General features: G+C 37.1%; 2 protein-coding genes across 2 annotated transcripts; one reads left to right on the top strand and one right to left on the bottom strand.

The window, feature by feature from the left end:
• Positions 1 to 400: 400 nt before the first annotated feature.
• On the bottom strand, positions 401 to 31,989 carry fgf22 (fibroblast growth factor 22). Its single transcript, XM_079807657.1, has 3 exons — positions 31,031 to 31,989; positions 5,144 to 5,247; positions 401 to 1,035 (listed from the first exon to the last, which is right to left on the bottom strand). The coding sequence occupies exons 1-3, from the start codon at positions 31,365 to 31,367 to the stop codon at positions 841 to 843; spliced, it is 636 nt and encodes a 211-aa protein (XP_079663783.1). The 5' UTR covers positions 31,368 to 31,989; the 3' UTR covers positions 401 to 840.
• A 5,783-nt stretch (positions 31,990 to 37,772) lies between these two features.
• Positions 37,773 to 107,688, top strand: polrmt (polymerase (RNA) mitochondrial (DNA directed)). Its single transcript, XM_079807866.1, has 21 exons — positions 37,773 to 37,985; positions 38,329 to 38,427; positions 38,681 to 39,480; positions 40,148 to 40,281; positions 56,015 to 56,201; positions 61,719 to 61,868; positions 66,639 to 66,806; positions 67,006 to 67,176; positions 67,274 to 67,513; positions 71,986 to 72,777; positions 74,780 to 74,902; positions 75,082 to 75,204; positions 77,220 to 77,399; positions 78,166 to 78,252; positions 81,046 to 81,159; positions 91,456 to 91,508; positions 98,433 to 98,531; positions 100,155 to 100,227; positions 100,879 to 100,970; positions 104,507 to 104,580; positions 106,906 to 107,688. The coding sequence occupies exons 1-21, from the start codon at positions 37,847 to 37,849 to the stop codon at positions 106,953 to 106,955; spliced, it is 3,948 nt and encodes a 1,315-aa protein (XP_079663992.1). The 5' UTR covers positions 37,773 to 37,846; the 3' UTR covers positions 106,956 to 107,688.
• The last annotated feature ends 5,997 nt before the right edge of the window (positions 107,689 to 113,685 follow it).

Raw genomic sequence — 113,685 nt, forward strand, 5'->3', positions numbered from 1 at the left:
TTAGCTCTATAGGCCTATGTCATGTCAGGCACGAGTCGGTGGGCGGGCCTACAGAATCAGGCGTTGTTCTTCTTCTGTTGAGGCGGTGCTTCACCACACTCAGACGTCACAGCCTGGCACATTCTGAGATCGATCGTTTGCTGGGCCTGGTGTCAATAAAAGCTTTTCTTTGACTAACAAGGAAGTTTTCAGCTCTGAAACTTACAGGATATTCTTATATTACCATGACCTTTTATATATCAAAAGCTCAAGGGAAAGTTGATTTCTCAATTCATGACCCCTTTAAGAAAAAGACGTTGCTATTGTGAAAAGTAAAATACCTAATATCTATAATAATTGTATTATAATTAATAAAATACCAGAGCGCATTCAGTTTTCGCCGGAACAAACGAACGCGACTGTGGGAATATTCGCTGCTTTATTTTAGATAATAAAATACCCCAAAATGATAATTTCTATAAGCTGCCACTACAGTGTTAATTTCAGTCGTAAACTGCCGTGAAATTGTATGTATAGGTACGTTTTTGGAGTTTTGCAAAAATGTAGGTAGAGACACGTTTTTCCAGTGAGACTGGGTTGATGATCTCTATCAGAAATCTACAAAGAGATGCAATGCCTAGTTAACTCAACGATAACATTAATACATAACATGTACATCATATTAACAGCCTTGCTTTAAACTTTACTGGGTCTTAAGCTGAGCCAGAAGACAGAGTAATAAGTTAATGTACTGTGCGACAGTACTCAGAAAAACAAAACAGACAAACAAGAACTTAATAACATTTAATAAGTCCCCATCAAATGCAGAGGGCATAGCATTGCTCATGAGGAAGAGTCCAGCTATGTGGGCAGCATAGGGAGGAAATGAGTAGATGGGTGTCTCCGTCTAGCTTTGTGGCCTCTGCGGGGTTTCCCTCGGCCGTTCAGCGACACGAACATCTGCCTCCCCCTGTGCTTCCAGCGCAGGGAGGCGTAGGTGTTATAGCCGTTCTCTTCGATGCGCTCTTTGAACTTGCAGCTGGGGTTGTATCTGACCTGCAATTAGTCAAATGAAGATCACAGGTTGAGTTACTTGTTGACACCATCATAATATTTAAAGTAGTTTATTTAGGACATGCATTATTTTACATAGTTCTTGTTTTAGTCATAGTTGTTTTTTGACAGGAATATTCATGAAATTTGGGCAAAGTGTCATTGTCATTTTTCGTAATTAATGTAAAATTTTACTTTAAAGGACAAAAATGGCATGTAATTTAATTGAGTCAAATATGCAAATCTGCTGATTGACCTACAAAAGTTTTTAGGAGGGCAGTCCCATATGGCAAAACAAAAAACTATCAAATATAAGCTAAATGAACAGCATGGCTTAAGGAAACACACACACACACACACACACACACAAACACACAAACACACACAAAGATATATTTAAATCTAAAAACGGCAAGAAAATACATATTCAATCGTGAAACAGATTTTGGTTCAAAGCAAAATGTGTTTTTATTTTAAAATATAATTGAACAAAATAAATGTATTTACATTGGAAATATAATATAAAATGGCCAAAAATATTATTATTATTATTATTAACAGCAACAACAATATTAACATATTTTTATATAACGCCTTTCAGTACCTCAAGGTTGCAAATATTGCAAGTATTTCAAAATCTATATTACAAATATATGTTTTTCCTTTTTTTTATAGAAGATTTTAAATACAAATATATTTGAAAATATACTTTTTGCCATATTGGGCTTTGTCAGGATAAGCTACCAAGTTTATTTTCAACCGTCAAAAATCTGGCTACACGAAACGACAGATTGTGAACACCCCCCAGTGAAAAACAAATATACCAAAATGCATTTGAGATCCATTTATTTTATGGTAAGTTAACAACAAATACATTTACATATTTATATAAATACATATTGCATTTTAATATAAATACCCTGAAATTGTACTTTTGGTATACTTAAAGTCTGCTAAATTCTAATGCTAAGTGCTGAGGTCAACTAAGTCCTAAAGGTGCAGTGTGTGATTTTTTTTTGGTGGCATCTAGCGGTGAGGTTGTGAATTGCACCCCCCTTTCAGAGCACATAGAGAAGCTACGGTGGCCAACACAGCACAAAAATGTTGTAGCCGGAGAGAGTAGAGCGACTAGCGCTCTGTAGAGAAGTTTGTCTGTATTGGGTTACGGTAGAAAAATGACGATTTCACTGTAATGGTGCAAATGAAGCGTTAAGCGCGAGTGATTTACATGTTAAGTCAATGCAAAGACGCGAAAGACATGGCGCGAGTTGAGCTTTTCGGGTGTTTGACGTAAAAATCTGTACAATCTGTCAACCAATCAGGAGCTAGCTCTAGTAGTGACAACAATGAGGACAAAATCATATGTGGATACCCAGAGCTGTACGATACATCTTCGTACTTAATTGAAACAGGAATAAAAAGTTGTAAAAAGCACTCTTTAATCAATTTGAGATATATATATATATATATATATATATATATATATATATATATATATATATATATATATATATATATATACACACATATACACTCACCTAAAGGATTATTAGGAACACCCTACTAATACTGTGTTTGACCCCCTTTCGCCTTCAGAACTGCCTTAATTCTACGTGGCATTGATTCAACAAGGTGCTGAAAGCATTCTTTAGAAATATTGGCCCATATTGATAGGATAGCATCTTGCAGTTGATGGAGATTTGTGGGATGCACATCCAGGGCACGAAGCTCCTGTTCCACCACATCCCAAAGATGCTCTATTGGGTTGAGATCTGGTGACTGTGGGGGCCATTTTAGTCCAGTGAACTCATTGTCATGTTCAAGAAACCAATTTGAAATGATTCGAGCTTTGTGACATGGTGCATTATCCTGCTGGAAGTAGTCATCATAAAGGGATGGACATGGTCAGAAACAATGCTCAGGTAGGCCGTGGCATTTAAACGATGCCCAATTGGCACTAAGGGGCCTAAAGTGTGCCAAGAAGACATCCCCCACAGCATTACACCACCACCACCTGCCTGCACAGTGGTAACAAGGCATGATGGATCCATGTTCTCATTCTGTTTACGCCAAATTCTGACTCTACCATCTGAATGTCTCAACAGAAATCGAGACTCATCAGACCAGGCAACATTTTTCCAGTCTTCAACTGTCCAATTTTGGTGAGCTCGTGCAAATTGTAGCCTCTTTTTCCTATTTGTAGTGGAGATGAGTGGTACCCGGTGGGGTCTTCTGCTGTTGTAGCCCATCCGCCTCAAGGTTGTGCGTGTTGTGGCTTCATAAATGCTTTGCTGTATACCTCGGTTGTAACGAGTGGTTATTTCAGTCAAAGTTGCTCTTCTATCAGCTTGAATCAGTCGGCCCATTCTCCTCTGACCTCTAGCATCAACAAGGTGCATTTTCATCATCATTTTCGCCCACAGGACTGCCGCATACTGGATGTTTTTCCCTTTTCACACCATTCTTTGTAAACCCTAGAAATGGTTGTGCGTGAAAATCCCAATAACTGAGCAGATTGTGAAATACTCAGACCGGCCCGTCTGGCACCAACAACCATGCCACGCTCAAAATTGCTTAAATCACCTTTCTTTCCCATTCTGACATTCAGTTTGGAGTTCAGGAGATTGTCTTGACCAGGACCACACCCCTAAATGCATTGAAGCAACTGCCATGTGATTGGTTGATTAGATAATTGCATTAATGAGAAATTGAACAGGTGTTCTTAATAATCCTTTAGGTGAGTGTATATATATATATATATATATATATACACTGTCAGAAAAAAAGGTACATTGCTGTCACTGGGGCGGTACCCTAAGGTACATAACAAAAAAGGTACTAATATGTACCTTTAAGGTACTAATATGCACTCTTAAAGTACTGATATGTACCTTTTGAGGTACTAAAATGTACCTTTCAGGGGTGAGTAAGGTACAAAGATGTACCTTTTCACTTTTGTACCTTAGGGTACCGCCCCAGTGACAGCCCTGTACCTTTTTTTCTGAGAGTGTATATATATATATATATATATATATATATATATATATATATATATATATATATATATATATATATATATATATATATATATATATATATATATATATATATATATATATATATATATATATATATATATATATATATACATATTGAGACTACAAGCTAGCTAAAGTCTGCAAATTGAGCTTATTCGCCGTATTTTAAAACAATCCATGTCAGCCATTTCGCAACGGGACTGGAGCTACCTGGTAGAAGCCATGGCGCAAATTCGCATCTGTTGTGAAGTGAATGTCACGCGCAAATGAAGTGAGTAAACTCCAAATGTTCAAGCGTCCAACTACAGCCATTTTCTTGAAGTATTACGTTTGGATCCCCAAACCCAGAATATGTGGTTATGTCCTGGGAAATCAGAGAGCGAGTAATGTTCCAAACATCCTATTGTGTGCCCATTACGCATTTGTATTTATCTCAACCAGCCTGTCATTGTAAATCAACCATCACCGTCTCGCATGGGTTCAAAAAGCTGCCCGACGAAGCCAAAAGAGCTTTGCCACTCTGCCACAGCTGGATAAAGCTATTAACTTGAAAAGGACAAAAAGGATGATGACAATAACACTTAAGAGTCCTGCTCAAGGCAGCTTTAACCTACAGTCTGATAAGATCACTGTGGAATGAGTGAATGTGACTAATAATCATTCAAAAGGGTAAGAAAAGAAGGGTGCTTAGGCCTCGAGTGATTCCCAAGGTTTGTCATGTTTACTCTGGGGATCGGAGGACAGATATAGCCATCTGTAAGCCATCTTATCATGGCTGGGCGACAGATTGCCAGGGTGAGATTTCTCAGAGGGCAGTTAAAACGCACCATGCAATGGGGCGTCTTCATTAAACAAGCCACAAACAACTGTCTGGTGGCACGCACTAACTTCACAAAAACAGTAGGAGACCGCAGATTCTGAATCGTCCTGTAATAACCTAGTTAGAGTTCAATTACAATTTTAAAAGTCCAAATATCAGTTGCAGGATATTCACTGGATGACCCATTTTGGCTGTAATTTGCAAAAATGTTAATACTGAAAGATGCTGAAACACTGTGATTCGATGTACCTACCGATCCGAAGAGTGTTCCCTTTTTGGACATAGCTAAGTACAGGCCGGTGCTGACAGATTTGATGGCGACAACTCCCACACTGACAGATCGGATTTCCATCAGACCTGAGGAGGGGAAAAAGGAACAGAAGTCTGGTTTAGAATGGGCGAGTTTCTCCATCAAAAGCCACTCTATCATTACTGATTAGAAAACCAGGCATCCATATGCTCAAGGGATGTTTTTTTTCTTCCTCCCAGGACAAGAAAAAATCAGGACACACTACAATTGGCCAGTTTGAATGATGCTCTTTGTGAATCCACCAAGAACAACTTAGATTTCCAGACGTGGTTTTCTTGGTTAACTTATGTGGTACTTATGGCATAATGAATGAAAGTATAGAAAATGACAAAATGCCAGATTGATGTTATGGCCAGTGTTGGGGGTAACACTTTAATGATTACAAGTTGTAAGTAAGTTAACACATTTTATTTACTGACAAAATAACAATTTGGTTTTCATGGTGATCAATGCAATTCAAACAGTTGATGGGCCCCATTGAATTCCATAGTATTTTTTCTTTCTCCATACTATGGAAGTCAATGTCAACTGTTTGGTTACCGACATTCTTCAAAATGTGTCCATCCTTTGTGTTCAGAGGAAGAAATAAATTCATACAGGTTTGGAACAACTTGAGGGTAAGTAAATCCTGTCAGGACCACTATCGTCAAAGATTAGCATACAGTTTGGATTGGTGGTATGGTTCTGTTCTGGGCAAGAACTCCCTGCGCATCCATGTAGCCCAGCATGGATAAGAGCAGGGAAAGTAGCAATAACGCCCCTTAGGGTAAACAGAACAGAACCAACATAATGTATTGCAGATATCATTAATGTCAATATTTAATGTTCAAAATAATTTGGGAATTTAGTCTGATTCAAGGGGAATCAGAATACCAAATCCTGACTGAATGAGAGGAGGAGCTGGGGATGGAGGTGGGTAAATGGGCTCTGTAGAAACGCGATAGCTGCTGATAGTACTGAAGGAGCTTATATATGTATACTGTAATACACATCGTATCTCTATAGGTAGACGTGATCAGCTGACGGTCAGCTGATGCGAACTTGACTAAAATGACCTTCCAGAACTGACGCATGATTTTTGGGTGAACTATCCCTTTAAGCTAAAGCTTATCCCTTTAAGCGATTGTACGAAAATGCACAAACAAGGTCTTAAGATTTGATATGACTTTGCAACAAATTACAAATTCGTCATGAGTTTGTGACCTTTTTTTGTCTATGTGAAAAGGAAATATCACAATCTAAAGAAAAATGTTTTAGACTGGGTTTAAGGGGCCGTTCACAGAATATATTTATACGTGTTTTTTTATTATTATTATTTTTAAGTTTTCAATGGATTTTTTAGCACACACTATATGGATACCTTTGACTTTTGCACTCATGTCTTTTGCAGAGTCTCCCACAACACAATGTTCTTAAAAATGTGTTAGGGAAAAAATTAGGGATGCCACCATATCGGTATTGGCTGATATATGTTCCTTTTTAATGTTATAGTCATCGGCCGATGAGAAAATGTGGACAGGTGCGCACTGTTCGCAATGATGTTTTTGAATTGCTTGAAATATGATTGGAATCGCTTCAAAAAAAGGAAACTAAAGTTATAGGCTACATAAAATTATAAGAACATTATAATTGTGTGCTTGGGACATGGCTTTTAATGGTGAGACTTTTGTTTTTGTAATCAGGCTCTCAAAAACTATATAAAAATTGGGATTTAAGTTTATCGGCCAATTTATCAGTTATCGGCTTTCAAATATATAGAATCATCGTATCAGCCAAAACTTTAATATCGGTGCATCCTTAATGAAAATACTCATATTTGTTGTGTAACTTTAAATCATCCATTGAATATTAAGTCGCCTATCAGATTATATCAATTTTTTTAGGATCTGGCAATTTAGTATATTGATTATGGTTGGATGTCCATCAAGCAAAGTTCTTCTAATGCTGCTTTTGCTCTAAATTGGAGGCTGTCCCATTGTCATGAAAACAGGACAGATTGTTTTGGAGATGACCTGAGATTGTCCTGAAAATCTGTGGAAGACATTTGAATGCTTTCTGAGAGCGTTCCTCTCCATTACATCAGATACTTCTTAATGTCTGATGTTATCTGCCCAGAGCGTCCATGACTTATTAAGGCTCATAAAAAGCAGCTTAAAATGGAAAAAAAAAGGACAAAACGCTGCAAACCATTTGGTGTCAGCTGGGTGCCTCTCTATAATACTGAAAGGGGAAACGGTGCAGACAAATCAGCTGTTGGCTTTGGACTGTAAACACTGTAACACATCGAGGTGCTGAATGAGATGTTGACCTAGCGCCAGTTGGGAAATGAAATGAAGAAAAAAAAAAAAAAACACAGGAAGGCAGTTGTGTTGAAACCATGTGTTGCAGGTGGCAGACCGAAGAACTTGGGTTTGGGATTCTGGTTAAAGCTTTTCAGCTGTGACTGAATAAACCCTCGCCGTCAGGTTTGAGCAGGTGTAGTCATTTCTCAACAGCCATTTCTTCCAGTTTAAACTCATTGGCTAATTATCATCCGCAACTTTGTGACACTTCCTGGGATGAATGTACTTGTTGAATTATACATGTTTTATTATGATAAAAAACTGTTAAAACATGTTCTATCAGAAAAACTTGGAAAATGGAATAGAAAATGTAGTGATAAAGTAATATCCTTGGCCGTATGTCATTTCCAGTGGGTTTGGAAATTAAATCACCGACACAGATGAGATGGAAGACACTGCTCCAATTTAATGTCCATAAGAACATCTATCATTCAAGATTGTTCATGTATTTTTGTGGTAAAAGCAAAAATCAAACGCCATTCAAGTCTCCCCATGCTTGCCATGAGATGAGATTCTTAAAATGCTAAAAAAAATATATATATATACACACACACACACACCAGTCAAAAGTTTGGAAACTGTACTATTTGGATTGTTTTTGAAAAAAGTCTCTTCTGCTAACCAAGTCTGCATTCATGTTATAAAAAAAGCTGTAATATTGCAAAATATTATTAAAATGTAAAATAACTGTTTTCTATTTGAATATATTTTAAAATTTCATTTATTCCTGTGATGCAAAGCTGAATTTTGAGCATCATTGCTCCAGTCTTCAGTGTCACACGATCCTTCAGAAATCCTTGAAATATGATGCTTTGCTGCTCAATAAACATTTATAATTATTATCAATGTTGAAAGCAGTTGTGTAAAAAAAATTTTTTTAGGATTCTTTGATGAATAGAAAGATAAAAAAAGCTTTTGTAACATTGTACTACCGTTCAAAAGTTTCGGGTCAGTAAGATTTTTTTATTCAGCAAGGATGCATTAAATTGATCAAGTGACAGTAAATACATTTATAATGTTGCAAAAGCTTTATATTTCAGATAAATGCTGTTCTTTTGAACTTTCTATTCATTAAATAATCCTGAAAATAAATTGTACACAACTGTTTTCAACATTGATAATAATTATAAATGTTTCTTGAGCAGCAAATCATCATATTCATGTGACATTAAAGACTGGAGTAATGATGCTGAAAATTCAGCTTTGCATCACAGGAATAAATCGCATTTTAAAATGTATTCAAATAGAAAAAATATATATTTTAAATTGAAAAAATATTTCACAATAATATTGTTTTTGCTGTATTTTGGATCAAATACATGCAGCCTTGGTGAGCAGAAGAGACTTCTTTCAAAAACAATCAAAATATTACAGTTTCCAAACTTTTGACTGGAAGTGTATATTAGATTTCTTAGAATTTTTATAGCATTTTATAGGTCATATTTACATTTATATTACCTTTTGCAGATGCTTTTATCCCAAGCAACTTACCTGGAAATACTTTGGATATAGAAAAAAAAAAAAAAACGTGTGGTTATCCTGGAGGATATTCTATGTATGCATTATAAAAATCAAATGCAATAAATGTAATTTAACTTAGAAAATGCAATAAAAAAATTATAATAAATAATAATACAATTTAAAAGGAAATAAATTCACTTGGCAAGCATGACTATTACAGCTGACAGGCGACAGAAAGTGACATGACATTTTTTCTTGTTACAATAGAGAAGTGTAAGGTAAATAATGTCTTCATGGGTAACAGTCCGTCATAAAGACATGCTGATAGATCATTCAGGCGTACAGCTGCAACCTCATTCAATAATGTTTGTGCTTTGAAGGTCAATAAGTTATTTCCTTGCTGTGTTTACAAACATGGTAGTGGTGATGTACGCGTGCAAACAGCTCATAAGACAGCCAGCCAGTCTTTCAGATGATTGGAGCTCACATTGAGTTTGTGAGCAATGGTTGAGTCAGATGAAAAGCACCGGTGACTGAAGTGCAGTCTCTTTTAATTTTCATTATTAGCTGCTCAAAGTTGTGAGTCAAGTCCAATTCAGGAAAATCTCCTAAATAAAGAGCTGATTAAGAGTCTTTTTTTTAAATTTATTAAATGCACTAAAACCTTATCTTTCAAGTCCCATTCTTCCATTAATTGTCATTAAATGTTCTTAGAAACGATACTTTGTCTATTCTTTATCATTATTTGAACCAGTTTCTCACAGTTGAGAAAATCCAATTGATATTCTGTGCGGATTTGTCTAGGTGAAATTATTAAAGTTCTTGACGCATGACCAAACACCTGTAGAGCCAAGTGGGACCTTTATTAATCTTTATTCCCTTTGAAAATGTCCTCTATTGTGTCCTAAGCTCATGGTCTCTAGAGTGTTCAAGGAATTAAAATTTTCATGAAAATGCCCAGTCAGACACAACCTAAAAACCTTGAAAGAAGTACTGCAAAGGTTAATCTTTACAATGTAACTAGTCTGAGTCATGACACAGAATGACTCAAATGAGATGGTCCTTTATAGAGAATCAAACGCATACAACTGTGAGACCTATATCAGTGGAGTAATATGGCAATGTTATATCGTGTAGTTAAATGGTTAATTCACCCAAAAATTTAAATTCTGTCATCATTTACTCACCCTCATGTCGTTCCAAACCTGTAAGACTTTCGTTCATCTTCAGAACAAAGATGAAGATCTATTTGATGAAATCTGAGAGCGTTCTGTCCCTCCATTGACAACTAACATTTTGACGCTTCAAAGAGATTGTAAAACTAGTAGATTAGTCCACATTTTCTGAAGAGACTCGCCCACTTTATGTGATGAACAGCTTTAATTTAATCCTTTATTCACATTTAAACATTGATCAGCGTACATAAACAGAAACTCTACCAAATCTGCTTAACGAGCGAGAACAAAACTCGTTGGTTCTTGCGGAAGCTCAAATGTGCTGCGTAACACGAGAATGAACCTCATTGGTTCTGGAAAAAGCTCAAACATGCTGCATAACACGAGAATGAACCTCACTGGTTCTTGCGGAAGCTCAAACGTGCAGTTTAACACGAGAATGAACGTCATTGGTTCTTGCGGAAGCTCAAACGTGCTGCGTAAAACACGAGAATTTACCTGATTGGTTCTTGCGGAAGCTCAAACGTACTGCATTACACGAGAATGAACCTCATTGGTTCTTGTGGAAGCTCAAACGTGCTGCATAACACGAGAATGAACCTCATTGGTTCTTGTGGAAGCTCAAACGTGCTGCATAACACGAGAATGAACCTCATTGGTTCTTGTGGAAGCTCAAACGTGCTGCATAACACGATAATTAACCTAATTGGTTCTCGAGAAAGCTCAAACGTGGTGCGTAACACGAGAATGAACCTCATTGGTTCTTGTGGAAGCTCAAACGTGCTGCGTAACACGAGAATTAACCTCATTGGTTCTTGAGAAAGCTCAAACATGCTGCATAACACGAGAATGAACCTCATTGGTTCTTGTGGAAGCTCAAACATACTGCATAACACGAGAATGAACCTCATTGGTTCTTGTGGAAGCTCAAACGTGCTGCATAACACGATAATTAACCTAATTGGTTCTTGAGAAAGCTCAAACGTGGTGCGTAACACGAGAATGAACCTCATTGGTTCTTGTGGAAGCTCAAACGTGCTGCATAACACGAGAATGAACCTCATTGGTTCTTGTGGAAGCTCAAACGTGCTGCATAACATGAGAATGAACCTCATTGGTTCTTGTGGAAGCTCAAACGTGCTGCATAACACGAGAATGAACCTCATTGGTTCTTGAGAAAGCTCAAGCGTGCTGCGTAACACGAGAATGAACCTCATTGGTTCTTGTGGAAGCTCAAACGTGCTGCGTAACATGAGAATGAACCTCATTGGTTCTTGTGGAAGCTCAAATGTGCTGCGTAACACGAGAATGGACCTCATTGGTTCTTGCGGAAGCTCAAACGTGCTGCGTAACACGAGAATTAACCTCATTGGTTCTTGTGGAAGCTGAAACGTGCTGCATAACACCAGAATGAACCTCATTGGTTCTTGTGGAAGCTGAAATGTGCTGCGTAACACGAGAATGAACCTCATTGGTCCTCGCATGTCAAACGAACATGCTTGAGCTTTCGTTTACCACAACTTGAGTGTGAGTTGATGAATGTTTATATGCGAATAAAAGCCTAAATTCAATCTGTTCATCATGTAAAGCGATCAAGTCTCTTCAGGCAATTTAGACTAGACTGCTAAATACATATGGATTAGTTTTACAATCTCTTTATGAACTTTTTGACGTGTCAAAGTGGCAGTTGCGTAGACTGTCAATGGAGGAACAGAGAGCTCTCAGATTTCATCAAAAAGAATTTAATTTGTGTTCCAAAGATGAACGAAGGTCTTACACTTTTGGAACGACATGAGGGTGAGTAATTAAATGACAGAATTTTCATTTTTGGGTGATCTATAAAATCCCTTTAAATAGACCATTATGCTTTTTGTCAGTAGTCTTTTTACATTTCAAAGAAATAATTTTGCAAGATCCCAGTGAGTTTTGTAGGTGAGAATAATTTCAGTTAAATAGCGTCGAGTTTGTTTTCATCTCATCTTCGGGAAACTCGCTTGACCTTTGCCATGTTTTGGCCGGAGATGGCAATAAGCTGCTTGAACTATTACAAGCAAAATCCTCATTTCTACAGACTTAGTCAAGTGTTGACTACCCATTCTTCCCATCTCACATGTAACTTCTGAAAGCCCTTTGCGCAGTCTTTTTACTCTTTCACTTTTACCTTAATCTCCCACCCTCTACTTTCTGGAAGTGAGCCCATCTTCAGATCATTCAGCCCTTTTTTGACATTGAAAGCAAATCATTTAAAAAAAAAAAAAAGCAGGAAGGAGCTCTCAAAGCGATTCCTTTGTCAGAATTATCGTCGGGTGAGAGGAGCAGAAGGAGGAGTTGGTGGAGAACGCGCGATGTAGATGCTGGTAATAAGGAAAGCCAGGGCGGAGGTCAGGAGGTTCCTAAAATTATGTTTCCTTCAACTGGCCCTTTGCTCCCAAAAGGCCTTTGTTACCTACCTGAGATTTGGAAGCTGACAAGGTCTCATTAATGACCCAGCTTTTGTCACACAGAGCAAAGTTCCACCCACATCAATTAAAAGAGAAGGAGGGGGTCGACAGGGTGAAAGATGGAGCTAAGTTTCTCCTGCGAACTCCCTCCCTTACGTGCTTTTTAAAGAGGGTCTTTAATTTCCCAGGTTGCCCCCTCCAGCAGCCCTCTCTGGCCTGTCGCCCCTTCGGGTGAAAGCCTGGGAATCTCTTGTGTCCAACTGGGTGCTTGTAGTTGATTGACGTACCTTTTCAATTTTTTCACAGTTTGCTTTCTTCCTTTAGAGGGTCCTGATGTTGTTTTTTCTCCTTTTCTTTCCTAACCCTTTTCAGATCACAACCTTTTCATGCTGGGTCCTTATTGCTGTGCCTAATGGCCGTGACCAGCACCTTTGATCAGATCAGCCTCCTCCTAGGTGCTCTTGAGCCGAATGAACTCTAGGCCTATGTGTGTGGGATGAGCGTTCAGGCCGTGAGCCCACCCTAGTCATCGTTGCTTTAAACAGCTTGAGTTTCAAGTGTGCGGGAAAACGCTCTGCCCTAATTCTGGACCATGTTATATTCAAAAGCGAATTTTCACCTAACACTGGTGCCCTGGGGAAAGAGGTTATCATCTCGTGTTATTACTAGTCCTAGATGGAATATGCAGAATTTTTTTAATCACATATTTTTCTGTATTGAATTTGTCTAAAAATGTGTGAAATTCTGTTTTTTTTTTATCAGATGAATGCAGGTGTATATAAGAGACTTCTTTCAAAAATATTTTACAAAATCTTACTGACTGTTAATGTTTGAAATGATCGTTTTTGTATGGTCATTGACAAATATATATATATATATATATATATATATATATATATATATATATATATATATATATATATATATATATATATATATATATATATTTTTTTTTTTAGTCATGACAATGTGTTTAAACAAGTTTCAGTTGTTATTACATTTATATTATAAGATTTCAAAGTGTTTAAAAAAATAAATAATTTCAACTGTTTTTATGTCAGGCATGGAAAGGGAAACACCTAACCCATACTTGAAATTAGCCGTTTTTACCAGTATTTGACAGAGATCTACAAACCTTTTCACTCTGCACAAGGATCAGTTGGGCTCCTCTGGATGATGCATTATAAGGTTAACTATTTTTACCTTGTCAATTCATAATAATAGAGCCGTTTCTAGTTGTGCCACCCTGACATTTGAGAATATACAAATTGTTGGACAAAAGTTTTTCAATTATCTCAACAGCTTTCTAAAAATGGTTTATATTAAAGGGTTCAAACCTTAAATGATGCCATAGTATTTCGTTTTTAATTGTATTATTATTATTATTTTATTATTATTGTCATTTATTCATACAATTGCACCACCTGACATTTTGGGGGTTTAAGATAACAAAACATAAAATAATATGTTTTATTTAAAGTACTAAAATGAATTCAAACTAAATAGGTCTTACAGAATCTAGAGATATATGTCATGGATTTATAAAATAAATTTAAAAGGAAATTATAATTTTTTTTGTTCCAGGTAATTTCATAATGGTTTTAATAGCCTATGCTGGTCTCTAGGTATTTTTGGGGCCCTCCTTGGATGCAAGCAAGTTTATTTCATGTTTTCAGTTGGGTTCAAGTAATTTCATAATGGTTTTGATCCGAAAATTAGGTAAAAACTACCATTTAAAACTTGTCCTGGCATGGCTGAGCTGAAGCTCCCCATTGACCACAGGTGTGGTCAAACGACTTCACTTGTATGCAGAGACGGCCTCTGCAGGGTTGTTAAATTTATGAGCCAATTAACAGCTGAAAGATCCTGAAAGTATTCCAGTGAGCAGCTGAGAAGCTCCAGCTTGGTGTTTACGGACATGCATCATAACTATACGGAGTCTCCAAAGGTTACAGGCTATGACACACGTCTCCTCTACACTCACTCTTCCACACTGCTACTCTTTCACTCCTGGAAAACTCTCCATCCATACCTACACACCACACACATATAGTACATATAATGGCGGATTGTCAAAATGACCCTGTAACCTTAATGGAACTGTCCCTAGTATAGTAATATAACTTGTCTATGCTACAGTATTTTCCACCTTGGCTTTGCGTTACTATATTATTCAAATTACGTAAGTCTGTCTAGGCGTTAAAGTCTATAGTAATGATTCCCATGTCTTATTTAGATCCCATGACACCCTACACAGCCATAAACATAACTTATGGTTGTTATTGATGTAATAAATGTGTACAGCTAAGCTGTTTATAATAACAGTTTCCAAGCTCCCTCTAAGCTGAATGTGTGGAAAAAAGCTAGACATTTCTTGACATTTTCGACACTAAATAAACGGACGCTGTTTCAACTGCATGTCAATTGATTTTATGCATGAAACTGAGAGAAGTTACTGATTATTTCACAAGATAAAGCACTTTTAAGTTCAAAGAGAACTAGTTATTCTGAGAAAAATCTGGCCCTCTAGTCTAGATAACTTAGCAATATGTAATATACAGTGGCTCTTAAAATATATATATATATATATATATATATATATATATATATATATATATATATATATATATATATATATATACGGTGTTTAAAAATGTTATGATATTAGTTGCAGAATATCCAAATAGCTTGAAATGTTTTGTCTGGAAAGTGTATTTGGTAAAAATAAAATAATGCTTTTTGGCGGCCGAAGAAATTCATAAATTTATACCGTTATTTTTTTTCCATTTAGAAGCAGGACAATGGTTTGTTCAGATGTACTCGCTTGCATTTGGGTCTGTTCTGACTGTGATAATGGTAAAAGGAAAGGAATGAAAGAAACAACGAGAGTGCAAAGAAAGGACGTGGCTGAGGCGATTCTTTGCCTGGCCTGATTTCTCTCTTCGTTCCCACATTCTTGCCATCTCCAGGGGGTGGGGTGGTGTGTGTTAAACTACGCTGGCTTTGATAACATCAGTCTTTCTCATCCTATTAGTCTGCTATCCATTGCAGCAGAGGCCTGCGTGTGAAGTAAACATGCTCTTTTTCACAATTAAATTGGACGTTAAATAGAGATTTCTGAGCAATAATAAGCCTGAACAAGATCTTGGTACAGTAGCTATACAAGAGTAGAGAACCACCAACAGTAATTTTTTTCCTAGTTATTAACACGTTTTCAAAGATACTCACACATTTTAAATAGCCAATATAATTTTAAAAGGGGGATGGGATTGGGAAAGGTCCACAAGCCGGGATTCGAACTTGGGTTGCCCGAAGTGCAACGGCACTATATGTCGGCTCGCTGCCCACGAGGCTATCTGATACTTTTTTGACTGAATACATTTCAAATAAAACACTAAAATCAATTGTTTGAAATGCTATAGTTAGTACAGCTTAATAAAGACTTATACTGTACATTATTGTTCATTTTGAGATTTGCTAAAGATCACATTTAAAAGAGTTGCGAATTATTTTGTGTTTTTTAAAATTGACTAAGCGCTTAAATAGCCAATATCGGATAAATAAAAAAGATCTAAACTATCTGTATATAATATAGGTCACGCCTGGATGCTGCTAATGCAGAACACATGCACTTCTCTACAGAAATATAATATGATTGAATTGACATATTTCAGACAACATGAACAAGTAAAAGCAAATAGTAAATAGTGCTATAGTTCCCGTAAAAGGTGATGAAATCTGCACCATATTTTAAAAATAAAATAAAAAAAGCAAATAGGAACTAGTACTATAGTTCATGTAAAAGGTGTTGAAATCTGCACCATATTTTAAAAATAAAAATCAAATAAAAATATTTTTGACCATGTCGCACACATTGAAGTTAAATAACTCTGCCAAGCATTTACTGTCCAGTCTCATAAATGTCCATTGGCTGTAATGCGAAACATCTGTTTCAGACTTGGTCTTTACTTCTCACCATGTGTTTCATAGGGCTCCAGTATAATAAAGTGCATGTCATTTTCACTCAAGCTGTACTGAATAAAATAAGGAATAAAAAAAAAAAAACAATATTCTATTCTATGCACCAAAGAGTCTTGGTTGGAAAATGACATTTATCCTTAATCCTGAACCTGATCTACAGTACTTTACCCCAAATACTCCTAGAAAAACACTTAGCCATGAAGATGATACTTAATCCAACACACACTAGGGAAGCACTGATATTACAAATTCTGGCTAACTTCTAAAATTATTTTGTCTGAAACACTAAAATCAACTATTTCAAATGCTACATCCTACAGTATGAAAATTGTACAATATGAAAAATGTGAAAATAGAAAGGATATTCATTATGGGATTTTTAAAGATTATAAATGAATGTTAGATGACCGGAAAGGTAATCAAAATGTTAAATTATTGGTTCTAAATATGCACAATGAAATATCCAATATCGTCCGATAACCGATATGGTACCAATATAATGTGCATCCCTAGGCCGTTCATTTGCCATTGTGTCGGCAAGTGAGGTTGTGCAAATTTGAACCACAAGCATCAATGCACTTTAACTCAGTAGAGAGTCCATTATCACACTCATTTGCCAGGGTTGCACACTTGGGTGACGTTCCCTCTAACACAATTCAGGGCTGTTACAGTTTCAGGGGCCTGCCCTTGGCCTCGTTTTGCTTTTATGGCTCGCTGAATGCAAACTCTTGGGATTAGCCAGGTCCTTCAAAGGCTATTAGAGCCAGTGACAGGTATCCCATTACCCCCCGCACACAGAGAGACGGCCCAGGTGAGAGGCACAGAGGCCAGGAAGGAGAGCAGGGGTCAGACGGGGACAAAGCGAGACTTTGCTAGGGCCCCAAGTCTCTTTCTGTCAGTTTGTCTGCCTTGTCTAAATTTACAGACGGCTCTTTCTGTCACTGACCGGTTCCACTGAAGTTGTAGAAGGGTTTCATTTTTGTAAATGTGTGAAGTTTGTGACTGAAAGGTTAAAAGACACATATTGAGCACTTTAAACTGAACTTTAATCTGGGATTTGTATTTGTATTTGTATTGAATTGCGTGGACACATACAAATATTCAACTAATATGCACTAATGACTAAATCTGTGCAAATGTACTGGTTCATTGAATTCAAAAAGTAACTTTTTTTATTACATGTGTGTTATCAAGATTTAGAAATGAGACCTTGCTTTTGACTCCAAGATAAGAGATTCTCACAAGGCACAGGAAGTCTTTCATTAGTCAATTACTGTCCCAGATAAAGAGGTCACTTCCAGAGTCAATGGATCCAGGGCCAGAGGCCAAATTACATCATCAACCCCTTAAAGCAAGATCCCAGAATGTCCGATTTACTCACTGTATGGTCCACAATGGGGTAAACAGAGACACCTCAAGTACAGCAATCACTTCATCTGCTCACCAAAAAAAGTGTAAAGATTTTTTTAAAATCATTTGAATTGATCCGCTCAGTAATAATTTACTTTGAATTTAGAAGAAACATCGCACAAGACATTAAAGGCCAGTTTACACCAGCACAAATGTCTGGCACAAAGATTCGGTCTCATTTTCAGATGTGATTTGTCTGTTTAGACTAATGCGTAAAAAACAGCACACTGGCTGAATGAAAATGCAAATTCACTCTCTAGGCCCTGGTATACTTCAAGCGAAATCGAAGAACGAACCGATGTAATTTAGAACAAAATCTGGCCAAATGGAAGTTAGTTTGGAGTCCGTTTTTGGGAGTTCGAAACAGCTTGCCATAGCAAACTTTTCAAAAAAGTTTGCCTCGGCTGGTAAACACCTTTGAACTACCATTGGTCCGGACCGTGTGAGAAGCTGTTCAGATTTTTTGCCAACATTTTATATTAGTTAGCCAGTTTTTTTTTTCCCACAGGGCGTTGGAAAAGAAATTAGAATACCTCTCTGTAAACTAATCTGTCACACTGACGACATGCGAATGTTTGAGTATCACCGACGTTTAACACCTCGTGACTAAACAAAGGGCACCAATGTGAGTGTGGACACCAACGTGCAAAACGGCAGCCGTAAAAGCGTAATTTAAAACAAAAAAAATGCCTTGGCTTTGTTAACTATATTAGTGGATAACGTAGGTAATAGTGAATGAGGGTTTATGGGGCGATTTCGGATTCAGCCACTGTCTCTCTTCTTCTTCTGCGTGACAAGCGAGTGTCAGAAGCGTAAAGTGGCGCAGCACCAGCTTGTGTACCGGGAGCGCCATCTACTGAATTTACACGTTCACTTGGCGCATCGCCAGTGAAAATCGCTTGGGTGTGAACACTGAATACGCAGCGAAAAACGTCTCGAAAAATTTGTGTGATATTTGTCCCGGTGTGTAAAGGCCTTTAGGTTTGTTTGAATTAAAATGTTTATACCGCCAAATATTCCAAATGTTTTGTTTTACTGCACTGGCAGTTTTTTTTCACTTGTTTTTTCAGGTTTATACTTAATACAAGTGGAATAATTTTGCCAGTGCAATAAGATTAAATGGACTCAAATTCTCAGAAATATGTCTTTTGTTGAAATAGGTTATGCAGGGTTGCTTCTCAAAGAAATGTATCTTGTTTCATTGTAAGGTTGCTATAACTGCACAGGTGGTCGCAAACTAGTGGCCAGACCTTCAACAAGACCGATTTCTATTGCTCCTAAAGGCTGAATAGTACATATCTGGCTTCTTTCGCATGTGAAACTGAACTCTCAGGATGGTTCCCTTGCTAGCATTTTTTCTCATTGAAAAAACTAGCAGACAATCACCCACCCACAAAGAGTTTTAGCATGCCGGAGGGCAAGTGGTGCCTCTGTCGTGAGGACTGTCAAGGTGCAAGAGGTTAACGAAGACATGGTCTGGTGTGTCTGGTCTTATGAGGTACTAAAAGGAGTGAGGTGGCACGGAAAGAAAGCAGACCCCCATAAATGGGCTTTTCTTTAATCAAGGAGAGGGTGTGCAGCAATGCCTCCAAATCACGCATAACTTCCTGTGCCAGCAAGCGGGTAGACATCAATGGCCCGTACACATAGTTACAAGCAGATTCAAGGGCTATTTTGTGACTCAAGGCTTCTGTTGTTTTCTGCACCCAGCACTATCAAAAGGCCCAGGATTAAGGCTGAGGTCATTGTTGAAATGTGGTTAATTGCACTAAGTTGCATGAGAGGAGAACCGTACACCTGCCAAAATGCAGATGCAGTCTTCCTGACTAAAAACAGGCTTGGGGACGAGAGCATAGTACCTCACCATTGCAAATACATGTAGGGCTCATTCAAACAAAGCTGTGGATGAACTTCTCCAGAAGTGAGTCTTGAGGGTTTAATACTAGTTGTCACACAGAACAATTACCATAATCTAGCACACAAATCAATCCGTACTCTCATTAGACAAAGTATTTAATCTAAAAATAGCAACAGAGTTACAAAGGTTGTGTTTCGGTGACAACAGAAGAGAAGGTAGTACTTGAAACATGGCCGACTAAGCGTAGACAAGGAGTTCCACTTGGTCAATCCAAAGCAGGATGTTTTCCAAGGCTGGAGCTCACTCTGTGTTTCAAAGCACTGAAATGAGACGGACCGAAAAGGAAGTTGACAGGCAGCACAAAGGGGCAATCAGCTTCTTGTCAGATCTGTCAAATCACTCAGCTAGTGAGAGAGGCCTTGACCTTAACACTATCCTCCATGGGGGATTTCTGGCCCTTGTCCACTCAACCTTGGTCTGCAACTTTCTGATCGGAGCACACCTGAAACTTCAGAACTGATATCAACAGCACAGAGAGTTAAGACAACATCTCCCCTTGTTTTAAAAAGCTTTAACATCGGACTTTAGCATCATTTGGTGTTGAGCTCGTAACATATATGAACATATCATTTTAAATAAATATAGAAGAATTTTTCAATCAAATTCATCATTTCACAAAACGAAAATATAAAATTTAAGTACATTGCTCAAATTGAAGACAAAAGGCCTGTTTGGTTGACAAACTTTGTGGAACATGTTTATTTAAAGGAATAGTTAACCCAAAAATGATCCCATAATTCCATAAGCCGAACACAAGTAGAGTTATATGAATTAATATCCTGGCACTTCCCAGCTTTGTAATGGCATTGAATAGTGTTTTTTTTAAGCTCCAAAAAGCACATCCATCCATCATAAAAGTATTCCATACGACTCCAGTGGGTTAATAAATGCCTTCTGAAGTGAATCGATGGGTTTTTTCGAAGAAAAATATCCATATTTAAAAATGTATAATCTAGCTTCCGGCAAGAAGGATAGCATGAGATCCTGAGAAGGATATTATTTAATATAACTCCGATTGTGTTCTGCTGAAAGAAGAAAGTCATAAATCCCCAAGGATGACTTGAGGGTGAGGGATAATTTTCATTTCTGCGTGAACTATTCCTTGCTTGAGTATTTTTTGTGGTAGAACACCTGTTTGAACTTGAGACTTTATACATCCACAAAAAATGACCTCAAGACCAATTGGTTAAAATAACTGAAAAAGGCTAAGAAAAGTAGTTTCTGCATCATTTGTTTGCAGATGCCACTTGATTTGATATTTAGTATATATTACAAAATTCAACATTTTAAGTGACAACTAATAATTTGCAGTTCAGAAGTGCTTCAAATATTGATTCAGTAACTGCTCTGATAAACTCTTTAGTGAAACAAAAGCCCACAAAGAACCAGTTCATATGAGTAATTTGTTCATGAATTGAACTACACTGGTTGTACTGTATGTATAAAAAGAACCGTGTAAACTGCGGTCTGGCCATGATTAGGCATACAGAAAGAAGAATAAATACATAAACATACAGTGTGCTCTGCTATGTGTTAACTTGCAGATGAAGGATCACAATTGACAAACAGCATACATCCTGAAAATGTTGATTCAGCTTATTGGCCACAAAGGAAACTAAACAGATATTGAAGAGCGCGTGGGAAAATAAATTGAATCACAATTGGATGATGATGGGGCAAGACAAAAAGAAAAATGTGCCAGGAAATTGAGATCATGTATCAGTCTTGACATGTTCTTAATGATCCCGGTACCATAGTGGTTGCAAGTGTAGTCTGCTGGCCTAAAAGTTGGTGGAAGGTATAGTGTGCAAGCAATGAAGAAGCCAACTGTGAGGTATAGTAAATTATTATTATCACTTCAATCACTGATGAAAAGTGATTCAAGTTTTAATAGACAAATCAAATAATATAAACCTACTTGAGGAAACACACCAATTCAGTTTACACCATGGGGCAATTCCTATGTGTGCGTATGGCTTATTGTGTTGAATGGGCTCAATGACAATGCCTTTATTTGTCATTTTAGGACAGCAGGTTTCAGCACGTTATAATTTTTATATCTTTAGGTGGCGAGATAGAGCTGTTGAAAGATTCAGCCTTCATAGTGGCCTGCCTTTTGTTGTTGTCCTATGTCTGATTTCATGCAAACAAGCAGATTATGATAAGGTATGGAAATAGTTTCTAAATCTCACCATGTACTGTTCAACATGGTCTTTGGAGCAAAAGCTGTCCAGAGATCAATAACATTGATTGTTACTGATTTTTTTTTTTTGCATCATTACTCTATTACTCTATGTCTTTAGTGTCGAATTTTTTTTTATTTTATTTTTTTTTAAATCATCTAACATGCTAATCTGGTGCTCAAGAAACATTTCTTATTTTTATCAATGTTTAAAACTGTTGTGCTGCTACATTTTTTTGTGGAAACTAAGGTACATAGGTTTTTTATGACTCTTTAATCAATTCAAAAGAACAGCATTTATATGAAATAGAACTCTTTTGTAACATTATAAATATCTTTACTGTCACTTTTGATCAATTTAATGCTTCTTTTCTGAACAGTGTTAATTTCTTTAAAAAGCAAAAGGTTACTGACTGCACATTTTTGAACGGTAGGAATATACTGTGCAACCATGGTGATATGGCTGTTTTATATTGTTGTTTGTTGTCATGTTGTTTTTATATAGCCTACATAAGTTGTTTTATAACTATAATTATGTTAGCAGCAAATTGTGCAACACACTTCCAAACATAAAACAGGTATGCCTATAATTTACAACTTCATACTAAAATGTTTTATATCATGGGATTTTATAAATCAAAAGCTGCCAAAATCCATTGTCACACTACTTCCTGTTCTGCACAATATAAAATGGTATAAACTATTTTAGATGATGTGATCAAAGTCTTCCAGTGTTAGCCATAGGAATCCTCAGGCAGATGAAGGGTGGGCCTTTTTTTAGTGACTAATTTTATTGCGGTTTTTACAACTCAGTCAGATGTATAAGAGTGTAAAGACATGCACTGGGTGTGTCATATATTCTTATCGTTCCATATTTTATAAGGAGTTTCCTTAGATTTTAGGTCTGATTAGAAACTTGAGCTTGCAAGACCTCTATTCACAATAATTATAAATAGACAAATGATAAATAGAATCAATTTAGGTCACCAAAACATGAGGTGAACTACTTACAATTACAATGGACTTGCAAGGAAACCCAATGGGAGACTTACAGCAGAAGTCAGTATTCCTGTGTATCATTTCAGACTAAGAGAAATCAGTTTAATAAGCCTGCATTTCGACTTCTGATATTTATCCCAAAATGGCAGTTTTTGGACATTAATGTTACCACAGTATACTTTGACTGGCAAAGAATGTGTAAATCTCAAATTAATATAAATGCATGGGAATCCCACAGTAGTCGCTCAGTCTCCAAGATACACCGTCTGGGTTAACCTAAGCTTGAAGTTGAACAGCTTTAATCAAAAGGTCAATTCAGAGCGACTACAATCCCAAGAGGGTGCTCCAATTTGCCGCTGCCTAGTGCCTGAATCTAGTCACAATGAGGCCGAGTCTGTCTGTCTGTTTAATTTCGCCTCAGAGCCAAGAGAGGTGGACTGTGTTGGCTTTGGCAGATGTTAGTCAGCATATGGCACTGCATGATTTAGCCAAGCTGTGGGTTCCCAACTGATCTAATTAATACTTGTTTTACATCCCTCACAAAAAGTTATAATAATAATAACATTGCTAATGACTTCTCATTCAGGAAAAAATGGTCTCGGGTCAATTTTCTGCAAACATTACCGTTTGGCTAGCGAAGATGAGAGCAGCGGAGCAATACCTTCTGAACCATGAGACTGCCTGTCAGTAATTGCACCACTGGGTATACAGAGTGCTCAACCTTTAAATGTAAATGTATATTGCATTAGCTGAGTCATCACAAAACTAGGCACAGTTTTATGTTGTTATTGTTGGCCGTTTTTGTGATATCATCAGAGATTACCAGATTCATACTGACACTCCGTGACTCAATAAGTATATTTACATGCGCTTTAAAAGTTTGATTTCAGTCAGGCTAAAGAAATAAGCATTTCAGTCTGAAATCATGCCAGTTGGATTTTTGCAAAGTTGGACAAACCAACGCTATCTCACAACCAATTCGTACGACCTCACTCATATGAATTAATACGATTTGTCTATACTGCAGTGATGGGTAGGTTTAGGGGCAGGGTTTGAGGTTCATACGAATTGAGAAATCATACGAATTGACCAACTCGTCAAATACGTACAATTTAGCAAAAATCTTTTGTACGAATTAGCCACCTCGTAAAATATGTACGAATTGCCGTGAGATAGAGCTAGACTAACAGAACTGGATAATGCGATTATAGCCATGGGGTTGTGCGCTGATGCGTTAAATATTTGAATACACTTGGCAAAATTTTGCGAACAAATTTTTATTATATTGTCTATTGTCAATATTCTTGCTATGAATAAAGCACGGCTCACACAGAAGTCACTTAGAAACCAAGCACTTTCCACTTAGAAACCAAGCACTTTCCAAAAGAAGCACTTATATTTTTCCATGTATTGAATGACAGCTCTCCTGTCCCCATGTGAGTAAGTGCAGAGGCGTTGTGTGCGCTGTGTGAAAACAATGCTTATTGTAGTTCTAAACTAAATGTGAGCAGACATTTGCTCATCTCACTTGCACACATGATTCAGTATTGCTCAAAATGAATAAAAAACAGGGAAACGCAAACTCTGAATTTTACACAATCCTGCAATAATGAATTATTTTAAATTACACAAATATGCTTTATGTATTTAATCTCACTTCATTAACCAATGAATTTGCTACTGACCTTCGATGATCCAATTCAACCATACTAAAGCCCATACACACACTGCCAGCGACTTTTTTGCTGCATGTCGCTAGTCTCTGTACTGCGAGACGCTTGTGGGCGTTCCCAGTGCTGTCGCTCTAATGTTATTGGTAGACTGCACGTCTGGCCATTTCTTTAGAAAACGCAATCACAAGTGATATATAAAACTAAGATATCATTCTTATTTGACTAGGTTTAAAATAATTAAAAGTAACATTCTGCTGTTGGAGAGCATTGTTATATAAACCACAGCAGTGCTCAGTGCATTAAATCATTAACCAGATTAAGGATCAACAAATTAAATTCACTAAAACTGAGGAAAGGAACAGAAGTAAATTTGCATTTCCTTTCTCAGTTGTACTTTTGGTGTGAAAGGGCCTTTACATTTGCCAAAAATAGAACTTTTTTTGTTATTAAAAAACAAAAGCGAAAAAAACCCTAAAGGTACAAAAGCGAAAAGGTACTAATGCGTACTTTTAAAGTACTAATATGTACCATTTAGGGCAGTGGTCTTCGCTATTTTTTTCAGGAGAGCCACATTGATAGGACAAAATCAATAGGAGAGCCACTTTTACCGCAAAGTATCAAAAGTTACATCCAGTCATAAATAGCATGTCTGATTATCAGTCTGACATCCCTGAACATACAATATGCTATGCAATAAATACAAAAGGTAGATAGATAGTGGGTAGGCATAATATATTTTTAATGTAAACTTTCTTTTAGTGCCGTTTTAAACTAGATTATGCACACATTTTTCTATTTAAAACACGTTTTTAACATATTTTACAATGTAATAATTTCACAGTTAATCACCAAATTAACGTAGAAAACATTTACTAGGCTTCAAACTTTATTAGTAGTTAGTGCTGCTGTGACTTTAAGATCTGCCGCTGCGGAACATGACACGGATCTGGCACGCTGTCACCCGCAACCCATTTCCTCACAACTCTTTGTTAATTTGTGATGTTATTTAACTCATTTAAAACTGTTCTTCTGAGGATACTCGACAAAACTGACATTTAGGCATCATTCTGTGTGCTATAGTTTGTTCAAGAGCGAAAGAGAACTGGATTCTGGCGCTCTGTGCTCATGATGCTGGCACGTAACCCTCACCACTCAACCTAGTTGTCAAATGCATATCATATGCACGTAAAAAGTCATTTTGGCGTATAAATTGCAAGATAAATACAAATTGTGTTATAGATATGCATTTCATGAGAACTTGCTGATCTATAAGAGCACATTCGCCGTTAAAAGCTGGAAAAACAGCCAAAACTGACAACTCCACAGTGAGTCATGGGCTTAAGGGCAGAGCAAATTTAAATATCCTTTCTAGTCTGTATTTCCATCTCCATATTTTTTTTATATAAATGATTTGTAATGGAGCAGACACTTTGAGTTTTTAATGGGTTATGTTATAGCCCTGCTTGTTTTTATGAAATATACGTATTGACTGCATGATAATTTCACCGTATTATGTACTGCCATGCGAGCCGCAGATTAAGCTGGTGCGAGCCGCATGAGGCTCGCGAGCCGTGCAATGAGTAACACTGATTTAGGGGTAAGTAAGGTACAAAGATGTACCTTTCCACTTTTGTACCTTAGGGTACTGCCCCAGTGACAGCACTGTACCTTTTTTCAGAGTGTACAAAGTAACTAAGTAATGCAATTGGTTACTTTTTTAGGAAGTAACGCAATATTGTAATGCATTACTTTTAAAAGTAACTTTCCCCAACACTGATGCTTGCACGTTCCTAGAGTCCACTGCCGATTCAGTCGGCAAAGGCTTTTAAAGTAGTTTTACTCAGCTTCTTTGCACCTGGCAGCACACTACTAATTGCAACTCGTCTTTTTATCCATTCATGACATCAAAACTGGCCTTTGGAAAGAGAAGAGGTTAGAGAAATTAGGACATTTTAGCTCTTCCACTCAGAGTGTGTGTCAGTCTTTTTCACTTTCCCAGGGCCAAAAACACCTGGCAAGAGATTCGGCAAGAGCATTTTCTCACTATACTCTGGACCACTGTCCATCGGAAGGATTAAAAAGGCTGGATTTGTAGGATTTTCTTTTTTTTCCTGGCACCAAAATCTCCAAGAGGCCCCCACAGGCTAAATGTAAGCAACATTCCCAGACTTTCCAGAAGCGTCTGGAATCACCTAGCACCCATGTGCCCTTACCACTTAAACTGTCACAGACCAGGAGCTTCACTACTGTACTTATGAAAGGTCCTTAGTGGAGTACATGCCCTCTCTCACTCTTTAACACATTTGTTTGAGGCAACCAAGTAATTTACTGTCTCATCTCATTTTGATACTTCTGGAGGACTGTTAATTCCTTTTCTGAATGCAGCTGTCTGTAATCAAAGAACACCTATGCAGACCTGATACGGTGATAAAATGTAATATAATATTGTGAATTTATTTTCACCTCTCATGAATTATCCAGCATTCAGTTGTGCACAATCTCTCCACTGTGGCCTCTAGGCATCCATGAACTGACAGTCTCTCTTTTTGAAATATGTTTTAAATAATTCCACAATATATTCAGAACGGGTGGATGATTTTCTTCCCGTGACTCAGGTCCAAGCTCAACACACCTATGAAATCACGGCAAGGGAAAACTGTAACATCTAAAGCAAGATGCAGAAAAGTGAGGGGAAACTTGGTAAACATGACACAACTCTTGTAAATACAGCTGAAATGGAAGAAGGAGAGTGAGAGAAAATGAGAGACGGAGGGAAAGGCCTGGCAAACTGCAAAGTGGCCATATTTTAGCAAAAGTGACTTTTCTGATTATGCCTGTCGCATGACTTTATTTCCTTAAGCACAGTGTTGTTGCCTGGACTCAAGTCAAGCATTTGATGTCCTCAACCACATACGCCCAAGACTTCAACAGTGTTCTTTTTTAAAGCCAAATGTTAAGGGGAAAAAAGAGCTAAGCTGGTTTTGTCAGCCTGCAATATTTTTGAAGTACCTGCAACACAAAAAGTGTAAAAGAAAACAACCTTGGCTAAGACGAAAACCTTTTACAGAATGGACAGAAAACATTGGATTAAGTTTGATCTAATTTCTTACCAACTCACTTTAGTTATCAAGTGGTGGTTGATGGTTACAGTCTTTACCTTTAAAGTCTGATTGACATTTCCATTCTTTTACTTTCTACTAATGTCTTTCCCATGCATTTTAGAGAAAACATTTGTTACTTGTTAGAAAAACATTATATCTGAAGAAATTTCAGGAGCTATCGGAAATGTTTTGTACTTCCCACTTCTGAAGTCGAGATTACGAGCTCATTGCATTCAAGTTTTGACTTGAGAGGGCGTTCATGTCTAATTTTTTAACTAGGAAACTAGTACTTTACTAATGATAATTCCGATAGCACTTCATGTTACAGTATTAATTTCATGGATAGCTTGCCTTGAGCAAAATGGACTAAGTTGCTAAATTAAAGGCCATTATTATTAAGGGTAGTATGTGGATCTCGCTAGTGCTTGGGTCTCCACAAAAATTGGCTGGCTAGCTTGTTAGATAGTGAAACTACACCATTATGTGTGCAAAATGCATCTCCATTGACAGGTGAGGCAAGCAACTTATAAATTGTAAATATTTAATTATACCGTAGTAGACTATTTGCCACTAACCAATTTTTGGACTGCTTGTAAAACCATGAAATTGACAATTTTTCTTGTCTGCTGCCTTTATTGTCAAGTTTACACACCGGGAGAATTGCAAAAGGATTGGGACTGTGTCTGTTTTTGTACTGCCAACAGCCAATAAGCACTGTCAGGTGTATTACTACTAACACCCTTCAGTTGCACTCAACTGTGAAATAATAGTCAAATAAGCTTGTTTAGTTTGCATTAGGTGGCCATTAACTGTGAACGATAAGTATCTGATTGTAGTTGATTGACATCAATCTACTTTGAATCCTGAAACCTCAAAGTGCTTGTTCCATTCAGCACCTGGATAAAAACAAGTTTCAGGAATTGGAGCCAAAGCAAGGCTAGTTTGTGGCCGGTTAAGCTCTAAAATCATTTGCACAATTATGCAAGACATTTCCTCCAGGTCATGGTGCTTAATTTTGTCCTGGCTCAAGCAGTGCTATCTAAAATTATTTCGCTAACCAATTAAACTTGAGCAATCTTTCAAACTTGTGGTTATTGGACCATTTACAACTTTAAAAGGAATCATCGGCATGAAAATTTGTGAATTAAGTATGGAAATGTACTATAAATGTGTATTGTTCAATGGAAATGCACATGCACAAATGCAATAATATACCCTGGATCCTTTTACCTCTCAATCTTTCTTTCAGTCCTTTGCATCGAAGCCTCTTCTCTCAGCTGTTCCAGTCTGAAGCTCACTGGGATTGATACAATATTTTCCTACCTCAATTAGCCAAGGGCCCGTTGACTAATTCCAACTGTTTTTGCACCTGAGAGTTTGGGAGCGGGAGTTGGAAAAAGTGAGAGGGAGAGTGAGTGCGGGGCTGTTTGGGCAACGCAGTAGTGTTGACGGACACCGAGGGCTAAGCAGAGGGCAAGGTGGACAGCAGCAAAGCAACACCAAAAAAGATCAATGCAAAACGAAGTTCTGATTTTGAGTTTACTGTATAAAGTCATGATACCTGTATTTCAAAGCCTTTTTTGTGAAAATCTAAAATTTCCTCTACAGTGAACCCTGAAAGGAAATGAAAAGCAAGGATTTAGGATAAAGCAAGGAAGCAGGATATCTTTCTGTGAAGGGGACCCACTTTGCTAAAAAGGACCTTAATTGAGGGACAGGAAATGAGAGGATGGTAAGTAAATGTGCAAGCAAATTGCTTCGGAGGGCTGTACAATTTCACCCAGCTGTATTAAGCACAAGAATCTAAGCTGATCTGAGACAGCCGTGGAGAGCATGAAACTCATAAACAAATGTCATGCAACAGTTAAGATCTGCACAGTGGCAGAGCAGTTAAAGGAACTTTCCTGGAAAAAAGTCTGACTCACTGTTTTTCAACAACACACACATACACAACAGCCAGGGTCAACCCACCATGACCCAGACCAGTTAAATCCCAAATTCAAATGAACGGAAAGCAACGGCTAAACTCTGACACGGGATGACATAAAGTAAACCTCCAGCTGAAAAAGTGTAAAGATAAATGGAACTAAATTGGGAGGAAGGGAAGAAGTGATTTGTAAGGAGCATGGGATGACAGGCACATCTGGTTGATTTTATCAGTGTATGCTTTCGACCAACTGCACCTGCTTTTTTTAAATGTGCAAACACCCACAATTTTCATTTGGGCTTAAATAGTGTCAAAGTACAGTATATACACTAAATCTTACCTTCAAGGGAACCTTCACTGGGCATTACCTTATTTAGCACTACTGTAAATGTTAATAGTAGAACATTAAGCATACATATTAATACATGCTCTAAAGTGCTAATATGTGCTAATACAAAGTCATCCCTTTAAGGGTACTGCACCAGTGACAAGCTGTTGTACACCTAGAAGTTTAGTTTTTGTAAAAAAAATTCTGACAGTGTGCAGAGCGTTTTAAGATTCTAAAAACAAATGTTGAATACATGTTACACTTGTATGAGAATATGAAACTGTACTTAACTGCAGACAAAATATACAGTTGTGATTACATTTTCTATTTAAAAATGAAGGACTTACTGTTCAGTGTTGACAAGTTAAATCCTCTCCTATTCAAATGATTTAAATATAGAAGTCAGTTTCTGGTAAAAAAAAATAAAACGGGTAACTGATACACATAAAAAATAAGGCAAAGTCACAAATGTGGGATATAAAGTCACAATAGCAAGAAGTGACATTGTGAAATATTAAATCGCAAGATAAGATAAGTTGCAATTAGGAGATATAAAGCGGCAATCATGAGAGAGAAAGTCACAATTACCTTTCTTTTTTTTTAAACTCTGGAGCGGAGACAGACTTCCATATTTCAAATCATAGTATTTTGTGGGCCAATATAACAGTGAAGGGCCTTTACTTTCCCATGAAGTATTTTGCGTATTACAAATCCTACCTAGCAACACCTTTGTACATACTCGTAATAAAAAGTCTGACCCTACAATCAGATGACTAAAAGAGCCATAAAACACAAATGATAAGGGTCAATGGAAGATCATAAAGACCAAATGAGCCCCACTCCCTTTCTCTAGGATCACATAAATGAAGAAAAACACAGGGTGTCTACTCACTGTCAGCATAATTCTTCCGACGGGTGCCATCCACCTTGCCGGTCTTGTCGATGCAGAGAAAGAACTTGTTGGCGGAATAGAGGCGTCGCAGGCGAACGTCACCTTCCAGGTGGTTGTAGCTGCGTGTGTGCCGCTCCAGAGTCCAAGAGCAGTTTGTGCCCTGTGCCAGCACATGAAGGGGGTCATGCCCCAGTGCAGGTGGGCAACCTCCAAGAGCAGAGCAAGCCAGAAAGAGCAAGGACAGGCATACCAGGGGGAAAGGATAAGAAGGGAGGGCTGAGCCAGCGAAGGTGAGGTCGAAGTGGAGACCAGCGGTAGTAGGTGTCCATTTGCACATGATGGGTCAGACTCCCAAGGTGCACCTTGCACAAGTAGTCGGCATGATGCTGGTCTTCGCTGGGCGCTCTGCCTCACGCAGACCCCATTGGCAGGAACATGAGAAGAGAAGGTTAAAGATCTTTGACCAACTTCAAATTTGAGTGTTTCTCTTTGGTCTTGTAACTAGCTGTCTGCTGGTTTTGCTCTTCAGAATGATGAATAAAAACTCTGCAATTCCATCCTGAAGAAATGTCTCAGTCTTGTTAGATTGTCCAAGAGCATTCAGGTCCCTCAGTCAAACCTGACTGAGTTTGCGGGAGCCTGTGTCCAGTGTGATGGCTGCACCTTGCAGGGCTCTCTCCTCTCAGCCAGAGGCAGAGCAAGGTGAAATGTGAGGCTGCCTGACCTGTGCCTGTGAATGAGCTGAGTTGAATGAGTATATTTGAATGTGTGTGTGTGTGTGTGTGTGTGAGAGAGAGATATATTCAAAGAGACTACAGAGAGAAAGAGAGGGAGAGGATAAGATAGAGGTGGCAGTGAGAGCAAGTCTGACGGACTGAACAAGGCAGTAAAGCTGTAAATGGGTGTCTTTCTCTCTCTCACTCTCTGTGCCTTGCTGTCTGCCTGCTCTTTGGTGGGGTGGCTCAGTTCTTTCCTGCATTCAGGGCAGGGCTTGCATCTGGGGGACTTAGGAGATGGGTGGGGCCTGGATTATTTATAATCATTTCAAGTCAATGTCACTACCAATATTGTTTCCCTTTTACTGTACTGTCACATTCTCCTTTAGAAAAAATGTTCATCCTCAGATGCGCCGTATCATTTTACATTGCCATCCCATGTGACATACTGCTGTGTCTGTGGAAGGTAATCATCAGGTAAATAACAGGTGATAAATACATTCAATTTAATCAATAAATAAAACTGATCTTAAAGGTTTTATAGCTACTTTAAAAATGTATAAATTTGAGCAGCAAGGATGAAGTATCACTTACCTGTAATGGTACTTGTATGTTGACAATCCCAATGGGCATTTGAGTCAGCTTCTGACCTAGTTAATATCACAGCTGGGAGCCTAAAAAGCGCAACACTTTCCGAAAGGACACCAATATTTACAAAATTCTTCTTTATCGCTGCTCAACATGTTGTGAGCTCTACTGAAATGAGTGGCATTTGGCGGCACATTTGACTAAGCAAAACTCTGCTCTGAAGCACTGACATCCTTTTCAAAGCCTCCTGGTTTCAATGAAGTGTGCAGCCCAGGGGCAGAGGGTGAAAATGATCTTGAAATGTGTGTTTTACCGAGAAGAGTCAGTCACTTCACACTTTGTAGCTAGTTAACTAACAAGTCTCTGAAGCTTTAGGTCTCAAACTTAGCCTATAAAATCCTATGGAGACAGCCGCCTGCAGTCTTTTTCAACTCCCCGTAGTCATTCCCATCTGCTTGGGCATATCAGCCTTTGGGTTTTTTGCTAATGTACTTCAAAGCCTAGTCTTTTTTCTAGTCTTGTACATCTTAGTCCTTCATCCCCAATTAAACCTAACTGAAGTGGACCCCTACCTTTAATTTCTCTCGTCCCTGTCAACCTTTATGCTCCTCACAAAAATGGATGGCACAGAAAAGTACCCATCACCGTCATGCTGTGCGCTTCAACAGCAGGCTACAGTCTGAGAAAAAGCTGTAAAAATTAATTAGCGAAGCTTTCTAGGGCACTAATCACTATAACTGTTGCTCAAACTTAAGGTTAGGGATTTGAACAAATCAATCATGCTACAGACAAGAATAATACCTCAAATCATGGCTAATTTTTATTTAGTATCAATACTTCAATAGTTTACTTTTCTGTATTCCAAGCCAATGTCAACACAATGTAAGCAAAATTTTGTAGCTAAACATTATGCACAACTTAACTTGTGTATTGTCCTTCCTTTTTGACTGGCTTGCTGTCTAATTTACAGATGTACCCTTCCATGAAGACACAGTATGAGCAATCTTGTGCCCTTCTAACACACTCAAAGACCCTGGAAGTCCATAACATCAGCCCCCACTTCATTGGAAATTGATGGTAATTACATTCCTTTAGGGGGAAATGCAAGATGCTGCACTTAGAAGCTCAAGAACAAAGTTCTGTCCACATATAAATGTTAGCCTGAGCAAGATGATAAACTAATGTGGCAAATGTGTGGATGATAGTTCCTCTGCTAATGTTCACAACACAGCTATTTCACTCAGAACACAGCAACAACTGCCATGATCTAAATCTTTCATTAAAGGTCCCGTTTTTCCTTGTTTTTTTGAAGCTTTGATTGTGTTTACAGTGTGCAATATAACATATGTTCATGTTTCGCGTGTAAAAATTCACACAATTTACTTATCTGTATACCGCTGTTTTCACGGTCCTAAAAACGGCTTGATGATTTCCCTGTTCTATGAAGTCCCTCCTTCAGAAATACGTAACGAGTTCTGATTGTGCCAGCGGTTCCCGTGTTGTGATTCGACAGCAACTTAGCGCACGTTGCCCGGAAAGGTCACGCCTCTTACCATAACGGGGAGATGCATGCGCTCAAAGGTCAGCGTCCCTGGCCAAAGAAAGGTGATTTGACTCCGGGATGAAAATAACAGCGTCTCGACGACATGGAGACAAACACACTCTACGAACCCAACCGAACGCAACACTTCCTCTTCTCCACGTGGGAGAGCAACAAGACCACGCCCCCTTTTTTGCATATTCTTGTGGGCGGAGGTTAGTCAACAAACTGTTCTACTGACGTCATTAAAGCAGGATGTACAGGGATGTAGTCCAAACCGGCCGTTCCCTGTAGGCTTTGAAAGGGAACTTCTGTTAAATAAAATATCTCGCTTGGCATTGAACTTTGAGCTTTATAATTTTACAGGTATTATTTATGCTCTAACAGCAACATTACACACTAACTAAAGTTTGAAAAATGGGATCACGAAGAACAGGACCTTTAAATCTAACCAATGTACATTCCAGAATGGCTGGTGGAGCATATTAGAATAGATATAGAATAGATTACATTTTAAAATATATTAAAATAAAACATATTTTAAATTGTAATAATATTTTAAAATACCAAAACAATTTACACTGTATTTTTGATCAATAAATTTAGCCTTGGTGATTAAAAGAGACTTCTTTCAAGGCAAGACTTGTTTAAAGTAAGATAGAGACCAAAATTTAGGAGTTTTGGCCTTCCATGTCCGCTCAGCTTCCTAGCATCCCAAACTTTTAAACGGTACTGTATACTTTTCTTCTTTAAAAAAAAAAAAAAAAAAAATATCGACAGATTCCAAAAAACTGTGTAGCCTATTTAATGTACCAAAAGACAAAAAACAAAAGAAAAACATACAAGATTTAATCTTGATTGACATGACCTCACAGAAAAGGTAACCATCTCTAATTCCACACATCGTTGGCCATCAATAGGCCTCTGCTTAGCTCCCATGATGCCATGCTATGCCGGCTGCGCCCTGAGCTGAGAAAATCTGTGCGGCCATGTGGGATGTTCACTTGCGAAAGGAACCTAATCTTTCCCAGCAGGGCTCCCATCAACTCTGGAAGTGTATGAATAGAGATAATATCTCAGTAATGAGGCCTGTTTTGTACCATCAAAGTCCTCCAAAAGGGCCTGAAATCCGACCTCCCTCTTTGCGATGACGATCTCCCCCTAATAGCTCCCATTATTAATTGTTTTCTCTCTCCTGCTAACATACGGACTCTCTTCCAATCCCCCTCCATCACCCACCTCCACCCCCAATGCAAACTTAGTCTCTCTGTTTCGTTTCAAACTACTTCAACTGGCATTTAACCAATGGTAAATGGCATCAGCACGGAAACCTACATTTTATCCGCTAGTTACAAGTATTTTTTATTAACACATATTCTGTGGACTACTCGAATGTATTTGTCACTCCCAAACTATTCACTTATTTGTAATAATGCGATTGTGGTGAATCGCACTGCAGTTATGCAATGTACTACTATGTCTCATGTCAACCACTGACTTCCTGCTATATTCCTCCGACGCAGGTGGCCAAGATAACCAGAGTGCCACACTGTGCGGTCGCTTTCATAAACATCCGTTTCTAATTCTGAATCTGTCCGCTGCCGCCACAACTGAAGATCAATCTCCAACAAGCCTATTTGCATTTCCTGCTTCGTGACCATTGTCCATTGTGGCCGAAATCAGTGATAAGTTAGCAGTCTATCTGATCAACAGCTCCTGAGAGTCTTCGTCCTCTTGGGAAAGTTGACAGAGATCCGAGTGATAACATGGACTGTTACTTTTTAAAGAGAGAAGATTGTGTATGTGATTGGTGGACATTCATCATTAGCGATAATCAAAGAGAGATGTGGGAGATGTTCTGTCTGTACCAAGTGTGCAAGCTTCAAATTTGCCTTCAAGTTCTATGAGGATTTTTTTTGTCATATTTTTTATGCATATTGAATTATTAGTATTGACAGGTGTGGAGAGATTTTCCTAATGTGTTGCACGAGGGTATGCTAACCTTCTCATTGTGGTTGTAAAATACACCAAGCATTGGTATGTTTAGAGGACTAAAAAAGAAGTATTTTCTCTTTCCAGAATTTTTCACTGTCCTTTTTCCAGAAACCTCAACTCATACTTGCATGAAGCATTGGCTAATCAAGTGAACATTTTTAAAAGCAGCTCCTGTTTCCAAAAACAAAGAAACACACCCTTCATATAGGTGTGCAAAGAAGTCTGAATATCAGAGTCCCAGGGAATGGCACCCTCGTCCTGGCTGGAGTTATTATCAGGGTCTTGAATGGCTCTCTTCTCTCCTTTTGTTGACAGCCAGTCATCCAGTAATGAGTATCACACCAGAGCTTGAAACATCAAATGGGCCTGTCAGAAAGGCGACCCTGTGAACCGTAGCAACCAACAAGGTCTGATCTCCACCTACTAGCTATGCACAACTTGCTGGGATGACTGCATCATGCTGTCAATATGTGTAGATTGACGTATTACAGATTTTAGACTACATTTCAGGGAGCCAAATTAAATGATGTTAAAGTAAACATTAATAATAATAAAGAATTCGCACACACACAAACATTCAGCTGTTTTCCTCACAGGGACAAAAAATGTCCCCACATGGACAAGGATTTTGGATATTGCTATATTTGTGGGGACGCTTTGTTCTCATAACGTAGGGTTTACCTAGACCAAACACACTCACTATGTTCAAAGTCGGTAGTCGGTAAGTGGTTTTATGTTTTTGAAAGAAGTCTCTTATAATCACCATGGCTGAATTTATTTGATCAAAAATACAGTAAAAACAGTAATATTGCAAAATATTATTACTATTGTTTTCTATTTTAATATAAAATATGTTTTATTACTATGAAGGCAAAGCTGAATATCCAGCATCATTACTCCAGTCTTGCAGTGACACACAATCTTTCAGAAATCATTCAAATATGCTGATTTGGTGCAAAAGAAACATTATTATCAATGTCGAAAATAGTGGTGATGCTTCATATTTTGTGGAAAGTAACCATGATCATTTTTTTAAATTCAAAAGAACAGCACGTTTGAAAAAGGTTTTTTTTGTAACAATGTAAAACATCTTTAATACTACTTTGTATTAAATGTATCTTTGCTGAATAAAAATCTTACCGACCCCAAACTTTAAGATATTTGCTACTCTCATCATACATTTTAAACAATTAACCTAATTAATTAATAACATTGACAGCTAGCCAAACTTATAGAAGCAAGTACAACGTCTATAAATGTATGAACAGGCCCTGCACTCAGCCACACAGAAAATGGCATAGCCTATATCAATAACAGTATACAGAAAGACAGCTCATAAAGTTTCATAAAGCTAATAAAGTTTCATAAAGCTCTTAAACGGCAAAAAAGCACACAACGGCAAAACCCAGAAAAACATTTGTGTACCTGTAACTTACTTGCCCTGCAAATACTGGGGCGCGATCGACTGATGAAATTTGTCAAAGTTCGCCATCTACTGTATAGCTTCTGACCAATACACACCTTTTGTATTCAGACAGTCCTTTGATATTAGATTGTTTATTATTTTAACACTTAAATACGCTGTAAGTTTTGTTTTCTTTCATTTAATATGGCGTGTATACATAAAAGTTGCCCAACTAAGCCTTTCCCATTGTTAAATGGAAAAATAAGCAAGTCAGCTTACAGGTTTTGGACACAAATAGTGCTTTAGTGTTTTTTTTTTTCCCTCTTTTCCACTTGCGTTAAGAACATTTCCTAAAGTTTACCCAAAATAAGTGATTGTGTATCAGTGAAATACAACTTACATGAGATGTGCAGTTGCAGGTGTTTCATCCTACCTCAAGATAAAATTTGATCGATCTACTCGTTGCTCTCTGAGGTCTGGACTCATTATATCGTCTTTGAACTAGTCAGGTCTGAACAAAATGGCCGCCTTCTGCACGGGATAATGCGGTGCTTCAAAACTATCATGACAACATGTCACTTTTGAGACTGTGTGCCTATTCAGCGGGTTTAACTCGCAGTTTTGCGGTTGACAGGGCTTTAAGATTTCTAAATGGCGATTATTGCCGCCTGTGTCTTAAAATACGGAGTAATGGAGAGAGACAAATACAAGGTAATGAGAAAACTGACTTATTGTCATGCTGTCATTTGTCTTGTCCTTCAAAGCACATACATTTCAACCTATTTACTTTATTGTCATTTCTTTAATGGCAGGCATATTTTACATTTACGTTAAAATGTCCATTGTCGATAGTAAAATGTCCATTGTCTCAATGTCAAGGAGGATTTGACATGTAACAAAGTCTGTCATAGTTCATAGCATTTGATGATTTTGCAACGTGGTGCACATGTTTTTGGTCTTAATTTAATGGACATGTATTCTAGACTTAATATGTCTGTATGGAGTATATTTTCCGAGTATTAAACTTTTTCTGATTATCTCTGTTATTTCTCAGACAAAACATGGGCTAACGTTTACCAAAGACACTATTCAGCCATCCCTAAGAAGGAAGATGGGAAGAAAAGATTCTGGGAACAGTCTCAGTTGTTGGATGGTATGGTATCTTTTTCCCCTTATGGTTGTATGTAATGTTTATCATTGATTTACATGCGAGTGTACTGTATTTATGCGGGTAAAGTTGGATGTACTATATCCAACTTTAACTCTATTAATTGTTAACAATATTTACAATAAACCTTTATTGGAAAATATTGAAACTTCAATATAAGTATCTTTTTTTTTTTTTTTTTTTAAATATAAGCTGCATAGTGCACTTCATTTTTCTCTCAATTTTTTTTCTTTCACAGTTCTGGAGGCCAGAATCCAACAGCTGCAATCTGATGTTGTTGTAGACGTCAAACATTCAAAGGTGCAAATCATCAAAATGCAGCAGAGACTAAAGAAAATAGCACCTGGGAATAGTCAAAAGAAATTGCCAGGAGAAAAAGCAGAAATGCTTAAAAGTGGGCTAGCTGCTAAAAAGGATGTAACTGAATGTGGGTCAACACATGCAAGTCGCTGGATGGACAAAATCAAGCGTGAAAAGTGGATTAAACCCAAAAAACAAACTTCAGATAAAGTGCACGACAAGCCAGTTGTGGATAAAAGCAGCAAAGGGAGTTCTTTGATTCCTGGTACATCTAAAAAGACCATCACGACGGGCAAGAGAAGTAAGGCGAAAACTAAAGTAGAAGCCACTGCGTCTACCACAACATCCCCCAAAAGCAAAGAAAACACGTTGCAAAAAAAGGCTAAACAGAATTTTTTGAGAGCCTCAGAAAGTTTAGCTGTCAGGTTTCCAGGACTGCAAAAGGTCTCCATCAGTGACGTTTCCGCGAAACCAGCAGATCACGAATTGGTTAAGGACGAGGAGCTCGATGTAGACCAGCAGGGCTTGACTGCACCTGAAAAGCTTCTGGAGGATAAGGAAGGAAACCGTTATGGAGATCATCAGCTCAGGATTCGCTGTTACTTGGAGGCGTGCGTGTTCATTGACGATGTAGCACGAGCTCAGAACTATCTACTGTCTCATCACCGTCAGTTATCCAAACGCACACATCTGTCTATCAGCACCTACAATATAATAATGAGGATGTGGGCCAAAAAAGTACGTATTTGCATCTCTCTTTCTACATTGTCACCTGTTTTGATCAAAACTATAGTATAAATAGTAATAGTGTGAAATATTATTAATATTTAAAATCTCTGTTTCTATTTTAAAATATAATTTATCTCTGTGGTGACAATAATCAAGAAATATTTATTTATTAAATTATTATTATCAATGTTGATAATGTTTAGATGCTTATTGTTCTGGTGGAAACTTTTTTCCAGGAATAAAAAGTGAAAAAAACAGCATTTATTTGAAATATCAATCTTTTGTAACATTTTAAATGTCTTTTACATTCACTTTTGATTTAATATGTCCTTGCTAAATAAAAGTGAATTTATTTAAAAAAAATATTACTGATCCCAAAACTTTTGAATGGTATAAAAAAAAAAAAAAAAAAAAAGAGAGGAAAAAAAAAAAAAAAATATATATATATATATATACACATAATTACATATATACAATTTTGCTTGTTTTTTTTACTTTGGAGTTAAATTTATACACTTTTCCATTTAAATGTTTTAAATAATTGTTCAATATTTTGCTGATTCTTTTCCCTTTAGACTTTGCGTGTTCCTTTTCCTTCAGTCTTACATTTTTATGATTTTCCATTTTATAATTTTTAAAACTTATTTTAAGTGATTTTTTTAACTTTGCTTTGCAGGGTTCCATGAATCACATTCGTCGCTTGTTTGTTCTGATTGATGAAGCAGGCCTAAAACCCAATGTCACGTCTTACTGTGCTGCTCTGGAGTGCATGGGCCGCATGCCTACATGTGAAAAATGGATCATTACCAGGTAACCACTTCCCAAAAGCTGTACTTCAATGTATTCCAATCACAACAATGTATAGGTGGATCCGACAGATGGTGCATTGCCAGTTTATCATCACATGAGTGCTATCTCACGAAAACATATGGTTATATTTTACTCCAAAATTAGAAGGGGAAAAAAGATATTAGAAGCAATGCAGAAAATTCATAATAATACTAAAACTCACCTTTTTATGCAAATTTTCCATTATATTATTAAAGTTTTTATTCAATTTGGGATGAAATATGACCTGGAAAGTCTTTAAAGAACATTTAGAAAGTACAATGATAACATAATCATTCAAATAAAGAAGTAGTTTTAACTTTAAAAAACGTTTTGAACTGGTAGAGGCGTTACACTTTCTTCATAAGTTGAATCTAGATATTTTACTTTCTAAAGTTTTAAAAATTTTCTTACAAAACCCAATCGATTCCTTTATTAATCACCCAGAGCCTTGTGGAATACTTCTAATATGCATGGATGTGCTTTTCTGAGCTTAAAACTCAATGGACCCTGTCACTACCATTATAAAGCTTCGAAGTACCATTTATTAATATAACTCCGGTTGTGTTCATCAGAAATAAGGTCACATACACCTAGGATGGCTTGAGGGTGAGGAAATCATGAGGTAATTTTAATTTTAAAGTGAACTACTCCTTTAGGTAATAATGAGTTCCACACTGTTGAATTGATTGACAGTTCCAGACTGTGTCTCTAGATGTCAGTGTTGCAGTATGCAATAATTCATGTATAACAAAAGACTCCTGCATACTCTTTAGATCCCCAATAAGAATCCAAATTAAATTGATAAACATGCAAATTTGTAATGGTGCTCATATATATGCTTTTTGTGAATACATCTTCCATGAGCTGATCCATTCATCCATGACACTATAGGATTATTCTGAGCCTGCCTTAACTAGGTCCAAAAATAGATATTCAAATTGTGGTCATTCATCTAAAGAGCATTAACTCAGTGGACTGCCATTTTCTCCCTGGTCATCTATTTGTTTTGTGTGCTGCTGCTCATCTCCGGGCAGAAGAATTTAGAAGACGAACACCTCCTCTCTTGCATTTATATGCGAAGCTCCTTGACAGAATGAGGCCAGATCAAAAACTGTTGTTTTGGTGTATATTTTATATGTCATCATAAATTGTATATATTAATTAGGGCTGTCATTTGAATTTAGTATAATTATTTACCTAAACATTTATACATATAGCCTATTTAATGCTTGTCAGCCACAATTTCATACCAAATGTCTTTGTAATTTTGTCTTTATTTGATTTTCTCAGCAAATATTGATAGAAATGCAAATAATTGTGATAAATTTCATGTTATTAATGCGATTTAGAAAATCATTCCTGTACGATTAATCGTTATAAACATATGATCTCAATTCAAACACCCATGTGATCTTATTCCTAAATGACAACGATTTGCCTGTGTCTATTAAACCTTTGACAAAATCACACCTGGGGTCTGTTCTTCGTACCTCGTTTAATACATCTGAGATGATTTGACAGATCCCTGAACTTCTAATCGTAATAACTGATCTCTGGCTAATTTGGTTCTTCAAACGAATTTGCGGATTGGATTAAAATATCTGGATTAGGTTGTCTAAGATTACTGGGTGTTCTTGTATTCCCTGAAGAGGGCAGATGCATCGATACTCGAAACCATGATCAGCAATGCAGCGATTGGCTGATGGCAACGTAACGACATCATATAATTAAAATTTTAAATAGGAAACAACCAAACGACCAAACCAACATAAAAGTTATAATAGATTAATTAAATCTGCACTGTTTTTTTTAAACCTGATTCCCAATTATTTATATTCACAATGTTATAGTATTTGTACACCCTTTACATTTTTATTTCAATGTTGTAATTAGCAATTAATTTAATTTTTCAGTTTGAAGCAGATTTGTGACAGCATTAATTAAAGTTTCTTAATAGTCAAGATCAAGTAATCTGCATCCCCTGCGCTGCATCAAGCCATCCCATAATATCCGTCTCCACTCAAATTAATGCACGGCTCACAGTAACTGTACAGCATGTGTATAAGACTCCAATCAAATAATAAAGTAAATTATTCCATCAAAAATAAATCTCTCAATCAACTGGCTGTGTCTATAGTATTATACATAACATTATAATATTATTTTCAAATACATTTTTATATTATTGTTATTGTTATTATTTAAAATTATTGCCCCTGGTTCAGTTAGGAACTCTTTTAATAAAGTAGCAATGGTTGGGACAAATTTTATGTATCAACGCCGCTTAAAAAGATGCAATCTAATCCTGTTTACATGAAATAAGCCTGCTCGCGAGCAGGTTTAAAGGGTTAGTTCACCCAAAAATGAAAATAATGTCATTTATTACTTGCCCTCATGCCCTTCCACATCTGTAAGACCTCCGTTCATCTTCGGAACACAAATTAAGATATTTTTGTTAAAATCAGATGGCTCAGTGAGGCCTGCATAGCCAGCAATGACATTTCCTCTCTCAAGATCCATTAATGTACTAAAAACTAGTGATGCATCGATCATGATTTTACATGGCCGATACCGATTTCCGATTTTTTTTTTTTACACAATAAAGGAATGAAAGTATACATGAACAAGATGTTTATTTGGTTTTTAACAGGCTAAATTGTCTTTTGGCCAATGAAAACATGTCCGCAATCTGAAATCAACGGGAAATTGAATTGGAAATTAAAAGGCTGAAAGGTGAAATTAAAGGCAACAACTGCATATTCTGCAATCCAAACAAAGATGTTACTTAAATCAGCATTTGTTTTTAAATTCAGTGTAAAGAAAAAAAGTCTTTACCAGTGAAATTAAATAAAACAAATAAAAATTAAATTAAAAAAAAGTATATAATTGTTCCAAAATGTTAAATCAAATAATGTTTAGTGCAACGAAAAAAAATAAGATGCTACAGCAGGTGCTTTTTAAATCAAATTAAGTCAATGTCATTTTAAGGTAAAATAAAAATCAAGGTAAAATGATCATCCTATAGGCTACAGCAGGGGTTTTCAAACTTTATGATGCCAAGGACCCCCAAATATGATGAACCTTTTATAAGGGACCCCCTTCCTAAAATCCATCTCTATATAGATAGATAAATAGTAAGTGTGACATTATAAATGCAGCATATTGTTTCCAAACTTAAATTGGCTATATTAACCCTTTAAGCTTCCGGACCTGTTGCTATGACAGCAAGTCCAGGATGAGCTTCAAAGAACCAAACAATACAAGATCATGCCAAATCGTCAACAATCAAATCCAGATAACCGAGTTAGTGAAGTACGAAGAACAGACCCCCAGAACATTCAGATCCGTGTTTGCGCTGCCGCTAAGCCAGAGAGAGCACATGTCATGTATAGGTATAAAACGACGTTACAAACGTCTTTTCAACCAAACAGTTTCATTATGTCTGTTACAAATATTCATATCACGGAAATACTGGGATGAAAGTTTATAGTTCGGCTATAAACACTGATGTCTACAGTTGCGATTAAAAATACAGCAAAACACATTTTGAAAGTAACTTGGCGCTTCAAATAACGATTGTATCAATTGCATCGTTACACCAGTAGGTGGTGACAAGTGACATAAAATGTGCATTTGTCATTGAATCATTCATTCAAAAGGTTTGTTCAAAGCGCTGGTTCATCCAGTAATGAAGTGTAGTATTTATGAGTGAGTCATTGAATCATTCATTCAAACCGTTTTTTTTTTTTTTTTTCATTCAGATTAATTAAACATTTGAAATAGAACCTCTAGTAAATTAAATGTTATTTTGTGTAGTTGTCTGTTCAGAGTCGTGATATCTCTTTGAAAAGCAAAAAAAAAAACATAATTTAATAGTGCAGCTCTACATTCTTCTATGGAACACACAAAAAAATATTTTGAAAAATGTCTCCTAGTGTTTCAAAATATCTCAGATATTGCTTTGGACCCTATTGACTTTCCTTCTATGGACACATTTTTCAAATTACTGTAGAGTATATTTAGATGTTTCTGTGAACTAATCCCTTTAAGCCTCATGTTTGCGTAGAAGCATCTGCTAAACATCTTAAAACGATCAGATTCACATTGGTTCAAAATCCAACAGATAGTTGTTCCCTCCATCTCACTGTAACCGGATAACCAAGTGATCCAAATGATTGTATTAGGCTTCTGTGCGTCTGCGTATCTTCCCATTTAATAAGTGCTAAAGGTGACTGCTGAGGCAATATGGTGCCGCCCAGTGACAGAACAGAAGGACAGGTGCAGGGTGGTATTTGGCAGCTGGCTGGGTGATCGATCACAGTGAGCTGATGGTAAACACAGTTGTGCAGTGGAAATGTTCTTTCTACAAACCCCAGTGGAGACCATTTTTTTTAATCCATCTGTGTCTCTTTGTTCTTCCTCGCCACAGTTTCAATTTGTCTTTCAGCTCTCATGTGGCAGGATTGTTGCATCCTTTGATGCAATACAAACTTGCCGACCTCCTTACACATGAATGTCATTTTCTTTCAAGTCACGATCCTTTGGACCATTCTTAAGTCGTTCAATATCCGGTGATGTAAGTGTCAGCGTGAAGTCAAGAGCTGTCAGTGTGGAAAGAAAAGATGGAAAACCGGACATTTCTTGACCCTTGCAAGGTGCATGAGAAGATGTATGCGAGAGGCATTTTATGCATTCACACACGTGTCCAAAATCACTGACCCGTGCACTATACAGTGAAAATCACATAGTTTGCTGTAGGGCTAGGTGATATGGCTGAAAACTGTATCACGATATAAGTGTTTCATATCGGTCGATATATATAATTATTGATTTTTTTTAATGACATTTAAAATAAGGACCAGGAGAAAAATATTTTACATTTAAACATTTATTTTAAACGTAACCTTCCTCTGATTATAATCCCCTCAGTTATAAAGGCAGAAATGTCAACACAACCATGGAAAACACTCAAATAATTCTATAATTATAGGGCGCTATTTGAAGGGACAGCCATTTGCAGTGGTGTCCAAAACCAGTGGACGTTATTGAGTGCACTCGTTCTATCCCACTTTGCACCGCAATAACGAGTGTACAGCCGATGTACACACAGCAGCTGTCCGAATTCGCTTACTTGTTTTCATTCACTCCTTGTATTAGTCAGTGGATTAACGTAGGGAAATAGTGATTGAGGGTTTAGGGGGCAATTTCGTATTCAGCCAAAGTCAAGAATAGCACAAAGGCGAGCGCGTCGAATACAAACCTAAACAGGTCCCCAAACGAACGAGGCGCGCATATTAAAATTTCAATAAAACATGTCTAATCAACCAAATTCAATAAATGGTTATGAATTAGATAAACAACATATTTTTATCATTAACTTATTAAAATGTTTAAGAATCCTATACATTTTTTCTTTTTATGATTTGTATACAAATATATGACCAAAACGGTGGTAATTAAATGAAATGTAACAAACTTTTATCCTTTTATTTTTTGGCAAAGTGCTGCAAAACAGAGATTTTCAAGAGATTTTCAAAAACGTTTATTTTGATGGGTTTTAGTGAAGAGCTGCTTCTGTGAAAACCTGTTTCAGAGTGTATTTGACTGGTTTTTAAAATGTTCATGTCCATGGTTTGTGAGACGTTAAAACACCACGAGCATCGTATGTAGTAGACGAAACGGCGCTGATCATCACAGAGACAGAACAAGCAGATCATTTATTTATATAGCAGTGTTTTGCTTTAATATTCACAGATCATGTCGCAATTTGATTTATTGTACAGCTTTACCGTCGATGTATTCATTCATCCATCAGTTTGCTTGTTTTTTTTTGTTATACTGTAACTGTAAATTAATTGTCGTGACTGGATTCCGGGATTCCCTCTGCATCACAGAAATCACTCGGCCTTAAGGCCTGTACACACCGGGACGAATATCGCGCGCGCTTATCGCCAGCGTTTTTCGTGCCGTTTTTCGGCGCGTCTTGAGTGTTCACACCCAAGCGATTTTCACTGGCGCTGCGCCGAGTGAACGTGCACATTCAGTCGATGCGCTCCCGGTACACAAGATGGTGCTGCGGCACTTTAAGCCTCTGACACTCGCTTGTCACACAGAAGGAGAGACAGTATTTACGTGCTTGCCAAAACCATAGACATATTATGTATATGGACAAAACCATTCACACACTTTTTGCTAACTGGCAAGCAGCATTAGCAGTTCATCTTCTTCTTTGTCTACTTACTACTTCTTCGTCGTATCAATGTATGCTCGGCAAAACCGTTTTGTGCTTGAGTGCCACCAAGTCGTGTTTCACTGTCACTTCAGCAGCTCCAGGCACGTGAACAAAAGCGCCGATCTCATTGGTCGGACAGTTTTTTACGCGCCGCATCAAAATAAAAAAACGAACCCGAGGCGTTTTTTTAAAAATGACGCTTTTACGCCTGGCGTTTTGCGCGCCGGTGTGAACACTCACATTGGCGCCCATTGTTTAGTCCCGAGGCGTTAAACGTCGGCGATAAACGCGTGCGAAAATCGTCCCGGTGTGAACAGGCCTTTAAGTTAAAAACATACCTTTATCTACACAGAGGGATGTTCCCGAACATGTTCTATGCGTTTCCTCATTTGCATCAACATTTTTTGTAACTTTGATAGCCTATCCTCCAGGACAACACCACGTTATTTTTTTTCTATATCCAAGTCTTCCCATACTAACTGGTTTACGACGGCGTTTCGCTTTCAGCTGGATCTGCATCACTGACATGTCTTGTCCGTCTCCATCTTTTTGTGATTTTTGCGCGTTCTCCCGCCCTTCAAGTCAATGCAGTCGTTTCCGGATCGCTTTTTCCCCACTTTTGTATTATTTATTTATTTTACTCAGTAACGGATGTGGTTTAAAATGTAGCGAAGTACAATACTTAAAACAAAACATACTTAAGTAAAAGTAAAATTACAGATTTTTAAAACTACTTAAAAAAGTAGAAGTACACAGAAAAACTACTCAATTACAGTAACGCAAGTAAATGTAATTCGTTACTTTCCACCTCTGGTTACCAGAGAGCGAGTGCTTTTGTTCATGCAACCAAACTTGCTTCGCAACTTCTGGTCTCTTCTGACGAAGAAAAAAAAAATTGAACGTTTTATCGAACGCATTTTTTATTGATATCGATTACGTGTCTATCGCGATACATATCGTTATCGTTTTATCGCCCAGCCCTAGTTTGCTGTATGAAGGAGGAATTGGTAAAAAAAAGAAACAAATTTGGATGTAGTGCCACATAATATTGTTCTCAGCCGGGAAAAAAAGTCTGTTCACACTGAGAGCATTTGAATCTGAATTCACACCACATATGAATATGTTTGGATTTGGTTTATAAACATTTGGCTTTATTTGGTTTATTCAACTTGATGTGGCTGGAAATTATTTTAACATTATGGCTGATAACGGATAAATGGCCGATGTTTAAGGTCCTATGACGTGGATTTTTTCAATAATTTTTATAATGTTTCCTGAGGTGTACTTCTATTGTGAGTATGATTTTTACATCATAAAATGTCATAATTTAGAAATTAAAGGCATTTTTCTATCCTGCTTTTAGCCCTCTGGCTTGAATGCTCTGTTTGAAGGGGCGTGTCTGCTGTGAGACTTCAGTGTAAATGCCCACTGTTGTGATTGGCTGCTGTAAGACTTCAGTGTAAACGCCCACTGTTGTGATTGGCTGACATTTTTGCATTTGAAATGCCTATTACATGTGGAACCCCTCTCGAATACTTTTACGAACATTATAAAGAGAGTGTTCTTTGGCCGCATTTACACTGCAGGTCTTGATGCACAATTCCATTTCGGGTGACTATATCCGGTTTTTTTTGACGACCCGCTTACCTCATCTTTTAATAGCGACCCGTTTTTGATAATTGCATTTACACTATACACTGGCGAAATCGCCCGAGACGTTCTGACCCGGAAAAGGAAGTAAAACGGCACGATGGATGCCGACGAAATGATTATTCAATGTTTTACTTTCCGTATCTTTAAAGGTCAGCAAAACATTGCTCTCGTAAGGCGGAGAAAAAAAGAGGAGAGCTCTTGATCGCAATTCGTGTCCACCTGAGTTGACGTAATTCGCCTCCGTCCCTTTTTGAATGACGTACGACTCGCATTTACTGGGGAATATCCGATTTGACCGCTTACATGGGAGACGCAAATGCATGTATCCGAATCATTTATTACCAGATAATCGGATTTATTACCACATATGAGTGAGGCCTGATATCGGAATTCATGCTTTTTTTCCTACTTACACGTTCACATGTCATATCCAATCTGTGCCACATGAGAGGGAAAAATCGGAATTGGGTCACTTGAACCATGCAGTGTAAATGGGGCCTTTGATCACTCGCTGTAGTTTAGGGCTGTGCGATATTGAAGAAAAATGCGATATGCGATATCCTTGTTAAATAATGCGATATTCGATATGCGATACAATATTGCTTTAAGTGTATAAAATCTATTTCTTTCCCCAACTGATATCCTTCACTTAAAGCATAACCGACTGTGTTTACATGATAACTCATCAAGACAGCCATTTTGACATAACTGTGTGTGTATTTGACAGTTTGAGTGTGTAACAAGACACGAAAAAAAGAACGGCTTGTGCGCACGTTTCGGTGTGTGTCAGACAGCAGACAGCACGAGACTGCAAGGAGTTTTTCGCAAGTTATTGCGTTTAATAACTCTTTTTAACGTCAAGCAAGTCACATAAGTTACAGTTGTGTGCTCAGTCTTTTCTCTGCTATATGCATCAACCTAAAACGTGTTGAAGTAGCCTATTAAAATCATTCAGATATTGCGTGCCGTTGCGATATGCATATTGCGATATGTACATTTGCGATATTTCGATATATTGCGCAGCCCTACTGTAGTTTAATCACAATTTAAATAACAGATTTGTTTCATGGTACTAAGAGAAACAATGTGAAGTTGATCGTTTAGTCACTGGCTTCATTCACTGATGCAGAAACAGTATTAAACGATTTAGAAAGAAAGTCTGTGTGAACTTGAATAATTAGCTACACATCAGAAATCACTGATCACAGATCAGGCATTAATGAACACTGTTACTTACGGTTTGTGTCGGTGCTGTAGAATCCACATCGTAAAAGTCTGTTTGTAAAGCCTGTGCTGACATTGCAACAGAATTAAATGAAACAAATAAACTAAATCATTTTTCACCAAATTCTCTGGGTGGGCAAAGCAGAGAAAGGGGAGGTAACCTTTCCCCATATGATGACATATAGGGATGATTCCAGATTGGCCCATCTGAGCTTTCATTTGTCTCAAAGGCAGAGCAGGATACTTAGGGCTTGGTTTACACCTATTGCAATTTCTAGCCACTGGGGGACCATAGACAGGCTAGGGGAACTCATTAATGTTAAAAAACCTCATAAAGTGAAATTTTCATGTCATGGGACCTTTTAAATTTGATAACATTTTTTTTTTTTAAATAAATGAAATACAAAAGCGTACAAACTGAAGTGAATTGTTTTAAATGCTAAGTGAATTAAGGCATGACAATATTATAATGTACCAGTGTTGTTATTGTTAACTAAAACTATTTTAAATTCTTTAATTGTAATAATGCTGAAATAAAATGAAAAGTTGAAGTTGAAATACTAAACATTTCTAAAACTGAAATACAAATATAAAATTATAAAAATATAAAAAAATGACAACCTAAAATAAAATGAAATATGAAAATAATATACACTGTAATGTACAGAATAAAAAATGCTTATTCATTTTGAGATTTGCTAAAGCTTACATTTAACATTATTATGAAATAATTCGTATTTTTAAAGACCTTTAAATGAGAGAATTTTAATGTAAAAATAGGGGACATAAACCTGTACAATTAAATATCCGATATTGACATGTGTATGTGTGTGTGTCAACCAATTAAATGGGGCCGATATTTTGTGCACTCCTCAATAATAATAAAAAAATGCCACCCACTCTAAAGTCTACTCTGCTTAGTGCTGCTCGACCACCCAAAGCTTCACAGCTTTGCATAGACATTGGTTTGGCAAATGAAACGGAAGCCGCACTTCGAATTCTCCACAGAAAACCCAAGTAGAGTCTCACCTCTATATTTATCAGCGTCCTTTGTCCTCTGCAAGAGATCAGGCTTTAAAAGAATGCTTCAGGATTACACTGATATAGTTTTCCGCCTCTTCTAATTGCATTTGCATCAGCTCAGGATTTAACATTTACTAGAGTATTGAATGCAACCCTCAGGAGCTAATGATGCAATTGTTCTTGTGTCACGCACGAGATGGAAAGGGTAAAGGAATGTGTTTCTCAAGGCCTCACGCCGCTCTCGACGGCTTCATCTGCTCGATGTGTGCCCACCAGAGGGCACTGATGACTCATCGTCCGTGCGTTCCACTCCCAAAGGAGCCTGTTGCTTTGGAAACTGTCAGATGAACATTTAGGAGTAACCCAGTCTGTCCTGCAGCCTCCCAGCAATGTAAAATACTTCCCCAGATGCAAACCTAAACAACTAGTTTACAACAAGTACCACAGCGCTGTTGAATTCTTGATTTGGTGTTGGCTAATGTTGAGTAAGTAGTTCCTTGTTTGTTGAACGCATTATAGTTCTGTAGTATGTTCATTTACTGATATTTAATTGTTATCAGTGGAATAAAGGTCAGGTAGTTATCCACCAAATGTCTAGTTTTCAATAGCTGGAGGCTTTAGAGGAGATTTTAAAGTAAATTGAGAGAATTTTCAGAGGTTTTACCATGCTGAGAACATGCTGTGCTTTAAGTTAGCTCCGTAAACTCCCTCTGAAAAGTTCAGTCTCTAAGTTCACCCCTTTAAAACGCTGCTGCTTCAGCCATTAACTCTCCTCTGGTGTAATAGATTCACTGCATGAAACCATAGATTTCAAGACGTTTACTGTCAACTTTAAGTGGCTTGCTGTGATTGTCTTTCTGTTCTTGGATTTCGTTAAACCATTCTGTGTATACCTGAACATCTTTGACCACTTAGACACGCATTGATGTGATTTTCTACGAGCGTTCGATTTTGAAGATGTCTCATCTTGTTAAAGGATAGTTCAACCAAAAATGTTCAACTACTAACCCTCATGTTGTTCCACACCCGTATGAGTTTCTTTGTTCTGTTGAACACAAAAGAAAATATTTTAAAGGGATAGTTCACCCAAAAACGAAAATTTTATGTTTTTCTGCTTACCCCCAGGGCATCCAAGATGTAGGTGCCTTTGTTTCTTGAGTAGAACACAAATGAAGATTTTTAACTCCAACCGTTGCCGTCTGTCAGTCATATAATGCATGTGAATGGGGTCCAATTCTATAAGAGTAAAAAAAACACAGACAACTTCAAATTAAACCCTGCGGCTCGTGACGACAAATTGATGTCTTATGACCGAATGGTATTTGTGCTATTATTTCACCTCATATCAGACGAATGTCATCAGCTCTCCAGACCGCCATAACTTCCTGTGAGTAAGGTCAAAATACCGGTGTGATCATAGAAATATATACATAGATGCCTCATTAGTGCCTGCGCGGATCGGTCGAATGAGGCATCTACGTATATATATTTCTACGATCTCGCGGGTATTTTGACTTTACTCACAGGAAGTTATATTGTTAACACGTATAGTTTAAAGCAGCTTGCCCTGTCAGATGCTCTGAGAGATACTTGTGCTGACAGACAGATAAATACCAGCAGTGTTTAATGCGTTTGAAATGCGGTGCTTTCCTCGGTGCATCACTTACATTTCACAGGTATATTCTCCATCTGTAATTGTTAGAAAGTCATGCAAATATGTCCATTTTGCTGTCAGGAGACGACGAGCCTTCTGCATTTGAATCTCTGCTAAAATTCAGACTTCCGCGAGCGTCGCCGCGTGCACGTGTGCCAAACAGGCGGAGCGCAATAGAACGCAATAATTCGGACTAAAGTATTTCTAAAATATTTGTTGTTGGACAATAAATGTGCCATATGTAGAATTTTAAACCTACAAGTATGTATATTTTTATGAAAGTGACCATTATAATTCGGTAATCAAATATAGGATGATGCTTTTGTTTTTATTTTCATTTTTAGTTCAGTGAATTAAAAAACAAAATTATTAATACATGCCTACATTACATTCACTGTATTTGTTCATAGCCTTCAATATCAACATTGTTTTTAGGACATCATTAGGCAGGATGTGAAATAAAATTATTATTAAAATAAAAACAGATTTTTTTTTTAATCCAAATAGAAAAACGTAGAAAATCAGCCCTATTAAGGATCCTGATATGCATAGTGTTATGCAGAAACCCCATTTTAAAGGCATTTTAAAATGTTCACTGTATAATGAATAATTTTTGTGATTATTTACTACCCTGTTAAAACGATAGTTACATTACATTACATAATTACCATAAAAATGTAACAAAAATATTATAAAGGCAATATCTCTCTCTTTATATACCTATCTATACCTTTTTTTCAGATAAAAAAAATTATATATATATATATATATATATATATATATATATATATATATATATATATATTAGGGATGCACGATATATCGGCAACATATCGTTATCGGCCGATAAATGATTATTTTTGATGTTATCGTTATCGGTCCAATAAGAAAATTTGACCGATATAGTCAAGCCGATAGATAATGTATTATTTCCTTCAGCTGAGACGGACGCGCTGTCCACCATGATGGGTTTGAATTGCTCTAAATATGTTTGGAATCACTTCGAAAAGGAAAATACAGTTATGTGCAACATGTGCAGCGCAAGTCTTCTATAATCTACATAAAATGATAATGAGAATAGAGTAGGCTGTAAAAGAGCGTTGTGTTTCAGCGCGTTTGTTGAGGGAAGAGCGCGCCCACGGAGTTACACCTTCATGACGAGCACAGTCAAGTTTGCTTGTGCATTCACAGCCTTTTGTGCCATTGTAAGTTGTAATATTATATTTATTATTATTCTGTGTATGTAATACCATATAGGATGCGTTTGGTTGAGTTAATTAACGATGCAGTAAAGCACTTCATTGTACCGGCGCGCGCATTTCAAACAGAAATGCACAGCATTAATAACTACTGGGACTGTCCTATACATAACACTGCAATGAGAATATTTCTGTTATAAAACTTAGTGAATTCTCTGGGTTTAGTTGTTTTTCAGCGCGCTGTTGTGGGAAGCGTCAACAACGCATTCTGACCAGCACAGTCAAGTTCGCTTGTGCATTCGCGTCATTTTAAGCATATGTAAGTCGTAATATTACGTTTTTGTAGTATAAACATCTGATTAAAGTCATATAGGATGTGTTTCGTTAAGTCAATAACCCGCAGCGCTTCACTGTACCGGTGATCATCTTCAGCTTCAGCACGCTCTCAAACAGGGGAAGAGCATCCACAGGAGTTATAACCCTTCACCTATGCGTGATTTTGTGCTAATATAAGTTGTAATATTATATTTATTTTGTATAAATATCTGATTGTTCTCATATATGATGCGTTTAGTTGTTAATTAAACTTCTAAGCGCTTCAGTTTATGGTTGTTCGTTCATTCTCTCCAGCTTCAGCGCGCTCTCAAACAGCAACATTATTCCTAATAGACTAGACTAATATTACAGATGTTTACTATTACTGTAATATTAAACATATTTTTTTTTTCAAAAACACAGAGGCATTATTTTTTATAATTAGCACTTTTATTGTTCTCGTATCATTTCCATCAACAATATGGTTTGATTAAAACCATTTCTTTATCGTCTGTGCGGAGGTTATTTCATGCACTTGCATTCTGATTCTTTATTATGCTGTTCAATTACTTGTTTGCATTATTTAGGTATATTATTTTTATTTTTTAGACAATATAATTTTTGGTAACATTTTACAAATAAGGTCTCATTTTATTAATGCATTAACTATCATGAACAAACAGAGAGCAATAACCTTTGTTTCTTTTAGTAATAAAATGTTTGTGTTTTGTAACAGTCCATTCACAGTTCATACCTAATGTTAAAAGACACAACTTTGGGTCTGAATATGTTGAGATTAACATGAAATAAAATTAATAAATCCTGTTGAAGTATTGTTCATTCATTGTTGGTTAACTAATACTAACAAAAATTAAACCTTATTGTAAAGTGTTAAAAAAAAAAATTTGGCCATAGGAGTGTAAAATTAATTTGAAAAGGTAAGGAATCTCACACTGGTTCAAATAGGCTACTGTAGTGTATAGGTTTGATTTATGTTGAAGTGTTTTTGGACATGGCTTTTAATGGTGAGCCTTTTGTTTTTGTAATCAGGCTCTCAGAGTTTATTAAAATTTGTATTTAGATTTATCGGCCAATATATCGGTTATCGGCTTTCAAATATTAAGAATTATCGGTTATCGGTATCGGCCAAAATGTTCATATCGGTGCATCCCTAATATATATATATATATATATATATATATATATATATATATATTATATATATATAAAAAAAAATATCTGAAAAAAAGGTTAACAGTGATCAGAGAGCTTACAAATCAGTGAAGCATTTGATCGATATCGGCTGATCACCATGACAAGAAATCGGTACTCGGTATCTGCAGCAAAAATCCTGATCGGAGCATCCCTAATTCTAATATGCTGATTTGATTATTATCAATGCTGAAAACAGATCATATATTTGTGAGGAAACCGTGAAAACATTTTTTTTCAGTATTCTTTGATGAAGAGAGTGCAATGTTTAAATAAAAATGTTTAAAAGATGTTTTGTAATAAATATAAATGTCCTTACTGTCACTTTTGATTAATTCCTTGCTGAATAAAAGTATTAATTTCTTTAAAAAAAAAAATCATATTGACCCCAAACTTTTCGACAGTATTGTATTTTCCCTCATTTTAAGATATTGCAATTGCTGTAAAGTAGTTCCAAATTTGTTGACCACATTACACGTCCATATCATTTCACCACGTTTTCCACATTAATAATGGGCTGTTTTGAGCAAGATTTCTAATCAATGGTGTATAAACAGAGTAATTTATTAACTTCGCATCATGACTGCACAGTAACATTAAGCCTGTATTAATTTTCAATCATTTACTAGTCTGTCGTCACATATCCCTTACCTGTTTTCTCTGGCACAGACTCTCATTCTCTCTTCCAGAGTGCTTTAATTATTATTCTGTCCACGACAGGAACATAACTCTACATCAACAGTGAGAAGTCCAGCTGCGTGGGGCTCTGACTTTATTCACACTTTTTCTGTTTGAATAAACACAGCCTTGTAATTCTTGGGACATATGGCAGTGGCCTATCTGACACCCATTACTAGAGGCAGAACGTTCTGTTCGAAGGCACTCCGTGTCAATGCAAATATTTGATATTCCACTCCGACACCCCGCCGGTCTCAGCGCTATGAGCACAGGTGCTGCGGCCGTGGAAGTTTTCTCATTATAAGGACTTTCCCGTCCACCTTTGGATTATCAAAGTCATTTTTTTTTTCAAGGTTTTTTAGGTATTTTTTGGGAGTAAATAGCTTCATCTGGGAATTAAGCCCACAGTTGAAATGAACGTGAGAGGATGAGACTTGAAATTTGACAGTGAAGGCCATGTTAACCTGGTATAGGAAAAAATTGAAAATGTTATTGTATTCATCTCTCTTCTGGTCCACACAGGTGTCTAAAGCAGATGGAGGTGGAGGGCATTTCTGTGGATGATGTATTCAGCCTGTGTGTGTTTAAGAAGGACGAGAGAGAAATGGTCCTGAGGGCCGTCCGGTTGGTGCAACCCGAATACCAACCTCTTGTATCCAAAGATCAGCCTGTCTGTTCCCTGCCATTGGTGGAACAATATTATGCTGAGGTACTGTTTTATTCTGTATAGTGTTCTATTTTTCTATTATATTTTATACAACAGTTCTTTCTGGTTCTCGAATCTGATTGGCTTAGAGCCTTTTCCAGCCGTGTGCGATATTCTCCTAGTAATTCTCCCCGAATCATTTCACAGTTTTCTATTTCTTCGCTCTCAGCGACTGTCATGGCGGTCGAGCAAATCCACCATATTAAAAAAAAAAATACTACTGTTGTTGTGTCACGAAATGTAGTTTTAAGAATTTTTTTAGCCGAAAATATTATATTATATTTTGTGTTTTTGAAAGAAGGCTCACCAAGACTGCGTTTATTTGATATATGGTTAAAAACAGTAATTTTGTGAAATATTAGTTCTGTTTTGTATTTGAATATATCTTAAAATGTGAATTTTCAGCATCTATTACTCCAGTGTCACATGATCCTTCAGAAATTGAAAACAGTTGAAAAACAGTTCAGAAAGTTCAAAATAAAATAATTGATTTGAAATATAAATCCTTTGTAGTATTATAAATCTTTACTGTCACTTTTGATCCATTTAATGTCTCCTTGCTGAACAAAAGTATAATAATTGTAGGGCTTTTCTCAGTTATGTTAGAGTTTGTCATATACGAGCATTTGTGTTAAACCATCCTCGTGGATTGTTAGTGAACTGGTTGTAAAACGGGTTAATTGCACTGTTAAATTGGAGTTGGAGTGGAGGCTGGTACCGTAAAACAGGTGGTGCTTTTCATAAGACTATATACCTGTCAGCGTTAAAAGACCTGCCTGAACTTGTCCTGTGTGTCAAAATGACGAGTTTCACTACCATGTCAGCTGTCATCCGCGATATAATTCCTTCAAAACAGAGGTGCCCGCTCTATTTTTGGCCACTCTAGGGGGTTTCATTGGGCAAGTCTGCCCCACAACCAATCCCCAGGCATCCCCCTTTTTCCCCAACTGATTTATTATAGCAGGTGTACATAAGCCCATTTGTAACCCACACCCCGCCGCCTAACACCTTCGATGGAAACTTTCCTGGAAAGTACAGAAGAACTGGGTCATGTGAAGGTCTGACATGAAAATGCTGAAACTCACAGCACAAGTCAGTAATGAAACTGCTGTTTTTTTGTTTGTTTTTTGCTTTGTTTAATTTAAAAAAAATTTGTTTTCTATTTTTAGTAGGGCTGTCCAAATTAACACGTTAACGCATGCAATACATTTTTTCAGTTAAAAATATTTAGCAGCATCAGTTTTTTTCTGTTATCTTTTGGCTGAGCTACAGTATATGGCCATCCATCCATCCATCCATCCATCCATTGTGATTTTAAACCATTTAAGTACGATAAGACCCAAAGAAGAACTCAGATCTTTACTTGCGCGTGTCTGTGAAGCGGCTCTGTGAACAAACACCCGATAGAATGGCACTTCAGACAGTGTGCTTTGAGTTCTCTTTCGCACTTCAGCAGACAAAAACACACAAAATGATGCCAAAATTCCCGTTTGGTCGAGTATCCTTGTAAGCAAAGTCTTAAATTAATTAAAAAGTGTTAAATGAATGCAAAGAGTTGTGAGAAAAAAGGATCTGTGTCAGATCTGGGTCATGTGCTTGTGTGTGGCAGCAGCCTAAACGTACTCTTGTCTGTGATTAATGTTAATTTAAAGAACAAAGGACAAATAGGAAATCACTCAACGCTATTGACTGAATAACATTTGTAAGGATTAATCTGTATTTAAATTATAATTTGTGCAGTAAAGAGACTGAAGTTTTTGTAAGCTTTATTCGATTTCTGTATATTTCCTACCTGTTAGACCTACCTGGACATCTTAAAGCACTGTTACAATGTTTAGGTTACAGTGGTCAAAAACAATAACTTTTTTTGGGGGCATTTTAGCAGGGCAGCGATGCGATAGCTTTCAATTATACTGAAATGACTGTATTTAATAATTAATGGCTAATATTGAGAAAGAAATTCATATAATAGAGACATCAGGGGGTATTCCAGGAAGCAGGTTATGTGACATACCTGGGTATGTTTAAGAGCAGTGTTGGGGGTAACGCATCACAAGTAACTTGAGTTACGTAATATTACTTTTTCCAAGTAACTAGTAAAGTAACACATTACTTTTCAAATTTACAACAAAATATCTGAGTTACTTTTTCAAAAAAGTAACACAAGTTACTTTTTCACATTCATTTGACTGACAGCTCTCCTGTCCCCATGTTGAGAAAAATAAGTACAGAGGCGTTGTGTGTAAACATGATGGTTATTGTAGTTCTAGACTAAATGTGAGCATTTATTAATCTCACTTGCACAATAAAGATTCTGTACTACTCAAAATGAATAAAATCAGTCAAATGCAAAATCAGAGTACTATGCAAACCTCCAATAATAAAATGTTAAATAAAACAACAATTTTTATGCATTTAATCTACCTTTATATTTAATTTACCAATGTGTTGCTGCAGACCTTTGATGATGAAAATTACAAAAAAAATTGTTTTTATTGGTAACTTTTTTTCTCCTGCATCCTATTCTACCATTATCCAGAGCTGCGCCCTCTACTGTTCATGCGTAAATTTGCATTTTTACCTCAGCCTGGGGCTTATTATTTTTGGTATGAAGAGGTCTTTACAAAAATATAACTTTTTTATTATTAAAAAAAAACAAAAACAAGCCCAGCCCAGGCGAGAAAAAGTAACGCAAAAGTAACGTAACGCATTACTTTTCTTAAAAAGTAACTAAGTAACTCAATTAGTTACTTTTTAATGGAGTAACGCAATATTGTAATGCATTACTTTTCAAAGTAACTTTCCCCAACACTGTTTAAGAGTAAGGAAGCGGATAATCTCAACTTCCGGTTCCAAAAACGGAGGTAACTTTCAGGATATGTAAGTAGCCATAGCAACTCGCTCTCTGGACATAACCTGCTCCGGAGCAGATTATGTTCCAGGGTTAGTTTGCTTGAGGTATTCAGATGTCTTTTATATAATTAATATAGTTATTGATATAACCAAATTTGTTTCAGTTATATAATATACAATATTATATATTAATTCTAAAGAATTAAAATAAGAATATATTGTAACAAGGTAATGTTTAAATGTTAATGAAATTCAAATATATTTATTTATTTTATTGTCATCTCACACATGGATCTGCATTCAGTTAATTAGCATCAAACAAACAATATAATCCTTATGCTCAGTGAATAAAGAGTACTTATTAAACGAAGACATTGAAAAAATGATTGCATAACCACCAAATAGGTGGCGCTGTGCACTAAGTAGGTTATGTAAATCGCCATTAAACAAAAGAAGAGGAAGTAGAATGGCGCACTTTTTCTTTGTGTCTGTTTCCATGGGGAATCATCGATTCTTCGCTCTGTTGAGGATGTCTTGTATGTTAACCGGGAACATACTCTGAGTTGTCTGAACTTACTCCTGGATGCGTTTTTGGAACCAGCTTACCTCGAGTAAGCAAGGTTTGGGTTAATTAACCAAGAGTCCAGGGTATATGTGACGGTGAGTTAACCTTGCTTTCTGGAATACCCCCCAGTATTGGTATTGGTTACTATAGTCTTTATGTTGTTTCTACTTTATTTTGGTTAAAAATGAAAGTATTACAAGATACAAATATATTAAAAACGTTAATGTTTGTTGCGATTAATTACAGAAAAAATGTGCGATTTTAATTAAAATAGTTTTAATCGATTGACAGCACTTTTGTTTTGTTTTTTGTTTTATTCCCAAAGGCATTTATGACTGTTGTCATGAAAAATACAAAACAATCTTATTCCAGACAGTATGATATTAATAATGGTACTATTGTAAAGATTGGCAATGTTGATCAGGTATAGCTTGTTTATTAGTTTTGTGATTTTATAAAGACAAAACTGTGTGATCTTAATCCAGGTTGTAAAATATTCATCATAGTACTATGGTATTGATTGACAATGTTGACCCAATGGTCATTTGAGGTCATAGCAAGCAAATTTTCACAATGTTTGAGGGGGAAACAAATCGATTAATCGGCTGACAGTGAGCACTAAGTCATCAAATACTGCAGATTTTGCCCATTTACCTCGTTTCACAATCTCCAAAATTTCAAAATCATGTTGTGTGCACTAGGTTTAGATAGATTGAGATGTGTTTCCTCAGAGTTGCATTGCCATAAATGGCCTTTCTTACATCCCAATGCATCCCTTATCCGCACAACCTCACTGAAGCATTGAAGATTGGAACCACACATCTCTAATGCCGAGGTCACCACGCGTGCTTCTCCCTGTCAGGGCTGTGGCTTTGTGGAAATATGGGCCTTTGCCAAACCTATGTACACAACACTGCATCTCGTGTTCTGCCTGGCCGGGCTGTAGTAGTCATCGCCGTGGGCATGATTTATCCCTCCACAACCTTTGTGCTTGCTTTGGCCGCCGTCCATGTGATCTCTATCGAGGACAGATTTAGCAGTCACTCTCCCCTTGCTCGCGAGTATTAATGCGCCGGCCGACCTGTTCTGTCCCAACCCTTCCATGATGTGTTTGGCGATAATTCCCAGATGTCAGTGTAAGCCGCCAACGCCTCCCTTCGAATAATATATGACTGCACATGTCAACGCACAGCCCACATTAACGCGATCTCCGCACCACTTAGCAAGCTGTTGCTATAATATATGCTGTATTTACAGTTTGTATTTTATGCAGCCGCACATTTGGCCGACGACCAAACCTCAGAGAGTGAGACTGTTCAACCTCATTAGATTTAAATTGGCCGTACGTGGAAGTTACGAGACAGAATAAATACATTCAACATTTGATAGTGGCATGGTTATTTTAGCTAGCTAGTTTGCTTGGTTCTTTCGAAAATAAGTGCACTTAAATGTAATGATGTTTTGTTCTTTATTGGGCTATAAAATGCAATGGCTTCTTTGGATCAGGCCTCATAACAAAATGTGCAGCCTGCGAAAGGTTGAAGTAAATAGTCTTCTTAATTGGCAGTCAAATGAACGATCGTTTTTTTTAATGTTTGTCCTTAATGAGATTTAAACCCTCTCAGCCTTATTATCCAGTTATAAGGAGCCAGTAATATTCAACATTAGCCTCCGGCGAGGAGCGATTCTCAGTGCTCATTATTGAATGGGTCGTCTTGAGCTTTCTTATGATTTTGTACACTCATAACGCACACAAAACTCACTGGTTCTGCCAGGAAGCCTTAAGCATTACTTTAGCTATAATATTATGCAATCAGGTACTGAGTATGTAAATAGTAGGACTCTCAGTTTAACATGATAATTTGGTGCAATTAATTTAAAAATGTGTTAAAAAATAAACTAGAATTTTACATTGGAAGGTCAGCACCATTATACAAATAAAACTGTTACTAATAAGTAAATAAAAGGTAATATTGGACCTTAACCCATATTTTAATCTCAGATAAGTACCCTTCTCTGTTCTATAATCTAAGCAGCAAGACACATTTGATTGCATTTATTTTCAGAATTTCCTGATTTGATTCCTATCTTGTGTGTTTCAGAGGGAAGGAGCCACGTATCCTAAACTGGACTTCAGCTTGAAGGAACTGCGGGACCGGTTCAGTCTTCAGCTGGCTATGGAGAAGGCCACTACCGTTACTATTGACTCCGTAGAGGCCTTAAAGCCTGTCACTGATCACATGGCCAAAATGGTACGAAACCACAACTTGTTTGATTTTTATTTCAAGATTTGATTTGAAAAAAAAATCAGGGTGTTACCGGTATAGCATTTATGGTAGGGTTGGGTAAGATGTGTCAGTCTATAAGTTGTGTCTAGCAAACTACATTATTTTGTCCCATGACCATATATTTATAACAAGCTCAATAGCTCATAATATGTAGCTGTTTTTGTAAGAGAAGCACTATAAACGCTAAAAAACAAAATGTACCGAACGGTTTCCGAATGCAATCTTTAACAGTTAACAGTCAGCTTGTTTTAAGCGCGGAACACACTTCAATCCAAGTTTCCACACGAACATATTAAGTATTCAGTCAATTTAATCATGAATTTCAAACAATAAATGTTGTTTTAACGCTCTTTAATGTGGCGTGACTGATCACAGTTTAAGCGGCAGCGCGCGTGAACGCGATCGCGATCATATGTGAATGCGATCGATCATCTCTTCCTAAAGAATAAACATGAATGAACATCTGAAGGTATGTTAAGGATGCATTACAACTTACTGTCACGTATATGTGGTGTAATCGCTGTGTTTCAACCGCAGAAAGACCTCAATATAACTGCTAAACAATGTCATCACATTTACCGTCATTCGGTGTCCACAGAATTTTATTTACTAGAGAAATCAACTCTTTCACTAAATATATGCACTATATTAGCCTATATATTCATTATATTCTACTTAACCTGTTATGTCTTGAATATTTAATGTATGTTTAAATAATCATGTCATGAGAATGACAGACACTGTGTATAAATTATTGTATTTCAACAACGAATTGGAGAAAAAAACTATTTTATAATTAGATTTAGTTATTGCAAAAACTGCCTTATATGAAGTTTACATGTTTGCGTACGATCTTATTTGAGTGTTGATTATTATACCCAAAAATAAATAGCAACTGAATTTAGGCTAATAGTTTGGGCTCTGTTGTTAACCTTTAATATTAATGTGAAAGTAAGGGCTCCCTATATAGTTTACAGCAATATCTTCAATAACATTTTAGTTATAATTTAATTCATTTAAGGACAGACACTTTTTTTTCAGTAAACCACTGTTTAATAAAAATAAATAAAAAGCAATTTTGTAAAACTGCTGTACCGAACCCGTACTGAACCGTGACTTCCAAACCGAGGTACGTACCGAACCGTCAGTTTTGTGTACCGTTACACCCCTAATATATATATATATATATTTGGCTAAAAACATATGTATCCTGGTTTGTTGGTGAATTGACATTGTATAAACATTGGTACATTTGGCTAAACATTTGCTTAAGTGTGTCTGCTTTGGGGTAAGATGTGACAGTGGCTCAGCTAAAAATGGTAATATACTTTGTATAAGATGGGTACATTTGGCAACAAATTAAAAAAAAAAATTCAGCAAAATAAGTCTTTTGGGATTATGTGTTCGTAAGTTGTTCATAAATATACATTGTTTTCACATATTCCCTGATAATAACATGTTCAGTTGGACAACTTTTTATTAGGAATATTAGATTTTCCGAATATAAGACAGTGTTTTTTCTTAGAAATACATCTGAAAAAATGGGTTTGTTATACATTCAGGGTCTAGACTTCATATCATTCATTCATGTCAATCTTCATTCATATCAATAATACACCCGCAACAATAGGTGATGACAAATACTGTACGCATAAAACGAGTGTGCCAAGAAATATGGTGTGTCAGAATGTAATGTTAGAAGATTGCGAGCGCAAAAAGACAGTCTTATTAAAATGCTAACAGTCAAAGAAAATAAGAGCCATGGGACTGTCATGTTTGCATGCCTCGCTGATGGGACCAAACTTCCAACACGCATGATTTTAAAACGTAAGACGGTACCAGATTTCAGATTTCACTTCTACTGTTAATGAAATTTTGGTAGGCTATGGTTTTCATTATGAGATGGATAGCCTAATTGTTAGGCTATATAATTCCGATGGGCTACAGGTTATTTTTATGGTATGCCCAAAATAGTTTATTTTTTAAATGTGATCGTTTGTACATATTACCAGTATTTACCATATTTTCACTACAAAAATTTGAACTGAAACTATGCTATATGAAAATTATTTTCAAATAAAAGCATTTTCTTTATATATAAAAAAAATCTTTATAAAAAAAAAAAAATGGGTTTTCAAAAAATGGGGGTCGTATTATATTTGGAACAATGTGGTAATTTCTTTTGGTCAGCATAACTAAAAAGTGGGACAGATTACCCCACTCTCCCCTACACCAAATTATTTATGTCCATTTGTGGGCCAGAATTAATATTGCTATGACTAGTTTCACTGAAATAAGCACAGCGGGAATCCTCAAACATAGGAAACTACCATAAAGAGGCCTTTCAAAATCGCATCCACGTGTGGAGACTTTCCTTTCAATAGTTAACACATCATATTTTTTTAGGATCCAGATTTGCACCTAAGCTATGATACATTGGCTAAACGCAGACATTTGTGAAAGTTTCCAGCTCATATATTGAAAGTAGCCATATTCCCACAATCCAGCTTCTTTCTACTCTGGCATTTGCTCCACTGTCTGTTCCTGTCTGGTCCCCCGTGGTCCCGCAACATTTGCAATAGGGTTTAATGGAATAGAAATGCATTGTAATGTGTCTCCCCAGCCCTGTGAGAGAGGCACCTTTCCATCAGAGGGTCAGCATAACTGATCTGTGTCATATCTGCCTTCTGTCGGTCTGCATGGAAACCGAAACGCACCTTGATAAAGAGATGACCCACTTTCAACCGGGCGGCACTGACTGCCCACTGAACCCGATCTGTGTTGTGCATAAAATTCACATCTACATTTATATGAGATTTCATTTTTTTTTAAAGCCACAGGCTGCTTGAGAGGAGAATGGGATGTAATGTAAAATCCACAGTGGCACAGCATGAACATCATGAAAACTATCAAGAAATGTCACATTTCTACGGAAGCTTGTTTCCGCCACGGAATAAAAAAAAGAAAGAAAAGATAATTGGGTCTTTTTGTCTCAATTCTGACTTTTTTCTCGCAATTGTACGTTTAAATCTCAATTTTTTTTATAAAAATTTGCAATTATCTTTTTTATTTTTTATTTAATGGTAGAAACAAGCTTCCATTCATTTCAGCCAAAAATGTAAGAAGTTTGAAGTCTGTAACGAAATAATAATAACAAAGCCTTTTTAGGAGCATTAAGACACTTTATTTTCATGACAATTAACATCCTCTCCCCAAATTCTCAGTATGCTAATGTAGTGGGGAAAAATAGTGTATTATATTAAGGGTTCCCAAACAAATAAAATGTATAATATAATATAATATAATATAATATAATATAATATAATATAATATAATATAATATAATATAATATAATATAATATAATATAATATAATATAATATAATATAATATATACAAATCATGTTAGCAGCATAATAAAAGATGCTGGCAATGTGTTAAATCATGCTAGAAACATGCTAACAACATGCTAAAGCATGTTAGAAATGTTTGCAACATAGCAATGTGTCGGGGTAAGATGTGGCTGAGCTAAAAATGGTGGTATACTTTGTATAAAAATAGGTACATTTGGTTAAAAATTTGCTTACAATTAAGCATTTCTTTTCGAAAATGATAGTTGTGGGGTCAAGTATGTCAGCTTTGGGGTAAGATGTGCCAGTGGCTCAACTAAAATTGGTAGTATACTTTGCCTTTAGATACAGTAAATAATGTTACAAAATGGTGTCATATGGTATAAAAATATTTTACATATTAAAAACTTGTCAATAATACACCCGCAACAATAAGTGACGCCAAATCCGCGTAAAACGAGTGTGCTAAGAAATACGTTGTGTCAGTTTTGTCAGACAGTTTTATTAAATGTTAGCAAAATGTTAAAACATATTAGCAATGTGTTAAATCATGCTAGAAACATGTTAGCATGCTTAATAATCTTAGAAATGTTAGCTACATGTAAAAACATATTAGCAATGTGTTAAATCATGTTAGAAACATGTTAACAACATGTTAAATCATCTTAGAAATGTTAGCTACATGTTAAAACATTAGCAATGTGTTAAATCATGCTAGAAACATGCTAACAACATGCTAAATAATATTAGAAATGTTAGCAGCATGTTAAATATATTAGCAATATGTTAAATCTTGTTAGAAACATGCTAACAACATGCTAAATAATCTTAGAAATGTTAGCTACATGTTAAAACATATTAGCAATGTGTTAAATCATGCTAGAAACATGCTTACAACATGCTAAATAATCTTAGAAATGTTAGCTATATGTTAAAACAAACTAGCAATGTGTCGGGATGTGCCAGTGGCTCAGCTAAAAATGGTGGTATACTCTGTATAAACGGTTACATTTGGTTTAAAATTTGCTTACAATTGAGCTTTTTTTCCAAAATGATAGTTGTGGGGTCAAGTATGTCAGCTATGGGGTAAGATGGGCCAGTGGCTCAACTAAAATTGGTAATATACTTTGCCTTTAGATATAGTAAATAATGTTACAAAATGGTGTCATTTATTCAAATATTTAGCATATTAAAAACTTGTCAATAATACACCCGCAACAATAGGTGATGCCAAATCCACGTAAAACCATAAGAAATACGGTGTGTAAGAGAGTAAAGACCAAAAAGATAATGTTAGCAACAGGTTTAAACAGATTAGCAATGTGTTAAATCATGCTAGAAACATGCTAACAAAAAATTGAAAAATACATTTATATTTTTATAGAGAGAATTACTAGCAATACAGAGGAAACACTGGGAGAAAGCTCTCCTCCAGGCACTGAGGGAAAAGAAACGGATATTATCCAACAGCAGCCAGAGGTCCTGGAGTACCTGCATATACCCATACCTGTGTATCCTGGATGATCAGGATTATGTGAACATCATGATTCAGGTACCAACTTAATCAGACATACAAAGTACATGAATTTGAGATCATTTTTAATTAGGTAGAAAAAATGGCTTTCTCTTGGCCTCTGGAGTCATTTTTAAGCATTTTAACTTGGTCCGAAGTACTCTTCATCTTTTCAAGTGGGAAAAGACATACTTGGTGAGTTATTTTTCTCCACATTTTAATGAGCCTTCTTTTTCAGAGTTTAGACAAACTGTCGCCCAGTGGTGAATCTTTGCTCTTCATGGCTGAGGAGATGGGAAACCGAGTCCACAATCTGTACTGCATCCGGCAGAAGAGCCACAGTCAGATGACCGAGAAGCTCGGGAGTATCTACAGCTCATATGCTGAACTCCTGGCGGACGACACCGAGGTACAAGCTTTGGTTGACCAGATGTGACACCTTCAGTCTGCTTTCGTATGAAATATCCAGGTGCTTGTACATTACACTACTTCTCGTTTCATCGTAGACCAATGGCATGCTGCCGCGGGAGTGTTGGGCGAGTCTTGAGATGGAGAACTGCAGCGGCCCCTCTCTTTTAGGTGACGACACCCCTTGGCCCCTGGTACTGATGGTGCAGCTGGGCAGCTTCCTAGTTGACCTGATGGTTCATGATGTCAAAGTTCGAAGCAACATCCTCAATCCCGCTCAAGAGAAGAAGCTCATTCCCGTCCTATACCACATGTACACGTTCCGCAGCAATCATAAGGTAAGAGGTGGAGACCAGCTGGGACTGGAATTATTCACAATCCTCTAGGAAGCAAGCGTGTTTTTGCTTTCATACTGAAGGCTGATCATGGCCAGACAGCTTTCATTTGAATCCAAATGACTGTCCATTAAAAGTCGTGTCATAAACCATCCATTCCCACTCCGAAACCTCTCACAGACATGCGTGTTTTCATGAATTATGGAATAATTTTTCCTGTGCAAGTGATTGCGGGTCAGCGGAGGAAGACGGATTGTGCTGAAACGAATCTCTTTTTTTACCGTCCCTTTAATTGCCCGGTTGATTAACCGCCGATGGATTGCAGAAAAGGGGAGGAAGAGCCGAAAAAGATCAGGAGAGTTTCTTTTTTGTCCTCGAAATCTCATTCCCAAGTCTTCTGCCCTGGCGCTCGGCATGACAGAGGCCTCCACCGTGGGCTTCAAAGACCTGAAGCTTAACTCCTGTTCCTCCGCTGAGCTTGCAGATGGCCCGTGCAGCAGGGAAGAGCTCTCAGTTTAGCGTGTTTGTGGATTATTCATGCGGCAATGAATGCAGTCAAGTGAATTCACATTCTTTTTTGAGACATTTAAAATGCCACCTTGTAGTAACACGATCTTCTATCTTTTTTTTAGATTTAAGCCCTGTGCACACCGGGACGATTATCGCTTATCGGCAGCGTTTTTCGGCGCGTCTTTGTGTTCAAACCATAGACCATAAAAAAATATGGACGTTGCGACTTCATTGGCTTCCGCTGAAGGAACTGAAGCCTCCGGAGGTCCGAATATGCCGCTGATATCTTGCGCAGATTTGGGACCGAGTCTGCGCAGTAGCGATCTCGGGACCGGAGTCTGTGCGGTAGAGAGCAGGAAGTAGAGGTGCGATATCAAATGCCCGCCCACACTCTCACAGATGCAGAACAATTCATTATGTTGGTATGAAATAAACAGTTATGGAAATATAGAAATTAAAGCTAAAGCTCCAATCTCCAATATACTGGGACCAGCCACCTGGGGGCGATCGAGGCGCGGAGGCTTCAGTTTCTGAGAGGAGTGCTACAGGCTTGGTTCATACCCAAGTGATTTTCACTGGCGATGCGCTGAGTGAACGTGCAGATTCAGTAGATGGCGCTCCCGGTACACAAGCTGGTGCTGCGCCACTTTACGCTTCTGACACTCGCTTGTCACACAGAAGAAGAAGAGAGACCGTATTAATGTGCTTGCCAAAACCATTCACACACTTTTTGCTAACTGGCAAGCAGCATTAGCAGCTCATCTTCTTCTTTGGCTACTTACTTCCTCTTTGTCATCTCAATGTGTGCTCGGCAAGACCGTTTTGTGCTTGGGCGCCACCAAGTCGTGTTTTACTGTAACTTCAGCTCCAGGCATGTGAACAAAAGAGCCGATTGCATTGGTTGTACAGTTTTAAGGGTTAGTTCACTTAATTACTTACCCTCATGTCGTTCAACACCCGTAAGACCTTTGTTCATCTTCGGAACACAAATTAAGATATTTTAGTTGAAATTCAATGGCTCAGAAAGGCCTCCATTGGCAGCAATGTATTTTGCACTCACAAGACCCATAAAAGCTACTAAAGACGTTGTTACAAAGTCCATCTCACTACAGTGGTTCTATAATAATTTTATGAACGACGAGAATAGTTTTTGTGCGCAAACAAAAAATCAAAATAGCGACTTTATTCAACTTTATTCTTGGCCTCAGATGTGAACTCACGAAGCCCCATGACGCATGTGCGTACATATATGTTGCATATGACGCATATATGACGTCGAGCACAGTTCGGGCATCCATGAAATGCACACTTTAGTACCATTTTGAGCACTGCTCCAAGACCTAAAGCACAAGCAAAATACATTGCTGCCAATGGAGGCCTTTCTGAGCCATCGGATTTCAACAAAAATATCTTAAAGGTCCCGTTTTTCGTGTTTTTTTGAAGCTTTGATTGTGTTTACAGTGTGCAATATAACATGTGTTCATGTTTCGCGTGTAAAAAAACACAGTATTTTTCACACAATTTACTTATCTGTATACTGCTGTTTTCACTGCCCTCAAAACGGCTTGAAAGATTTCCCTGTTCTATGAAGTTCCTCCTTCAGAAACACGTAACGAGTTCTGATTGTGCCAGCGGTTCCCGTGTTGTGATTCGACAGCAGTTTAGCGCACGCAGAGCGCACGTTACCGGAAAGGTCACGCCTCTCACCATAACGGGGATGCATGCGCTCAATGATCTCTAAGTACAGCGTCCCTGGGAAAGCCAAACAAAGGTGACTTGACTCCGGGATGAAAATAACAGCGTCTCGACGACATGGCGACAAACAAACTATACAAACGCAACCGAACGCAACACTTCCTCTTATCCACGCGGGAGCAACAAGAACACGCCCCCTTTTTCGCGTACTCTTGTGGGCGGAGGTTAGTCGACAAACTGCTCTACTGACGTAATTAAAGCAGGATGTACAGAGATGTAGTCCCAACCAGCCGTTCGCTGTAGGCTTTGAAAGGGAACTTCTGTTAAATAAAATATCTCAATTGGCATTGAACTTTGAGCTTTATAATTTTACAGGTATTATATATGCTCTAACAGCAACATTACACACTAACTAAAGTTTGAAAAATGGTATCACGAAGAACAGGACCTTTAATTTGTGTTCCAAAGATTAACAAATGTCTTACGGGTGTCGAACGACATGAGGGTAAGTAATTATTGACAGAATTTTCTTTTTTGGGTGATCTAACCCTTTAACGCGCCCCGTCAAAACAAAAGAACGAACCCAAGCCGCTTTTTTAAAAATGACGCTTTTACGGCTGGCTTTTTGCGCGTCGATGTGCACAGTCACATTGGCGCCCTTTGTGTAGTCACGAGGCGTTAAACACGCGTGAAAATCGTCTCGGTGTGAACAGGCCTTTAGGGTACGTTTACACGACAACCAGAGCTCGAATTTCGGTGCAGTATTGCAGCCATTGCACAAAATTGTAATAATTCCCGCAGGTCTCACGCTTATAATGCGGGAAATTCCCACAAACATTCTTTCTCTTTAACATGTAGGTAAACTAATCCACGCAGATTATAACATTTCACAAACCGCATGAATGATTCAGTATTAAAGGTTTAGTTCACTTTTAAATAGACTTTTGCTGATCATTTACTCACCCCCATATATATATTCTTTCTTCAGTCAAAAAGAAATTAAGGTTTTTGATGAAAACATTACAGGATTTTTCTCCATATAATGGACTTCTATGGGCTCCAAACGGTTCAAGGTCCAAATGACAGTTTCAGTGCAGCTTCAAAGGGCTTTAAGCGATACCAGATGATGAATAAGGGTCTTATCTAGCGAAATGATCAGTTTCTGCGAGAAACGCCATAACTTCCGTTCAGTGAGGTCAAAATACGAGCGTGGTCATCGATGTATACGTAGATGCCTCATTAGCGCCTGCACGGATCAGTAGAATGAGGCATCTATGATCGCTACATCTATGAGCACGCTCGTATTTTGACCTCACTTAGCGGAAGTTATGGCGGAGCTCAGAGATGATCACGTTCGCCTGATAAGAGGTAAAATAATAGCATAAATACTGCTCGGTTTCTCGCTGAAACTGATTGTTTCGCTAGATAAGACCCTTTTTTGTCTGGTATCGTTTGGTATCGTTTAAAGCCCTTTGAAGCTGCACTGAAACTGTCATTTGGAGCTTGAACCGTTTGGAGCCCATTGAAGTCCATTATATGGAGAAAAATCCTGTAATGTTTTCATCAAAAACCTTAATTTCTTTTTGACTGAAGAAAGAAAGACATGGACATCTTGGATGACATGGGGGTGAGTAGATTATCAGAAACTATGGCAGAAACTGTGTTCCACCCCCCACCCCCCTTAAAAAAATACCGCTTTGAAGGAATCTAAAACACAGCCCTGAATAATTTACAGCATTTAAAGAAAGAGTTTCTTTCATATGTAAGCAAAATTATATTAGAACTGAAATTACCCAAATGAATCTGAGTTGAATTCAGAATCAAATTAGCCTGTGAATCAGAATCAAATTGTGTTACCCATCCATACTCATTTATACATGAACATACAAACAAGTCATGTCAACTGAACCTTGTTGTATATTCATATTTCGATATGTTGAATTGCTTAATGCGGCCATTGTTTATATGACTATTTTGTGGCCATTCATGTACTTTCTCGTTCTCTTTGAATGGAAGTTGTTTATCCAGCTGTCAAAGACAGTTATGTCTGTTGTGCACCATAAACACTTTATCAGCAGCACGCATAAATCATCTCTGATTTATTTGAGGTTGGGTTACAGGGCTGCTGCGAGCTAGCGACGAGAGATGTTTATTAATGTAGATCTGTCACAGCATTTAAGGATTTAATTGTCCATGTTTAATGTCTTTTTTGTGACATGCCTTCGAGTTAAGTCTTGAATTTAATTTGCTCTCTTTGGCATCCACATCAGATCGGCTTCATCAAACCGCATCCTATTGTGACACAAATCCAGAGGATTGCGATGGAAACCAAACTTACATTTGATTCCTACGTCATGCCCATGTTGTGTCCGCCCGTGCCCTGGACGTCCCCGAAGAGCGGCGCGTACCTGCTGACGCCCTCCAAGCTGATGCGCGCCACCGATGGAGCCATCCAACACCAACTTCTCCTGGAGAAGAGCCGAGATGAAGATCTCCATGCTGTGCTGGACTCCCTCAATCAGGTGGGCAACTGTCCCTGGAAGATCAACAAGCCTCTGTTGGACATCATCATCTCGATATTCAACGACAAAGGCAGCGACAAGCTTAGCATCCCCCCGCCGCTGTCGGAAGCGCCTGAGATTCCTCGCTTCAACCCTCATGACCCGTCCTACACTCAGATTGAGAAGGCCTACATGAAGCGGGAGGGTGTCAAAGCCAAGAAGAAGGTGACGGAGATGCACAGCCTCCGAATGGACGCGCTGTATAAGCTGTCCATCGCCAACCACATGAGGGACAAGATCTTTTGGTTTCCACATAATATGGACTTCCGAGGTCGTACGTACCCCCAGCCGCCTTATTTTAACCACCTTGGCAGTGACGTGACCAGGGCCTTGCTGGTGTTTGCCGAGGGAAGACCTCTCGGTCCCAAAGGCCTCGACTGGTTGAAGATCCACCTGGTGAACCTCACGGGTTTGAAGAAGCGTAGCTCACTAGCTGGAAGACTGGAGTATGCTGAGAGCATCATGGAGGACATCCTCGACTCGGCAGACCATCCTCTTGACGTAAGAATTTTAATCACACCTTACCTTATCTATGTACTAGGGGTCGCACGACTTCATGTTGTTAAATTACTTGTCTTATAGAAAAGTATTTGACTAGTTGGTGGGTCTAAGTTTATGGTTCTAACTTATGTATGATTAGTGACACAACTTATTGAGTAGTCAAGTGTTTGGTGCAGCACATGTATACTAAAGGTCTGTGTACCATTTGTGTATAATGAACTTGCTTTGATTTAGAGTTTGTGATTGTGATGATGATGATGATGATGATGATGATAGTAATGATAATAATAATAATTATTATTATTCTAAACCAAAGCAAGTTCATTATAATCATTGTACAATATTCATTATTATTAATAATACTATTGACAAATTATTTGTGTTCTTATTCTAATACTAATTATTGTTTTTATTGTTTAATATTATATAGTTATTATGATTTAATTAATTGTTAATAATAAGAATAATAAACATTGTGCAATGATTATAATAAATTTGTTTTGGTTTTGAGTTTGTAATGAGTGATAATAATAATAATAATAATAATAATAATTTAGATAATGTATTATTATTAATGATTTTATTATTGTTAATACTATGAATAATAATGACATTATTCTAATTATTTTTGTTCTTAGTATTAATAATAATATTATTAATAATGATGATAATAATTACATAATTAAATAATACTAACAATAATTATAAATAATACTAACTGTAGTTATTATTTAGTATTAATATAGTAATTGTACAATGATTATAATGAACTTGCTTTCGTTTTGAGTTTGTAATGAGTGATAATAATAATAATAATTTAGATAATGTATTATTATTATTGATTTTATTATTGTTAGTACTATGAATAATAATGATATTTTTGTTCTAATTATTTTTTGTTGTTAGTATTAATAATGATAATTTTATTTGATTTAAATTTGAATGTAATAGTTATTTAATGTTATTATTACCATCATCAATATTATTATTAAGAATAATAATAATAATACATTTAATATTAATAATAATAGTTATTAATTTATTTATTAGTTAAATTATTAAATTAAATGATCATAACACCAAAATACATATTGTACAAAAGTCAATATTTACATAAATCAGTTTTTAATTTATTAATATGATCATATACTGTGTAAATTAATTTAATTTCCTAACTCTGGATTATACACAATTATTCATTGTCATTTTATTTGAGTTTAACAATATTTTCCCTCTGTCCATGCTATCATAAATTGGAACGAAACGTATACAATACAATTACAGAATATATACATTACGGAGCATTTCTATTATAATTTAGTTGAACATAATATAGCATTATAATCATCATATACTATTATAAATAAACTTGTACATTTGGAAATATATATAATGTCGAAGTGTGTCCAGTTCGAGCATTTTCTGGCTTTTTTTTCTCAGACGAAGAGAGTTTGAGTCTTAAATCGATCTCTATGCACAGTCTGTGTCTGTATTTGTTCTTCAAGTAAGTGCTAAATCCCCACTTTTACAAAGGTACATTGTCGAGAACAGCACTAATGAAGCACGATTTGCTAAGGCAGCACACTCTGCACCCAACCTATCATATGCACACCGCTTGTGTGGATTCAGTCAGTTTTGACCGCAAAAGATGAGGCCATTTCATTGGATGTCATGTATTTGACCTTTTATGGCACTACGTTTTGACACTAGATGAGGCAGTTTGCCTGTTGGAAATACATACTCGGTATTAATTGTTATTTTAAGGTGGGGCACATTTGTGTACCCCAGTTTGGGAACTACTGCAGTAGACCATTGTATCATGTATAATATACCATTGTATATAGAACATTGTATAACTGATTCCAGGGTATCTCTTTTTTTCAAATCCGAATGCATTACACTGCAGGCTTTGAGTTATGACTCAGCCATATTTTACTGTATGCTTTATTGAAATTACTGTCACATTCCCTGCTCCCTAAAGAGTCTCAACTCTATTTTGCAGGGTCGCAAATGGTGGATGAATGCAGATGAGCCGTGGCAGGCACTGGGTTGCTGTATGGAGATAGCAAATGCCTCGCGCTCACCCGACCACACCAAATTCATCTCCTATTACCCTGTACACCAGGTACTGCAAGTTTAGTTAATAATTTACATATATTAAGAAAATCCGGCTTTTGCTATTCCATTACAGGTTACTATTGCACCTAATTACTTAGGGATACCTTCTAGATTTTAAAACTACTTCCTATCACTACTTCTCTCTCTCTCTCTCTCTCTCTCTCTCTCTCTCTCTCTCTCTTGTAGGACGGCTCATGCAACGGCCTCCAGCACTATGCTGCCCTCGGGCGGGATGTGATTGGTGCTACTTCGGTGAACCTCATGCCCTGTGAACTGCCTCAGGACGTCTACAGTGGTGTAGCTCAGCAGGTTAGTCAATCTGCGGCACCAGGGGGCGTCAGTGCGTCTTGCTCCGCTTTTCCGTCAAAGTTGAATAATCATCTTAAATTGCCTCTGCTCCACAACACATTGCCTCAAAGCTCCAGTTTTCATTTCATTTCTGGGAAGACTGTATTTTTTTTAGAGAACACTATCTGAGATATATTGACCTACCTATCGATTTGACTATATTTGGGAACACGGTGTACCATTTGAATGCACAGTCTTGCCAAAAACGTCAGGTTGCGCTAACCTTAGACGAAGGGTACATAGACGACATCTCAATGAGCTCTGCTGAGTCAGAGATTGGCCCAAACAGCCTCATTGTTCCTCAGCAGCTCTTCTTTTTGATATGGTAAGCTCTCAAGAGCCCCAGTAAGACCGTCAACAACTTTTACACCTCATGTGTGATTAATGAACCTGCTCCCCGGCAGATTAAGCTATTTATAGTTTAAGTGAAGGACAACTGGGATATTTCTGTTATCGTTGTTTTTATTTCTGAATTCCCCCTCAGTGGTCATTAATATGTCACAGAGCAGTGATTCGCAACCAGGGGTATCTGTGCTCGAGGGGATTCTTGGAAAGATCTTTTATTTGTTGAATATCATAGATAAAAATGAATAATAATAATGAGTAATCATCATTCATTTCATTATTTGTTTTTCAGTTCCTTTAATTTGCAAGATTGTGTGGATGTTATAATAAATAATGTTTTGTTATTATTATTATTATTATTATTATTGTATGTTAAAATATATCAATTATGAATGTTATGTTTCATTTTATTTATATTTCAAATCTAATAAACTTGTATATTATGTTACAATATATATATATAAAGTAATATAATAAAATACTGTCTTATTTATATTATATTTATTACAATAATTAAATTATATTAAAAATAAATTAATACAATCTAATAATATAAATACAGACATGTATGATTTATAAATATGATATTAAAAATTATAATAAATTGTTGCATTATATTATATCACAATATAATAAAATAACATTAAACATTACATAATTTTTTTTTAAATTGTTTTATTTATCTATTACATACAAATCTAATAAAATTGTATATTATGTTACAATATATTATATATAAAATATAATAAAATAAAGTTGTGCTTTATTTACCTTATTTGAAAAAATCTTTTATAATCTTTTAATATAATAAAATAGTCTTATTTATATTAGTTTTATCATATTTAAGATATAAATAAATTAATATACAAACACACACAAAGATATATATATATATATATATATATATATATATATATATATATATATATATATATATATATATACATATATACATATATATATATATACATATACATATATATATACATATATATATACATATACATATATATATATATATATATATATATATATATATACATGTACATGTACATGTACATGTATATATACATGTGTGTGTGTGTGTGTGTGTATATATATATATATATATATATATATATATATATATATATATATATATATATATATATATATATATATATATATATATATATATATATATATATATATATATATATATATATATATATATATATAAAATAATACTAAATGATTGTATTCTATATCATGATATATAAAAATAATATAATAATTTATTTTATGTATCTTATTTTTATTATAATATTTAGAATATAAATAAATGATATGATTTTATGGTTATTTATATATTATTAAAAACTAAATCTTACAACAATAATACTAATAATAAACTATTTTATATTATAATGTATACAATTATATAATATATATTTTTTATTGGAAAATATATACAAAAATACAACAATACTTAACCTAATCGACTAGTCTGTAGTCAGACGATTGCTCAACTAGTCATCAATTGTGACCCATCACCAACATAAACATGAAGAATAAGTGCATTGATTTATGGGCTCTCAGCATCAGGGATTTATGCATCAGGGATTTATGGTGCACTGTCCTGTGTCTCATAGGTGGAAGAGTTCAGGGCTCGGGATGCGGAGATAGGTTTGAAGATCGCACAGGTGCTGGAGGGCTTCATCAGCAGGAAGGTGGTGAAGCAGACAGTGATGACTGTGGTCTATGGCGTCACTCGCTACGGGGGTCGTCTGCAAATCGAAAAGCGACTGAAGGAAATCGATGATTTCCCTAAGGTGAGGCTCATTGCACTTTAGTTAACATTATCATAGATAGAGTAACAAACTCTAGGAAGATGAAGAATGAGTTTCCACACAAAGCAAACCTTGTCCTGCAGGAAGTGTGGATGGATGTGGTCTGTATTTTTCAGACCCAAATTTACTATTAATCCAGTAAAGAAAGTAGTTTTGGCTGGAAAAGGGTCTCAATCTGGCTCTCAAGTGCTTTAGCTATACAAACTCCCCTTTTCTCTCTTATTTCATTCCATGATTTCTGGCTATCTAACCTTTTCCTCAACTCGATTTAAATGTGAAGATAAGCTTTGGTAATCTTGCTTTACATCGCAGGTGACGTGAACTTTAAGGCTTTCCCCCAGCTTGCGTCAATCTTGATTTCCCCAAGTGCGGCCCTTTGTGGGCAGCCATAGAAACATGTGACGCTTCTCTCGTCTCTCCCAGGCTGTGGAGAATAAAAAAAAGGAATTATCACCTATAGAGTCAGGGGATCTTATCTCCACATTCTGCTTGTGAAAGCAAAAAATTTGGATTGTTGAAATTAAACATGTTTTGTGGTGTTTCCTCATTCAAATCTCAGGCCTTTTTGGTCTCTTTGGAGACTTTTTTGTATTTTCAGTTATTTTCAGGAATTTCAATAATTATTGGGACCTGACATACAAATATAAATGCATTTAAATATTATATTCACATCTTGATAGGGTTTGGATAAATCATCCACAGTATTGGGCCTGTGTATATATAACAATGTGCTCTTTTCAATCCGCAGGACCACATATGGGATGCTTCACATTACCTGGTGGTTCAGGTTTTCAACAGCTTGAAGGAAATGTTTACTGGGACGAGGGAGATTCAGGTATACAATATCTCATCCCCTTATACTCTTTACTAATCAGGATTCAAATTTCCTCTGGCAAAATCCAGTCATTTTAATCAGGAAATTTGCATGGATTCCCCCATGCAGATTTGGCAATGGGTTTTAGTTGGTCAGTTTTAGTATTATATGCTGCTAAAGGTAGTGTATTAAATTAGATAATTTAATACATGTCTCAGGTCTGTCTAGTGTAACTGTTATACAACCTACACAATGTATTTGGAGCTGTATCAAAAATTAAATCTAAAGTACATTTGTGGCCATTTTATTTTGTTCATTATGAAATATAAAGAACTGAAATAACAGGAAGAACTGAAACAATATATTTCAGTTAACAAAAAATTTACTTTTGTTAACTGTGTTAACGCTGATATGTTTAATTACGATTTAAGAAAATAAAAGAAATTAATTAGTGGTGTCAAATCGATTAATCACGATTAATCGCACCTAACATAAATGTTTTGTTTATATATGTGTGTATATATATATATATATATATATACACACACACACACACATATACACATACACACATACGCTGATCCAGACATGTATATCATGCATACATGCATAACATTGCATAACTATCGGTTATGCAAACCAATAGTTGCAGCATGATAAGGCATGGCCCAATGTTGCAAGGATCTGTACACAATTCCTGGAAGCTGAAAACATCCCAGTTCTTGCATGGCCAGCATACTCTCCGGACATGTCACCCATTGAGCATGTTTGGGATGCTCTGGATCGGCGTATACGACAGCGTGTTCCAGTTTCTGCCAATATCCAGCAACTTCGCACAGCCACTGAAGAGGAGTGGACCAACATTCCACAGGCCACAATCAATCTGATCAACTCTATGCAAAGGAGATGTGTTGCACTGCGTGAGACAATTGGTGGTCGCACCAGATATTGACCTTTTTATTTTGGACCCCGTCCGTTCATCTTCAGAACACAAATGAAGATATTTTAGTTGAAATGCAATGGCTCAGAAAGGCATCCATTGGCACAATGTACTTTACACTCACGAGACCCATAAAGGGTACTAAAAGATGTCGTTACAAAGTCCATCTCACTACAGTGGTTCTACAATAATGTTATGAAGCGACGGAAATAGTTTTTGTGCGCAAAAAAAACCTAAATAACGACTTGATGACCAATTTCAAAATACGGCATCATGAAGCTTCGAAGTATAATGAATCAGTGAGTCGATTCAGCGGTTTGAATCGCCAAAGTCACGTGGTTTCAGCAGTTTAGCGGTTTGACACGCGATCCGAATCATGATTCGACTCACTGATTCATACCGTTTCGAAGCTTCATGATGTAGTGTTTTGAAAACGGTCATCACTATATAAGTCGTTATTTAGGGGGTTTTTTGCGCACAAAAACTATTCTCGTCGCTTCTTAACATTATTGTAGAACCACTGTAGTGAGATGGACTTTGTAACGACGTCTTTTAGTACCTTTTATGGGTCTTGAGAGTGTAGAGTACATTGTGCCAATGGAGGCCTTTCTGAGCCATCGGATTTCAACGAAAATATCTTCATTTGTGTTCCGAAGATGAACGGAGGTCTTACGGGTGTCGAACGACATGAGGGTAAGGAATTAATGACAGAATTTTCATTTTCGGATGAACTTACCCTTTAAATAAACAACATCAACAAAACTTCATTGTCAATTTTTAAGCAAAACCCTTGCTTCTCTCCTTTTTTTTTTTTTGAATGAAAAGATTATTTTTGTGAATCGCCAGATATAGTTCTCCCATGATGCAACTGGCTGCGGCTCATGAATTACAGCTGCAGGAAACACAAAAGGAATGAACGTCCTCGGTGCAGTAGATCAAGGACCAGCCGCTCTCTGTCTCCTGTTGCACCCCCCAGGGAGCCAAGCAGACAGGCAGAACGAATGTGAAATATCCCCCACTTTGCCTACAGACACAACCAGCTTCCTAAATAGGTCAGATCCTCAGGAGGGGTGGCGTTTGAGCCCAGGTAGTTGATCATTACTGTTACCGGCAGAAGGTGATACAGGAGTGTTGGTGAACGCTCTGATGAATGGAGCCACTTCAGGCCCGGCCCGCTTCCAGATGAACACAGGAATTTATCTCACACAAAGCGTTTCGGGGAGAGCACTGGGGACCTCCGAATATGGCAGCCAAGTTGCACAGCAAGCACTGTTGCTGTGGATCAGCAGGTTCTTTAAATGCTTCATCTCAGCAACAACTTCCCACCTGTGCGTCTGGATTCTTCCAACTAGCACAGCCAGAGACTTTATAGAAATTACTTTATCGCGATATTTATTAGGTGATTCCCGAATCGTTACGGATAGGGGTTTTGATTACAGATGGTCTCTGCAACAACTATCCACCTGTGCGTTTGGATTCTTCTAACAAACACAGCCAAAGATTTTATGCAACTACTCTATCACAATATTTTTTTGGTCAAGACAAACTGGGGTTTTGGTTTCAGTTCGGCTAGCTTGGTAGATGGGTTCAAATCATTATGCAAATTCGTTTTGAATTCTTACAAATGTGTGTGTATATATATATATATATATATATATATATATATACAGCCTTAACCAATCGATTCAAGTCAGTTTATTTATATATATATATATATATATATATATATATATATATATATATATATATATATATATATATATATATATATATATATATATATATATATATATATAATATAAATATATATAAATATATATAAATAAACTGACTTGAATCGATTGGTTACGGCTGTTCTGACTTTTTTCTCTCAGGAATGGCTGACGGAGAGTGCTAGGCTAATAGCTAGGTCTGGGAGAACGGTGGAGTGGGTTACACCGCTGGGACTTCCTATCGTTCAGCCCTACCATCGAGTTAAGAACCAAACGGTAAGCATTTTAAAATGAACTTGCTAAATTAACTAGTTTACTATTTAAAACACAGGGGCCCAAAATTGGCCCTTTAAACCTTTACGCTCCTCCTCTGACTCATGAGTCCATGTTTTAGTGATGTAATAAGTTTGCAGAACAGAAATCATAGGGTCCTACTTGAAGGGTTAGTTAACCCAAAAATGAAAATTATCCCATGATTTACTCACCCTCAAGCAATCTTAGGTGTGTATGATTTTCTTCTTTCAGCCAAACACAATAGGAGTAATATAAAAAAATATCCTGGCTCTTCCAAGCTTTATAATGGGAGTAAATTGTACCATAGATTTTGAAGGCCCAAAAAAAATGCATCCATCCATCATAAAAGGGAAAAATATCCATATTTCTGTCGTTATAAACTGTAATTACTGACTTCTGGTAACGGCCGTATGCAAGCAGAGTTCAGGCGGAAGAGTGAACTCAGACCCAACGCATGGCGTATTGACGAACACGGATATGCAGTGGATAGAGCAAAACAAAACTCCGGTAAAGATTTTTAAAAGTCTAAAATGAGAATTTTTAAAGAGAAATGTCGGATGATTTCGATATAAGAGAAGAGGAGCTTAAGTTTGTTGCCCAGCACTATTTATTTGAACCGCGCGAGGCATCTACTCTCACCTAAGCTTATGCTACACCTACATCCTACGTCTTGCGTCATGTCAGAGGTCACTCTTCTGTCAGAACTCGACTCGCATATGGCCACAACCAGAAGCCAGTGATTTATAGTTTATAAAGTTATAAATATGGATATTTTTCTTACAAAAACACATAACTTTGCTTTAGAAGACCTTTATTAACCCCCTCGAGTCGGCCATCGCGCCCAAGCAAACTTTTTTTCATATCAGTGCAAAAGAGAATTAAAATACTCTTGTTGATTTTGGTCATATTGTCAGGTGTTTTACATCATTCAAAAGGTTTTTGTGTACACTCACAAAAAAAAAAAAAACTGTGCTTTTTGCAAAATAAAGAAAACAAACATCACACGTTCTGTCATCTCTCAGCCCGTGAAGTTCATTCTGAAATGCGTTTGAAAATTGAAGCGAATATTTGTCACACAGGCATGAGAAATATGTCTACATAATGCTTGGAATGTCTACTTTTAAATGAGTTAAGTCAAATAAAAAACAAATATTCTCAGTTTATGTAATCCATTTGAAACCAAGGAGATGTACAGTCTTTCCCATCTCACTTCATTATCTCTAATGAGCGGAGATCGCCACGCCCCCAGAGCCATTCACACGCTAAATAGTTTGGGTGAACAATTTGCATCAAACACACATCCCGGTCAATGCCACCCTGGATCCATATGGATTATTTTTATGATGGATGGATGCACTTTTTTGGGCTTTTAAAATCCAAGTTACCATTCCCTCCCATTATAAAGCTTGGAAGAGCCAGGATATTTTTTAATATAACTCTGATTGGGTTTGGCTGAAAGAAGAAAGTCATACACACTTAGGATGGCTTGAGGGTGAGTAAATCATATTTACTATGGGATAATTAAAAAAAATAATAATTGTATGACTTTCAATGCTGAAAATAACCAATGGTGCCAAAGGGGGGCACTCATGAGCAACTCTGCGGCCTCCTGAGTGTCACAGTCAAAAGCAGACCTCAAGAACACATTAAAGGCTAATGACATTTGGTTCATTTTTTCCTATAATTTAAATAGGTATTCATGCAATCAGGAATTTCAGCATGCAGATTTCGCTGCTGGTTCAAGTTGGTCATGCAAATTCGCTCTTTGGTGTGAAAGTGACTTTGTGAGCTGTGCTTCTTACATCGCCACACTATTGGCAAACAAAATTTTGCTAATGTAGCTGCACCTTATGGTTGTTCACTTGTTTTGGTGTTAGCAAATGCCAGGCTTGTACTTGAACAGATACCAGATTCACTTGACATTTTCTCCTTTCTGAAAGACACTGTTAGTTCTTTCATTTCATCATCTTTGAGGTTTTTGACTGTACTTCCTCGGCTAAAATTCAGCAGGGAGTCGGACCTCTCTCCGCCCAGCAGGTGCGCTCACCCTTGCTCTCCATCACAACCAAGATCTCAGTAGCACTGCTTGTCAAAAAAGGTCTTGTGCAGCTGGGAGTGAAACAATGAAGTAACGCGGCAGAGGTTTTGCATGCAGACGGCCTGAGCGGCTGTCAGATAGCATCAGCAACAGAACTGAGGCGGCACAGCGGTGGCCTGTAGTGCGTGGCGGGATCCAGCAGAGAGCATCTGGCAACCCGTCTGTATCACAGCCGCTGAGCATTTGCTCTTGCTGCTGTTGCTGGGTGTGCGTCCTAATGCCTAATACTAGATTCTATGGAAGCTTGTTTTTGCCACAGAATAAAAAAGAAAGTGCGGTGACTTTTTATATCAGAATTACGAGATAAAAAGTCGCAATTACCTTTTTAATATTTTATCCAGAAGCGGAAAAACGCTTCCATAAGATGTAACTTGGGAACTTTTAAACAGCATTTTTTTTTTCTTTATGCTGGAAGTTTAAAGGGTTAGTTCACCCAAAAATTAGCCCATGATTTACTCACTCCCAAGTCATCCTAGGTGTATTTGACATTCTTCTTTTAGAGTTATATTAAAAAAAAATGTCCTGGCTCTTCCAAGCTTTACAATGGCAGTGAATGTTGCTTCGTTTTTGAAGTCCATAAAAGTGCATCTATTCATCATATAACTGCTCCACACGGCTATAAAGGCCTTCTGAAGCAAAGCAATGCGTATGTGTAAGGAAAATATCCATATTTAAAACTTTATGAAGTAAAATGTATAACTTCCGACGGACTGTCTTCTTCATTCAACTTACGTAAAAAGTGTAGTGCCTCTCGCAGTTCAAAATGCTTACGCTGCGTAACTGGTGTGCAAAGCGTTTTCAGACTGAAAAAGTATCAATGTATGGCATTCCAAAGTTGTGTGCCTAATTCTCTTTTTCTGAAGTTAAGTCAATGTTAATTTCACTTGTGAGTAATTTAAATTATGTAACTGAAATAAACCCAGCCCGATCTGCCGGCGATTTGATCTCCAGATTGGTTCTCCAGAAAAAATGGCGTTTGGAGGGTAAAATTTGTGTTTTTTTGGCAGGGTTTGCGGGCAAAAATTTGCATTCCTGGGTCTAAATATCACATAATTGGTGTCGCTTCAACCCGCGGACATGGAAAATCAGCCCGCGGGAAAACCGCGGACTTGGCAAAACTGTGAGTTCTGTTGACATTTGACAACTAACGTTATGCGTCGCTCCGTTGCTCTGATTGGTTGTAGGTCTATCACACGAGCGCTTTGTAAACATGGGGGCAGTACTTCTGGCTACGTCTGGCGTGACCTTTCTGCCGTGATTACGTCATCCTTTGCACCTCGCAAAGCTGCGCAAGATGAACAATTTAGGTTAAAAAGTATATTCATTTTTATATTTTTTTGAAAATGATCAATCGTTTCGCTAGATAAGACCCTATTCCTCATCTGGGATCACACAGAGCCTCTGAAACCCATCGAAGTGCTTTGAAACGGCATTGATTTGGATCTTCACCATTTTAGTTGCAATTGAAAACCATTATATGATGAAAAATCCTGGAATGTTTTCTTCAAAAAACGTAATTTCTTTTCGACTGAAGACAGAAAGACATGAACATCTAGGATGGGATGGGGGTGAGTAAATTAACAAGACATTTTCATTTTGGAGTGAACTAATCCTTTAAACACAATTTAAGATATTTAATGGAAATTACAATTTTATTTTCTAAAAGTGCTCAGGGCAAAAAGTGCTCATAGTTGAAGAAACACCCATGTGCTTATTATACTTAATTTGCTGGATTTTTTCCCCGCAGTGTTTAAATGAATATTCAAACACTGGCTAATATTTCCCTGCCTTTGAAATTCAAATTACCATACAGCTGATGTCATTTGGGTGTGCCAGTAAGTCTACTTCATTCCTATAGTGTTTTTAAGAACCGAGCCCATTCATTCCTCTATCACTCCAGGGAATATGTGTAATGTCACGTGCCTGGCCTTTTCACGTCCATCCCTCTGGTCTGCGTATCTAGGCAATGGAAATAGTGTGTAATAGCTCTCTAATGGCCTGTGTTGTCCTCAGTGGGGTTCTGCTGATGTAAAGGTGATATTGTTGGTTCTTGCATTGTAAAAGTGTCACTTGACCTTGTTCAAATGCAGCAAGATATTGACATCTAAGGTCAGAACCCAAAGCAGATATGACTACGCAATCCTGCCATTTTCTTCTTGTTTTATTATTATAATTTGTTTTTTAATTAACGCACAATTTAAAATATTTTTATTATATACAGTATATTTTAATTATTCATTTGACATATTTTTAAAATGTTTGACATTTGTAGGAGCCTATATGTTATTGTAAATTGTAATAATAATAATAATTATTATTATTATTTTATCCAGTCTGTTATAGTTGCAGCTTCTGTTTATATTTCCGACCAAGATTTTCAGCCATAATCTGGGTTTTTGTTTTGAACATTTTTTGCGACCTGTACACGGTCTGGTCCTAAATATCATAACCCACTTTCATGAATGTAGGTCATGACATTTTATTGGACTTTTATGGAATATCTGATGAAGGTCATCATTTATCAGGGACTCAAGCACCCTCATAAATTCTTCACCATTTGAGGCCTTTTCTTTTACTGAGCAAGAGGTGTGAAGGCCATTTATGGCATTCAGCATGTTAAAATTCATGACAATATAATTAATGCTTCATGACAATAGAAGTGTTTCAGCTTATTTATCATAATATTGAAATGATTATAATGGACCACTTATTAAATTTAGAATAAAAGCTGGAAATGTACAGCTCTTATGCCCCCCCCATTCTTTTTTGAGTTGTAACAAGGACCGTTCTGCCTTTTTTCTCCACAGGTCTGTACATCCACCATGCATGTTTTACATTAATGAAGGGATAGAAATATCATGCCAGTATTTGAAAGTTGTCCATTGTGATGTATTATGTAGGCCACTAGGTCCATTACTACACACATTCTTCATGAATCATGCACCCTTTTATCCTCAACAGACGGTTGATGGGTCAAGGTCCAAGGTCGATCATGTCCAACGCCCATTTAGACCATCAACCACATTATAGCGAGTCTATATTTATTTCACCTAGCGCTGGAGACACGTTAGGGGGCCACACCAGGGGTTTGCAATTCCCTTGTAAATGTCACACTGACCAGATTAATGTAGCACCATCAAGACCCCTATTAATCACCACTGAGCCACAGCTCTCCTCCACCTGTTTGCCGTACTACTCCCTACATGTATGAACCGGCATGATGGATCTTAATGACCCTTAATGGTGTTGTTTAAAGAATGAGTTTTACAGTCCCCTTTTAATGGTTATCTCTTTTATTATAGTTTTCATTTCATTATCATATTGGGTTATTTATATCTGAGGGGAAGCCGTAGTGGTCTGCCAGACTTGGCAGATCGTCAGCTTTGTGGTTTTAAAGTGTCTGGGTCTTCCGTGCACAGTGCAGTTTGCTAATGAGGATTTTTGCTGTGATTGAGGCTCAACTGTTTGACAGGGTCTAAGAACCTGGGTACGTGAGGTGCATTAAGCTCTGCGCAGACCATCTCGCAGGCTTAACATGAAATCAAACGCTGTGGGTGCTTATTCTATCAGAAAGGGAATTCCAAAGTCACTATAAAATGAAACCCTAGTCTAGGTTTTACCCTAAAATGAAAATTCTCGGATCTTTTACTCACACATGAGTTGTTTAAAATCCGTATTACTTTTTTATTTGTGGAACACAAAATGAGAGAATGAATGTGAAGTCGGCTTGATTAATTGTAACTTTAACACTTAAAGGGTTAGTTCACCCAAAAATGAAAATTAGCCCATGATTTACTCACCCTCAAGTCATCCTTGGTGTATATGACATTCTTCTTTCAGACGAATAAAATAAGTTATATTAAAAAAGTCCAGGCTAATCCAAGCATTATAATGCATTGACTTGATGGGTCGTTTATGGACTTGAAGTCCATAAAAGTGCATCTATCCATCATATAACTGCTCCACACGGCTCCGGGGGGTTAATAAAGACCTTCTGAAATGAAGTGGCACGTTTATGTCAGAAAAATATACATATTTAATACTTTATAGACTAAAATGGCTCACTTCCGGCGGTCAGCAGTGCGCTAAAAGTCGACTTGCGCTAAAAGAGTAACCCCCGACTCTACGTTTTGTTTTGCTCTATCCTCTGCGCTTCTGCGTTCGTCAATACGCATACGGCAAGGGTTACTCTTTTGTCCTAAATCGATGCGTACGGCAATCCGCCGGAAGTTAGCTATTTTATTCTATAAAGTTTTAAATATGGATATTTTTAAACACAAACATGCCACTGTTGATAGATGCACTTTTATGGACTTCAAAAATGACCCATCAAATCAATTCCATTATAATGCGTGGATTAGCCAGGACTTGTTTAATATAACTCTGATTTTATTCGTCTGAAAGAAGAATGTCATATACACCTAGGATGACTTGAGGGTGAGCAAATCATGGGCTAATATTCATTTTTGGGTGAACTAACCCTTTAATAAAACACCTAATAGTTTCAGCAAAAAAGGTTCTGGTGGAAAAATAACCTGATATTAAAGATATGATATCTGATATCTCAGTCAAATCAATTTTAACAACGATCTCCAGTCCAGTGGGTGACGGAAATGTACACATGCTTTTTCTGGTGTTTCAGTGCTCCAACATTTCAAAATTCATTAAATAATTTTCTGTGTTCTGCAGAAGAAAGAAAGGCATAGGTTTGTAATGAATGAGGGTCAGTAAATTATGACATTTCATTTTGAAAGAACTATTAAAGGCCCACTGAAGTGCCTTGAAACGAAGCGGTATCCAGTGTGTTGATGTAATTTGACACATCGAACAGTCCCTCTCCTTTTTTTAACTAGCCAATAGTGTTTAGTTTATATCACAGCTTGGCCAGAGCCATTGAAGCTCAGCAAAGCCAGAGTTTCCTCCTTATCTCTAACCATTTCTCCTCCTTATCTCCTCCATATTGCTTTAAAATACAGCATTCTGTGCAGAATTCAAAGGATCCGATACGTTTTGTGGAATGCGCAGACTCTGTGCTATTGTGTCTCTGGACCGGAGCAGATTTTGTTCACATTGCGGCGGTTCGCATGACACTAACGTGAATTAAGACTTCAATCGTCACAATGGAAAGCATATTTACACTGTCTGAAACTTTGTGCCATTCACCATGTAGAAAATAGTAAATATGTGAACAAGTGACCGATTGTAGCCACAGCTTCAGCATTTATTCATAATGTAGGGGGCGGGACGCTTTAGATTCTAGAGAGCATTTGATTGGACAGAAAATCTGATTAGAAGCTGAAGTGCAGTGATTTCATCAAAATCATTCGACGCCGTATTGGCGTAAGTTAAAGACTGTACTTTTTGAACGCTTATATTGTCTAAATTTTGTCATTGTTTTGGAACACACTAGCTTATCGATAACAGTAAGGCTAACATATTCATACTAAAATCCAAACAACTTCCATTTTGCAACCAACAGGTACTGGCATGTGTTTTAGGAGGGAATTAATTATTTGCTATGTAGCACAACTTTTCGCAATCCAGTCAATTTCCAAAGGCAAAAATCAAGTCACATGCCAGTTTTCTTTCCGTTGAATATCCTGTTTCTCTTGGAAATGTCACATTGTGAAAGTAAAGTGGGTTTTGAAATCTGTTTTAAGTTGACCTTAGGATTCACATTAAAAAGGTGTTTAGTTTCCCAAGAAAAGGTGGTTGAAACATTTTGACATTAAGTTACATAATGGGGTATGACTCTTAAAGCCAAAAGAAAATCCAAATCAGTATTAATCTCAGCCCCCAATCTTAGCCCCCTACTTCAAATGTAATCAAGGAAACGTTTTCTCCTGCTCCAGCAATGAGACACTTCAGCTGAGGTCACCTCTCTTTGATTCAATCTCTTGCAACCCACCCTTGATCTTTCTTTACATGGGAAATGGCGTATTAATTAGATGCCGAGGAAATGGGAGCGTAATGCCATCGTAACAAAGTAAACAAATAAGCCAGGGTGAAATCGGCAGTATTTATTCAGTCACTGTGCACTGTTTATAGGGGAAAGGAAAATACACTTGGGAGGGAACCAGATATGGGATGTGCATCAGTAAAGCTGGCTAATGTGATTGTTTGCTGTTAATCAGTTTAGAGGTCACTTTTGGAGGCTGAAATGTTTCTTTCACAGGCTATATGTCAAGTCGAGGAGAAACAGTCTGGTAATTCTGTAAGGAAGATGACCAGCGGGGATTAAAGCCATGGGGAATCATTTGTCGCCTTTGCTTTAGTGGCCAAACAGTTGCGGTGCCCTTGGAAAAAGAGGAAATGTGATTTCCCTTGGGGTTGTTGCGGTGTTCCTTGTCTAAACTCTGATCCCAAAAGGATCTCGAGCCCCGCTAAGCTTTTATGACCCAAGACGCCTTCTACATCCTGCTAATTGGCCAAATCCAAAGTTTTATCTGTTCTGAAAGTCAGACCAAAAGTGAGGTGCTTTAATATGTGCACCATAAGATTTTTTTTTTTTATATCTGTCTGATCAAGGCTGTACTGGGCAGCATAGCACAAATCATACTTTTTAATTGATCTTTCGCCAAAACGGTTGTTTTTGTAGAAGCATTGATGAATACAGCAGATATTTCAAGAATATTCCCAGAGGACTTAACCAGGCAAGAGGTCACAGATGGTGTAAAACCTCTCTCTTGGGGACTCTGAAAGATTAGAGAGTGTTACTCTGAGGCTCAGATGGATGTGTCCAAATAAAAGAGATGGCAACTTTGTGGATAGCTGGAAGCTTGGAAGCTAGATGCTGCCCTTGCAGCTTACAATGCGGAGACCAGGAGACTGGTCAAATCCCAACCGTAATTTGTCCCGATCCTATTCCCCCTTGCTTTCGCCATAATTTCCTATCATCCCTCTTCTTTTACTCCCAAGAAATCAGTGAAATACTCTCATTTTGGGTTTTAGATTTATGCAAGGTCTTTCGTAGGTGGCCATCTTGTTCAATTATTTAACTAAGGACACTAGAGAACAAAAAAGATACTGGATACTGGAGCTCTTTACTTTTCAAGAGCAGGAAAAGCATAGCCAGCTGTCCAAACCAGGAGTCATCGCAGTTCAAATAGGAAACCCTTTTCTACTGACTGAGCATCATCCCAGCTTGTTATGGTCTTGTCTCCCTTCATCATAAGTTTTAGATATGCCACCTGAACCTGCGGACAAGGATAATACAAGTCCCATTGGAAGTAAAGTTTTGTCCAAGAGCTTTTGAGGATGTACATTGACTCTGCCTGGTTCACCTGGTTCAATGTCTCCTTGACATTCTTGTTCCTGTTAATGAGCCTTAATTGACTCATGAATCATTGCAACGGAAAGGCCTCATGACTCGTTTCGCCATCCACCAGTCCCCCAAATCAGAAATCCAGAATGGACGCATTAACCCTTTCCACTTAACATTTTTCCCCCAGTTATGCCCCCTTCACATCCAATGAACTTGCAGTCTGGTGCAACCCCGATTTAGCAGCAAAACCTTTTACCTTACCATCCCCGTCAGCATTTTTCTATAGATTTTTCTTTTGTTTATGTCCATCCATCACTGTCCGAGACTTCAATCCCTGTCATCCTGCTCTTCTCCGTTAAATTGAGCCACATCGGGATTGGCTCCTGGGGCTCCGGAGAGACTAATCAAAGAAGTAATGTGATGGAAGCACCCCTGACGCTGACAGTTCCTATACAGAGAGCAGTCACTCACTCATGGGTAGTGGCCCAATTTCAGTGCCTATGTGATGGATGCCTACCTTTACTAAGGTGAAGCTCCTGTCCTGCGTCGATATTAGTGGTTTTCGGGGGTTTCTGGGAACGTTGGCCTTGTTTGGTCAGTCTTGGATTAAGAGACTTGCTCAAATTTTTATCAGTGTCATTGAGAAGGATCAATAAGAATCTTGAAGGTCAGTCTGGTGCAGAAAGAGAATATTGATTGCAGTATTCATATGCGTCGATTTTTATTAGAGGTCAAAGTGGTAAGTTGAATAAAGGTGAACTAACTGGAACATCTTATTTAACCCAGCTAATGTGCATTTTGACACAAGGATTCCCCTGTTAATAAGTATTGACATTGCTACACAAGCTTTTCTTTTCATAGTAGTTGCTTTCTTGGGACACATTCAAACTCTCTCATTTTCTCTTGTTTTCCGCAGCTCAAGAGCAGCATACAGAATCTGAGCATCAATATAAGCCATGATGCCAATGAGTAAGTACCTCCCCCTTACTTTGACCCCTTTATTGATGTTGTCTTCTGTCCTCCCTTGTTTTGGTTACTTGTCTCATTTACATGAACAGCACTTCATTTGGCAGTTTGAATGATGTTTCTGTTCTTTTAATCTTTTCAAGAGATTTTGAACAACAATTCAGCCACTAAGTCATGAAGAAAATAAATTGTATTGAATTGTTTTAATTAAAATGGGAAAGGGGATTACAATGCACAAAAGTATAATAAAGTTATTGGTTTACTTGGATCGATAAGATCTAAGTTTCACCTTTGTGGCAATTTATTGTCTAATACAAATCAAGGTTTTCCACATCAAAACCAGGGTTTTTGGAGCTTGGATCTATAATTTAATGTTCTATTTTATTTCAGTTAACAAAAATTTTCGGTTTTAAATTTTCCTTTTAGTACTTAAAGGGATAGTTCACCCAAAAATGAAAATTATGTCATTTATTACTCACCCTCATGTCGTTCCAAACCTGTTAGACATTTGTTCATCTTCGGAACACAAATGAAGATATTTTTGATGAAATCTGAGAGCTTCCAGGCCCCTCCATAGACAGCAATTTAATTACCACTTTCAAGGCCCAGAAAGGTATTAAACACCTCGTTAAAATAGTCAATTTAGTTCTAGCCTGTGCCAGTCTCCTATGCAGTTTACGTTGTAAATACAGTATAGTTCCCGCGTCATCACACGCATGTATCGTGGTGCTCACGTGAACAGTATCGACTGCTGTAGAACTCGAAAGCGATGCACTGTATTTACAACGTAAACTGTGAAGGAGACTGACACAGGCTAGAATGAAATTGTTGAATTAAGACTTTATTTTTGTTTTTTTTTGCGCACAAAAATATTCGTATCGCTTCATAAAATTAAGGTTGAACCACTGGTGTCACATGGACTATTTTAACCTTTCTGAGCCTTAAAAGTGGTAATTAAATTGCTGTCTATGGAGGGGTCAGAGAGCTCTCGGATTTCATCAAAAATATCTTAATTTGTGTTCCAAAGATAAACGAAGGGGAACGCCAAAAGGGTGAGTAATTAATTACAGAATTTTCATTTTTGGGTGAACTAACCCTTTAACAATAACACTGCCCCCTTGTGGTCAAAATCATTTCTGTTGCTTTGTGGGTAAATGTATTTGTGTTGGAACTTAATTCAATTGTTTTGTGGCTCAATTTGGTGGTGTTCTAACTTAACACTACTAAATCGCTCCCTGGGTGCCGCAGCAAAAAATGTCTACCCACTGCTCAGGGTATGTGTTCACTGTGTGTGTGTTCAATACTCACTGCTGTGTGTGTGCACTTGGATGGGTGACAAATTCGGAGTATTGGACACCATGCTTGGCTACACGTCACGTCACTTTCATTGCACCGTACCCCACAGAGCACATTAAACGGTTAAATGGGAGAACTTAACAGCAAATTGTTTGAGTAACAGGAACACCCAGAGGCAGCGCCTGTGTCTCGCAAGCGTTTGACGCTGTTCTGGGCCCATCAGTGGATGGCCAGAATTCATTATCATATACAGAAACCCCTGGAGGATATGAAAGAAGCAGAAAGTCCCTCAGATGAGAAAGAGTGGCATTTCGTGTTGAAATGTCACCGCTGCACATCCTGTATGTCATTTACTGAATGGAGGGCTACCCAGAATGAACAATGAATTGACATCAGTGCTCGTTTTATCATCTTTTAACATGCATTTGCATCAGAGGCCAAGTATATATTTTGGCTTATTGGAGTTAGGATTGTGTTGTTTCTAAATGTAACATATTTTCATATTATAAATCGTCATATCATTTTCATATTCAACCCACAACCTTTATTTTAGTTTCAAGCCTTTCTGTCTGTGTAGCACAAAAAAAGATATTTTGAAGAATGTTTCCATGAAGTTACAATGATTCAAAAAGGAAACAAAAGCACCATAAATGTATCTAAATGTATAAGTTCTAAGTCATATGAAAACCCTCGTTTTAAGAGTGACAATTTCATATATTTCTTTATTTGCATTAAACATAAGAATAATGGTCATATTGGTTTAAACCCTCATCTTTCCCTCAGGTCATTCAATTATTATTATTTTTTTAAAGGAAAAAAAATGTTTTGTGTTCATCAAAGTGGTCCAAGACTTAAGGACTTTTGTTGCCTTGAACCACGAATACACAAAAAAATTGACTGGATTCGTTTGAGGTTTAAATAAAATAAAAAATCCTTCCCTCGCGGGTCAATTTGACCCTCTTAGGAATGAATGGAATGTGAGGAATGTGCTTAAATTATTATTTATTTATTGATAAAATCTTGTAATTTAAAGGTAATGTATATTTTTTTAATACATTTTTATAACTACAAAACTAACTAAAATTAAATAAAAGCCAACAATTCATTTCAGTTTTGTAATCACATACTCGCACTTTGTAACAAATCCTTCCCTCGTGGGACAAAATGACTGGAAGCCCTAAAATAATACTTTTTTTTTATATATATATATATATATATATATATATATATATATATATATATATATATATATATATATATATATATATATATATAATATCACAAAATGCAATGAAGTAAGCTTTCTGGACAAGAAAAGTCTTCTGAAGTCATATGAAACTCCAGTCCCCATGTATTATTAGAGCGACAAGTACATTTTTAACAGAATAACAAAGGCCATATTGGTTTTAAGCAACATGATATAATTGAGAAGATCATTTTTGTGAAATATCCACAAACTTTAAGCCTCACTGGTAACATTTTGTGTATGCGTTGGCAGTCTCTTTGCTTATTCGACACTCTCTCCAAAATTGCCATGCATAAACAAACGCACCATCATCCACCACTTTTACCATATGTTCTCAAGTCAACATCATCTTTTATTAAACAAACACTTCTGTGCTTCGAAACCAAACCCCAAATGTTCAATCTGTAAGTAATCATCTGCTGTTTTAATATGATCACCTCATTTCACAGTTTCAATCCGTGCGGTGCTTTACCCAGGCTTGGTTCACACCGCTTCAGATGGGAATTATCTTGCTGACCTTCCCCCAAAAGCCGCAAGGACGAGATTAAAAACCACTTACAATGGGCCTCACTTGTACTTCTCTATCACTGCCTGTGATAGACCACCAAACCAGTACTATCACAGGAATTACATTAGCAGAAGCTGGGGTGACGAAAAGGGAATCTCCTGCTTCTCATAGATGGCCAAGAGCCACTCATGGCTAGACCGACAGCCGCCACTGCGATTGTACGTCCATCTCAGGCTTCGAGGAATGGCGTTGGGTGTCCATGCAGACCAAGCTGAAGGCCTGATCTTCAGATATGTACCTCTGATGTCAGCCACACGTCTAGGTGTTGAAAGAAATCTCAAGCTGATCTAATGCAAGCGCTCTGATTTCCCAGAGGACAGTTTCTAGGTAGGCTGTAGATAAAGAAGCTTGTTTGAACAAGTTTAAAGTGAAGACCCGATCAGAGTTTCACGTCCAGGCGTAACAGACCACAGACCGATTCAAAGATCCTTCATGTGCTCCAATTAGAGGCTGAATAGACCCTCATTAATGAGGAGACCTGAATAAATGATGGAATAAAGATGGTGGCAGCAGCTCTCTTGTGGCCAGAGACCTAAAGCCCTCTCTGAATTCCTAGAAAGGATCTCCAGCACAGTGTCGCTCTGTGAAGCCTAGAGATTGTAGATAGTTTCTTTATAGCTTCAGTACTCTCTTACTAGTCTCGCATAGCCAGACCTTCAGACCTATGGCCGTAGGTCTGTACTCAATTGCAGCTTTCATTGACCAAGGACCAATGGCCAAGGTCTGTACATGTAATTATAATAATAATAATGTTACATTTATATAGCGATTTTCTTGGTACATATAGAAGGGGGGAATCTCCTCATCCACCACCAATGTGCAACATCCAACTGGATGATGAGACGCCAGCCATAGTGCGCCAGAACGCCCGCCACACACCAGCTTATTGGTGAAGAGGAGACAGAGGAATGGGAGAGTGATGAAGCCAATCAGTATACGGGGATGATTAGGAGGCCATGATGGACAGGAGGCAAATGGGCAAATTTGGCCAGGAATGCCGGGGTTACACTCCTACTCTTTTTTTTTTTTTTTTCTGAAGGACATCCTAGGATTTTTAATGACCACAGAGAGTCACCTTGCTCTTTGTTTATTAAGCTGAGGAAACATCTTTAATCCGGTGTACAGGGTCTTTAAAGGCCAATTCACACCGCACGGACAAACGCCAACAAACACCTGTCAGAGTTTTTTGGATCAGTGTGTTACCCCGGTCGGCATCTGTTGCCATTGGCAGTTTGTTTTCAGCCAACTGAACATGTTCAATCGGCTTTTCGTCGAATGTCTGAGTAGTGTGGTATGATTATCCTACAAACAACAAAAAACTCTGATGTAATGACCTGGACGCGAACCGTTGCCATGACGATGAGGCAAGTCCCTTGCAAAGACGTGGTCTTTAGGTGCTGGGCGTGCTTAGTATATTCTTTTAGTGAAAATGGCAGGTTTCTAGACAAATCAGAAGACAATTCTAGAGAAAGAGCAAGGAGATATTCGCGAGGGTACACTGGACAAGGTTTGATCGCACACGCGTAAAACCTGAGCTATATTTGAAAGCGTGCGTCCAGTCCAGTAAGTTTTGTGCTAGTAAAAGAAATCTGCCTACGAGCGGAGAGATTTGTTACATGGATGCACTCTCGCGTAACAATAATGCGCTCTCTACATTTAACGCCGTAGAAGCGGTCTCAAATAAACTATAAAACAGGAAGGAAGTCGTGTCTGAAATCTTTTATTTTTATTGGTTAAAATGAATGGAGAATATCTCATGTTTTTCCGTGGGTGCTAGAGTTTGTCAGTGTTTCTTGGGGCAGTGTGAACATGACATTTATTTTTCATAAAATTCTAAATCCAACAGCCAACTTGTTTGGTGGTGTTTGTTGGCGTTTGTCTGTGCCGTGTGAATTGGCCTTAAGATCCAACACACAAACCACAGTAGCGTAATTTAGAACCTTGAAATTGGCAGACATTCCCTTAGGCATCATGCACCGTGGTAGCGGGTCAAAGCAATCTCGAGTATAAATGTGCAGCTATAATGCATGTAGGTGGTTTTGAATTAATATTTCATCTCGATATACAATAGTTAAATACTGTTAAAATTGGTATTGATTAGGGGTTTAACGGTACACAAAACTGACGGTTTTGAAGTCACGGTTCAGTACTGTAGTTTTACAAAATTGCTTTTTATTTATTTTTATTAAATCACATAAACGTCGCACACCTGTGTGTGATAGGTGCGTAGGAGAGCAGGACAAAAAAGTCCAATTATCAACCAATGCACAAAGTCCCGCACACTATCAACTTGCAATTAAAAATGATTTATTTTTTCATTGCAACGTTTCGATCTTTCGATCTTCGGGACTTTGTGCATTGGTTGATAATTGGACTATTTATTTTTATTAAACAGTGGTTTACTGGGAAAAAAATGTGTCTGTCCTTAAATGAATTAAATTATAACTACAAGTTTATTGAATATATTACTGTTAACCATATAGGGAGCCCTTACTTGCACATTACTATTAAAGGTTAACAACAGAGCCCAAACTATATTTGACACGTGCACCGAACCGAAAGCGGTACGAATACGTGTACCTAGTATTGATACCTTTTTGTAAGATTGCTGAATCTAGAACAGTGGACTAACTTTACCCCCCTCCGAGAGCCCCCTAATGGTCGGGAGCATTTCTGTTGTGTTGTGGCTTTTCTGTTGTGTTGTGGCTTAATTTTGTTGTGTTGTAGCTTTTTCATTGTGTTGTGGCTTAATTTTGTTGTGTTGTAGCTTTTTCGTTGTGTTGTGGCTTAATTTTGTTGTTGTAGATTTTTTGTTGTGTTGTGGCTTAATTTTGTTGTGGTGTGGCTTGATCGTTGTGTTGTAGTTTTTTCGTTGTGTTGTAGTTTTTTCGTTGTGTTGTGGCATTTTCGTTGTGTTGTGGCATTTTCGTTGTGTTGTGGCTTGATCATTGTGTTGTGGCTTGATCGCTGTGTTGTGGCTTGATTTCGTTGTGTTGTGACTTGATTTCATTGTGTTTGTGAACTTAATTATGTATGTTTTTAAATTTCGTTGTGTTGTGCACTACTGGTCCACCGTACTTAAATTACACAATACCAAAGTCCCTGTAAGAAAAGTAATTTCGATCGGCGGCCATCTTTGAAATACCTTGGGCATGCAAGTGCAGCTCCTATCTCTTTGAATGGGGAAACATCAAATTCTCCAAAATTGTTCTCCAAGCTTACAATTAAATTTCATAATTGAAATCACCAATGAAATCTGACAACCGTCTCATAAATTTTGTTTCTAAACGCTTTCAATCCTAAAAACTCATCTCAGAACACTGCCTGTTTCTATTGCAACCTGAGCTTCCAACGGCAGCTGCAGTGACGCTATGACTTTACTAATCAACGATTGGCTCTTCATAAGTAATCGGAGTACGCTGTCTTCCTATATATAAAGTATTTGATAATACTCATGATGAAAGTTGAGAGGATCTGACCTAAAGTATCCCTATTTTTATTCTGAACTTTTTTGTCTGATATAGAGCAGTATAATAAAATATCTTCAGCCCTAGTAAGCACACACATTACTCTTTACCGGACTAGCGGGTGCTCTATGTTCACTGTGTGTGTGAACATAGATAGTATTATCACATAGATAATAATCAAGACTGACCTACCTGTTCAATGATGTATGGCTCCTGGCGCCACAGGTGTATGTATGGCCCAGAGTGAAGTTGGTGACGCCGGCCTTAAATTAACCATGCGTGCTTTACTTTGAGAGAAAATCATGTTCCCTTCATAGCAAGACTGAGATTTTTTAATGTGTATTATTTAGGAAACCAGACAGCATGAAGCAGAAAAATGCCTTCCCTCCTAATTTCATCCACTCTCTGGACTCCACGCACATGATGCTGACATCACTGCATTGTTACAGGTGATGAGCCGTCTGTTGTTTTACATCCCACACTCAAAAGGTCTTTAAATGCTGTTTTAGACCCTGTGTTAAGGCCACCTTAAAAGTGCTGCTTTTAATTTGACTCCAGAACATTACAACAAAGCTGCTTAGCAACAAACAAACCAATCATATGATTAACAGTGATTACCTCATTTAATATTAATGAGCAGTGTTTACCTCATTTAATATTAATGAGCTTTGTACAGTCACAAAATCTTTCAAGTGTTGTGGATTTTGTTTACTGGAGAACTTTGTAACTTAAAAAATTAAACCGATAAGAGTTTACATTTACCCAGGGTTAAGAATAGAGAGTGACCAATATTGCCTTTTTATGACCGTTATGATGCATATCATACAGTCTTTGTTTAATATGCAGAACAGATTTTAGTTGTTTTTGACATCATTATAGCTAATAATGAACATATCATGATCATTAGACCAGAAAAAAAAAAAAAAAAAAAAAATGCATTATGAATAATTTTGGTAACACTTTTTGGTTACAATAAGGTTTCATTTGTTAACATTAGTTAACTAAATTATTAAACATGAACTAACAATGAACAACACATCTACAGCATTTATTAATCTTAGTTAATGTTAATCTCAACATTTACTAAAAGTCGTATCTGTTATCATTAGTTAATGCACTGTGAACTTGCATGAACATGAATATTAATATTAACTTACATTAACAAAGGTGAATTAATGCTTTAAGAAAATATTGATGTTAGTTAATGTTAGCTAATGCATTAATTAATGTTTCAAAATGAGACCTTATTGTAAGGTGTTACCATTTTTTTAAAATACTACTACTATTACAACTACTTCTGCTACAACTACTAGTACTTCTACTACTAATACTACTTCTATTACTGCTGCTACTTCTACTACTACTAGTAGTACTTCTACTACTACTGCTACTACTATTTCTACTTGTACTTCTACTACTGCTGCTACTTCTACTACTATTACTACTAGTACTTCTATGTCTATTATTACTACTACTAGTACTTCTACTACTACTACTACTACTTCTACTACTACTAATAATAATATGATAAATAAATAATATTGATGGAACAATATCCAATGTTGGTGTTATTTAATATTTATTACTAGTATTCATAATGCATATATGTAATAAAAATTAATATTATTATAATATTAATAAATAATATTAACAACAGTATTCATTATTATTATTAATGATACTATTAATATTGATGTTGATCAAATAAATGCATATTATATTTATTATTAGCATTAAATATATTGATAAATAATATTAACAACAATATTCAAAACAAATGTATAAAATTAATATGTGTATTAAAAATGTATGATAATAAATAAATTATTTGAATGCATATATTTCATAATAATAATAATAATGTTCATTATTATTATTATTAGTTATAGTAGTAGTAATAAATCTTAATAATTCACATTGCATATATTTGATAGTAATTATAAAATAATATTTATAATAAATTATATTAGCAAACAGTATTCATGTATATTTATTATTATTCATTGTTGTGTTAAATGTTCTATGAACAAGTACCTTTTTCTTTAAGTACTCTGTTTTCTTCAAACATGCAGGGCTGGTCTCACGTTTGTGTCCGTCCATGACTGTTATTGGACCCATGCTCTGACGGTGGACACCATGAACCGGGTGTGTAAGGAACGGAGCGTTTTTCAATGCATATTCTTTCAACAGGAATGACTGAGGGGACCCACCATGTCAGCTTAACGGCCAGATGTTTGCACGCTGAGTTCACCATATGTTCAATAAGCAACCCTGTCAGCATGGGTTATTTCCATAACGAATGGCCATACCTCTCATCTTCTCAACTGCTCCATTAGACTTGTCTTCAAATACAAACATTAATTTAGTTTATCTTTTTATATTATTTACAACAGATCCGTTTTAGACCCAGATTATTTTGAAAGGAATAATCCACCCCAAAATGAAAGTTATGTCATCATTTACTCATGGCTGTACTTATCAATCACCTTCATTTAAGTTTCACCTCCATGTGGCACTTTACAATGAACTTCTGAAGCTTAAGAGCTCCATCTGTTCCCTTAAACCATATTCAGCTGTCTGAACTGAAACTTTTATCTTTCCCCATCCTCTCCTTCTGTGAGCGGTCTATTGTCTGCGAGTCTTTCCCTGACATGCTTTTGTGACCACAGATTCCTCTTAAAATGGGAAAGTTGTGAGGTGAAACGTCGGTGAAAAGGGAAGCGAGAGGGAGATAGCATTGAAGCTGGGGCATTAGTGTGCATAATGATTGACTGAGTGCTCTTTGTCGCTCCTCAGGTGTGTCGTGAGCAGTTCGTGGCTCTGCATAGTCAGCCCATTCTAGAGGAGCTGTCCGAGTTTCTTCTGCAGAAATATTGCAGCAGTCCTCCGTAAGTCCCATTGCACAATGCCGGTTTTTAAAGGAACACTCCACTTTTTTTAAAAATAGGCTCATTTTCCAACTCCCCTAGAGTTAAACAGTTGAGTTTTACCGTTTTCGAATCAATTCGGGCGATCTCCGGGTCTGGTGGTAGCACTTTTAGCATAGCTTAGCATAGATAATTGAATCTGATTAGACCATTAGCATCTCGCTCAAAAATTTGCTGCCGTACCAATGGGTGCAGTAGGGATGAAACGATTACCGGTTTCACGATAAACCACGATAAAATTTAGTGACGGTTAGTAATATCGTATAAAATTTTATTATCATTAAAACCGCGTGTGATTATCACGGTTGTGAAAACTCGCGGTAAATCCTGTGTAGTCAGCGTCAGTCAGGCGCAGCACCGCTGTTTTTTGAATGATAAGAAATGGCAGAAGGCAGTGACAGCACTTCTGGGGATTGTTCAGCCTCTAAAAGGACCAAATCTGAGGTGTGGTCATATTTTGGCTTTTACAAAAGTCCTGAGGGAAACTTAATCTAAGATGGTCACCCTGTCTGCAGAACATGCCAGAAGAAAGTCACTGTAATAGGGAAAACACTTCAAAACTACGAACGGCAAGTGGACTTTGACCTCAATACCAAAACTACATCTGGGAAATAATAACGTGAAGCGAACGAACAAATTTAGTCAAGACTAACATTTAAGGGATAATAATCAGGGCTTGACATTAACAACCGCCATTTGCGGGTGTAACGTTATTTCGGCTGCACACTAGTCACTCTGGCTGTTGAACTTATAATAGTCTTCTCAAAAGCCATCTGTTATAATCGCGTTGCGCATTATAACCACTCACACGTGTTTCTATTGAGTTTATGAATGCAATGTCTCATAATCAGAGGCGTTCAGATTAGCCGGAGTTTCATTCAGAGCGCGCGCCGCTCTTACTCGCTGAAATCTACACTAAAAGCAGAGATAAACGTGCGATGTATGCAGGAGATTCATTCATCATATAGTGGTTGTACTGTTTTTGTTCTATTTCAGCAGCGAAAATGGTTTTAAAAACACAGCAGAAGCACAGCGCGTCTGATATGACTGGCATAACGCTGGTGAATTTAGGGACCGTCTCTAAAGTTACATACAACATTGGTAACGTTACACGTTTCAAACTTCAGCATTTGAAGAGAATGACAGTCATAAAACTGACTGTAAAGTGATCATTTAGGTGTCAGGTATGATGCACACATTTTGATATTTAATAAAATAAACTGTCAAATCATATGGAAATATGGATATGCATTATTTCACTTGGATACTGTTTGGGCTCTAACACAAAATATGCTAGATTTAAATGCATCATTGCTGAACACTGTAAATATATTATCAAGCAATATTCTCATCAGAGATAATATTAGAGATTATATTTACGACAAATTATTATTATTTATGCGTTATGCGTTGCTATTGACGTTGGCCATTAAGGAAGGAAATCCCACAGAATCTAGCTTAAAAAGTGCATAGAGCTGCTTGATTTATTTGTTGTTTGTTGATTTTCAAATATAAAAATTGTTGAAATGTTTTAAGTGTGTGCATCAGTTCTTTTTGAACACTTTCATCTCGTTTGAACAAAACCGTGATAATATTGATAACCGTGATAAATTGGGTCACTATAATCGTGATGTTAAATTTCCATACCGTTTCATCCCTAGGGTGCAGCGGCGCAATGATATTACGCAGCGCCTGAAAATAGGCAACTCAACATAACCAACGTGACAACCTGCTTGCACAGGGAGCGTGCTGGGGACTATTTTCAGGCACTGCGTAATATCATGATGCTAACGGTCTAATCAGATTCAATGATCTATGCTAAGCTATGCTAAAAGTGCTACCGCCAGACCCAGAGATTGGCTGAATGGATTCGAAAACGGTAAAACTCAACTGTTTAACTCTAGGGGAGTTGAAAAATGAGCCTATTTTCAAAATGTGTCATTTAAAAACCAATGAAATGTCCAATATTGGCCAATTTGGCTTTTAAGGATGCCATGATATTTAAATTCTGGTACCAATAAGTATTTTTACATTGTAGCCAATCAGTCCTTCCAGAAAAATGCGACTTTTTTTTGTGATTGTTGTGGACAAAAATCCTATATTATGCGGCACGTTTTCTTAAAAAATGCGATGGAAAATGCGGGATATTTATGCAATTTTATGCGATAAAATTGCGGGAACTTGCAAAAACTGCTGTTTGATGAAAAAGAGAAAAAAACACTACATCACAGAAAGTGCTGGGAATATTTAAGTTCTCATCTTGTTTTATTGAAGACCTTAATAAACACATGGCTCAAATTTACAAAACATTGAGTCAAACAAGTTCTGTAGCTTTAAAAAAGGAATATGCTACAACTTCTGAAAAAAATTAATAAATTACTTCCTGTTTTACAGAGGTAGCTATACAAAACAGACATCTGAGTGCTTCCAATGCACAAAGTGAAATCTCTTAAAGGGTTAGTTCATTAATGACTTCCCCTCATGTCGTTGGACACCCGTAAGACCTCCGTTCATCTTCGGAACACAAATTAAGATATTTTAGTTTAAATCTGATGGCTCAGAAAGGCCTCCATTGGCACAATGCACTTTACACTCTCAAAACCCATAAAAGGTACTAAAGACGTCGTTACAAAGTCCATCTCACTACAGTGGTTCTACAATAACTTTATGAAGCGACGAGAATAGTTTTTGTGCGCAAAAAAAACCTAAATAACGACTTGTATAGTGATGACCGATTTCAAAAAACAGAATCATGAAGCTTCGAAGCGTTATGAATCAGCGAGTCGATTCATGATTCGGATCGTGTGTCAAACTGCTGAAATACGTGACTTTGGCAATCCAAACCGCTGAATCGACTCACTGATTCATAACGCTTCGAAGCTTCATGATGCTGTTTTTTGAAATCGGTCAACACACCGGGAAACTGCTTTGCGCTGTCTTTTGCTGTTATTTTTGTTGGCAAATGGGAATTTGCGTGCTTCATCATGGTTTCACCGATATCTGCAGCTTTTCGATGACGTTCACGTCGGGTAATTGCGTCACTTCAAAACGTTCCCATGGCAAGGGGGAAATGGCGGCTCTTGTGTGAAGTAAACAAACATTTTTCAACTTTCTGCAAATATATATGACTAATTTGCAACGAAAATGCGGGGATTATGAAATCATGCTAGCCACGCATATTTTGCACGCGGAAATAGGCAATTTTCGCTGCGTATTTGAAAAAATGCGGCCCCCGCATAAATATGCGGACTTTGGCTGATTATGCATTAAATCATGCGCTCGCATAATCGCGTTTTTCTGGAGAGACTGGCCAATATAATACAATAATAACAATACACTAAAATCTAAAATAAGTAGTTTGTGTGCTCCAAAATTAGTTTTTGAATAAAATACAATAAACATAAAAAACCACAAATATCATCTAATAACTTATATATTGCTGGTATGAATGAATGAATAAGGTTCGGTTTATTTGAGTCATTTTTTCACTCTCATAGGGTTTTATCCAGGCCAAAGAAGATTCAAGAATACTATAAGATGGTGCAGCTTTTGTCCAGCGTTCCTCAAACAGGTGAGTTAAACCCCGTCGCTTTCTGACACACAGACCAGCGGCTCGACATCATCTGATTGACAGCTTGTCAGGTTTAGGGCAGCTTTTTACATAACGCGCCGTCCCGCAGAACCACACATGTGATTTTATGTTCATCAGCGAGATAGATTTCATTAAACTGATGACAATTAATTCTGTCAACTGGTTAATCTGTTTATGTAACACGGGCCGGAAGGAAACACACCGGACAGCATGAGTGCACTGTCGCACACATCTGGCACATCAAAACCCTGATTCAGCAGAGACAATATTGAGGGGAGCTTTTACAACGTGCTTAAAATGTCAGTAAAAACAAGAAACATGATGATTCATTCACCGTGTATACCACCGTATGACACACACTTTTTATAACTGTAATAAAACAGCTTAATATTATAAGTAATGATAGAAAAATGTATTAAAGGCGAGCGTGCTATTGAAGTCACGCTTAGTATTCTTCCAGCACTCCACCTTATTTGCACTAATGAAATTGTGTCCCCGAGGAGTGTGTCCGTCCATTTGTGTTTCCTCTGCTCTGTTCTTCAGACCAAGGTGACGTCTTGTGCCTTTGTGCACGTGTAGCCCACCCACGATTGTTTGCATAAGAAGTCAGTCGCTGCTGACCTTCTTAAGCGTTTTGTCTATATTTATATGTCCTGTAGGCTTCATTTCATGTTTTCAAGTACAAATGAAATTGATTGATTAAATGGAGTGTCATGGTATTGTTTAATATGCCTACGTTTTTCGGTTTTATTGATTTCAGGTTCTACAAATTGAAATGACAGATTTTTAGAAACAGTTACTTGTACAACAGCATTTTTGGTCCATCTCTCTTGGTCATAGTTTTTAAAAATGTATTTTACAGGGAAATTAAGCTCCCCCACTCCCCTTTTTTGAAAACGTTGCATATGAAAACGTGTTATGTGTCAGTTTTCAACATTGATAACAATAATAAATGTTTCTTGAGCACTGAATCAGCATATTAGAAGGATTTCTGAAGGATCATGTGACACTGAAGACTGGAGTAATGATGCTGATTGCCATCAATTCAGCTTTGCCATCACAGGAATACATATAATTTTTAAATATATGAAAATAGAAAACAGTTATTTTAAATTGATATTTCACAATAGCATAGGAGACCTTAGTAGCCTTATAATAAAAATATTTACATTGTAAAGTGTGTTTGTAAATTACAATTGTAAGGGTAGATTATAATTTTAGTATTTATTGAATTTTCATTTATGTGTTCAGGCATACTTTTTATTTCTTCAGATATTACAGTAATGAGAAATTATAATAAATATATATATGACAAAATATAATTTCTTATTTTTGTCTTATTTTTTAATTATATAAGTAGTTCAATGTATACACTACTAAGTTGTTTTTTAAGAAATCTTGTTAATTTATTAAAAGTGACAGTAAATAAATGTTTTAATCTTTCAAAATATTTTTTTTTTATTATTTTATTTTGACATTTTTATTCATCAAATACTACTGAAAAAAGCTGTCATTGTTTCAACAAAAATATTAACTGTTTTTGACATTGATAAAATGGTAACACTTTACGATAAGGTTCGTTAGTTAACAACATTAGTTAACATGAACTAATAATTAACTGCACTTATACAGCATTTATTTATCTTTGTTCATGTTAATTTCAACATTTACTAATGCATTATTAAAATCTTGTTAACATTAGTTAATGCACCGTGAACTAACATGAACAAACCATGAACAGCTCGGATTTTTATTAACTAACGTTAACAAAGATTAACTAATGCTGAACAGAGGTGTTGTTCATGGTTAGTTCATGTTAACTAATGCATTAACTAATGTTAACTAATACAACCTTATTGTAAAGTGTTACCGATAAAATTAATAAATGTTAATAATAAAATTAAAAAAAGAAAAAAATTTTTTTTACTGAAAATTCAGCTTTGTATCACAAGAATAAATTACATTTTAAAATTTAATCAAATAGAAAACCATTGTTTTAAATTGTAATAATATTACACTATTATAGTTTAGTAATATTATAGTTTTTCTGTATTTTTTGATCAAATAAATACAGCCATGGAGGCCATAAGAGACTTCTTTAAAAAAAACATTTAAAAAAAACGTACTGTCCCCAATACTAAAACTATAAAAAGCACACACTAATTAAGACACCAAGTAGGCAAAGTTATGATTACAAAATAAAAAAAAATGGCAGTTTAAATCAGTGCTAAACTCAACTGTTCTGTTTTCATAGTTACATATGTCATGCTAAAAGCCTGTAATCATCTCGCTTCTCTCTTGTAGGTGATTTCGACCTGGAAAAGGTTAAAGAATCCGTGTATTTCTTCAGCTGAGGAGCGTATCGTGAACTGACGGACAGCTTTCATCAGGAGGCTGAGAGCCCTCCACAGACCTCATCAAAACAAGACTGCTGCTTTTTACCACATCGAAAGACTGCATGACTGAGACTGGATTGGTTGATCTGGTAGATAAGTGAGTGTGTGTGAGTGAGTGAGTGAGTGAGTGAGTGAGTGAGTGTGTGCGTCTGTCTTGTCATATTATCATAAAGACATCACTTAAGCACTGAAGCAGAGTTCTGACGGAGGTAAACAGCAGGAGTCGCCCTTGTGTGCGAGTACGGGAGCGTGGAAGCGTATACGAGATCTCTTGGCATGGAGCGAGAACGCTCTCTCGGCGGGGCTCTGATCCGCTCCTTCACTCCTGAGTGCTAACACGGAGCTGATTAACCACATGATTTTGGCTCTCATCGATTTCAAGGCAACCCCGTCTGAAAGGCCCTCTCTGACATTTCCACTTGGACATGATTTACTCCCAGCATCCCCCCACAGCTGGCGGCTCTCACATTCAAACTAGTGGAAAAAACGAGAGGATGTTTGTGATAATAGATCAGAGCACCTTTAGGACGGCTTTGGATGGCGTTTGACCTTGTGCCGTCCTTTTTTTAAAGACTTGAGAGCACTTAAATGACTGTTTTACGAAACAAAGACGTTTTGATCGGTTGGGTGCTTGTCGGACAATTTACACATGGCATTCAGCGAGAAATAAAGTCAATATTTTTGCACTCTGGGTCTGCGAAAGGTTAATTGTTATTGAAATTTCAAGAGCCAATAGCTTGCTTCAGCAACTCTTTTCTGTTTTCTGGATTTTGGCAGCGTTTTGTTACAAAGGACGAAGCAAAACAAAACCAATCCAATGCAAGGCTACTTGATTACACGAGAACTGATGTCAAAAGAGCTGCTCAATCATTTCCTGACATCTCGAACAACCTCTGCGTAGGAAGTTACCCTTACAATAATAATAGCTTATGGGCTTAGAGCTATTTGCTGCCACATATTGGTTTTAAGACGCTTAACATCAGTGTTTCCTGAAGCTACAGGCGAAACAAATTCAATTTCATCTAAGCAGAGTTTGCAGTGTGATCAGATAAACACACCATTCTCTACAGCACAACCACCAGTGTAATGCAATTCATGAACAATTGACTCTTATAAATTGGTTCTATTAATGAATCACTCATGAAACTATACAAATCATTTAAACAAAACCTCAGCTGAATGAATTACTGATGCTGTGTCCCAATTACTTATACTACGTCTTCTTTTTGAGAAGAAAAAGTACATCCTTTTGAGTGTGTAGCAGAAGAGTAGGCAAGCTTTGGGACATACTACTTCGTCATCTTTAACGGAAAGCTCTGTCGCTTAGTCACATGCATGTCACTGGTTAAACTGCCGTCACAGTTAAAAGCCTCCACATTCAATTGAATTTAATTTCCTACCGTATCGGAGAGAAGTTTAGTAGCACATTGATCTGCCAGTCGTGGATATTTCATGCGGAAACTCCCCTCATGTGTTTGCAATTTGAATAAGATGTGTTTAAAAGTTATTGGCCAAACGTATCATTACAAAAGTTCTCAATGCTGTTGCAGATGAAATATAATGTGGATAACACTGAATAAATATATTTTCATCAGGTTAGATATTGATAATTATTCACTCAAACCACTTTATCTAATGCTGCATTCCAGGTACGTTTTTGAGCCCTTAAGTCACGACTTCAAACCCCGACTCACGACGTTGTAGCGTTCCAGGCAAAGTCACGCCAAACTGCCTGAGCGCAAGGAATTGTGGTAGCTAGATGTAAACAAAGCATGGTGGACCGTACGGGGCTTATGCTCACTTACAATCATTTCTATCGCCAAAGGTGCTAACTACTTGCTTATTTAAGGGAAATGGAGGAGAAAAAACGTCTGTTATACCTTTTATTTTACGTTATTTGTAAAATACCGTGTACGACTTCCATAAACACAGCATCGGTAGGGGCTGCCATTGTTGTTTCGTGGGCTATGTGACGTCAGAGCTCGTAACTGGGAGTACATCGATCTAGTACTAGTTCACGGGTGGTAAGTCAGGTTTGACTGCCGTTCCAGTGCACTTTGACAGGTAGACGGTTGGAAAAACATGGGTTACGGGTTGCCTGGAACGCGGCATAAACTTCTCTGCTTAACCGCGAGTTTGTAGTTCTAATCGAATCCTCATCCAACTCACAATGGGTTGTGGGCAATATTAGCCGTCTGACTGCAAATAGTAGACCATCCAGGTATCTTTGGAATACTTCAACATACTACGATTTGGGGCATACTAATTATATTTACTAATTCTATTTTATTTTTCTATTATACTATTTAGGACGGATAGTATGCGAATTGGGACGTACAGCGAGTCTGTCAGAGCATTAATTAATTATTTGATATGTTGATTCACTGAACCGCAATTCATTTCTTGATTCTCTTGTTTCACTATAAATGAAGCGAGACATTTTTCACGTACTTTCCCGAATTCAGTTTACAGTGTGATCGAATAAATGCATCTTGCAAAAACGCAACCATCGGTGTAATGTAATTCACAGTAAAGTGACTCTTATGAACGGATTCTTTTAATGAACAAAATGATTCACAAAATCTGCTTTGAAATCACAGAATTTTTTGATCCAATTGGATTACTCTAAATAATGTAATTTGTATGCTTACCCGAGTTGATTCAGAATCATATAAACATTTAAACAGAATCCTTAGCTGAATGAATCACTGAATCCATCAGAGCATTAATGAATCTTCAGATTCACTGAACCGCGAGTCAGTTCTTGTTTCACTCGTAATTAAGTAATGTATTGTGAAATTAAAAATCATTAATAAGTATCAATACTGACCAGCTGTTCATGACGTTTAGTTAGAGATACATTTGCAAGATGGTTCAGCCAAAGGTTATCATCATCATCATCATCATCCTAATTTCACTGTGAAAGAAAACAAATTGCTCTCAAATCAAGTGATTGGATGAAACTCTCCACGTAATCAGTCATAACATGGCTCAAACTCTCTAGTGACAGCCTGAGAAGTCACTTAAAGCAATGAGCAACAAGACGAACAGTTTTCTTAAAGATGCAGCACTTTTACAATCATGTAAATTATTTTGCTAAACCATCATTATGGACTACTGCATATAAAGTGATGAATGAATGCATAATAGATTTTTTATTCAACTGATATTTGCACTAAACCACAAGTTGAACCTGCTGACACACTGTCAACTCAGAGAAAGTTCAAGACAGAAACTTGCTTACAGGAGCACTTAGCAAACGTCTAAATAAAAATAATTTAAAAAAAGTCTGATTCTTCATCACTGGCTTGTCTGACAAACACAAAGTTGCGTTGAAACCTTAATATCTGTCAGCTTAAATATTAGTCACAACAAAAGAATATTGGCAAACCCTTTTAAAAGAGATTTGCACATTTTTGAGGATGATGGTAATTGGCTTTGGAGATTATGCTCACTATAAAAAAGTATATGATCAATAAGTTATGACAACATATGTTTTTACATTGCTTTAACTCATCAAAATAAGTTGAGCAATTATAAACTTTTTCAATGTATTTTTTAAACAAGTTATGCAAGATTCAACTCTTTTTTTTTTAAGTCAGTTTAATGTTATTAGGGCCCAAGCCCTGAAAGGGCGCAGAGCCCTATTGTTCTTCCTCAGATTATTCTTTGTTTTTTTTTTTTTTTTTGTTTTTTTTTTCGACTTCTCGGGTACTTTTGGGGCACTTAACATGCTCGAAAACTCTTGAAACTTCGCACAGGCATCGGAATGCGCGGCCATCAGAGCCGGGCTGAAGCTGGTACCCGGGCGTGGCAGGGGGGCTCGACAGCGCCCCCTAAAGTGGGGTCTGAAAACTTGGTCCATATATCAAACACACTTGCACGTACATGTATGAAACTTGGTACACATTTCGATCTCATCGGGCCGAACAACTTTCGTGCTCTAAGTTTTGCGTCAGCCCTACAGGAAGTGAGCTATTATGGGTTGTTCGGAAAACGCATGCTCTGGAATTTAATATACTCCTCCGAGGCCATTGTTTCGATCATTGCCAAACTCGGTCAGCATTAAGTGAACATATCCAGGATGCTAAATTGCGAGCGGATTTTTGATATCTCGAAAAGTCTGGCCGTGGCGATGCAACGAATTTATGGCGAGAAAAGGGAAACAGGAAGTGTGTTTTAACTTGTGCAAACATTGACTGGTTTGGATGAAACTTCAGCTGTGTGTTCGTTGTAAGAGGCCGATCACATGGATATGACTTTTGTGAGTCAAAGTTATAGCGCCACCAACTGGCAGCAGGAAGTGTGTCACTTTCAAAAATGCTTTGAATCACCATCTTATTTTCACCAGATTTATTTCAAACTTCATCAGTATAATGTGAAAACATGACAGATAGAGACGTATGAAATGGATTCCTGAAATTTCAAATACTGTTGCCATGGCAACGTGTCAAAGTTTAATAATCTTTTGGCTGTTCTGAGGCTCTTAGCATGCTTGAAATTGCTTGAAACTGCTTGAAACTCAACACACACCTCAGAGATGTCAGTCAGTACACATGGGCAAAGCCTCAGAAACGGGCGGGGATGAGGGGCTCTCTAGCGCCACCTTTTGACAAAGGTGAAGGGCTTCGTTTCATCTACAATCACCAAAATCAGTATATATATATTGACCTCATCGAGCCGGACAACTTTCTAATTTACAGTCATTAGCTCCGACCAACAGGAAGTCAGATATTTTGGTTTTAAGGTGAATTTTTGGTTAAATCGGGGTCTGAGTTTTTACGTTCTCCTCGTAGGCGATTTATTCAATCTCCACCAAACTCGGTCAACATGAAACAAAGATACTGAAGATGCTAAAATGTGAACGGATATTGGATATCTCAAACGGTGTTTCCATGGCAAGGGATTAAATAAGGACAAAAAAGGGGAACAGAAATTCTCCGTGTCTGCTGCTCTCCCCTCAATGAACACAAGATGGCAGCATTGTATTAGTTTTGAAGCAGGATAAAAAAAAAAACTTGTTTCTCTCTCTCTCTCTCTCTCTCTCTCTCTCTTGTTTGTGATTTATGAGGACACAAATTTGTATAATGACATGGGTATTACACTGGTATTACAACGTGTATGTGTGTGTGTTTAAAAACATACTAAAACAATGTTTTATTAAAATGTAACCAAATAGCTTTAAAATAATCATACTATTTTTCAGATCAATATATTTATTTTATTTAATATATTTCTTCTTAATATTTATTCTCTGTCTGCCCTCCCCTCACTAAAAGGTAGCAGTGTTGTTATTTTTGAAACTCTCTCTCTCCGTGTGTGTGTGTGTATGTGTGTGTGTGTGTGTGTGTGTGTGTGTGTGTGTGTGTGTGTGTGTGTGTGTGTGTGTGTGTGTGTGTGTGTGTGTGTGTGTGTGTTTGTGTGTGTGTGTGTGTGTGTGTGTGCTTGTTTATGTGATTTATTAGGGACGAAAATTTGTATAATGACATGGGTATTACAATGTTATTACAACGTAGTGGTTAATGAGGACATTTCATGTGTCCACATAATAAAAATATCTTTAAAAACATACTAAATAATGTATTATTAAAATGTAACCAAGTAGCTTTAAAAATATACTACAAATTACAATGAAAACATGGTTTATGAGAATATTTCCTGTGTCCCATAAATGAAATAGCTTTAAGGGGTTTGTGTGTCTGTGTGTGTGTGTGTGTGTGTGTGTGTGTGTGTGTGTGTGTGTGTGTGTGTGTGTGTGTGTGTGTGTGTGTGTGTGTGTGTGTGTGTGTGTGTGTGTGGCATGTTTTTGTGAAATATCAGGACACAAATGTGTATAATGACATGGGTATGACATAGGTATTACAAAAAGAGGGTGAAATATGAGGACGTTCCCCATGTCCTCACTTTTCAAAATGCTTATAAATCACAGAATGAGGTTTTTTTCACAGAAAGTGAAACTGCACAGTCTGCTGTGAGGGCTAGGTTTAGGGCCAGGGGCAGTGTGTGTGTGTGTGTGTGTGTGTGTGTGTGTGTGTGTGTGTGTGTGTGTGTGTGTGTGTGTGTGTGTGTGTGTGTGTGTGTGTGTGTGTGTGTGTGTGTGTGTGTGTGTGTGTGTGTGTGTGTGTGTGTGTGTGTGTGTGTGTGTGTGTGTGTGTGTGTGTGTGTGTGTGTGATGGGTAGGTTTAGGGTCAGTGTAAGGGGATAGAAAATACGGTTTGTACGGTATAAAAACCATAACGCCTATGGAATGTCCTCACATTTCACAAAAACAAACGTGTGTGTGTGTGTGTGTGTGTGTGGGCATGTTTTTGTTAAATATCAGGACACAAATGTGTATAATGACATGGGTATGACATGGGTATTACAAAAAGAGGGTGAAATATGAGGACGTTCCCCATGTCCTCACTTTTCAAAATGCTTATAAATCACAGAATGAGGTTTTTTTTCACAGAAAGTGAACTGCACAGTCTCCTGTGATGGGTAGGTTTAGGGCCAGGGGGAGTGTGTGTGTGTGTGTGTGTGTGTGTGTGTGTGTGTGTGTGTGTGTGTGTGTGTGTGATGGGTAGGTTTAGGTTTAGGGTCAGTGTAAGGGGATAGAAAATACGGTTTGTACGGTATAAAAACCATTACGCCTATGGAATGTCCTCACATTTCACAAAAACAAACATGTGTGTGTGTGTGTGTCCAC

This window comes from Gobio gobio, assembly GCF_949357685.1.
Source record: "Gobio gobio genome assembly, chromosome: 24".
Lineage (NCBI taxonomy): Eukaryota > Metazoa > Chordata > Actinopteri > Cypriniformes > Gobionidae > Gobio > Gobio gobio.

Coding starts and splice junctions, on each gene's coding strand:
- fgf22 (XM_079807657.1), bottom strand. CDS start 31,367: ATGTGCAAATGGACACCTACTACCGCTGGTCTCCACTTCGACCTCACC. Junction 5,248..31,030: donor TCGGAAGAATTATGCTGACA/GTGAGTAGACAC, acceptor TCCCCTCCTCAG/GTCTGATGGAAATCCGATCT. Junction 1,036..5,143: donor AGGGAACACTCTTCGGATCG/GTAGGTACATCG, acceptor GACTAATTGCAG/GTCAGATACAACCCCAGCTG.
- polrmt (XM_079807866.1), top strand. CDS start 37,847: ATGTCACTTTTGAGACTGTGTGCCTATTCAGCGGGTTTAACTCGCAGT. Junction 37,986..38,328: donor TGGAGAGAGACAAATACAAG/GTAATGAGAAAA, acceptor GTTATTTCTCAG/ACAAAACATGGGCTAACGTT. Junction 67,514..71,985: donor CGTTCCGCAGCAATCATAAG/GTAAGAGGTGGA, acceptor CATCCACATCAG/ATCGGCTTCATCAAACCGCA.